Source organism: Acipenser ruthenus, chromosome 10, assembly GCF_902713425.1.
Source record: "Acipenser ruthenus chromosome 10, fAciRut3.2 maternal haplotype, whole genome shotgun sequence".
Taxonomy (NCBI): domain Eukaryota; kingdom Metazoa; phylum Chordata; class Actinopteri; order Acipenseriformes; family Acipenseridae; genus Acipenser; species Acipenser ruthenus.
Genome location: NC_081198.1, coordinates 1,257,167 through 1,401,345, shown reverse-complemented (window position 1 = coordinate 1,401,345; position 144,179 = coordinate 1,257,167). Strand labels below are relative to the sequence as shown.

Sequence of the window (144,179 nt, the reverse complement as noted above, 5' to 3'; positions counted from 1 at the left end):
GCTTCACGAAAGAGAAAGAGAGAGAGAGAGAGAGAGAGAGAGAGAGAGAGAGAGAGAGAGAGAGAGAGAGAACTCTCCCACCTCCCTCCCAATCTCTGAGGGTTTCTAGTGTTGAGAATTCACAAGGGCCAGACAGAATGCAGTCCCCACTCTCCCTAAGCCATGCTTTACAAGTGGAAGATGATGTCTCAATCCTAAAATTCTAGGCGATGCAAAACTTTTGGCCATAGCTGTACAATATTTACTTTGATTACAGGAGAAAAAAAAACCCCACTGGATGAAGTCTCATTCCCAACCTGATCCCAACACTGGATTATCAATGTTACCATGTATACTTTAAGAAGTCTCTTTTCACTGTTTTTAATCATGCAGGTAAAGCGTGGTGGCATTTAGATTTGCCACTTTTAGATTAAATTAAATCTGACCCCGGTGTATATCACTTGGACTCAGAGCAGCTGCTGCTGATTGAGCACTGATTGCACCATGGCTGAGACCCTACAGCCTTGAAGCTCCCACACCAGCAAACCAGCCCTGTAACATCTAGCATTCAAACCAAATCAGTGTGCTACAATGCTGCATGCACACATAAGAACATAAGAAAGTTTACAAACGAGAGGAGGCCACTCGGCCCATCTTGTACATTTGGTTGTACTAACTTATTGATCCCAGAACCTCATCAAGCAGCTTCTTGAAGGATCGCAGGGTGTCAGCTTCAACAACATTACTGGGGAGTTGGTTCCAGACCCTCACAATTATCTGTGTAAAAAAGTGCCTCCTATTTTCTGTTCTGAATGCCCCTTTATCTAATCTCCATTTGTGACCCCTGGTCCTTGTTTCAGGTCGAAAAAGTCCCCTGGGTCAACACTGTCAATACCTTTTAGAATTTTGAATGCTTGAATCAGATTGCCATGTAGTCTTCTTTGTTCAAGACTGAATATTATTACATTTCTTAGCAGACGCCCTTATCCAGAGCGACTTACAATTATTACAAGATATCACATTATTTTTTACATACAATTACCCATTTATACAGTTGGGTTTTTACTGGAGCAATTTAGGTAAAGTACCTTGCTCAAGGGTACAGCAGCAGTGTCCCCCCCCCTGAGATTGAAACCACGACCCGCCGGTCTGGATTCCAGAGCCCTAACCACTACTCCACACTGCTACCTGCTGAATAGATTCAATTCTTTTAGCCTGTCTGCATACGACATGCCTTTTAAACCAGGGATAATTCCTGTCACTCTTCTTTGCACTCTTTCTAGAGCAGCAATATCCTTTTTGTAATGAGGTGACCAGAACTGAATACAATATTCTAGATGAGGTCTTACTAATGCATTGTAAAGTTTTAACATTACTTCCCTTGATTTAAATTCAACACTTTTCACTATATATCCGAGCATCTTGTTGGCCTTTTGTTTTATAGCTTTCCCACATTGTCTAGATGAAGACATTTCTGAGTCAACATAAACTCCTAGGTCTTTTTCATAGATTCCTTCTTCAATTTCAGTATCTCCCATATGATATTTATAATGCACATTTTTATTGCCTGCGTGCAGTACCTTGCACTTTTCTCTATTAAATGTCATTTGCCATGTGTCTGCCCAGTTCTGAATGCTGTCTAGATCATTTTGAATGACCTTTGCTGCTGCAACAGTGTTTGCCACTCCTCCTATGTTTGTGTTGTCTGCAAATTTAACAAGTTTGCTTACTATACCAGAATTAGGAATAGCAGAGGACCTAATACTGATCCCTGTGGTACACCACTGGTTACCTCGCTCCATTTTGAGGTTTCTCCTCTAATCAGTACTTTTTGTTTTCTACATGTTAACCACTCACTAATCCATGTGCATGTATTTCCTTGAATCCCTACTGTGTTCAGTTTGAGAATTAATCTTTTATGCAGGACTTTGTCAAAAGCTTTCTGGAAATCACACACACACACACACACACACACACACACACACACACAGGACAGATGATTTATTTTGTATTGTTGACAGATTTCTTGTAGCGAAAGTAACAACACTTACTTTCCTGCAGCTTACGACAGTCTTCCCGAGGAGCCTGTGTTAACACGAAGCTGACAGGTTCTGTCGTTGCCGTCTTGTCTTCCTACAGGAAAAGCTGCGCGTCACATCACTTTACTCAAACAAAACTCCTGCTTTTGGAATGCAGGCAGTGTAAACTGGAGGTCTCTGGTTCAACTTGGTACCCCCACCTTTTCATACTCATTTCATGCCATCCCTTTGCTCACTGCCTGATTGATAGCACAGCCTGAACTGCAGATGACTTGGAAATAAAAATTGAGGACAGAAAGAAAATAAATTTGAGCAAAAGCTAAAATTCTAAGTCAAGGGATCCTGCATGCATCAGAGCTATTTCCTCCTACAACTGTAGCATTCACAAATGTGTTTTCTAGAAATTAAAACAAAGTACTGATACAAACTCACCATACCAATTACAGTATGTAGAGTCATTCAAGCACACCCATCCCACGACACTTTTCAAATATTTTCTGTGAAAAGAAGTCCCAAAAGTCGATGAGTGTTCTTTTTTTCCTGTAGGTCTACATTTTTATTCTGGAAAACAAGAATTTTGCACACTGCAAAGGGACCAGAGAATACCTTTATTATACTGTAACTCCTTCAAACATTATTGCTGTAAATCATGGGGGTTGCTATCATTCTGTTTGAAAATGTAAAGATTTGCAGCATCACAGACCATGCCCTTCTTAGGTTTTGTACCAAATTAATGCAACAACAAAAAAACTGCACATAGTTTTACTGTTATGAAAATGTGACACTTTGGAGGTATTGTATTGCAGTGGTTGAGCAGTATCTCACCCCCATAACTCATCCCCTACGGATCCTACAGTTACACTCTGTGTAAATATCACAAAGACAGTGTGCAATAAATTCTGAAATATTTTAAACATAAGAAAGCACATTTATCATTTCCCAGAATTAAAAACGCATTCCAATAGCAATGTTTGTTCTCAGAAAAGAAAATAGGAGCATGCAATAGCTGTAAAACTGGCAAATGAAATCATCAGCCCATAACATTAAAGTATCTGAATCTTCTGTAATACAAAACATAAATTGGTATTGCCAGCAGAGAAGGCATGCTAATTAAACACGTGTCACTCCATTAACACTGCAGAAGTATTCCAGCCACACCTTCATTGGTACTGTACAATACATTGTGGTCTACAATTTGAATGTACTAAGGCGATGAGATTATTATTATTATTATTATTACTAGTAGTAGTAGTAGTAGTAGTAGTAGTAGTAGTAGTAGTATTTTTGGTATTATTAGCATTATCATTATTCTGAGTAGTTTCTTAAAAGGTATCGTCAATAGCTTTACTATTACACTTCCTTCTAAACAGCATGTTATCTGGCCTTGTGAAAATGCTCCATTCAGGTGTTTATAACATGGAGCCCTTTGTGAATTTTAAGCAGCAATTACAATAACACTTCTTGCCATCTCAAGCTGCAGGACTCTACAATCTTTATGCACAAGGTTTGGTGTTTTCTAGCTGTAAGGTTTGTTTTCTCCTTAAAAATAATAAGTCAGCCGACACCTGTAGCCGAAGCTGTGTGTGTGAGAACTGGTTTTAGTTGGGTTTGATCCTGGTTCACACCTGTGCTCAAAATCCGCTTTTAAAGTAGAAACAACAATTTGTAAACAAGGGTCATCTACCCGAGATCAAAGGGGCTCTTTGAACCACAAAAGAACCAGTCTGTATCCTGATCCCAAGAGAAGCAGGCACCTTTTGCTGGTTGCAAATTTACAAAGAGAGAGCCTCAATGATTTCTCATCTTCATTTCCATTTAGGGCCTGTTTTACGAAGTGTTTACCATACGCAAAACATGATTACCGTGTGCAGTTCTGTCCCTGTCCTATTTACTATTCCCAGGACACGGGTTTAATTTAAAGCATTACAACTATACATTCTGCTTTAAAGTCTCTCTCTCTCCCCCTCCTCCTCTGTCATTTTGTAATGCTCAAAACCTTTAGTTTACCCCGCACTGTTCTGCTATTTTATTATTATTTGTTTATTTAGCAGACACCTTTATCCAAGGCGACTTACAGAGACTAGGGTGTGTGAACTATGCATCAGCTGTAGAGTCACTTACAATTACGTCTCACCCGAAAGACGGAGCACAAGGAGGTTAAGTGACTTGCTCAGGGTCACACAATGAGTCAGTGGCTGAGGTGGGATTTGAACCGGGGACCTCCTGGTTACAAACCTGTTTCTTTAACCACTGGACCACACTGCCTCCATTTTTCTTTCTGTATCTCAACACAGCTTGAGCATGAATCACAGTAAAAACATCATTGTAGTGTAGAGAACTAGAGATAATGATGAGAAGCCTGTGAATAATGATTTATAGTGTTGGGCTGGAGAGAGCCACATAATGTAATTGTTAGAGCCCTTGGCTGGGTTGATATGGGCACTTCAACTGTATGATTTAGCTAAAAGCCATCTTCATGGCAACTAATTGTGGATGGCATTGGATAACATTATTTTGGATCAGCATGACTCAGACTCAGGTTTTCACTGTATTAGTAGGTCCATTAGCTGGACAAATAAATGGCGTCTTGTCACTGGTACAGAACGGTGTCCAGTGAAACTATAATTCAAGCTAATTAATTAATACTGACACACAATAATGTATTTTTGTATGTGGAGGGTGGGCGGGTGGGGGCTGATAGCATTACAGCTGTCTACATTTTTCTAAACCCTGAGTGTACAGCACTGTCTTTGCACGTTTTCTTCTGCCTTTAATTGGTCCCCCCCCCCCCCCCAAAAAAAAAAACACAAAAAAAAACCATGCGGTTCAAAATTGTTGAATATACTACAGTGTATTATGAACAGGAGAGAATAAAGCCAAACAGGGCTTTTAATATGCCTACTTGTGTCCTATTCCCGGTATAATTCTGTAATTGAAGGTGCACATTTCCCTAATGCATTATTAGTGCAAATAGCAGCCTTCAATGAGAACAGAGGCAGCACTCAATAGCTAAACAACATGTTGGCTGTTTATTGAAACACAAGAATACCCAGGTACTCACATGCTGTTGCCTCTTGTACTTGTTAATAATAATAATAATAATAATAATAATAATAATAATAATAATAATAATAATAATAATAATAATAAAAGTCAGGATGGGGAGTGTAACAAAATAGGCACAAAAAAACCCCCAAAAAAACGAAAACCTCTCTCTCTCTCTCTCTCTCTCTCTCTCTCTCTCTCTCTCTCTCTCTCTCTCTCTCTCTATATATATATATATATATATATATATATATATATAGCGTCCGCAGCATCTGCGTCTGATTTGATGCTTCAGTCCATTTGCTAAATCAAGGGAACGTCTTAAAGGCCCCTTTTCTTTCTCTTGTTAGCATTAGTACATTGCTCTCACCCGTTATCGCTTGTAACTTTTCATTGGGAGAGAAATCGTATTTTTAAATGGTCTCTGATTTGAAGTCATCTTCACAGCAACAAAAGCAGCTACCCTCCCTCTAGGTATCTGGTCCACAGGTCTGTAATAGCGATGCACAGGACAGGTGAGAGAGTTCTGTCTGTCTGATTAAAGTGTGCTGGGCCAGGCTGTTGAGTCGAGGCAGTAGGGGCTGTGCAGGGTGCAGTGTTATCTTCTGCAGACACTGTTCAATCTGTGACTGCGCCATGATAGGGGAGCAGTGTAGATAGCACCAGGGAATAAGACTTGGGAAGACTGAAGATGAATTCATAAATAGGCGCTATGTGGCTCTTCTCCTCTCTCAGCTTTGCTCAAAGGCAGCACACAAGACTAGGGTACTACTTGCTGGTGTCGCTTCCCTCTGAGGTAAAGGGGATGCACAGACAGGACTCTGCAGGATGAATTGTCCTCCTAATGCCACCATCTGTTGTTTTTGACTGCATGTATGATTTACAGAACTATAACTATAAGGTTAAGTTTCCTCTTGAAAAAGTTCAGTGTTCCATCTTGAAATGGTTTCCAGATGCTGTATGTTAAGGGGGGGGGTGCAGACAGAGAGGGAATGAGAGAGAGAAATGGAGTGAGAGTGGAAGCAGATAGATCAGGAGGGAGTAGGGATAGAGGCTGAGAGAGAGGGTGCAGAAATGAGGAATGTGAAGGGGAAGGGTGAAATGGGGGAGACGTGTGAAGGGGCAATGACGCAGTGAGAGAAGAAGGTGTCAATGGAAAACCTAGAATGAAGTAAGGGGAGGTGGATGGATTGAGAAAAATAAGAGAATGCAGAAAACCGAGAGAGTGAGAAAACCAAGTGGGACAAGGAAAAGGAGGATGGATAGATAGAGAAAATAAAAGCAAAAGAGAGATGAAGAGGGGTTGATAGAAAGAGAGAGTGAGATGTGGATAAAGAAGAAAGCAGTGTGTGTGTGTGAGAGAGAGAGAGAGAGAGAGAGGGAGGGAGAGAGGGAGGGAGGGAGAGAGGCTGATAAAAGATGAATGTGTCTTCAATCAGAGCTGACAATAAAAAATGTGTGTGAGGACTTATGGGTCTTCTTGCCCCTCGACTCTTTATAGGTTATCTGACTCCTTTACAGTTTGTTTTAAATGTGACCGTGCAGATGTTTCTCTGGGTGAGTGACTTTTATAGTTTAGCAAAGATTATATCAGTTTTCCGTTGTATTGTGTTACTGTATTTTTACAGAGGGGGGTTTTTCTTTATATACAGCCCTCTAAAGCATTGGGTTTCCGTCTCAGGCGATGCTAGCAGAAAGCAGAAGGTGGGGGGGGGCTAGTGAGCCAGGCTAGCTTATAGCATTAGACACAGAGTCTTTATAATTTCAAAGCAAAACAAAAGCAGCAATCTGAGGATATTACTTTTTGATGGGCAGCAGGGTAGAGCGCTTAGGACATGAAGTTTCCATTAGCGTCAGAGGTGCTTAGCTTCCACTCAGCTCTGCCAGGGAATTAAACAGATTCCTGGTATTTATTATTATTATTATTATTATTATTATTATTATTATTATTATTATTATTATTATTATTATTATTATTATTAATATTTCAGATTTTCTTTAAAGGGAACAAAACGAGGTCAGCTGTTTTGATTGAAAAGTTTTGTTTTTCAAGATTTCATTAAAAAAGGGGATGTTGGAAGAAAAAGCTATAAGCCACTTTGAATGTTGTCTTTCTTTTGATCACATACCGGTAACCACTGTAGTAACACTTAAGCTAGAGCAACACTTAAAGCAATGGAAAACGATATGGGGCACTTCTTGTAACTAGTGCGTTTTTTCTGAACTATTATTTTTAGTTTTTAAATCTATCAAGACTTGCAGCAATCTGTGAACTTCTCATACCTTCGACTGACAGACGACCTGTAAAACTTCTGTTAAGCGTCATGTTAAATTCTAATAGAACAGACGGGTTTCATGTATTTTTAATGCATTTTGATCCAATATCCAAGATCCAGTACTTTGACCTGAATGTACCGACCATTGAAAAGGAGACTCCCTCAACAGCATGAAAGAGATTCTCAGCAAACTTACACGTTCTGTAGAGCTGTAACATTTAAATAGCCACACACAGTTCTGATTAAAACAGACAGACAAGCAAACTAAACAAAAAGGTAACTCTACATGAAGTGTCTCTAATTACTGTGTATTTGCAGAGGCGTTACTTAGTAAATACATGTGTACTTAGACATAATTACAATGTTATTACACATATTATTATTATTATTATTATTATTATTATTATTATTATTATTATTATTATTATTATTATTATTATTTATTTCTTAGCAGACGCCATAGTTACAATGTACTCAATGTGTCAATCTTTTTGCACGCTATAACCCTAACCCTAACCCTAACCTCAACTCTCTCTAAACCTAACCCTAACCCTAACCCTTTCCTTATACAAATGTGTACTTACATATATTGTGCAAAAAGATTTACACATTAGGTAAATGTAACTATGCATAATAAGATTGTAATTATTTGTAAGTACACATGTATTTACTATATGTATTCACAGTAATTAGAGACAATGTAAAGTGTAACCCAAAAAATGCTTAAATAGCTAATTGCTTGGCTGCTATAGTGTGATCAATGCTACAATGGAAAGCAAACCATTGACACAAGCAGGGAAGCCCCGTTCACCATGTTAATTGAGAATCAACTGACAAGCAGTGACAGACAGATTCGAGGAAACAAGCAAGGCTCCCCGTATAAACATGTGCTCTGCAGTAACCCGTGCGATCTTAATCAATGACAGTAAAATGAACTCTTAGAAATTGTGTGATATAACTTTAAAGTGCTCTGAGTTTACAAAGCTCTAATTCCGGAGTTATTTAAAGAATATTTTAGTTTTCAAAGTTTTCAAATGCAGTTTATAGATATGGAAACTTTTTTTTTTTTTTAAACATTCTCATTAGTTACTGTAGTTCGTCAGTATTTTAAACTCTCTCGATTGTGAAAAACTGCAAAAATAAATAAATAAATAAATAAAATAAAAGTTAGCTGTACATTTCATGAACTTTGGGCGATGTTGCTTTCATTTTTCTGTACTATAGTTGTGCATTTTACTCTTTCTAGATTCTGTGAACCATAATTGAATACCAACAGTGACCAAAATCTATATACATTGTTTTTAAAGGCTTGTGTTTCAGATTTTGTCAAACTGCCGCACCATGTAAATAATTTAAGAAATAGATAAATCAGCCATGTATTTACTTTTCCATTGGGGATATTTAAACACACATTACTGGAGAAGTAACAACATCTGTAACCCACTCAAGTGTGGTAGCCGTGGAAACCTTAGAACTGAAACATGAAGCTAATCACTTTATTATTATTTCTTAGCAGACGCCCTTATCCAGGGCGACTTACAATTGTTACAAGATATCACATTATACATTATTTCACATTATACACATATCACATTATCTTACATACAATTACCCATTTATACAGTTGGGTTTTTACTGGAGCAATCTAGGTATAGTACCTTGCTCAAGGGTACAACAGCAGTGTCCCCCACTGGGGATGGAACCCACAACCCTCCAGTTGAGTCCAGCGCCCTAACCACTACTCCACACTGCTGCCACACTGCGTGGATTAAATCGCCATTGTGGAGCAATTCATTCCAGACTATCTGTAACTCAGTTTAAGATGTTTAAAAGTAGCCACACTTAAAGATGTCTCGGTAAACATTATTCCAAGATATCTTTCATAAATTTCTATACCAATTGGGTCTGATGTATGTTAGATTGAGTCTGATATGCTAAATTTAATTACTGCTTGGGTTCAATTTAAGTAATCTATGATTGCTTTAAAGATATCTTAAATTACGCTTTCTACTTACTTTGCTGGAAATACATTACACGCTCGCTCAAACTGAATCAAACAAACCGAAGTCTAAGTTAACACATACAAAAAAAAAACGTAATACGTTAGTTCCTTTTTTTCCCGGCTCTCTCTCCCAAGGGTACCATTGAAAAAGAAAATATTTACCATTCGTTTCAGGAAGTATATTGTGGGTAATTGCCCCGTCATTTCTGAAGTTACCTTTTTTTGTTTTGTTTACAGCTCTGGCCAAAAGTTTTACATCACCTAGCATTTTAGGATTGAGACATAATTTTTAAAAAGCTAAAACTACATGAACGTAATTTAGAAATTTTATTTAACATCGTGTAATCAAATAAGCTGCAACATGATACCGCATAAATGGACATTCCAAATTGGGGGTAAAATAAAAAAAAAAAAAATTGGTCACTCTAACATTTCCACGAATGCAGGGATTGAAATCTGTCTCACATTGCATAGCATCCAGGTTTTGCTATGTGCCTATTTCGCTACTGTTGATAACCTGCAACGGATCAAACTGCAACGCAATATCTTTTTGTCTAGCTTTGCACTGATGCCTCCGTCAGTCCCCAAACGTGTAGTGAATACACAGCTATGGACAAAAGCTTTGCATTACCCTATAATTTTGCTTCATAAAGTCGAATGAAACCTGCTGAATAATGTAACGTTAACATACTGAATTACATACCGCTTTGTAGTTTTCCATATACTGACAAAAATTGAAATCTGGCACATTTCGAAATCTAACATGAAATACTACACTACTATTATGGTTTCCGGTAGACTTTTGCAATATCATTTTGTAGTTTGATTACGCGATGTGAAATAAAATATCTGAATTATATATATATATATATATATATATATATATATATATATATATATATATATATATATATATATATATATATATATATATAGTTTTATAATGTCTCGATCCTAAAATTCTAGGTGATGTCAGACTTTTGTCCACAGCTGTATATGCTCCACGCATGCACAGGTCAGCATCTGCAAAGCTCTTTAATATCCCAGCCGGCTAGTGAAGTCAGGGTCCTCACTCCGTACAAATCCAGACAGCTCCCTGGAACACAGAGCTGCTCTCACACCAGCCTGAGTGCTAATGAAAACTGACTCCAGGAATGAACCCTCGGTGCTCTGAGACATTATTGTTTCAGTGATGTAAACTGGCAACCGTTTCTAAGTCATTTGTAGTAAAATCAAAGAAGGTACAAAAAAACAAAAGGAAAAAAGAAAAATGTTTCTTAAGTTACTACTGAAGTGAAGTGAAGTGAAGTTATTAATCTGCAGACAGATGAGTATGATAACTGCACTGCACTGCCCTATGTATTACCTGCAATAGAACTCTTATGTTGATACAGCTTAATAAAACTGTTTCCCCTTTGGAAAACGTAACCGTAAAACATAGAAAATATAATAATATAATCAGCAGAACTAAAAAATAACCAGGCGGCCTGAGGGCTGAACAAGAACGGCAAGGCCCAGTCTGTCTCTAAGAATATTGCCTGACGCTGGTTTCACATGAATTAGAAGCCTGCCAAGAAGATGTATTTGTCTGGTGACCACACCATCCATGAGATACTCAAACCCACTTTTGAGTTTTGAGACAGTCAGGTGTTTCACTAAATTGTGGAAACAAATAAAAAAACAAATTCTTTCATATATGTAATACAATCCTGGATGACGCATTCCCAATGCATTAACAAGAAGGGGTCCATCAGTCCCTGCTCTCCTCCCCCTTGTATTCTGATCTCTGATTTTGCTGCTGGACCTCAGCTGCGGGAAGGTTTGTTTCTAACTGATAGCTGGACAACAGAAAAGCATGTAGGAAAATATGAATGTGACAATGTACACCAACTGGACTGCATGCACGGAGTGACTTTCTTCTCCTTTTTTAAAGAGCTAATTAATTAAGATAAAACAGCCCTTAAACAATATTTCTTAAAACAGTCCTCAGTTGTGTGAATAGGGACCAGTGTTTCATATTTACTTCTTGGTGTGTTTGGAAGTTTTTTTTTAAGTGGATAGAAAACTCTTAACTCATCTCTGGAGCTAATGTGCACATTTTTTTATTTTCTTTTTGTTAATATGGTATGCTTGAAGCTATCAGGGGCAGCAGTGTGGAGTAGTGGTTAAGGCTCTGGACTCTTGACCGGAGGGTTGTGGGTTCAATCCCCAGTGGGGGACACTGCTGTTGTACCCTTGAGCAAGGTACTTTACCTAAATTGCTCCAGTAAAAACCCAACTGTATAAATGGGTAATTGTATGTAAAAATAATGTGATATCTGTATAATGTGAAATAATGTGATATCTTGTAACAATTGTAAGTCGCCCTGGATAAGGGCGTCTGCTAAGAAATAAATAATAATAATAATAATAATATCAGGGACGACTTGGCTTTAAAAAGTAATACATGAACTATAACGTTCTTGTGTAAATAGGATCAAAGCAGTCCAGCTACCTTGGTGTTTGACGAGCTTTTCATTTGCAGTTATTTCCCAAAAAATTGCTGTAAAACAAAAGCGTTAAGTACACTTCTACCCCCGTCTCCGATGTGTTTCTACACCCCATCTAAAGGAATTCTGCATGCACGGCTTGCTTTGATCTTGCCTTGTGTTGGACTGGATTCGTATGCGGCATCACTCCATTTCGACTGATGCACCTTCCCATCATCACAAGAGTATGTTTCTCTATCCTTTACTCCCGGAATGCAGCCTGTAAGCTGGCTCACAGTGCTGTTTGTTTGTTTCCTGCTTTCCTTATGCTGCCAGTATTCCCCTTTCTGTGTTACGGTTTTTAATTTGTGACAGATCGCCCGGCTGTGTTTTATGAAGTCGTTTGCACGTGATCTTGATCGTAGTTTTGCAATGAAGTAGCGTTTAATCGCTTAGTTTGCTGATTGCGCACTTTTAATACGACCTCTACTAACTCAATGTGTTTGAACTCCCACGTCTATACAATGAGGTAAAACTCAGATGCAGTCTTGAGTCATTCCACCGTGACACTCAGTCATTGCAAACATTATCTCTGACTGGACGGGCCACAATACCTTGAAATTCACAATAATAATATCATCATGAAAACGAATAATGCTTTACTAACTACTAAAATGTATGCAAACTGTTAGAGCCAGAATGCCGAATGCAATGCAACAAAGTTCCACAGCCTCATCTTTCATGCCCCTTCTCTGTACAGGACCTAATGCTGTGCGGCACCCATTGTATTGCAATGAAGTCTCCTCCAAACTTGTACCAGGCAAACTAAACCAGTGCACGCATGTTTCAAAGGGCAGGGCGTTTGCGACCCTACTTTACAGCTAAAAAGGCATTTGGGGAATGTACGTAGAAAAACTGAACCATCAACAAGGTTTGCTTTCTGATAGAGGGCACCCAGTCAATGTGAGCAAGAATGCAGAGAATAAACACCAATGTACACCCTACACAACAACAACTAATAATAATAATAATAATAATAATAATAATAATAATAATAATAATAATAATAATAATAATAAAAACTATAGGTACTTCATGTATATTTACTAAAATGTTGGTTTCCATCGAGGTAATCAGTGATAATGAGTTGATTTGTAACTCAGAGATATCTTTGTGTTAACACTGACTTGCAGTGATCTGAGCCTGGGGACTAACCCCATCGCATGGGAGCCAGCCATTTAGCTTTTTGTAATGAGCTTCTGGCTATAATGAGGGGGGATTTGAAAGGATTTATTGCAGCTTAGGCACAGTACTGCAGCCCTGTTTAAGAGGCAGTGCTGAGGCTAAGCCTGTTAATTGATGTGGAGTGTACCACCCATGGGTAGCACACGAAGCAATAGATTGCATGGACATTTCTTTTGTTTTGTAAATACATAAAATGACCCTTGATCGTGATCTAGAAATCCAGAAACATGCACTGTAATTTATGCTCTTAACCCTATGCTCTTAAGCCTGGTCGAACCCTTGTTATTTGCACCCAGGTGTCACAGGTGTCTTGGACATAGTTGAGTTAGCTCTGATCACCTAAACTAGAGCTCTGCACTGCTAGTGAAACCTCATTTACTTCTGATCAGCGTTATCTTATTGAAGCCAATGCAGGCCTGCACCAGAGAACACGTTCCCAGAGCCAGGCCTGAATACCACTGCCGTTTCAATTCATTGTAGCAAACATATTTCAGTACCCCCAGCAGGTTCAGGAGATTCTTTGCACTGCCGTCTAGTGGTCCTTGAGGTGCACTGCAACTGTGTAGCGTTATTGGAATTCTGTCTATGGTACAGAATGTAAATCTCATGCAGTAATGGGGTTTTCAGTGACCCCAGACGGCACTAGTTTAGTGTATTTTTTAAACTCACTTAAACTGCATGTGCACTTTTAAAATATATATTTGAAGGGCTCTTTAGTACCTGGTGATATGAATTATCAATGGCAGTAAGTTTATGTGTATGATAACATGAGATATTCAAAATAGATACTCCCTTCCACCTGTTATATATATATATATATATATATATATATATATATATATATATATATATATATATATAGATATATATATATATATATATATATATATATATATATATATATATACCTAATGCTCAATCATAGTTCTTTGGTTTAGGCCTAAAGAAAAGTGAAACCAATAAAGAGAATTAAAACAAATCTTGTTACAAAGTACTATTTTTATTTTTGTATTTAATTTTTTAAAATAATAATAATAATAATAATAATAATAATAATAATAATAACTATTCCATTCTCCTTTTTCACTGTTGAAACATTCGACCATGCTGTGTTGAAATGCGTCCTCAGTCGAAATCTGGATCAATACCTATTTTCTGTTAACAAAGCCTGAATGATCAGCGCTCTCCGGGGAAGCGGTAGTCAATAACGACACCCTGACGATGTTATCCGGCTAAGCACGGTGTTTAACCCGAACATTGTATATTGAATTACCCGCTTGGGACGTGCTGCAGTTATAAATACGGGTTTTAATGAAACATTACTACAAATTAACCATGTTGTGCAATAAAGCAGAAATTGAGCCTCACTCAAGATTGAACCGGAAATACAAAAACATATACAAATAAATACATAAAAAAGGTTTATTAATTATTTTATTTAGCGTAATTTTTTAACTGCGTTTGTTAAATTACCTTTCATGTGCTACAAAGTTAAATAAGAAAAATAAAGAAAATCTGTTTCGCATTGTGAATATATATATATATACACCGTAGTAGCAATACAGTAATAATAACAACAACAATAATAATAATAATAATAATAATAATAATAATAATAATAATAATAATAATAATAATAATAATAATAATAATAAACGCAAGCTGTTACGTCACTATTAAAGCAAAACGAGACGAGTGAAAGGTGAGTATTCTGCAGGTTGGACTGTGGTAGGAGTCGGGTATCTCCTGAAAGACTATACAGGTGAAATAAATCACAGAACTGCTCTGGCGTGCGTTATTAACGCTAAGATATTGTGACAGAGCCAATGGAAGTATCCGCTATGCTGTTAAAGGTTAGTTTCGAGTTTGCGCTTTTTTGTTAAAGATGTGTGCAGGCTCACATATCACATTGTCTGTGTTAGTATGGAGTAGGGTTGGATGGGACTGCGACCTCCTCTAACCTTTACTAGGAGTTTATTTTGGCTTCGTTTGGGCATTCACAAAATTCCAGGGTAGCTGAGGCTTCAGAAATGTGCTTGTAAAACAAAAACGAAGGTGCAGGAGGGAGTGAAGACTCGAAAAAGATTTCCAGTACTTTGTCAAAGCCGTCTTAACATTGGCCTTGCGTTTCCAGAACCCCCTCAGAAGCTGCATGTACGGAACAAGCCCTCATAAAAAAAGTTAGCGATGGCTTTATTTATATCACTATGAATCAACACACCCAAAAACCAGATAAGGCACTGGTAGTTTCCCCTGCCACTCATCCTTTGTGGGGCCTTTGGTCTTCTCAGCGGGTCTGTGGGGCCGGCGAATGGCTCAAAGCACGGCATCTGAAACAAATTAGATCCCTGTTATAACCACCCAGAGACTAGTGATGGATGGAGGTCCGTATTTACAGCGCAGCTAACTGGCAACATACACAGACATACCCTGCCGCACATCATGTAGCATTAGACTACAGCTCAGAGGCTTCGGGTAGTATTTTTTTTTAAACCGTACACAGTTTGTTACTGTCTCTGAAGAAGTTTTTCACGGCTACACAAGGAGAAAAAAGTATAATGTTCTTGTTTTTTTTTTATTGAAATAATACCATTAGTTTAAAACCATGTATGTTTAAAATGGATGCATTTAAAGATAACTCGATGTACTTTGTTTTCTTTTAAAAATAATTATTGCTACCTTGAGTTTGGAGCCTATAAACCCGATTTTAACCGTTATTTTTATTAAACAGTAACTGGGCCTACTCAATTGGCAATGTACTTTTTTGTCTAGTAAAATGTTGTATAGTAGGCTTACATGACTGGATGAAAACAGCGAATAAATAAACAGTTCACACAGAACTCTAATATCTGTTTTCAATATAGGCTATAATTTAAAAAAAAAAATGTAATTCGCCATTTGAAGGAAACGTTGATGTTTGAACATAAGGGAATCCGCGGTTTACAATTTAAAAGAAAATATTCTTTTAAATTGTAATTTCAAGGGTGCTTTTATATAACTAAAGTAAAACAAAATGTCCCTTCATATCCTATTGTTCATGTCGGTATTTTCATCTTATTTTCCTCTGCTTTATTTTTATGTAATGGGGGGAATCTGAAACGCGTGGCTTTATTTGGGCTGTTATGAGCGTGTGTGTTAAACATAAAAACTGTTTGGAAAGATTATAAATACAGTCTGGTCTTTAGAAGTGCGTCGTTTCAAAGTGAGCTCAGCTTTACTGTGGTAGGAACATATCAAACGAGGAGCTCGTGCTCCCGCAGCGAAAGCAGCGTAGTTAGTCTCGTTTCAAACAGCACCATCCGTCCAATAAGCCGTGCAAACGGGAAACACCGTGTCCATATAGTTCTGCTATCTGTCAATCAGACAGCCAGCCGATAATTTTTTTAAAAAAGACGAATCGGGCCCAATATTCTGTGTAGGCTATGTATTACAAAAATTACGAACACTTGAGATAAGCAACACGCACTTCTGAAAAGTGACTGCCATTAAGTGCTTAGGACCAGCAGCAGATCTACTGATGTAATATAAAATTACAGATATACTGAAAATACTTCTCAGGATTTATAATTACTCGGATAATTTACTGTATTAAAAAATAATAATAATAAATAATAATAATAGACCAGATTTTAGGAAATGTTTTTTTTGGAAAATACTAATTCATTCATGCAACAAATAAAACATGAATTCCTCTATTTGTTAAGTGTGTTACATTTCCCAAAGAGTTGTTTGCATTTGGACCTTCGTGTTAATATTCACTGTATTATTAAATGTTATCCACGCTGTATTGAAGAGGATTCAGTGTACAATTAAAGCCCTTACCTAGGCGCTGGTAACCATAACAGTACTGCTTGGCCTAGTAAAACATTTATACACATTTTCTGAAGGCTGTTAACCGCTTCCTCGGATGATAACAAGATAAATAAACGAGTCTCGAGGATTTAGAATGGAAATAATATACCCTCTTCTGTGTGAAACCCAGACGGTTTGAATGACGTCATGCTGAAAAAGTGTTACGTTAGATTTCATCTGCCCTCGGGGACAACAGACAGGTACCAGGACTTATCAAAGTCAATGTAGTTCAAAGAAAAAGGGGCTCTATATTAACAATTGGTATTTTGACAATAAGACCGATGTATAGGGACTGGGTTTCCAAGCGTTCCCTCCAGTGTTTAATGAACTCTCTATTTTCTGAAAGGAGAAAAAAAAAATCATGTCATTGTTAGGCTACATGAAAACAAATAAACACATTGAGAGTGCTAAAGAGATCGTGGAGAGAACGTACCTGTTTGGTTTCAGTTTTGTAGAAATGATTAGGTGGTTTAACTCTCAAAAAATACGACTTAATTAACGTCTGGAGCAAACCCTTTGAAAATATGGCCCATAATGTTTGTGCATTCATTTCCACCAATTAACCTTGGTGTCAGAAAGCGGAATATCAACTCAGAAGTACAGCAGGCATGATCTGCTACGCGGATACGCTTTTGTATACACGATAATGTTATGCGTGTGAGTGGGGGGTTAGATTAATGCCTGTGTTCCACACCCCCTCTGATCCACGGTCTTTAACTCGCAAACGCATCACCTGATTTATAGTATTACAAATCCTTTAAAAAAAAAAACATATTTTTTTTTTAAAAAAATGTATAGACACTATAGACTGCAAGCTTCTCAGGGTTTTACTGCCTTTAAATGAACCTCTGCTATACTTCAATCAGGGTAGCTCATTCTGAGGGGTAGCGCAGTTTTTCAGACTAGCCTGATAATCTGAGTTACCGGGTAGCTCATCCTGAGCGGGTAGCTGAGACTGCCAGAACACCGGCAGTCAACACCCTTTCTTAATAAAGCCAGCATACGCAAGTTCTTTCAACAATATGTAGTTCCTTCCTTTTCACGGGAGAATCATTCAATACACCGCTGTTTTACCAGACTTGGCATGCAGCCAAGGTCTGATTATCTGAGAAATGTGATTGTAGGTTTTGTTTCTGTGGATGGGGGGTGTGGGGTGGGGAGGGGTGTCAGGGTGAAAAACATCTCTCTATCAATCTATCTATCTCGCTATACATCATTTAAAACGGCATGTGGACATGTATACAGGCGGCGCACGAGCATCTGAAGCCTATTAGCTGATATAAATGATTGCCATGTGTTCTACTGGTAAATAGAGCGGTCTTATTTATTAGATCACAACAAATTGGCTACAAATACTGACATGTATTAGAGGACTATAAATACTTGTTTGATGAAATGTGCAAAAATACCAGCATGGGTTCTACCGTGGATCAGACTCCGTCTGCTTCTATCCCACGGGAGCCGAGCCATCTTCCATCAGAAACACACACATGTCTATTGGGTCTATTTAGCAGCTTTGCAAAGGCGCACAAAAATGCGTGATTTTTTAATTTCATATTGAACATTATAAAATAATCCCGAGAGAGGTTTGCTGCAGATCAGCGACAGTTCGTGCAATTAACAGTTTGCACTTTATCTGAGACATTCGAAAACGTGTTGTGTATTTTTTTCAGTACTGGTACCTCCCTAGGTGGTCCTCTTAAACATATCCATATGCTTTCTTGCTCTGTTTTGTGTTTTTTCTTTGGGGGGGGGGGGATGTTAGATATTACCAGATTATCATGTCAGGTGTCAGAAGTCAGTGCTCTCTTCGACCACATTTAACACGTGAAATGCGCATTCGACTCTGAAGCTTAAACGCGCAAACAAATATTGAATACTCAGCGTGCTGTGCCTGGAAGGCGAAGACGTGGGTGGGCCACTGGAAAGCGGATCTATTTTAAAACACGTGCTAAATATTACCATATTTACATTTTCCTGTTTTAAAGATGGGGGCTGCAGAGGTCCCAGCCTGGCTAGGCGCTATTTGAAACCTTAAACCGTTTCATTCTTATTTCTTACTATGATCCTACAGGGCACACTGTTTACACTAAAAGTGCAGCATCTGGATTAGATAATTTGTTGGGAATTAACGGGGTTGGATGGTTATCGACCTTTCTTGATTAAATCTTTTTAAATGTACGTTTTTTTTTGTTTTTTTTGTGTGTTTCTTTCAGGATTGAAGAAAAATGGATAGCAAATTAATGAATGATGCCATTTGTGCTTTGATCCTTGTTAAACTGTGTAAGATTATAAAGCATGGTCTTTATGTTTGCGCGCGGTGTAGCCTTAATATGCTCGTTTAAAAGAAATTCCAGAGCGGAAATTGTTTAACTGTGACGCGGTTGGAACTTCCATGCTACGGTTCCAGAACGTTCGCCGGATAGAACAGTCATTGAAATTCGCCGCTCTGTAACCCGTCAGTTATTGACACAGAGGTAAATACACGATTCAAAATAAACAAGTAAACTGGGACCAAGGAATGGAAATAGTTTACCTGGTGACAACAAATACCGTGTGATTTAGAGTGGAAGATAATACTTTATAGTCAGTGTCTGTTACTATTAAATTCAGGGAAATAATAAGTCATGCTTACATTAATTAATAGCGAATAAGTACACGCAGTGATTGGCACATTATCCGTTACATTACACTACATTTTTGAAAAGGTTATGCAAGTTTTGTTTCTGTGACTGCGTGATCACCATCCAGAAATCGGCGTGGATTGTCCAGCAAAACAAATCCAGATAAATCAGCCATAAGTAGCTTTGCTGCTTTGGGGTTTCTTCCCTGTGACCTGGGGCTCCTTGCGGTGTCGCTGACCCCGAGGGTCTTAATCCAGAATAAGGAACTCTCCAAACGGACACATGTGCCAAGTATTTGTTCTTTGATTTTTTTTTCTCATTAACATTTAACATCTGTTAATTCAGCATGACGGTTCATGATATGCGCATTGAGAATACGTTAAAAACATATATGAAAAAAAAGAAAAAGAAGAGCTGTTTTTACAAAGTAGTGTACTGTGGAGTAATATACAATATATTCGCTCTGGTTTAGTAGCCTATACATCCTGTAAAAAACAAACAACAACATGCATCCAGCAAATTAATAATTAGAAATTGATTAATCATTTTGAAACATTTTTTTTACGGTGGTGTTGATCCAGAATTGAAAAATAAGAAACTATTTTAAGTTTGTATTATGACTATTCTGTGTTTAACTAGATACTTTGTGCAATGTTTCACAAGCTGCCTGAATTTGTGAAACCCGGCAGTGGTGTTTGCATTTTTAAGATCCACTTCTCATGTGTTAAAACTTACTGTACATTACAATGAAATTATTCAGTCAAATTAATAATAATACAAAAATACTTTCCTAAAAAATACTGCTTATCGTCAGAAAAAAATTGTATCTATCTATCTATCTATCTATCTATCTATCTATCTATCTATCTATCTATCTATCTATCTGTCTGTCTGTCTGTGTCTGTCTGTCTGTGTCTGTCTGTATCTGTATGTGTGTCTGTCTGTCTGTCTGTCTATCTGTCTGTCTGTCTGTCTGTCTGTGTCTGTCTGTATCTGTATGTGTGTCTGTCTGTCTGTCTGTCTATCTGTCTGTCTGTCTGTCTGTCTGTGTCTGTCTGTATCTGTATGTCTGTCTGTCTGTCTCTGAGTGTCTGTCTGTCTGTATGTCTGTCTGTGTGTGTCTGTCTGTCTGTCTGTCTGTGTCTGTCTGTATCTGTATGTCTGTCTGTCTGTCTGAGTGTATGTCTGTCTGTCTGTCTGTCTGTCTGTCTGTTGTACTCAGATATATGGATTTTTTTTTTTTTTTACCTCTTGCAAGTTTGATCTAAATACAATGGGGCATATTTTCAAAACATTTACTCAAGTCTTCAATTAACTCCTATTATTTGAAAGGGGATAAAGATCTATTAGCTTTACAAAACTCATATATAAAACATCAAAGCCGATGTAATTGGAGGTCTCTTAGGCACTCTCCAGTTGTTTGTTTCTCAGTTTTGTACATTACTCTTGAATTTTCATCTTTCAAAAAATAGGAATTAATTAAAGACCCGAAAACAATGCTTTGAAAATATGACCCAATGTCATTTCATTCTATGTGCTTTGCAGTTTCTTTATTATTATTATTATTATTATTATTATTATTATTATTATTATTATTATTATTATTATTGTTGTTGTTTTTTGATTTGCATGACTCAGTAAATTCTGAGGCTCTTCACAAGTACTTGGTCCCCGTAGGTCCCGACACCTCACCATCATTAATGCTTTCCTTACTGCTTCTTTATTTATCCTGGCTCCCCTTTCTGAATGCCAGTATATCTTGAAAGAAACACTTTAATGACACAGTTTAAAAACAGAAAAAATGAGAGTGGAAGTTGATGCTGAAGTTTACGACATGTATTTGTGACAGGCTGCCACACTGTCTGACAAGTTCATTGGAATATGCGCTGCCCATCTGTAACCTATAGCCTTTTCACACTCTCTGTGTTGCTGCTCCTTAGCCCGGGAATTAAGTAAGCTGTCAGCTTTGCAGCGAGCTATCTAAGCAAATAAACAATATCATCAACAACACCAACAAACAGCCAGGGCAGCTGCCCCCTTTTTGCAGGGACTGGCGCTGACTTTACCACCCCTGTGATTAAACACATCAAAGAGCTGTGCAAGGAAAACAATTGAGTTGCAGTATTTCTTCAGGCTTGTTCCGACCTCCATAAACCAGGCTTATGGCTGCAAAGGTCAGGAAGCCCCATTCCTTTCTCAGCCATCCTTGGTTTGCTTTAAATATGAAGCAAACTGAAGGAGATAAAACAGCAGTGTACAAAAATAAAAAAAAAGAAAAGGTGTTTTTGGATGTACACAGAAAGGTGAAATGATTAAATGATTAAAAAAAACTTTTAATTTATTTCAAGAAAAAAAAAAAGTTGCAATGCTATGGGGCGTATATTCCAAAAAATGTACAAAGCAGAACTGGCCATGAGTTTGAAGTTGAAAGCATACCTGGATTTCAAGATTGCAGAATAATGAAAGTGGGTCATTTGATTAAAAATAATCCTTACTACAGGATACATCTGCCATACAAGCCTTGTGTGGTAAATTCATTGTGAATGCATTGCAATTACACCTACATGTTTAGTATTTATTGACTAGCTACATGTAGAACTGCAGCATTCCTTAAGCATGTTGGTTGTGTTTATTGCTCTGTAAATGCATGAAGATGTTTTCTCACGGTGCAGTTGCTGTGTAATTAGACCCACAATGCAGTGCAGTGAAAAGCCACTTTAATCGTTACCAAACGTTTTTGAGCAGCAGCTGGGAAAACGGAATGTGTCCATTGCATTGCTACGCAGCATGCTTTCCATGAGGGACAGCAAATGTGCAAAGAACAAAACAATGATCAAAATTCACTGCTGTAGTCATCGGGGAGACTGCGGAGACAAATTAATGGCACTGCGCCCGCCTGATGAATAAAAGCTAGCCTTTGGTGTAATACAATACACATGGTGCTGTGTGCAATTAGAGCACATCAATCCAATCCAGGGCTCCTCATCATGTTTGAAATGAATTTCACGTGTTGTCAAAGGGTCTGACAGCTAGGTACTGCTGCACGTTCAGGACTTGATGCGACACGAGTTGCTCGAGAGAATCCCACCACGTACGCAATGGAAGGGGTTAATGAGCAGTTTACACTGAGCTCCGGTCGCCTGTGAAGATTGTATCATTGTGCCTGTTATGAAACTAGCAGACTTCACAGGAGGGGCTGTGGGTTTAAGTACACACTGTTGCACATGTAGGTTAAGAGATTTTTTTAAACCTTTTTTTGTCATTTGTGACTATTTGCTTATGTCTGAACTTAAGTGTATTTAAATAGTAAGCTGACATTAGCAGACATTAACTTCCAATGTGCTTTAAAAGGTGGCGAAGCAGGCAAATGTACTTTCTTTTGTTGCTGCTGGATGAACCCCTTATGTATTAAGGGCTCCAGAAACAGCCCAGAGGAAACCTATGGTTCTGTAAAGAACCTCCCAGCAAGCCTCTTTTATTCATTGCAGTTGGGGGTGAACCGCATATTTTGACATACAGCATACTGGCCAACAAAAATAGGGATTGCAAGTAAAATGGGAAAATACTCTTGCCCCTCATTGCAGTGCATTAACATGTATGTCCCCTTGGTGTTTTTGAAATGATAATGGTAGCAAGCAGTAACCAGGGCTGCAGAATAGCTGTGCACACGGGCACAAGACCTGGGATCTGAAGACTTGCTTCTAGCTATAATATTTTGGGAGCCGTCAGGAAAATTCTCAGCATCACTGCCTCTGGAAACCCCCTTCTGCTACCCTGGACAAGAGATAAAGTACCTGTTTCCACAATGTGGAATAAGCTGTGTGGTCCTGCCCATTCTGCTACCCTGGAGAAGACATACAGTACCTGTTCCCACAATGTGGAATAAGCTGTGTGGTCCTGTCCACCATTTAGGCCAATTTGTTATTATTTTTGGGTCAAAACTTTGAAGGTAGCTAAACTCCAGTTAATATGACTCCACATTGATTGTGTGAATGCAGTGACGTACAAGGTGCAGCGACAGGGAGGAGTATAAAATATCATAAAGGCGGGTTCAAAGAGTTTTGGTGACACGTTTTTAGAGTAAGCAGATGAGTGTTTGCATTTTTTAAATGAATTTAGGATTTTCTTTATTATTCATACACAGTATGTAATACTCCAAATGCGTTCTAGATCCTTGCACCAACAACCTACCTGCTTTTATGTGGACAATCTGGAGGCATTTTATAAGGATTATGGGGTATACAGTGCACAACCATGTAATAACTGGGTAACTACAGTACCAATAGTTTCTGCTCTTGCCTGCTAACTACAGGTATGATATATGTTGAATTGCTTTTAATGACATGTGCCATAGTGTCACCAGATAATGACATCAGGTTAAAAAAATATTTTGAACTTATTTCCATGTAATAACAAAGAAGCATGAACCGTTGGTAATTGTGGCACTGTGTTATTGCTGTGTAATAACGTGGTGATAAGTGCCTGGGATATAAAGTGCTACCACAAGTCCCCCCGCACCCACACACACACACTTTTTGATGGATTCTGGGACTGAGGTGTAGCAAAAAAATATGTGTGTTTAAATGGTGACAAAAGAAAAGAGGACCTGACATCTGTTTAGGAGTGGTTGAATCAATTTATTGGATTGTGTGCTGAATCGGTGTTTGGTTATAATAATGTGATAATGCCAAGCTTGTTCACTACAGTGTGTGTGGTATTTTCTCTTAGAAGAACTGTATTCATTATTGATCTGCAGCAGGTAAAATTAAGTTTCAATCCAAGAAGCTGCATTATGCATGATACACAATTCACCCCATCCACATATCTCAGTATCATAATCCACAACTCATGTGCACGTTATTTTTATTTATTTTTTTTAATCTAAACTTCCCAGAATTTGGTCACAGTGTGGGGTTTTATTGCTCTGTGGTTGTCTTATATTCCAAAGCTAAGACTCACGTATACAACTCTCTTCCTATTTGCCTAATTAATGAAAAAGCTGTTAATAATTACATCATCTGTTTTCCCTGATAATAATTTGCAGTAGGGCTGTTGATTTCCCCTAGATTAAGTAACAAAGAGGACTTTGGTGATGTCTAATGGAAGCTGTAATAATGAAGCTCATATGCATAGGATAGTTTTGTTCACTTAATGCCTGTTCAATTTATAATAGAGAATGTTGTTTTCTTCAGAACAAGTGTTATTTTCACATGTACATTAGTGATGATTAAAAGGGGTTTGATCAAGGACATGCATAATCACATTTTAAAAGTGGATCTACATAGCTGTTAAGAATATAACCCTTTACTCTTTATTGTACCTTGTAGATACCCCAAAGTGACACCCTGAAGCAATAAGCAAATATAGCAATGAGCCACACAGCTGTGCATGATGCCTCACTGTTCATTAGTATACTTAGCATCGCATACAATTGTAATACTGCAGGTAGCAGACTATGATGCAGTATTAGTTGTACTGCTGCATCTAACAGTTTGTTCTTGCACAAGCCAACAGAAGAGACAATGACCCACACCGCATGTCCTTCATGAAGGAGGAGCAAGTAGTTGATTCATTATTTTGCTAATCCTGTATTAAGTGTTATTGAAGATGTTATAGGGTTACCAGAGCAGGAGTCCACATAGTCTTTTTAAGACGTGATTAAGGCCTATAAAGGATAAGGGTTAGGGTTAGGGTTAGGGTTAGGTTTGTATTTAGTATAATTTAAGATTGTTTTTAGACTAAATAATAATAATAATAATAATAATAATAATAATAATAATAATAATAATAATAATAATAATAATAATAATAATAATGCACTTTAAAATGTTATATTTGTACACTGCAATTCTACCTCTTTTCAGACTTCTAATAGACACATCAAAGGACATGTAATTGTAATTATATTGTAATAGAGGTCTAAGCTGAGCCGGGTTGGTAAAGAAGGAAATTAGCTCATATGTCCGTGTTTACGAAGGGCTAGCCGGTCAGCTATCCAAACAAACCCATCAAGCACCTGAACAAACCTGAATTCAATTTCACATTTCAAAAAATGTGAATCTACCACGTGTTCATTATAATATTATATTACTAGAAGTAGGTATATTTATAGCAATGAGACGCATACTGATCATCATAATATTCTCGTTATATGATCAGTGCAGCACTACAGCGATGTCTACGAAGAAGTCTTTTTCATTCAGAGTTCAGTGTGAGATGTCACTCACTGACAGAATGAACCCGATACTAAAACAGCTTGAAACGGGGTCCTCTTCCACAGCACTGTGTTCCTCGAACCCTCAAAGCAGATGTGCACCCTACCCAAATAAATAAACAGAGCACCTGGACAAATCGCACCCTGCATCTTTAATCAATCCTTTCTTTCTTTCTTTCTTTCTTTCTTTCTTTCTTTCTTTCTTTCCCCACTTATCTTTAGCACATTTTCTTAGGTACAGCTTTGTAAAAGTAGACATGGGTTTGTGTAAATATGTCTTTTTTTAGTATCAGTGATTTGAATGTTTTTGTTTTTTCTTTCCATGTCAAATACATAAGTGCATTTGAACCACACGTGGCGTGTGTGAGAATTCACACATCAATGTTCTTTTTTTTTTTTTTTTACATCAACTTAAAAAAAAATGTTTTGTTTATTTACTTTTATATAGTCTTACAGAGGGAACAAATTATTATGCAGGTAAATATGTAACCTTAAATTAAAAAATAAATAATTGTATTTCCTACAAAAAAACAAAACACTCAACAAATCAACTACAGACATACCATATTTAACTCCGGACTCCCGTTCCATGTGCACAAAACAGAGCTACTGTATATAATAACTACAAAAAGAGAATGATACTTACTGAACAGCGAACAAGTGTTACACCCACTTAAAACAAATACTGCCTGGCGCTTTCCGAAACACACGCACGCACGCACGCACGCACACACTCACGCACACAACAATAAACAAAACAACAACCCCACTTCGGATCTTTATGTCAGACAGATTGCATTTTCTCTCCAGAATACCCGTCCTCGTATGCTTTAACACATCTTAATAACGTCGCCTCTTTTATTTTCTTTATTTAAAAAAAAGCCGTTTTCAGTGTTTGTGTGTGGTCTCGAAGGCTACATCTGAAGGTTTTTTTTTTTTTGTCAAGGAGAAGTTGATTTTTGTCTGCTTTTTGTAATGTAGTAATTGTAGACCGACTCAATTAGATGTTTAGGTCTGAGACCCCACACGTTTGTACTGAATCATCCATTGCAATGCTGCATGCCTCCCTCGGAGCTGGTACTGGGTCCCCCGCGCTCAGAAACACACACACACACACACACACACACACACACACACACACACACACACACACACACACACACACACACACACACACACACAAAACCAGGACTAGAAAGAAGAAAAAAATAACGAATATAAGAGATTTGTGTAAAAGCATGCTTCCCAGGCAGAGCATAGGCTTTGCAGCATGGCATAAACGTGGGGGCATAATTGATACTATGGAAATGAGATATTCACAGACGGTGCATATCAATTCTGCGGAACACGTGCAAACCCGAGAATTCATTTGGAATGTATAGCACATCATGATGTCATGCAGGCTTGAAAACCAATCATTAAAAAATCGTGATAAAAAATAAAAGCAAGAAAACGTCGCACTATCATTTACTATGGAATATATTGTATAGCTACTGTTTTGTATAAATACATTAAATACACTACGTATTAATGTACACTAGTATCTTACTGCTCTACAGCACTTCAGGGGGGAAATAAATTATATATAGGCCTATATTGTAATTATGTATTTGATTTATTTGGAGACGCCTTTATCGGGGCAAGATTAATTACAGGGCAAGATTAATCTTTAAATGCAATATAGTTTACAGTAATTGCAAATAATACTACTAAAATAAAATATGAACTAGGATGCAACACGTTAGGATTACACGAAGTTATATCTACAACGACATATCAGTATTGCAATAGTGCAATGATAGTAATACATTATCCGAGGGTTCAGTATATCACGGCTTCAAAGCGAAGCAAGCTGCTAATTGGGTTACCGTGACTTAACATTGATAGTAAACATATCGACTGCAGTATAGTCATATCACAGATGGCGCACTTTTAAAAGAAGGTATTTCACGAGGTTCACTGAGGCATTCTGCACCACTTCTGTAAACTGAACAACATGTTCTAGATTTGGAACCTTTGATCAACCTTATAAGAAGCCAATAATTCATCCATTTTTTTCAGTATGTACATTTCTTTACATTTAACAAAACGGGTATAACATTTCACAGCATTATTATTATTATTATTATTATTATTATTATTATTATTATTATTATTATTATTTACACAGTTTGTATTAAAATATTTAAGTGTGTATGAATATATTTATCGCTTTTTCAATACGCTCTGATACCTGCAGAGGATGAAATGGAAATAAATCAATAAGCTTATAACTACCAGTCAAAAATACGGACAAGCCCTATACCCTGTTTGTTTGTTCTAAGATATGTGTGCCCACAATGAAAAAATGTGAAATTACCTTGGCGCAGTACGTTCTTCCTATATGACACATTTAATGACACACTATAGACATCTTTGGCGATATCTTTATAATACTTAATAGATATAAGTAATTTGCATTGCTCCAAACCTTTATGTATTTTATCGAAGATATGTGTCTATGCAGTATAAAAATGATCAATTGTGGTGGGGCAAGATGCTCCTTATAAAAAACAGCCTTCTTTAAAACTGTATTGCCTAACGAGAAACGTAGATTCATTATTGATCAATCCCGAGTAAAGCATGCTTACTCCAAACTTTAGCTGCTTTTTCAAACAGATATGATTCTATAATATATGTGGGGAAAGGAATTTATACACAGGCCCGTTTGTTTACTTTATTAAAACCCGACGGTTGTGAATTTGAGGCTTCAGACAGCAGTGCTGTCCGCAAGAGTTCCGAGTTCCGCCTCCACCGGCTTTTCCCCAGACCCAGCCTGTACGTAGAATGGATACATTTCGAGTTTTAAAAGTCGAAATTTTGAGTTTCAAAGTCGATATTTCGAGTTTTATAGACGAAATTCTGAGTTTTTAAGACGAAATGTCGAGGTTTTATTTTAATCTCGCATGGCCCTATGACTCTTCCGAACAATTAAGTATTACTTCACGCTGGTTTTAATCTTTATTGTATTCTTTTTTTTTAGCAAGGTTTTACGCCTAAAACGTTTAATTCTTCCAATTCCTCTACAAGCACAGACCACGAGGGACGTTTTAATGTTTTATTTATGAGTAGTGGGAAAGCCTGAGTTTTAATCTGTACTTTCCACTTCCTCCCCATCTGAAAATCATTTTCCATTCCCTGTTAATCATCCAGTCAAAATGATTTTCTCCCTTCAACTGCGGTTTATTTGGACAAATGTTCCCTGTGTCTTTGGAAACTCTTCTCCAGGGACCCGGACGCTAGATTGTCTCTAAGATTTGTTAAGATTCTTTTTTTTCCGCAGTTATGTCCTCGACAAGGGGGTTATAAGCGGGGGAACAACTCGAATAGAAGTACGTTCACTCCACTGAGCTAACCCCATTCGCCTCTATTCAGAGCCATGTAAGCTGGGCAAACTGAAAAGAAAAACAATAATTACAGATAATTGGCTGTGTCCAAACACAGGCATCAAAGCCTTTTGGGCTCGTTTGTAACCAGCCGTGGTGTGGGATCCCGGAGGATGACCTTTTACAGATCCGGGGGGAGGGGATCAAGAGCTGGCAGATGGATTGAGCTCCTGCACCCTCCCGTGGCTCTGCCGTGCCTCCCTCCTTCAATGAGAGAGAGGATCCCGGATAAAAAGCTACAGAAAAGAGGGTCAAGGGAGGGTGAATAATTGCTTAGGGTGGTTGTCTGTAAGAAAGGGGAGAAGGGGGAGAATAAAGCGCAGAACACCTCCACTGTCATTGATTTAGCCAGTCGCGGTGCAGAGGGGTGGAAAGCCTAATTTGCGGTGCCTGCTGGTTGGTACTAATGCGTGTGCGCGCTGTTTATTGGCAATGCTATGCTGCATCTCTGTTCGTGCACTCCACTGCTGTATCTTTATGTTATTAGGGAATATGCCAAATTGGGTTCTCCTTCTCCTCCTCCTCCTCCTCCTCCTCCTCCTCCTCCTCCTCCTCCTCCTCCTTCTTCTTCTTCTTCTTCTTCTTCTTCTTCTTCTTCTTCTTCTTCTTCTTCTTCTTCTTTAATAGTATGTTAATACCCTAAAAGTTGTTTATAACAGAACATATAGCCTACGTGTGGGTGCCTTGGTTTCTGAAATGCTCTTGTGTAAATGCTTCGGGGTTTTTATTTATAGGTGTTTTTGGAATGCAACATATAAAAACACCCTGTTTCTTTTCACACGGCTCTATTGTTGTCAGTTTGTCCTGTTTGCAAGCAGCCTACAGAGACCCAAAGATGCGAATTAAAGGAAGCAGGAGAGGGCCGCGGGAAGGCACCCCATATCCCACCCACGCATCTCAAACAAGTGACATTTAGTTTGAAGAAGTGAATTAGCGATGAATAGACTCGGCGGGACAATGACAAGGACTCCGGGGTTCCTAGTGGAGTATTTAGAAAAGCAGTGGTTCGTGTGATAAGATAAAGTGGGGTTTTAAGAGGATCCCAGTCTATTACACGGTAATGGGGTTGGAAAGACCTAAACGATTTGTTGACTAGGACAATAACTCTGTTGTTTCTTCTTGGCATGTTGGAGGAGGGATTACAGGTTTCTCCACAAAGGAATGCAAATTGCTAGCCAAACTAACGGGGTGTTACAGGAGACCTTTCTGTGCATCGGGGGGCTGGGTTTCTTGTCTTTTTTGAACCCGTACACATAATGTAACCACTTAAATCCATGCCGATGAACGGATTAACTGGAAAAAAATAGAAGATATTACATTATATTCATGGGGAGCTCTGTATAAGAGGTTCCAGCTAAAAACATTTGAGTCAATACCCTAATTACGAGTTCCAAATTGGATGCGTCACATTTGGAACCCTTAATTACGGGGTTATTCGGAACCATTTGGTTTCACTTTGAACCAACGAACTCTGAAGTTCAATATGTAGCAATGGTTCTGTATAGAGTATTAACACAATGATTGTTCCAAGTTTTTTATTTCATTTTTTTTTTATTAAGGAATGTAAGTATAAGCAGTTTTGTTGTGGCGTGATGACTATATTAATACATTCCAGCATATTACATTGCAATGCATTTCTATCGAATTAAGTAAACCCCCTATACTCGTTCAATAGTTTATAGCACAAACAATATCTTTCTTTAACATTTTACCGAAAATGTTAGTCTCAGTAGTATCAATTAGTCGCTGAACAAGAGATGTGACTATGAAGTCCTTATCAATTTCAAGCGATTAAAACTCTCGGAACGCTGCTGAGCTAGAACACCAGTGCAGATCGAATGGGAAACCAGTTCCAATAGCAATGCTCCCCTCTAGGGGCGAAGAGGAGAAATACACGACAGAAGTGTGGCCCGCTCCCCCTTTTTTGACCTCAGATACCAATCTCAGTTAATGATGGCTGCTCCAGCTCTAACTCTTTATCTTTTCTATTATCTTCTCTCTGTAGATAATAAAAAATACCTTGCAAATATGTCTGTCGAAACATGACGTTATATTCCCCATGAATGCGCTGTTTAAAACATAGGTAATTATTTTATTGTATATATATATATATATATATATATATATATATATATATATATATATATATATATATATATATATATATATATATATATATCTTTTTTTTCGTTTGTTTGGTTCTTTTTTTGTTTGTTTGATTTTTGTTTGACGGGTCTGGAATTACAGACAGGTGTATAATTGTTTTAGCTCAAGTCGCATTCATCATTTATAACAGCTAGCGATTGGACAGATGAGAGAGAGGCTATTGCCTAAAAAGAAAACGCAATTCACGTTTGCACAGAACCCCACGAGAATAAACCCAGCACAGCACCCAATGAAAATTTGCGTTTTGCAGCCAGTCGCGAACCTTACACTGTGCAGCTAAGTATTTCAAATGCGCCCAGGTTTCCACGTTTATTTTCATGTCTCTTAGGTTGTGGTGTATTTTTAACACACGCATCGTTGTATACAGTACAGTGATCCAGGGCTGCTGTGTTTTCTGTTTATTTAAACTGTGATATATGAATTAGTCCGAGGGTTATGGGTCTCATGAATTTGCATGCGTGCGTGAACCTTTATTGTTATTATTATTATTGTTATTATTATTATTATTATTATTATTATTATTATTATTATTATTATTATTATTATTTATTTCTTAGCAGACGCCCTTATCCAGGGCGACTTACAATTGTTACAAGATACCACATTATTTTTACATAGAGTTACATTATTTTTTTACAAATTATTTTTACATACAAGTACCCATTTATACAGTTGGGTTTTTACTGGAGCAATCTAGGTAAAGTACCTTGCTCAAGGGTACAGCAGCAGTGTCCCCCACCTGGGATTGAACCCACGACCCTCCGGTCAAGAGTCCAGAGCCTTAACCACTACTCCACACTGCTGCCCTTACATACAGTGGCTATTACATATTTTCCTGAGTAAAAATATAAACAAACAATTTGGTTCAGTGGTCTCGACTTTTTGTGCTATATATGGAATCGGAAATTATTTTCCTTGTTCAAGTCGATATGATTTATTTATTTTGCCGACGGTATATTGTGAGAAAGGCTTTTGCTTTATTAGTAACTCCCACAGACTGGGTCGCTGTATCACATGCGCAAGGAATCGCCAGTTTTGGATATTGTAATGGTCCAAATCATCTTATCTCCAGTACTGAGCTTCCCTGCACTGTGACAGAATCGATCCCCAGAGAATAGATTCTACCCCTTTAACTCATCCCACGCCTCTTTCTGTGCGTGCGTGCGTGTGCGTGCGTGCGTGTGCGTGTGTGCGTGTTTTATTTTTTATTAATGTTGAGTAATCCAGGCTGCGATTTCCAATTGTATACTGTGCGGTTTATAAACAAGTGCCCACACATGTGTAATAGTAAGGTGTGCTAATATTATTAGGGGCGGCCGTGTGCTGTTTACTTTAATGAGGGACCCGCCTCGCTCCAGTACAGTAACCAGCCCACACTTAACCTTTCGCCTACACGATCCTGATATCCACACATGATCTGACAGCTTTAATTAAGCAAAAACAACATTGGCTTAAAGACAGTTAACTCCCTGCTGGAAAACGAGCACTTTGACACACTTCGATGGTTCTGAAAACAGGAGGAGGAGTACGCGATTACACGCATCAATACACACATCTCACAGGGTGGCACTGCCCGGAAAAAAAACACCTCCATTTACACTGTCGACAGTAAAAGGGCTGTCACGTGTTAGAATTACGATGTTTTACAACACTTATGTAGGGCAATAGGCTTGGTTATTGCGTTATAATCTTTTCTTATTTCAAAAGGTCCGGACTATTGCGTGATGTGGGTGGATGTTGGAGTGTATTTTATTATTACCATTATTAATACACACGCACACACACACACACACACACACACACACACACACACACACACACACACACACACACACACACACACACACATATATATATATATATATATATATATATATATATATATATATATTAGTGTGTTAAATGCATGTTTAGCTCAATTGCAAGTGTTCTATTCATACACCAACAACAGCTAGCACTTAAACACAAGGTCACAGTAATGAAGAGCTATATAGACGATGACTCTGCATGTTGTGTAAACTTAAAAAAAACATTGAAACCATAAACCTGGTCTCCAGGAGGACATTGGTAAAGATAAACAAGCCCAGCTATGACTCCAAGCTCGTAAACTCGACTTTATTCCCTATTACATATCAGGCATTGACTGCAGCAGATTGCTAAAAGAATAGTAAGTGATACATTATTGTAGGTAACCACACCATCTCATCAAGGGTGTACATGGCTATAAGAAACTGGATATATTACATTCTGGAGTGGGCTGCTGTATGAGTTAATGTGCAAAATAATCGAATATACATACATATATATATATATATATATATATATATATATATATATATATATATATATATATATATATATATATATATATCATTATGGTGATTTGTAAATACTGCTAACAGCAGCATGTTTTGTTTTGAAGTGTGCAGTATAAGTATAACCAGGTACTGTATGATATCTAATAGCAAAGTGCCCCTCAGAGCATGCAAGAATACCCCTTAGCATCGACAGCGATGGCTCTGTGCCCATCAGTCTCTCTATCCCATCTGATCTTGTAATCCCTGATGGGCCATTCCAACTCAAGTGGACCAAGGGGAGGGGGGAGCTCAAACCCTTTACATTGAGGATTTACTTTAGTGAATTCGTTTTACATCCGTGACTTCCTTTAGTGAATTCGTTTTACATCCATGACTTCCTTTAGTGAATTCGTTTTACATCCGTGACTTCCTTTAGTGGATTCGTTTTACATCCATGACTTCCTTTAGTGGATTCGTTTTACATCCGTGACTTCCTTTAGTGAATTCGTTTTACATCCATGACTTCCTTTAGTGAATTCGTTTTACATCCGTGACTTCCTTTAGTGGATTCGTTTTACATCCATGACTTCCTTTAGTGAATTCGTTTTACATCTGTGACTTCCTTTAGTGAATTCGTTTTACATCCATGACTTCCTTTAGTGAATTCGTTTTACATCTGTGACTTCCTTTAGTGAATTCGTTTTACATCCGTGACTTCCTTTAGTGGATTCGTTTTACATCCATGACTTCCTTTAGTGAATTCGTTTTACATCCATGACTTCCTTTCCATGACACCTACAGGGATGGAAATAAGACTCCCAGTGCAAAGCCGTTTGTTCCATTCATGGTTTAACTTTGAGTTTAATAAGACACACAGGAGCTTGTGCAGTACAGTAGAATATTATTTGATCTCAGGGGTTGGGAGATGGGATATATTAGTTAACATGCTTTTGCAATTGAGAATGAAGTGTTCACTGTAGCTGCTTGTTTCTTGTTTATAATTGAAGACTGATGAGAAAGGAACACAGTCTGAGAAAGTGAATCAGATGGCCAAGTGACACTAACAAGCAAAACCATCACTGAGTTCTACCTGTTTTTTTTCAATTTGTATTTTTTCCCTTGCAAAAACAAGAACAAAAAAAACATTTACAGAGGCCCACAAGCAATGCAAAAGGTCAGTGTTATCAAAACAATCTCATTCTGCTATTTGACATAGCACCCTGTACAAGGAAAATAAAAAGCCATCATCTGGAACTGAAATCAACTCTATTCACTGGAATCAGAGTGTAGCTGGGTTTCTGAAGTGTACTTGTGAATAAATGCATCAGATGGAAAATTCAAGCTAATGGGATCAAAGGTGGTTATTTGTGTTTTTTGTTTGTTGTTTGTTTACAGATGGAAACACATGAGCAGTGGTTGTTACTGCCAGCTTAACAATATGATGGTAACTAATGTAAGAGACCCCTGTCCCTTCTGCATGTATCAGCACGACACCTTCCACCCAGTCACAACAGAGATCTGAATCAAGGGTTTTTTTTCTGTTTGTCACCTGGTGTAAACTAATATTACTTCCCCCAGGAATATTTGTTCCCACCAGTGAATATTTGTTCCCCCCTACATGCATGTTTGTTATTTGTATGTACATTCTGCATGTATAATGCTAGTGAATGTGAATAATGTTTTTAGGCTGTTCTCATGTATTATTGTAGGTGAGACTGGACTGGATGGTATAAGTTTAGTGTTAGGGTTAGGGTTAGGGAAAGTGGTCTGAAAAATAAGGTTTTAGTTGAAAATGAACAGATATAGACTGATGTGCAAAAAAAGATTACTTTGTTACAAAAAAGGGGTGTACAAATTTCAGTCTCAAACGAGATCTTTATCGCCTCCATTCCATGGCAGTGGTATGTACCAGATCCACTGCTCTCCAGAGCTGAGTGAACCATTTTTAATTAAAGGAGATTAACTGGATGTCATGAGAGAGATGTAATGGTTAACAAGAGGATTGCACTTAGCCAACTGCAATAAATCTCCCAGTTTTCCTTCGCTAGAAAAAATAACTCTTCATTTTGTCCTTTTTTTGAGCCAGCCCGAGTTCACGTTTCTCATAATATTTCTGTGTTCTCCTTAGTAACAGCCCTTAGTCCTCCTCGGTGTGTGTCTTTTCTGTGTACACAAAGCTATGTCTCTCTCTCTCTCTTTATTAAACTCCATGCTCAATCTGTTTCTGCACTGTGCTGAAAGCAGGGTCCAGATCACACTCTGGCATGCTGCTCTAGGATGGTCCATTGATCTGTAATGATCAATATTTAAGAGAGGTAATAACCAAGTTGTCTCCATTAGCCTAACGACTATCCTGTCATTTTTATACTGGAAGAAAATCTGAAAAAAAATTCAAATGGATTGCTGCCACACAGTCATAATAAAGAAAATGCACATTTTATTTATTTGGAATTTAAATTGTCTTAACAGGAAGGTCTGGACTGGCAGTGACGACACATGCCTAGATCATGATCAATCATACAGCCTAGTAGAAGGAAGATTACAGTACATGCTATTACCATATCCAGAGTATATATCCACAGGAATGACACTTTTGATCAGTACAAAATATATGAAATAGAAAAACTGAAATGCTTAACTGACCCGAATTGATTTCTTGCTAGTTATTTTTTTCTTTTTTAGTTAAAATATTGTCTTGGAGCAAAAGAGCAAAAGTGTAGTTAACTAGGCCCATTCTGTTCAACTAGCTATTTCCTCAAAATATGTTAATGGTTTCTGAATTTTATTGTATGCATACACAATGAAATATATGCAGCTGAACATGAATCTGGGCCAGTACTGTATAAGTACCATAGTGTAAATATAAAAATGTATATCATAGTGCAAAAAACCTCCTGGTCCCTAAATCCGGCTTCTGCTCACTGGATTTTAACAATGAAGACGGCTGTTCGGAGGGGGCTGGAAACTTGCAAACTTGCAAACTTGCAAACAGAATAATGCTGGCAAACAATTAAAGGCAGACGTGTATTACTTGCATTTCCTTCATCATGATCCAAGCTCAGAGCGCTGTGTGTAAATAAGGTTTATGATGCAAGAGAGTGCAATTACCTTAACTCTGGCATTTTAACAGCAAACTGTCCTTGAAGTTACCTGGATACACCTGAAGCAGGTGATAAACTCACAAGGCATAATGGAGCTGCCAGGCTAGTTAAAGCCATGGCATTGGGTTATATGGTCCCTCTTTTCACTCGTCCCTAACAGGAGATTTAATGGGATGCTTGATGGACTGTTGAAATTACGGTATCATTATGATTAATGCCATGGCCTGCAATCACTACAGACGTCTAAAACCTTTACAGTCTTCGGGTGCACCTTTCCCTGGTCTGATTGCAAATCGCTGCTTCGAGTTATCTTTTAATGCTGGTCTTAACTGGCAGAGGTTTATTTGAATGGTTTAATACTTAAACGCCAAACAGTTTATAAAAAAAGGACTGGACCAGGTCCTCATACCTAGAGACTTATGTAGATTTACAGTAACCTTTCTTTCTATCTTTCTTTCTTTCTTTCTTTCTTTCTTTCTTTCTTTCTTTCTTCCATTGGAAATATCAGTTTTCTGCAAAACAATGGTAGTTGTAGGCTAATAATTCAAAGTGTGTTTTCAAGAGCATTCATATTCGATCTTATTCTCCAACAGCCGAGTACCATTAGTTCGTGTTTGAGAAGGCAGCTCCCCAGGGAATTGCCCCCCCCCCCCCCCCCTCGCCCCCCCCCCCAACCTCAGCACACCTCAGCAGCCCTGTCCAGCTGGTCAGCTTCTCTTTCAGGATTATAAATTGGCCAAGGTTCCATACAGGAAGCCTATGTGTTTGGTCATCTTGTAAACACAGCAGGTCAAAGAACGAAATAGAGGCCTCTCCTTGTATTATATCCCTCATCTCCTCTAATACATTTCCGCATTCAATATTTTCCCCATCTTTGTCAACACAGACTTCTAGTGATGCCTACCTGTGACATGTCTTCATTCTGTATAGAGGTAGTGACTCATTCTGAGACCTTACTGCTTGTACACAAATCAGCATGTTGTCTTAAACGTTACCCAGCTGTGCATTGACGCTATTGTTTCAGTGGGTTTGTGCCTCCCCCCAGTGTTTGAAGTTCAAATACATAAGCCCTGTTGCTGTGAATTTTCTGTTTTGGCATTCTGTGGAAATACAAATGACTTGGCAGATAGGATTGCATTGCGTGTAGCATGCTTAACTCTATTCTATTTGTATGTTTTTGTAAACGGTAGGAGGCATTTTATTTTTCTGCTGTTGCTGTTTTGTGTAAACAAAACAAAACCTGAAAGGGTTAATCTTGCTTTACTGCTCTTCCCAGGTGTCATTATCCAATGAAGTGTGCAGAAACAAAGAAACAGACAGCAAAGGAGTGTTTAACGTGACCCTGTGCCCATGCAGAGCTGCTGACTCAAGCACATTCTTCTTCTTCTTCTTCTTCTTCTTCTTCTTCTTCTTCTTCTTCTTCTTCTTCTTCTTCTTCTTTGTAGAAGCACCACTGCACTAAACAGCATCAGAAACACATGAGATGCAATAGGGAACATGCTTCGTACAATAACTAGCAGAAGGTATGTCTAATTTCCGTCAGTAATAAGCTCTTGTTTGAGCCAAGTGGGTGTTTTAGTGACACTGTTAAACACCATTGTCTTGGTGCTATTGACCTCTGTTTCACTCCTTTTGAATTTGGGTGTCACCCTGGATGTGCTGTAACCTAATTCCACATTGATACGAGACTCTTCTGCTTTGCATGTGCATTGCATTGTGAATTAAACTGCACTTTTAGTCTTTGCTGCTGCTGAGACATTGAGACATATTTTCAAACCCTTTCCTCCTTTCTTTCAGTAACTTTTTTAAAGGAGAAAAAATCATGTTAATGTTACAAAAGAAAAACAAACCAACTTGAGAGTGCTGAAGAGAAGGAGATCTGTATTACTCTGCTGCTGGCAAATCTGTATCACTCAGCTGCTTGCTGATATGTATCACTCAGCTGCTTGCAGATATGTATCACTCAGCTGCTTGCAGATCTGTATTACTCAGCTGCTTGCAGATCTGTATCACTCAGCTGCTTGCAGATCTGTATCACTCAGCTGCTTGCAGATATGTATCACTCAGCTGCTTGCAGATCTGTATTACTCAGCTGCTTGCAGATCTGTATCACTCAGCTGCTTGCAGATCTGTATCACTCAGCTGCTTGCTGATATGTATCACTCAGCTGCTTGCAGATATGTATCACTCAGCTGCTTGCAGATCTGTATTACTCAGCTGCTTGCAGATCTGTATCACTCAGCTGCTTGCAGATCTGTATCACTCAGCTGCTTGCAGATATGTATCACTCAGCTGCTTGCAGATCTGTATTACTCAGCTGCTTGCAGATCTGTATCACTCAGCTGCTTGCAGATCTGTATCACTCAGCTGCTTGCTGATATGTATCACTCAGCTGCTTGCAGATCTGTATCACTCAGCTGCTTGCAGATCTGTATCACTCAGCTGCTTGCAGATCTGTATTACTCAGCTGCTTGCAGATCTGTATCACTCAGCTGCTTGCAGATCTGTATCACTCAGCTGCTTGCTGATATGTATCACTCAGCTGCTTGCAGATCTGTATCACTCAGCTGCTTGCAGATCTGTATCACTCAGCTGCTTGCAGATCTGTATCACTCAGCTGCTTGCAGATCTGTATCACTCAGATGCTTGCAGATCTGTATCACTCAGCTGCTTGCAGATCTGTATCACTCAGCTGCTTGCAGATCTGTATCACTCAGCTGCTTGCAGATTTGTATCACTCAGCTGCTTGCAGATCTGTATCACTCAGCTGCTTACAGATCTGTATCACTCAGCTGCTTGCAGATCTGTATCACTCAGCTGCTTGCAGATCTGTATCACCCAGCTGCTTGCTGATATGTATCACTCAGCTGCTTGCAGATTTGTATCACTCAGCTGCTTGCAGATCTGTATCACTCAGCTGCTTGCAGATCTGTATCACTCAGCTGCTTGCAGATCTGTATCACTCAGCTGCTTGCAGATTTGTATCACTCAGCTGCTTGCTGATATGTATCACTCAGCTGCTTGCTGATATGTATCACTCAGCTGCTTGCAGACCTGTATTACTCTGCTGCTTGCAGATCTGTATCACTCAGCTGCTTGCAGATTTGTATCACTCAGCTGCTTGCAGATCTGTATTACTCAGCTGCTTGCAGATCTGTATTACTCAGCTGCTTGCAGATCTGTATCACTCAGCTGCTTGCAGATTTGTATCACTCAGCTGCTTGCAGATCTGTATTACTCAGCTGCTTGCAGATCTGTATCACTCAGCTGCTTGCAGACCTGTATCACTCAGCTGCTTGCAGATCTGTATTACTCAGCTGCTTGCAGATCTGTATTACTCAGCTGCTTGCAGATCTGTATTACTCTGCTGCTTGCAGATCTGTATCACTCAGCTGCTTGCAGATTTGTATCACTCAGCTGCTTGCAGATCTGTATTACTCAGCTGCTTGCAGATCTGTATTACTCAGCTGCTTGCAGATCTGTATCACTCAGCTGCTTGCAGATTTGTATCACTCAGCTGCTTGCAGATCTGTATTACTCAGCTGCTTGCAGATCTGTATCACTCAGCTGCTTGCAGACCTGTATCACTCAGCTGCTTGCAGATCTGTATTACTCAGCTGCTTGCAGATCTGTATTACTCAGCTGCTTGCAGATCTGTATTACTCAGCTGCTTGCAGATCTGTATCACTCAGCTGCTTGCAGATCTGTATTACTCAGCTGCTTGCAGATCTGTATTACTCAGCTGCTTGCTTCTAATTTTGTACAATGGACAAGTGTTTTACGTCATTCAAAAACTAGGAGTTCATTAAAGACAGGAGCAAACCTGATTTAAATATATCCCATTACCCTTTGCTTTTTCAGAGGTTGTAAGCATGGATATGCAGCTCTACATATTTTAAAAAAGACTAACTCATAGACATGGTTTAACATATTTCTTAATGTATTATAGTTGGATACGGGTGCATTTGATTTAAATGGCAAATCTAATAAGGAATTTATATGTAAGAAAAGTATGGAACCGATATTATTAAGTCTTACAAAATGCACAGTTACCACATATCCATACTGAAGAAAAGATATAGTCTACCATTGACGACAATTTCAAACTACACATATGGTAATAATAAATATATTATAGGTGGGAATGTTGCCATAAGGAATGCGTTACTGTAAATGCGGTCTCATATGAAAGAGGGCTCCTGGGCGTATAGAACCCTACCACATGTTCTCCGGAATTCTTATTTTTTTAAGGTTCCACAATGATTCCATATGGTTCTAGGGTTCTAACAGTACGGTGCAATATCACATAGGTTTTTTTTTTCAGCCTTGCCTCCAGCCTCAATAGTGACCTCAAATCTGAGATTCCAAAAGCCCTTTTAATTGTAGCCAGCTACATCCATGGCAACAGGACCTCCCAGGAGGACTTAGAAATGACCCACATGATGGGCTAACCAAGAGCCTTTTCACCCCTCTCCTCATGCATTGGGACAGGCCCTTCAGTGAATCAGGGGAATGTGTTTTTAATTATCCCATTTATTTTCGTGTGACTGAGATATCAATATTTATATCTGGAATGTAATCATATAGGTCTGCATTTGTATTATTGGAGTATTATTTCTGATATGCCAATGAGACTATATTTATTTTGCATATGGGTAAAACCCTGCCTTTGTATGGAACTCTTGTAACACATTCTAAATATCCCTTTATATATAAAAGGATCTCTTTGAAGACATGATGCCTTTCCATTTCCATTTAGAGAGAATGAATGCAGGATCATTTTTTCCCCACAAAATCCTGCAATATATATATATATATATATATATATATATATATATATATATATATATATATATATATATATATATATACAGTATATATAAAATATTGTTCTGTGAAACAATTTAATTATGTCTTTCTTTGTAAAAATAATTAAAAACACAATCTGAAGAAAACAGAATAAATAAAAAAAAACACCCTCCATGTGGTTAAAAAAAAAATGATAACAATAAAAACAAATAAATAACCTTTGCTTTGTTGCTATACTCACAAACTTATTCAATAACCCTGAGAAAAAAATGTTTTCATTGCGGAAATTATACATTACATTATCTTTGGCCCACTTGCAGCTGGCCAGCATTGTAATAACAGCATTCATTCACATAGGAGATGTATTGAGGTGTTTCTGCTATACAAAAATAAAATGAAATAAAAACCGTGTTTAGCCCATTGAGCGTTTAAACATTTATGTAACTTATGCTGTCCAAATTGATTCTGCACGTTTCTGTTTTTCATCCGATATACAATGGCAAAAACAAACACGCAGACGAGGTCTGGTTCCGAACCGATCTTGCTCTCGTTTTACATGTCTCTTATGTAACCAGGATTACCATATTTCATTACGTCAAGTGTTTTCGAGCTGCGGCTCCGTACTTCCATCAAAGCCCCCTGTATTCCAGGCTCCAGTAGTGCCCAACCTTTGAAAACAGATCCGCGCGGTCGGGCGGGTTAAGTGTGCTTTTGCCTCAGGCTTGCACTTATCACAGGGAATGCATCTCCTTTGTTGGACGTGCTTGTTAGGAATATTATAATCTGCGCCGAGACGTTACAAAGCTGGGCTGGGTGAGAACCGGCTCAGTAAAAGAGCGGTTGTTTTAAATTAGCGGTGTCTTTAATAAATGCTGTTTCGTGCCAAAGGGATTACATTTTACATGTCTTTACAAAACTAATAAAAGGTGTATACAATAGACTGAAATTGAAGAATCTCCTAACTAATCTGTTTTAACTCTTTACTGTCCTGTGTATACTATCTTCCCATGCCTAATGCATATTTCCTCAATGTCAGATATATTGGACACTGGGCAGCAAAGGGTTAATATCTGCTACTACTACTACTACTACTACGACGACGACTACTACTACTACTACTGCTACTACTACTACTACTACTACTACTACTACTACTAATAATAATAATAATAATAATAATAATTCGGATTGTAAGATCTACTGTAAGCAAACGAGTTAAACGAACGCAGAATATGTCATTTTAAAACATGACCTTGTTTATTAATGCTGAATGCTGAGTTCATGCAAAGACTGAATCATGCTCTTGTCGGCGGTCTTTTGTCAAATGCACATGTTTTATAAAACATCTCTCCTGAAATACTTGGAGAATTGAGACTGGTTATTTTATCCCTTCAGCTTGTTAAGACCTTGTGTGCGTCTTGAACCTTTCCACGTGACTCTGGGATCCCGCTCTCCAGCGCCTTGAGACATACAAACTATAACCTGGGCTCGGGAGCCACCATTTAACCTTGGCGTCCCTAAGTCAACAGCTCTCCTCTCCGAAGAGGAGCACCCAAGGGCTTGCACATTTTATGCTTTACCATGGACGGCAAATCCTGAGCGGTTAAGCAAACTTAACCTTCATTTATGAAACGCTGTGAACCAAAGGGCAACAGCGACTTGTGCAAGTAATTACGCCAAGGGCTGGGGAGAGAGGGAATCGTTTAAGGGGATGACGCATTCCTAATGAGTTTACCAGAAATTGATTCTCACTGTAATCTTTCCATTTATATGCAGACCCCTCTCTCTGAAAGCTACACAGGCACCGGCCGGGTCAGCCCACTTTGAACCGAGTCAGTGTCAGGACCCCCACTCTGTCAAGCCATGGCAAAATGGTATTTTAGCAAAAGCCAACATTGTCCTGGGGGGCTAAAGGGGCGAAAAAGCTGTTGGTTTCTAAACGTGTTCTATAAACCAGACAACTGTTTGCTGTTACCGTGCAGTCTCGGGTTATCATGCTTTACCTTTAATGTTGTTGTTGCACATATAATAATAATAATAATAATAATAATAATAATAATAATAATAATAATAATAATAATAATAATAATAATAATAATAATAATTGTTTTTGTGTTATACGTATTAGTGTTATTATTTTTACTAGTAGTTCTAGTAGCAGTAGTTTTATTAATATTTTCATTTTTGCTGTATTGTTTGGAATCACCTCTTATTCTATTGCCTCATTGGTTTTAAATACAGGCTATTGAACCTGTACACACACAACTCTTAGTCCCAAGTTATAAACATATACCTCGATGGGCGAGCTCTATGAAACAATAAACAATACCAACCCTTCAAAAAAACAAAAAAAAGTCTACCTTTTACTTGCTAGATGTATTGCGTTTTATTGCGTTTTCGTTTCAGTACAGACAGTAGTGCCTCGGTCTTGAGGTCTGATAGGAACACAACGCGGCGTGCGCCTCGTGGTTATGACGAGGGAGGATGTGCTTCTTGAATTCTTTGTCAATTGCTGTCAGTTTAACAAACTCCACGTGAGGTCTCTGAGCTCTCTTCAGAGCGTTCTGTTTATAATTCTCAAACATGCCAGTTATGAATTCGCCTAGTATGGGTTTCATAATTGCTTTTATTAAGAGGTTAAAACGCATCTCGCAGCTCTGTTTTGTTAAATGGGGCTATCTTCACAAAACAGCCAAGAACATTGTTAAGAATTCAAGAAGGGAACAATGAAGGAATATATAAATGCGAGCAGTGTGTGTGTATCCTGTAGTCCTTCTGAGGACGCGTAATGGAAATCCCAATTCAATGTAGTGACATTTGATTCTTATACCCACTCTGGTTTATTTTATTAAGGGACCGGATACTCTTTTATATATTTTTCATGCAGGATTCATGCTTTTTAAATATGTAATGAGTTTATGTATGTATTTATGTCGGTAATCATTTTAATTATTATATTAAAAGTCAAAATGGTATGTTTGTATTAAAACGGCAATTAATTAGCCTAACCTTTTACAACAAACAATTTAAAAATACTTCAATCTAAGTGTCTAATTTAGGAATCGTATTTTGCAAATATTTAATTTGAACCATATTTATTAGTGCTACGCACCGTTTTGAGATGTTTGGCTTGTGTTGATGTCTACTGTATTTTCTATTGGTACATTTCTTAAAATGAATTGCTTAATATCTCTCGCCATCTAGATGTGTGTTTGCCCTTTACCAAACATCCAGGTCAAAGACTGTATGGGATTGCCCTTCACATAGCTGTTTATTGTTTAAGCGTATGCCTGTATTCCCGGCGATTTATGAGAAATAAATACAGCGCGTGATAAAACAACGCAAATAAAAACACATCTGCATGTTAAGTATGTGGATAGCTTTAAAAAAGTGTGAAACGTGATATTATTATTATTATTATTATTATTATTATTATTATTATTATTATTATTATTATTATTCATAATAATTTTGTTTCAGTACAAAGTTGGTTTTTAATTTGTTTTAATTTCCTGTTAACGCCAGTTACGGCGGTAGTGTTTTAATTCTAACATGCTTTTTATAGTCCAAATTTGAGCAGAAACCTTTTCCCCGGGCTGCGATGCTTTAACTGAAATGGTACCAAACTATTCTAGAAATTATTTCGAAATTACCCTTTCGAGATTGATTCAGATAGAACCCTTTGGCTCATTTGTTGAATATAATTGTTTTTTTGTTCCGTTGGTCTCATGAACACATCGCTATTATAATTCAGGGATGGTGACGAGTATTGGGCGGCTGCACATGTAATTACATGGACACGTTGGCTCCCATTATAAAACTAGTAATATAAGAGCACAATGACATTTATAAAGCCTCCTGTTTAATGGGCGTGAGAGAGCTGTGCCCTGCTGCACAGAGGAATATGTTATTTGGGGTTTGCTTGAATATAAACGTGTAAGTTCAAAACGACTTTTTCGTTCTGTCTTTGCTTTACAAAATGGGTTACAAATATTGGCCAGAAAACCCCTTTATTGCGGTTCCGAGACCAATCGCCCTATTGCTTTTTTCTGCTCGTGTGTATTTGCTGTCTAGGTTGCATTGGCCCGTGTCTTGTTCTGTTGTCTAGTTATATGTACTGTTGTCGCCATCTAGTGGATAGAATGTGATTAGCAGACCTGGCCTCGTACATGTTTTAACACTCAACAGAACCAACTTACCGCTTTTTGGGTGTTCTAGGCTCAGGAAGCACTTCAATATGACCCTCTATCATCAGTCTATCTGATCGGCAGTCTTGCCCATCATGACTGAAACCAAATGCAGCTTTTATATATTTCAGAATGCACATCTCGTTGCAATTTACTGCGCACAGAACTGTGTGCTGCAGATTGTTGACTTTTCTCCAGCTGCTGTAGCTGAAACTAAAGTGCTGTACTACTGAGTTGTCCTGCCCATGAGGATGAGATGCCCACATCCCTCCTCCATGGGCCTGTGAGCTGAGAGAGAGAGAGAGAGAGAGAGAGAGAGAGAGAGAGAGAGAGAGAGAGAGAGAGAGAGAGAGAGAGAGAGAGAGAGAGAGAGAGAGAGAGAGAGAGAGAGAGAGAGAGAGAGAGAGAGGGAGGGAGGGAGAGAGAGGGAGAGAGAGGAGCATGGAACCCTCTCTCCAGTCCTGCCTATATATGCCCACCCAGTCTAAACGCCCTGTGGCGGAGCTGAACTGTATATTCCAGCAGAGGAAATCCAGAGAAGCGAGCTGTTCCATCTCTTGTGGGTTTCCAGCCAGGACACCCTCTTTCAATTTATCCACACAGAAGCCTGCAGCATTTGGCTGAAGATTTCCTAACTCCCTCTGCATTTGGCTTATATGACAATGTGGCGAGACAGCTGTGCATAAAGCAGACTGTTCTACCGAAAACAGGTGTCTAGAATTGGAATCTGCGCTGAATCTAGTTTTCCTGTTGGGTGGGGGTCTGTGGGGGCGAGGGGTGAGGGTGGAGGGCCTGTTTGGCGTGGTGGTTGTCAGCTTTTTGTGGGCAGTAAAATGAACTTTTAAGAAAAGGGATTTAATCGCAAACTGTAGTCTGTCTTGTAAGGTTTTATATAGGTAAACAAACCTTACAATCTATTTAGGGAGCCTTTTCAGACTTTCTTTCATTCATGATCTATCAGGGGAAACGAGGTGCTTCAATGGTGCCCAATGGGAACAGGTTCCATTGTAACACGGACAGTAACACCACAGTGTCCATCAGACCCAGCTGTAATCTCATTGAAGAGCGCACTTGCCTTGCACTCTCGTCTCATGTAGCTCTGCTCCTGAGAACTCCCGTTGGGCTGGGCTGGATGGTTTATGATTTGCGGATGCCTAGATGCCTTTTAATTCACACAATGGATTTCAACAGGACCTTGCACTATTGCCTCTTTCTATCCATTAACCAAGCTAACCTTGACTTTCTGCACCATTTCTAATCTTGTAAACACACATTAAACTGTCCAATAAAAAGAGGCAGCTCAGTGCAGGTTCACACGCTGCCCCACAGCAGTGGAAGGAGACAGGCACTTTTTATGTGCTATGATGGTGTTGATCTTGTTCAGTTTTATGTGATCAAAGGTTGTGGCGAGACCTGCCCACCACACAGCAGCAGTAGGGATAGGGCGCAGCATTGGGCTTGGTTTAAACAACATTACTGCAGGTAAAACCAATGACACAGAACTCTTGGATCCACCTCTAAATGATTAATTAACAAGCTTTACAAACATATCCTACCTATCGTTAACAAGGCAGCTTTCAGTGAAGCTTTATTGTGTTAACTAACATAACACAAGAAACGGAGTAAATGCTAATAAACATTTTATAAAGTGACCCTTAAAATAAAGCTTGACCCTGTTTTCTTCATGTGATTTCCCTGACCTTGTTTTCAAACTGACCCTGGTAAAGTCCAGTTGCATCTGAATGTATTTATTCACTCTCTGTGATGCAGGTATTGGGACCCCATCTGAAATTTCAACTCCCTTTGCTGGGTGTAGGACGCTTGGGTGCTGACAGAGTTACTGATTGTGAAAGATAACAGAAAAGGAGACCCCCAGACAATCTCACTGTGTCCACTAGCGGGAGCCATGAAACACATTGCTGCCATCCAGCGAGAGAGGAGGGAGGGATGTGTTCTGCATTTCTGTAATCAAAAGCACTGCATATACAAAGGCATACATTACATTACATAAAAAAAAATGAAACGCTGTTCCACGGTCCTATAAAACCTGGGCAAGCCACAAGGGGACCCATTGATTGCCTTTTAAACATGAAGTGAAAATGCTAATGCTGTATATTCAGTGGCTCTTTTATGTAGAACCCAAATAGCACGCTGTCCACTCTTAGACTAAGAAAGGGTGTGGGGCGATGCATGAGGATGCAGAAGGGCTGATGTCAGCTTCTCTCTTCTGTTGCTTCAAGAGTGGTATCAACCCCGCTGGAGATGAATTGCTGAAAGCGTTGACACGGCTCACCATCGCACCGCCTCTAGCCAGTATACGCTATTGTCTCTGTAATTGCTGGGGCTTCAGAACACTTTAGTACCTCTCCATGAAGCAGCAGCTTTGGCCCAGGCTATGGCTGGTGTGTACTCATAGTTACATGCACCATTAGCTCAGAATCAGCAGAGATACCTGGCTGCAAGGAGATCATTAACAGAGAGACAAAGAGAGTTGTGAGGAGATTCAAGGTTTCCATTGGAGTCATCCAATGAGCACCCAGGCACTCAGCAATACAAGAGCATCATGGGATACCACTGCCAGCAGTCACCTATCATTGCAGAGACCTCTTTGTGTCCAGTCAAGGCTAGTTCCCATAAAAGGAAAGGACCTAGTGGCGGAACGAGGGTGTGGTTTCCACTGAGGGGCTGGCACAATGACATTGTGTTTAGCTATATCTCGAGAATCCCTCGTCCTTATAATGTGATGACACTTTATATCAGAGTCTAGATTTAGGGAAGTCCTTGCCTCTAATTGTTTAGGGCAGGTTAATAGAGGTTATATCTTCAGAACCTCCCCAACCTTTTCATTTTTTTTTTTGCACAACAGAAATGGCTATCATCACCTTCCATATCGCTGGCAGGGAGGGTTACATGACCTTGTTTATAAGGCAATAGGTTTTATTTGTTTTCTTATATATTGGAATTCATGCAGACCAGAATACATTCCAAGTCACTCCTTCACTCGGAATGCATGCTCTAATCACACGGTGCACTTCTCAAAGAGATGTGAAAACAGAAGTACCCTGGGTTTCTGTGGCTCTGCATGCATGCCTTATACTCAGAAATCCAAGTGGAAGAAAGTGTAATTACTTCCACTGAAGCTATTTGAACATTTTCTGCCCCTAATTGCTCAAATGATTGTTTTTACTAGGTGTTACAATATTCCCATAAGAGTACTTTAAATTGGTTAACTGTTGGCAGCAATTTTGCACAAACTGCAACTGACGTGGAATTATGTGCAATTGCACGGCGCTCAGACTGAACAAATACAACATGACAACATCAGAAACAGGCTGGTGTCGTTTGAACTTTGAATGTGGTCTCGAGCAACATTATCACTGGCCCCCTTACCTTTGCTTTTACTTGTATATTGTCATTAGGAATAGCAGTATATATATATTTTTAAATAATGAAATCGATTTTTAAAGGCTCGGTTATCGCTGCTTTAAGAAACGACTGCATTTCACAGGTGTAAAATAGTACCTGTGGCAATACTTCAGCTTCAAAATCAGATATTGTAAAAAGGGAAATGCCACTTCAAATGTGTACAGTTGCAAATGTCCTAAGAAACTGTATATTTAACTTTTTTTAATGCAAGCTATCCATTAAATACAAGAAAAACAGCCTTTAAAAAATATTAAACTGGATGCCATTTTCACTTAAAGAGTGTGCAAATATTTTCAAACATTCGGGGTATACACTTTTAATACTCCCTGCTCTGTCATATGTAAAATGTATGCAATCCTTCTCTGCACCACTAGAGGGCACAGTGAGCTGTTCTAACAATCGTATGTACAACCGCTGTACATCTATTCAAAGGGTAATGCATTGAAATGTATAGATTTGTTGCTTTTGATTTATTTTTGTTTGTGACACCTTAATGAATTGGTGATTAAGGCTGTTTCTTATGTCATTATTTTCTGTTAATGATGTCACAGTACTGATGTTATTTTATATAATGTATAATGTGAGATCTTGTAACAATTGTAAGTCGCCCTGGATAAGGGTGTCTGCTAAGAAATAAATAATAATAATAATATTTTGTCCTCCAGATTTCCACGTTCTTGTCTTGTGCGAGGGCTTCAGTGTGTGAGGGCTTCAGTGTGCGAGGGCTTTGAGTGTGTGAGGGCTTCAGTGTGTGAGGGCTTCAGTGTGCGAGGGCTCCAGTGTGTGAGGGCTTTGAGTGTGCGAGGGCTTCAGTGTACGAGGGCTTTGAGTGTGCGAGGGCTTTCGATGTACGAGGGCTTCAGTGTACGAGGGCTTCACTGTGTGAGGGCTTCAGTGCGTGAGGGCTTCAGTGTGCGAGGGCTTCAGTGTGTGAGGGCTTCAGTGTGTGAGGGCTTTGAGTGTGCGAGGGCTTTCAATGTACGAGGGCTTCCGTGTGCGAGGGCTTTGAGTGTGCGAGGGCTTTCAATGTACGAGGGCTTCCGTGTGCGAGGGCTTCAGTGTGCGAGGGCTTTCAGTGTACAAGGGCTTTCAGTGTACAAGGGCTTTCAGTGTGCGAGGGCTTCAGTGTACAAGGGCTTTCAGTGTATGAGGGCTTTCTGTGCGAGGGCTTCAGTGTGCGAGGGCTTCAGTGTGTGAGGGCTTTGAGTATGCAAGGGCTTTCAGTTTGCAGCTTTTTTGGCTTGCTGTTTATTTCTCTGGGATGCGTGCACATGAAGGATGCTGTATAAATGAAATTGGGATGTTATGGTATTGCAGGGGGCCATTTGCACCGTAGGAATCAAGGTTCTGTAATAGAATCACAGAGAGAGAGATGAAGAACAACCAGGTGAATACAAAATAGATGTTGTTTCTTTTTAATGATTTGCACAGAACCACTGATCGAAACACTAATTGCTAATAATGTATCTTTTGAGTCAGGCTATGAAGCTAAGCAGAACCTCCAGCTTGTAGAACACTCTGCTGCTTCATTAGAAATTACTAACTTTAGTGCCGGTACAAGGTCTGCTTTATTTTTTTTTTTTGGATCAAAACACAAACACAACAAAATAAACTTTCTTTTTAAGGGTGAATAAATATACATTATCTTGTATGAACAAATACATTTTTACAAAAAAGTCCCTGCTTGACAGAGTAGCCAAGTACAGTGAGTTTCTCAGTCTTTTTGAGTTGCTCTCCGTTGCGAGGTTGAGGTTCTCTCTGCTGGTCAGGAGGGCTGCAGCAGCCGGGGCAGGAGCACAGCGAGCAGGCAGACCACAGCAACCTGGGGGGGGATGACAGGGGGGGCGGGGGACGAGGGTGAGGTGGCGTCCCATCCTGGGGGGTGCAGATTGTGGGCTTCCGTTCGTCTTTGCTGCTCCTGCGATGTTAAAGGAGGCTCCACTGTGATGTAGCCCTTGGTGGTTCGGATGTTTGGTAGCTGTATTGTGCTGAAAAATGTTAAAAAAAAAATAAATAAATATATATATATATATATATATATATATATATATATATATATATATATATATATATAATAAAAGAAGTAAATTATGCATTTCCATTGACAGTGGAATTAGGATGCAAGCCGGTTATGATCAGCTGTGTTCTTCTATCAACTATTTCAGCTGGTTTGGACGTCCAATCGGTTTTTGGTAAATTATTATTTGTTACAGTGTCCCAGTGTACTTGACTTAAAATGGGTGTAAAATGTTACTGTTTAAATTACAGGGTATGAATTAAGATAGCAGCTCTCTGTCCCCCTCAGCTGGTGAGGAAAGTTACTGCACCCTCCATCCTCACCATCGTGTCAACAACACGTGACATTATAAAATAATTACAAGCCAGTCTGAATCTGGTCTCAAAGTTTCTTTCAATTAAGAAAACATTTGAGTCACCCCTAAAATAATACAATAATATTCCAAAACACAGGGCTGTGGAGGATATTTTCAAAGTGCTGTTGATCATGGTGGTGGTCACATGTCTAAGGCATGCATTCATGCAGGAATGTGTTAGAAAGGAACATGGAATGAGTACAGGTAATGTTAACTCCACATGAATTAACAGGGCTGAATTCAAAATGAATTACTCCAGAACTCAGATATTCAGGTGTTATTCCTGCAGCATTCAGTCGCAATTCATTATGAATTTGCAGCCAATTACTTCAAAGTTTTATTGTTAAACTGGTTCAGGTGGAACAGAGACCAGGAGAGCTCCAGATCAAGTGGACCGGGTTCAATGCATACATCATTAAGAGAGAGGCTGTGTAATTATAATGGACCCAGGTCTGGTGTGTGGTCATTCAGAGAGAGGCTGTGTAATTATAATGGACTCAGGTCTCGTGTATGGTCATTCAGAGAGAGGCTGTGTAATTATAATGGACCCAGGTCTGATGTGTAGTCATTAAAAGAGAGGCTGTGTAATTATAATGGACCCAGGTCTGGTGTGTAGTCATTAAGAGAGAGGCTGTGTAATTATAATGGACCCAGGTCTGGTGTATGGTCATTAAGAGAGAGGCTGTGTAATTATAATGGACCCAGGTCTGGTGTGTGGTCATTCAGAGGGAGGCTGTGTAATTATAATGGACCCAGGTCTGGTGTATGGTCATTAAGAGAGAGGCTGTGTAATTATAATGGACCCAGGTCTGGTGTATGGTCATTAAGAGAGAGGCTGTGTAATTATAATGGACCCAGGTCTGATGTGTACATCATTAAGAGAGAGGCTGTGTAATTATAATGGACCCAGGTCTGGTGTATGGTCATTCAGAGAGAGGCTGTGTAATTATAATGGACCCAGGTCTGGTGTATGGTCATTAAGAGAGAGGCTGTGTAATTATAATGGACCCAGGTCTGGTGTATGGTCATTAAGAGAGAGGCTGTGTAATTATAATGGAGCCAGGTCTGGTGTGTGGTCATTCAGAGACAGGCTGGCACTGACCTGTCCTCCATGCGCACCCACAGGTCGTTGAACTGCCGCTGCCTGCCCTGCTGCCGCTGCTGTTTTTTGGGGCGCTTCTTCTGCCTCCCGAACTCCTCCAGCTGGCTCAGGCTGTCTGGGAGCAGCAGGTGGGGTGTCAGGAGCTCCTCTTCAGGGTGTGTTGCATCAGGGAAGCCCGTCCCCAAGGGGTGCCTCAGGGGGGGCAGCTCTGTCTCTGAGGGGCTGCCTGCAGATGGGTAGGGCTTCCTGCATCACAGGAAGAAAAGGAGAAGAAAGAGCTGAAGCAATCACGCAAGTGTTACCATACAATACAGCTCCCAACGTTCTTACACAGTTCAGCCTTCATCAGATGTAACCTGCGTGCTACAACATCATTATATATATATATACACACACATACACAAACACATGCATGTGTAACAGGCAGTGTTGTGTGATACACTGCCGTTACAGATTCTGTCCCGTTGGTGAGATGAGATGAGGTTAAAAGCTCTAAAACCACGGATGCAGTTGAGTCTTTTCATTGGCGGTTAAGACGCTTATTTTGGGGTGCACAGGGTCACTGGTTCACGCCCGGACTCCACTCTGTTACACATGTATACATGTTTCTGTGTATATCAGGGGTGTCTAACGATCCCGGTCCTGGAGGGTAATTCCAGTCCAGGTTTAACAGGTACAATGATATTATTAACTACTTCAGGGTCTGAATGGATGTTTAACTGGTTCGATTAAACAATTTAGAACAGGGTTGGAACAAAGACTTGGCATGGAAGAGCCATCTTTGGACACCCCTAGCTCTCCTATATCAGCTGCAAACGTTTAACAATAAACCCAACACCCTTAATCTATCGGTTATAGTTGGGAATATAACATCCTCTATCTTTATCTGTTTCCTTGTTTGCTGTGCTGCCCCCTGCTGGTTGTGATCTTGTGCGATTGCAGTGGTGTTCAGGCCCTGCAGGCTTCGCTGTAATTCCTTCAGCTTGCTTCAGGAAGTGCGCACAGCCCTCTCCTTTAATCCGCCCCAGTGTGAAAGCATGACAACACGCTGCTGCTGGTGGTCTCGGGACTGGCTGATTGTTTCAAACATCCACATGCTCAGCCTCTGCCAACAATCACACAGCCATGCAATTATTCTGGGAGTTTGCACTTCTTCTGAAGATATGAGAGGAATGGGCTGTTGATGTTGCTTTGCCAATTTTTTTTCCCTTGCACACTAATTTAACCCTGAAGGTGCTGGGGTCTAATGCTGGGATCCAGTGGCACAAACACAAATGCAGAAGAAATGGATTGACTTATTCAATAGAGTACGTTCACGTGACTTTGTGAGACAGGAATTGAAACTGTTGGAGATGGTCTGTGGATTGAATATCAGGATTTTTGTTTTTTTAACTTACAAACTCGTGACCTCAGTGGAAACATATATATATATATAGTTGAATTCAGTGTTAGTAGTACATGATCAATAGAAAAGTCATGAAGACAGGTCCCTGACTCATATCAATACAGAGAAACAGTTCAAAGGTTTGGGTGACTAGGGGTGTGTTAATCTACTAACCAATTTCAAGTATGAAAACTTGGTCACTTTCCATAAAAAAAGTCTAGCACTGGTAAAAGAAAACTATATTGTTAAAGTGAAGTAACAGTAACAGAAATGAAACATTCAAACACTAATAGCAAATCTGCCTTGTTGCTTTTGAGCAAGCCAGTTTCGATCTGTCTTCATCAAAGTGTGAAATGGACAGGCGGCCTTGCAGCTCTCCTGCCCCGCCTGCAGGCTGTGCCGTTGTATTCTTCTCTCTCTCTGGGTTTGCAGAACGAACCCTGCCTGCCAGGGGGACTGTCCTTGGATCTCTTGGTCTGGCTGGTTTCCACAGATATGAACTTGGAGATAATGCAACAGGAAATCCATTTTCTTTTGCATTTTTGTTTCTCTAAATTGCTGGAAAACAGCCCTTTGAGACCCGGCAGGATGCAGGCTGGTGTAAGGGCTGTGGACGGGGTCGCTGAGGAGGGCTCCATGTTTGGCGCTACAGACTGGTCGCTTAGCTGGTGTGGATCAGGCAGGTGCAGCTGGATTCAGTATGTTTGGGAAGCTTAGATGCATAATTCACGATTCTGCGAGTCCATTGTTTTGAGTGCCACTGAAATACCACTAATAAGTGTTTACAAAGCTTATAAACACCTGCAAGCCAGAGAAAACTGATGTAATTTGTGTCAGCTTCTGGAATACCAACAGCATAGGCCACAGAGCTAGACCACTGAAATAAAGAGCTTTGGATTAAGGGAGCAGCTGATAACTTCAATGCCTCAAGAAAAATGTAGGATTCTTAAAACATTCTCACCAACAACACTACTGTCTTTAGTGCGAACTCCCGATATCTTTACAGCCTCGATTCTTTAGACCAGGGTTTCCCAAGCCTGGTCCTGGGGACCCCTGTGTCTGCTGGTTTTCATTTTCAATTGAACCCTTATTTGAACTAGTCATTAACTTAATCCGATCTTTTTAATTGTTTTCAGCTTTTGAACAGTCGGAGGTCTAATTAAGCACATTATTAGTTCAATTAAGGGTTTGATTAAGTAATTGAGAGCTCAGCTGGAATGAAAGCCAGCAGAGACAGGGGTCCCCAGGACCAGGGCTGGGAAACCCTGCTGTAGAGCACCACAACCATGTAAAAACCAAAAGAATGCCTGTAAGCAAATTGGGTAACACTTTACATTAAGTGTTTCTATTTACTGTGTATTTACATAGTAGGTACTTAGTAAATACATGTGTGCTTACACATCATTACAATGTTATTATGCATAGTTACAATGTACTTAACGTGTACATCTTTTGACCTGTCAAAACTTGGAAAAAGCATATAGATACATAGATAGGAAACGCACCGTTGTACAATAATGCACGCAGTGACTGAAGGGCATATAATTAGAAACATGTGCTGAGAATTTGATTAATATACTATCATTGTGATATATATTGTTAATGTGATTAATGAACAGCATCTTAGACTTATCTTCCTGTTTTGAGCCGTGCTTTGAGGTATCCGTAGTTCAGTTAGCAATGCACTGACCGGGTGGTGCCAAGCTGCGTGACTATCTTAAATATAGCTGACAGTGTTATAAAATGTTAGGCTCTACTTTGTATTTTGCTCTGAGTGTGTGAGTCAGGTGTTGGGTTACTGCCTGACTGCCAAGCGTTCCTTTCTGTCCTCTCCAACACCCCGCTCACACTCCGAGAAAGCTTTATATGATCTTGGCTGTTAAGATGTTGCTGCTTTTTTTTCTTTTAAGGCTGGAAAACTTCCTAATGGTTTGGGGTGGAAAAAATCAGTTTCTGCAACATTACCGTGTTCTTTTTGCATGAAAAACAGAGAGGTCCCACCAACACAATCGCTACTTTTTTTGTGGTGATTCCTGTCCCTAGCATGCTGGCAGTGCATCATGGGTGGAGCTCTGTCTCTTTGATGCACGTATGCATCCGAGAAGCCAGTGACTGAACGTTGTCCCTGTTACAGAACCCAATAATCAAAATGAAAATGAGGGTGTATACACAGGTGAAGCAGAAGTGAACCAAACTTCAGGAAGAAAGCTGAAAGCCAGGGTAAGAGATCCCATGAAGATGCCATGATCACAGATCACGAGATGATGCTGCTTTTACAACAGAGGGGCACTTGGCTGATCTGTCTGATATTAAACATACATCTATGGCAGGCAACCTGAACTGAAGAGCATCACCTGAACTCGGGTGAGAGCTCCTTAACACAGCTCCTTCTGAACATGGTTACAAAACGCAGTATTTGAGAATATGTGATAAGAAGATTTCAAACATTATAAACCCAAGCTCGGCTCTAACCAGAAACAAGATGCTGCTAGAGCTGTGATATTCTGTGTAGGTAATATAGCCGGGCTACTGGTTTTCCGCGACCGCGGAATCGCGGAATTAGGCATTGGGAGCGGAATTGGCATTTTGGGAATGGAATTGTCTTTTTCTCGTTGCATCTCCAGTGTTCTGTGTTTTGTTTTTTGCACTACACCCAGCCAAGCTGACTTCATTCATCATGTGACTTCACTCACCTGTCTCTGCTGAAACTCAACATGGCAGCTGCACCAACGAAGAAGAAAAAAAAGCAATGTTTCAGCAAAAGACAAGAGCTAAAACATTTCCTGATTATCTATATGAGGACGGTAGGATACTATTCTACACATTTTGTCAAGTCAATACCATTAAAGATCATATTGCCAGTTGTAAACACGCAGAGAACAAGAAAGCAAAAAAGACTGCAACAAAAAATGGCAAAGCACTGCATTCTTCTGCTGAAAAACTTAGACCCAAGGCGGGGCTTTCCCGAAGTAAGTAAACTAAATGAATTGCGTGTTTAATTATTGTTTAGTTAATTTCTTTCCACTCTACCTGTATTTAATAAAACTATAATTAGCAATGTTAAACCATTACCTTTTCTTAATTCAATTATATTATCTGACGATGAAGACACAAGCTCAAAGCTATTTTCTAGCTATGCATTCCCTAAAGGAAATGGATCACTTTACTGTGTAAGGGATGTAGTCACTGCACTACACACCGTTTGTTTCAGAAAGACATTCTGTCTGGAGACACACCACACCTAGATTTTTGCAACTAACAAGGCAGAATTAGCAAAGAAACAATTGGGAGGATTCATTACATTCTGCGTTTACATTAATAGGGGTGCTATATAATTTACAACCGGGTGATACACATCAGCAAACATGTGTAGCAACGAGTCAGTCAACGTGTCTTTTTTATCAAAGTGTTTCATATGTTATCCTGGTTTTTGTAATGCCTGTAAAACACTAAACTTCATTTGTGGAGCGTTGTGAATAGGATTACTCTCACATGACATTGCTGGACTGTTACTAAACTGTTTCAGATTTTTTATTGTTATTGTAATGCCAGCAATAAGATAAACAGGTCTTTTCAAAACACCTTCATTTGTAGACTGAACTACAGTGTCAGTGGAAGACTGTAAATATGATTCTCACAACTGTGCTGGACATTTGTTTTCTGAACTGTGGTGATATAATGAAGTTTTCCTACTTATTTTAATGCCAGCAATGAGCCAAGTGATGTCTATAAACATTATGACATGTAAGTGTCTTCAGGTGCTTTACTATTACAGCAACAAGAGTCTGATTGAAAATCTTGACTTTAATAAAAAATAAAAAATTAAAAAAGATCATTGTGGTAATATTTATGAATTTACTTATTTGAACTATCAACATTATATTTATGTTCAAATGCCATGTTTAATTATCAATACATTGATAAAAAATAGATCATAAAAATAAAGTACAAAAATGTACAACTGTTTTACAACCGCTGCACTGATCAGATTCCAAAATACCTTTCCAAATACCATAAACGCATGGCAACCCTGCCCCCTATCCCCCATGCCTTCGAAAAAAAGAAGAAAAAAAGTCACTATAATAGATTTTCTGTAGTGAAAGGAAGGGTGATTGCTCTTTCTCTCTGCAGTTTCTTAAAGACAGTTCTTTGCCTCTGGGGCTGAGACTAAACGTTCCGCAGCTGGATCAGAGGACTGAAGGGTCAGCTGTTTTCCAGAGCCCTTTACTTTAAACACTCCGCTCCTTTCTAATTATCTGGCTCCAGGTTTACTGATATCCCTGAAGAGACGGATTCGAAAGGGGGTAAAGTTCGGCTGGATTGCGGTTTTCAGTCTCCCTCGCATGGTTCTGTATGTCACCTTCACTTAAACTGCAATTTTTCATCACTGACACCTTATACACACATATAAATCACTCTGCGAGCCCGCTTTCTCCTCTTACTCCTTTTATTTAAAAAGAAAAGGAGGGGAATGTTCTGTTCTCTTTAAAATAATAAATATTGCATTTTTATATTCTGGTGTGTTTCTTCAGAACATGTGTTAAGAGACCGCCAGTGAAATATATCCACACATCCGACTAGCCAGAGAACAGAAGACAGAGCACTAGTACTCTTTGAGCTTGTAAAAAATAAGGGACTGGGAGCAGGGAGCACAGAAGCTATCTGTCTACTGAGCACAGCAGGCACTGCATAAGGAGAACGTAATACCTTGAAACTGTCAGGAAATGCAATGCACTGTTTAACTGTCAGTGCTGGAAGAGCAGATACAGACTGGAATCTAGCATTAGGAAGGCACTAGAGCACTGCAGACCCCAGTATCCACAGGGCAGGTATAGCACAGGGGTAGATTCCGTGGAGGGAACTGATACCACAGCGCTGGAGACATTAATCTTCTGCCTGCCTGCTGCATAAGCCAGCAATTCAGTGCTTGCGTGAGCTGAATATTGAGACAGAGAGCTATCAAACCCCTGTGCCAAAAACTGTATCCAAAAGGTGCTTTATGGTGCCAGTAACTTCTTTTAGTGGGCAGGTATTGAACAGAAGGGTCTCTGATGGCGATACCAATGAGTTATTCTCATGCTATGTTCTTTCCTTAGTCTGACCCCTCCGAAAAGGCCAGTGACGCGACTGTTTTCTGGATCTATACCCCTCAGCGTCCCGTTAGGGACTCCTCATGCAGTATTGTGCCAGTGTGGCCCTCAGGAGCCCACTGTTGACTCCTCGCAGCAGAGATCTGGCCCTCCTGAAACATTTAGCGACCATATTCTGTCAATGTGTATGTGCTTTATACTTGCAGCTGAAGTTATACAAAACATGAAATAAATAGCAACCGTGCACCTGCTTTCAATTGTGCTGGCTTCTCTTTCTCTGCATGTCTGGGGTTCGAAGTATGTACGTGGTCTTGCAGTTGTGCGCAAGCGGCTTGCTGTTTTGCTACGTCATCTTTGGGGGAGACACTGAAGTGAGATATTGAATCTCCATTGTGTTTTGCTGGCGAAATCTATTTAAAATAAACAACTGAGCATACAAGTATGCGGTACCAGTATGAAATAAACCAGCTCGTAACTCTTCAAGCCTCATCCCCAAACCCCCCTGCATGATGTCTCTGAGCCCGGATCCAGCAACTGTCCCCCTGCCTGGATGAAACCGATACAGGAAATGTCTGGAGGGCAGGGGAGCTGAGGGCTCCTCGGAGTTACCCTTCTCCGCTCTCTGACATCTTAAATACAGACAGGTCAAACTCTCAGATGCAACCGGCTAGAGGAACAGATCTGTAGTAAAAGTTGCTGTGCATGGCTGTAGCGACGTTAGCAAAGTAAATAAATTACTGCTTGAGGGGGAAAACACCAACTATTAATAATGCAGAGCTGAAGGACAGCAGTATTACGATGCACTGTTGCGATTATTGCTAGAGACAGACCCCATCATTCCTACAGTATATGGGTTGTTAGATGGTGTAACAGGTGCTGTATTCCAAAGGAAAGGAAAGGTAAAGAAATTGTTCTGGTTCTGTAAGTCCCAGGCTTCCTTTTCTGTGTTCACAGCTCTGTTCTGTTACTGTGTCAGTCTCTGCCTTTACCAGGGCAGTCGTCTTGGGGTTCACCTCCAGTACTGGGGTTCAGACAGGCTGCACAGTGAACTCTGTGCTCTGGGGGGCTGTGCATACTTCTGAAGGGACATCACATATGGGGCCCCAGGTTTTACACACGCCTCAGCAGTCACACTTTGATGTCAGTTATTGCCAGCCCCTCCTGTGGACTGGAGAATGCTTCACCACTAGCCAGATATTTCGATGTTTCAACTTTTCATCACTTTTATTTTTTTGTTTGTTCAGGTTTAGCTCACAGGACCTCCTTCTGGACCAAAGAACCACATGCACGGAATGGCTAGCACATTTATTTCAGCACAGCTAAACAAACAGGACACCGTCGTAAACCAGATGATGTTACCTCGAAAGGTTAATCCTGGTAAAATATTTGAAATCTCTTTGCAGTCTGTTTAGCTTTGCTGAAATTGTATGGATATCTGATCTGATCAGCCTTTTTTGTAGAAAACAGTGACCATACGATGCTGTAGTGCAGAAGATTCTTCATTATAGATAAGTATTGTATAGCAGAGGTAGAAAGGGTATATATATATATATATATATATATATATATATATATATATATATATATATATATAATAAATAGTTTTACAAAGTAAGAACTGTTCTTGAACTTTTTACAGCAGAGTTCAATAAATATGTGATAATGATTTAGTGGTGAGGTTACACCCACAAAGTAAGTAAAACCTGGTAAAAATGTCCCTGTATTTCATTGCATCCTTTTGCTAAAGTCCCCATGAGAGACTGCGGTGATGGCAGGTGTAACAAAGACACCGAAACTCGTTAATCTTGTATAGACCAGGACTATCATTTGTAAACTTTGTTTGCTGTAACTGCCAGAATGTTTCCATACATATTTGTTAGTTTGTGTCTTTTCTTTGGGAAACGTGCAATATTCCAGTATTCCAATATTCCAATTCCAGTATTCCAATATTCCAATTCCAGTATTCCAATATTCCAATTCTGACCGGATCACACAGCTGTCAGGCTACAATCCCAGAGCCCTAAACCAGAACTGGTTGTGTCTGTAATGAATTGTTATTTTTTGCTATTATAATTGTGCCTGTTGAAGCTGTAATTCCTCCTGGCTGGACCGATCCACACCTGGGAGTGCTTACCCTGCATGAGTCTTCAGAACAGGATCAGTGACGGGGGGGGGGGGGGGGGGTATTATTCTAGCTGCACTTTTAAGACAGAACAGCTGGGGGCTGACTGGGTCGGCAATAAACGAAGTGAACCTTTTACCTTTGAATCTCTGCCTCTATTTCTGGGCCAGGATGTTAGCGTTTCAAAGTTATTTCAATCTAATAATGGAGCCATGGGGTCATTAGGATTAAACGGAAATCACAAAATCAGCTAAAATGAATAGTGTTTTTCTCAGATTTAAAGACTACCTGGTCGAAAACAGACAATATACTGTATGCTCAGACAGACTTTTACAGACGGGCTGCATTCAGCAACGAGAGGCTTTCTATCCAGCTGAGCATCTTCCATACACTGCAGGGCTCAGCATTTAAAAAAACACTCACTCACTCACTCACTCACTCACTCACTCACTCACTCACTCACTCACTCACTCACTCCCTCAGGGCAGTGGAGTGGAGTGTCTTTGTCTCTCACAGTTGCCAAGTGGATAAGAACAGAGGCAAACAGCAGCACACAGTGAGAAGTCAGTCCTTTTCATCAATGGAAATCAAGGAGTCTGGGGCGCCCAACCTCCCTGCATTGCTTGTTTTCACTGCCCCCCCCCCCCGACCTCCCCCGCCTCCAGATTGCTGTTTATTTGATCTTATTTTAGACTTGAAGAATATGACTTTGCTTTCAGATTACCCAACAGTTAAACTCACGCTGCTCTTTCAACAACATTTCGAACGGATGCCTCTCACTGGACACATTGATGACTTATTAGTATAACTCGTCACTCATGAACCAGGTATAAGTCTGTTCGGGAGGCTGCAATCAATCTAGCAGATAACTGCTGTTGGTGCATTACGGACCCTGGCTAGGCGCAGTAAAGACTCACTCTGTGATTGGCTGTCCAGAGGGCGTGTGCTCCACCTCATAGCCCTCCTGCCTCAGGATGTCCAGCACGGTGTAGTTTCCCAGGAAGTGACCTGAAACACATCAAATCACAAAAGAGTCTTCTTCAGAAACAGGTAGGCAGAGAGAAGCAAGCCTCATGCATTCCAACTGGCACCTCTCTGCATCAGCCTGGGTTTACTGTGGGAAAGGATGTTCCAGTTGTGCAGTCATTACCATATAACATTACCATATAGATTTATTTAGTGAGCAAAGTTCCACCAGGGCTGAACTTCACTGTATACAGATTATAATGAATCTCCTCCTAGCAGCTGATGAGTTAGTAATACTGACATCAGCACAGGACCTGTACTTGCCTCTGGAGCACAGAGCTGGCTCATCAGTTGAATGGAAAGACATTTGTCTCAAACACAGAGCTGGCTCATCAGTTGAATGGAAAGACATTTGTCTCAAACACAGAGCTGGCTCATCAGTTGAATGGAAAGACATTTGTCTCAAACACAGAGCTGGCTCTTCAGTTGAATGGGAAGACATGTGTCTTTGAACCGTATGGTTTGCAGTCACATCAAGTCCTTGCATTTCCATGTAATTCAATAGGCTGAGATGCCATTCTCTTATAGTGGCTCCCCATGCAAACCATGCAGTTCAAAGACAAATGTCATTTCAAGATCTGTAGCACAGAGGTAAGCACGTGTCTTAAGCTGATGTCAGTATTATTGACTCCCCAGCTGCTAGGGGGAGATTCAGTACAAGATGTAATTCAAAAGTAACTCAATTCCTAGCATTTGCTTTAAATGGATTCCTTCCCTGTTGTATAACCTATGCAATTATTCAGTTGTTGGAACTCAAGAATCCACATACACGGTACATCTAGAAAGCCCCAGCTGAAACAGACCACATCCTTTGTTACTCCCGAGACCACAAACATCATTCACAACAGATGATTTTGGCAGGCTTTCAAAGGCTTGTGGGAACAGGCTTGTTTACGCTGCTGCCTGGAGTATGCTATTTCAGTATTTACAGGCACACAAGCCGTGTTCTTCTCTGTGGTCAGGATGGCAGCACAGAACCACACAGCTTGTAAATGCATTTAAAAAATAAAGTTTACAGATGCCCAGGAAACACACAAAGGTGAGGAATTACCAGCCTGGAAACTGGCCTGGTGAAGGAGAGAGAGTGTTTGGGTAAAGCAAGTGACTTACAGTATCTATCCACAGGGTAGGATCATTCAAAATCCACATCCCCACCACTGCATCACACAAAACTGCAGGATGGAGTGCGAATCCTTGAGAGACAGTGGGAACAGGAAGACTCCTCCAGGTATTGACACTGGAAGGGCTGCAGCCCAGTTCCAGTCATGGATACACTCTCGCAGTCACACAGATGGCTGCGGTCTTTGTTTTTCTTGCACCGTTGTCAGTGTTGTTCAGAAAGCTGAAGATTCCGGAGTGGAACCTGATATATTCAGGATGATACTTTTGTTCCGCACAAGTGTTGCACACATATTCCTTTTATCATTTTGAGCATTTTCACTGATCAACCCCACGGTTTTGAATCTGGTCATCAAAAGGGAGAGTTACAATGTACTTAATGTGTAAATCATGTTGCATGATATGTGTAAGTGCACAATTGAAACAGAAAAGGGTTAGGGTTAGGGTTATTTTGCCCTTATATGCATAGAACAAAACAAAACAAAACAGAAAAAACATGCATTGGAGTCTGGGGAGAGAGTGATAACTCGAACATTGCAATCTCAGCCTTTGATTCCACAAAAAGGTTTTGTTCAGCTTCAAAGAGGGTGTGATTTGAAACACTTCTCTGTCTGTTCTGGGCTGTGTCTGGATACCAGTCTCATTCCTCTCCCAGACATCTTGTCCACACTGCAGTTCAATCAGTGCTGTGGTTTATGTGCAAGAGAACATTTTGTACACTTTTGAAAGGTCTTAACAACTTAAATCTAACTTCTCAATGTTTTCACTCAACTCCGATCACAGATTTGCACGCGAAACCTTACGCATTCTGCAGGCATGCTGTAAAATTATTCTACAAGGCCAAGACCTCCTGGAAACATCTCAAATAAAAAAAAATAAAAAGGCACATGGATTCTGAATATTAGAAAGGAACAGGTTTTGCAACACTAAAAAAAAAAAAAAACACAGCTTACCACGACAGCAGGATCATTAAAACTGCAACAAAATAAACTTTCTAACACTCAGCATCCCTCCAAGTTCCAGCTATTAATGAGATTTATGTGGTGCGCCTGTATGCTTGGCTAGCTCCTAATGTCCCGTACACAGTATATACACAGCACACCTTGTCTGGAGCACACCTTCAATCAACTTGAGAGTTTCTGACAGTTTACCAAATCAACCTACTATTTCCGATTGGGACAGCTGTACAGAACAGCTGCATATAGATGCCTCTTGGTGCTGGCTGGCTAAGTACACAGAAACCACTGGTCCTCAGTGCACCTGCTTTTGAATACACTATAACAGCTTTTTTATACCTGGTAATAACAGTGGGCAGTTTTAAAACCCTCCCATCCAGTTTCTATGGAATCCCAGCATGCACAGTACACGGAAAGAGAAAGGAAAGGCAATGTGTCAACACTGAAATGAGTTTACGTTGTGATGTTGTGATGTGATGTATTCTGTTGCTGCAGTTAAGGTTTCACATCTCTATTGCTGAGAAAGTTAAATGTTGCATTAAATATTTTGTTATAAATGCCCACTAAACAGGGAAGCTTTCAGTCAGAGTTAATTGAGCTTGTCACAGCAATAGTGTGCCATGTCTGCACCCAGAATGCCACCATCCAGGTCCTGGCACCGGGGCAGCCTTTCGGTGTGGGGGGGCCTTGCCACGGCATGCCTCCAGCCCCAGCGCCATCAGGGCTGGCTAATCCTCAGTGGTAAACATGGGTAATGCACTCCACATGTGCACATTTCCAGTTCCACTTAACAAGTGACAAATCTGCCCAATTAAAAAGACATCAGGCGTCTCATTTTGCAGCCCTTCTGGAATCAGGTTTCATCAGTTTAAAAAAAAAAAAAAAAAAAACTTAGGACATTGTGAAAATCCATGCTGCTTCCTGTCCATGCTGTAATAGTTTGTATTCATGACCAGATGAAATGGCCCACTGGAAGCCACGCAGTGAGACAGGGTCCGCTCTGGAAGGGCAACAGGCCAGGGCTTAATAGCGATGCCTCAGGACAGTGATGGTGTGCTACAGTGGAAACAGCACGGCTGCAAATGCCATAGTCCTACACTGGCACAAGCAGCTACCTGAAGAATATGGGGCTCTGGCAGCTATATCAATGCAAGGAAATTACTTTGTAAATAATAGTAAAGCTAGCATTTTTTAACCTGTATTTGAATGTAACTAAAAGTAACACATTTACACTATAAAATATAGCATTTTAACTAAGAAACAGATTGAGAGATAAATTAACAGGTGCCTTGACCTCTCAGAAAATAAAAGGCTGCCCACACAGTAGACACAAACTGTCTTGTCCTATTAGGATTCCACAACAAAGTTTGCACCTAACACAACACTAGCACTGAGTTCTGTACTAACCCTCAGAACTGAAGGCAATGTGACCACAGGCATGAATACTGGGCTTGCTGACCAAACTGTTTATGCTCCCAGCAGACATAAACTAAAACTTCCTTTCAAACAAATGACACAGACAGACAGGCGCTGTTATTCAACAAAAGCACAACCCTCCCTGTAACTGCATGGCAAATTCATATTATTATTATTTATTTCTTAGCTGACGCCCTTATCCAGGGCGACTTACAATTGTTACAAGATATCACATTATTTTTACATACAATTACCCATTTATACAGTTGGGTTTTTACTGGAGCAATCTAGGTAAAGTACCTTGCTCAAGGGTACAGCAGCAGTGTCCCCACCGGGATTTGAACCCACGACCCTCCGGTCAAGAGTCCAGAGCCCTAACCACATTCGGCGTAGTGTTAATGTACTGGTTTTAAAGCAATTGTTGTCGCTAGCTACAGTACCAGTACAGTAACTGTCACAATTATTTGACAACTGCAGTACCTTGTCTGGCCATACACCCAGGGTGGCGCCACTTGCACATGGCTTTGCCTGAGAGGCGCATTCCATCAGCAAGGCACCCAGGCAGGAAGGATTGTATATTACTGAGGCACGGGATTTGTTTACGTGCTTCTCCCACAGTACCAGACATCCCATCTGCATGGCATTAGAGCCCTACGGAACAACAAGTCAGGATCTCTCAACAGACGAAGGAAGTGGGAGAGTTGTCTTTAAAATAAAAAATAAATAAAAAGTCATACACAGCGTTTCATTAAAAAGGCTGACATTTTTAAGTGTGCCGTCTCAAAAGCACTCACCATTTATTTATTGTTACTTTTTGTTTATTAATGAGCAAGTCAACACATAGGTGCAGAAACATATTAGACAGCAGTCATTTGACATGGATACGTCTCTCAAATGGTGATTATATATATATATATATATATATATATATATATATATATATATATATATATATATATATATATATATATATATTCATACAGTACAATGTACACAACCTGTTTGTTTTTGTTATCTGGCTCATCCTCAGATGCCTCAGCCGGCTATATGATGGAGCTGAAAGTATTGCCCAGCAGTTCAAATACTACAAAAAACAAAAAGAATGGATTCATTTTCCATTTCAGTTCAGTCCGAGTCTTTCCAAAGCCGGGCTCATCGAGATGCTGTGTGATAGCTAGCGGGCCCCCATCCCTGGTTTGCAGAGAAACGGCTGCCACATGTGGACTGGTGGAGCAGGCAGGGCTGGGGATAATGGAAAAAAAACCCAGAGAGGCTGGATAGCAGAAGAGTCACGTGTTCATTTATACTGGCTGTTAATCTTCATTAAGAGGGGCAGGCACATTAATCCCTGCTGTTACTGGAGGTCTCTGAGAGGTGGAACCAGAGTGCAGAGGGAGCTGTCAGCTACAGTCAGCTGCTGCCAGCACTGCATTCGTCTGTTTGATGCAGCACCTCACATCCAACCAATCCACCAAGCTTGGGCTGGTGTCCCGTTGTCCACAGCATATTTAAGATACTCCTACAGGAAAGTCTTTTGACCGTGAATTCTTCATCCCAAAGAGGCTCTGTCCCCTTTGTTAGCCGGGTAAAGTGAAGCTATTGCTCACAGGTTCATGCAAGCTCCCCTTCAAAGAGACCACGTCCCCACGCTGGACAGGATCAGTGGAGACTTGACTTCTCTCCTTATTGGAGACAGCCCCTGAGAACATCAGCCCCATGTTTTTGTTAATTGAAGTGCGTCCACTCGTAACTCACCAGACCTGAGGCAAGCATGCTAACTGCTGAGTCACCAGCCCCCACTGGCATCTCACCCTACCCGCCAATTATTTTCCATATCCAACTCTTATGTGCAGCATGGTTTGCTGTCTGATCTCAGACAGACAGAGGGAGGGCAGTGCCCAATACATTCCTCTACAACGCTAAACCGATCCATGCACAGCTCTGTTCTCTGCCTATTCTGTGGATGCTGCCTTGGGCCGCTCAGCTGTTGTGAATCCCTCCCCCTTCCCAAGCACTGGATGCACCACCACCAGTCTGCCCAGCCATGCTTGCTTTTAGGTAGACAGTCAGCTGCAGTGAGTTCATGCAGGGTGGTGGCATCTGGTTGCTAAGCTGTGAGATGCAAATAAACAGTATTTCCGTGTTAGTGTGGCTGTAAAACAGCAAAACGGCGCTCCGCACAGCAGGGCACCGCGGCAAGCACACAGGCGGCCCCAGCCAAACACCAATTCCTTTCCATAATGACCGGGCCGTTTCTATTGAGTTTTCATTGCTAACTATGTGATAAACGTCTGACGTGCAGGAAGCTGTGTGTATTCAGCAGGTCAGGAGAGTAAAACCTGGATAAAAAGTGTAGATTTTCTTCAGAATCCTCCAAACAGATTGGAGCCACATTTAGATTGGGTCTTAAAGACTATATATATTGGTTAAATCATGTATTAATTATTTGGTCAGATTTCAGGTGCATTAAATTGTCTGAACCTAATCACTAATTAGGGCTAGCTGGGACGCTACACGTGAATTCCTTTTTGCTCCAGTGTTACAGAGAGCGATCTCTACCTGCTTTCCTTTGAGACTTATGCACCCATACCATATGCTTGCTGGATTTTGGGTGTTATTAAAAATCTAATTCAGAATAAATAAATAAATAAATAAATAAATAAAGGCTAATCTCTCCCCTCTAACCTTTTATCCAAATATAAAATTTTTTATAGTTTTCAGCGCCACCTGGTGAAAGTACCTTGTAGTGCAGCTATCTTTTATTGTTTCAACTGTCTTCACATCCTATGCATGTGTGGGGTTGGTGTGTACGTTGGGGAAACCACTCAACCCACCCAGCCTGCTCGTAAAAAGACCAACCCTCCTAGAAGATGACTGCTCTCCAGTGACTCCCAGGCCAGCTCCAGGGTCAGCAGCTTTCTGTAAGAACATCTAACCCATTTCCCCTATCCTCTAAATATTTATGGAACATTTGACATGATTGAGTGCTGCGCTCATGTAAAGCAAACAAAGCAGGCCGCACCAGGTCAGGGCCACGTTCCTCAGGCACTGAGAGGTTTCAATGGGGAGAACATGCAGGCGTCTGTAATGCAAACCTCTCTCTAACATTCTGCTACCATTAGTTTCTGTAAATGGCTGCCGGCAGCATTTAATACTGCATTGCTTCATATACAATTGTTTGACATAAATACCTGATAACAAAACAACATCAACACATTTCAAAATGTATGTTTAGTTTTGAATCGATCACGCACAATTGACCAATATATAGGGTGACCAGATGTCCCGGTCTAGTCAGGACAGTCCCTCTTCTCCATCAAAGGTCTCGATGTCTCGACATTTTGCTCAAAGTTTTTTTAAAAAGTCCTGTAGCGCGACACACTCTAAATACCTTTCATCATAACAATGTAAACAGCCGCTTCTTTTATAACTTAGTTTATAGCACCTGCACAGAAAACAAAATCAAATGAAACAAGGCTACTCAGGTAATTAAGAACATTATTTTTATAAAGTAATTAACACAGACAGACATACGTGCTTATTCCTAAGTGTGCCATGCATTTCCATTTGGTTTATTATTATTATTATTATTATTATTATTATTATTATTATTATTATTATTATTTAGCAGACGCCTTTATCCAAGGCGACTTACAGAGACTAGGGTGTGTGAACTATGCATCAGCTGCAGAGTCACTTACAACTACGTCTCACCCGAAAGACAGAGCACAAGAAGGTTAAGTGAATATGAATGTACAATTATGTGTAATACAGTGATTTTGTAGCTGTTCAGTTCTGACAGGATTTAGCCCACACAGAGCATCGAGAGGTTGCAAGCATCCGAATTCACCAGGTTAAACCACATCAACAATGTAAATAAACAGAGCCGTCCTGACACAGTGAGTAAAAAAAGAAATGCCAAAACGTAAATGTATTTTTAATGAGTAGTACTAGTAGTAGTAGTACTAGTAGTAGTAGTATTACTAATAATAAACTCAATATAAAATTAGCAATACAATATGGCAAGTTAAACTAATGAGCCACAAATTATACACCCGGGAATGTACTGAAATTAGCTAGCCCCTTAAAAAAAAAAAAAAAAGATATTACTAAGAGTGAGTATTTAAATGACCATTAAATACCCTATATGTAAATGGTTTAATTAGTCTTATCAATAATTTAACAATGTGTCTTGATTTTGAGCTTTGAAAATCTGGTCACTCTACCAATACAAAGCATATGTAATAGCAGCCCCCAGAGCCAAGCATTTATGATTTTTATATTGATGTTACTGCATAACCCAGAACAGTGCCAGTCAAAACAGAATGGAAAGAACAACAACAACAACAACAACAATAATAATAATAATAATAATAATAATAATAATAATAATAATAATAATAATAATAGCTTGGCAAGTCCTAAAACTGCAGGTAATTAAATACAGTGTGTCTGGCATGTTAGAAATGAATAGAATGAAGGAAGCAGCAGGATAGCTCTGGGAATGAGAAAAAGAAAGACATATGAACTGTATTCAATATTGTCAGACAGTAATACCATTTGTGAAATGTCAAGCTGTGGGCTGACGTCATATTGAGTTCCTTCAGTCATCAGAACAAAAATCTAAACAAACGCGCACTGCCGTCAACAGAACATGACAGGACAGCTCTGCTAATTATAGGCAAGTCTGCTGCAGGGATGTCAATAAGACTCCTATTGCATAGCAGTGACAGCCATTCCAGGTTTTACTACGAGTCTGATTAGCCACAGTCCATGCAGGTAACATACGGTCCATTTGGGGGTGAAGTTCTATTTTAGCCTCATTGGACCAGAGAATTTTGTTGAAGAATGCTTCAGATTCCTGTTCATATTCTTTGGCAAATTCTAAACGGTTTGTTTTATGAATTTTCTTTAAAAGTGGTTTGCAGTGGTCTACATGCACACAACTCTTCTGTGGTCAGGTGCCTTTGAACAGTTATTTTATGCACTATTATGCCTGATGCTTCTAAATCTTTCTTTAAGGCCTCGGCTGTTAATCTTTGATTTGTTTTAGCTGCTCGGACGATTCTCCAACCTGCTGTACCAGTAATTTTCTTTTAAATGTGTTACCGTGTACTGTCTTTAGTGCAGCCAACCGATGACCTTCCCCTTGTAACTTTGTCAAAGCTTGTTACTCTAACGTGAGGCCTTGAGATTCCTCTTATGTTCCAGACACTCCACAGAAGTGCTACTGTCGACCTAGGAAGGTTAAAAGCCTTTTCTGTGGAGGGAAGAAGATGGATGGAGGGCTTCAAAGAGGGGCTGCAAAGCACAAAGACTGTCTGACCAGGGGAGAGAGTTCCAGAGACACAGAGCAGCTGAGGCAGAAGGAAACCTGGCATTGTGTTCCAGTAAATATTTGAAAAGAGGTTCAGTCTGCACTTGGCAAAGGGCAGGTTACTTGGAGCCCAGGGTGGTATTCCTGTGAGCTCTGCAGAAAGGGTGACTGATTGATTAAAAACTGTGGCGGGGCTTTGCTTTCAAGCACGTCTCATGTGTATTTGGAAGAAAATGTCAGTGGATATTAAGAGAGGCAATTCTCTTTCTTGTTGGTCATCCATTGAAGAGGGATTCAACATACCCACAGCGTGACAGCCAGTGAAAACCAACTTCCAAAAACTTCCATGCACATCTGTCTGGGTGACAGCATTGCTTTTTATTCAGATAGAAATGCAGGAATATTGTAAAAAATGGAAATAAGTAATTATACACTCAACAACATGTCACAGACAAACAGTCACAGACACAGACTTTGCCCCGATGGAATTAATAATACTGCTCCAGAGGGATTGTGCGGCTGCCTGGCTGCCTCTCTTGGCTCTTTTCATGACAACTGTCACACATTACATCAGACACACTACCCATAATCTATACAAATGTGCGCCACATGTGCCCCCACCCCCCCCACCCCCCCACAGTAGAACACACACAGACACACAGACACACAGGCACACACAGACACACACGCACACACTGACATGCACACACACACACACACACACACACACACACACAGCCGGAAAAACATGACGTCAGGGATGTCTGCGAAAACAAGGATGGCAGAACCTGCTCACACTTAACTCGATTCCAAAAGTGTAGTTCCTATCCTTGTTTACTGGGATCCCAGTGCTTTCTGAAATACATAGGCTTGGGTTAAGAACGCTCGAAGTTGTTTGTGTCAGTAGTGAATTCTACTGTAAGAATGGCTGTATCTTCCAGAAATGTTGTATTGCTCTTATGTCACTTCCACAAGGTTAATGCCTAGTTTTCCATTTCCAATTATCCTTACTTTAGATCCAATTACAGAGATTGTTGTAGTGAATGTGTTGGTTCTCCGATCCCATTGAGTGCACCAGAGTTAAAAAATTTAAAAAAAAAAAAAAAAACAGATCAGGACTTTAACTAGGCCATTCCAGAACCTTGAAGTTATAATTCTCTAAGGTCTTCAGATAGCTCTTTGTTTTTTCCCATATTGACTTATTGGTAATGACAGCAATCATCCTATACCTAAACCTTTTATACTCTCTAAGAATGTTCACCTACAATCCAGCATTTTCTAGACTTTTCTAGAATTAGGTTCTGCATTATCATAGCATCAAAGGGTATGAATACTTTTGAATTAGCAATTTTTGAGTTTAAAATGGCTGAAATAAATAATTGTAGAGATCTATTTCTTGTAACTTGTTTCCACAAAAGCAAAATTTTAGCTTCAAAAGATGTTTCCTAAAGAAAATTCTAGAAATTATAAATTTCCATTGGGGTATGTAAACTTTTGACTACAACTGTATATATAAAAGAGAAAAAATCAATTCAAACCCTGTCAGTATTTCTCAGTAAAACCGCACTCCTTTAGAAGGAAAGCAGGTGAATGGATGTGTTTGATTAAGTGTGAGTGCAGGAGCCTGCGGTCTGTGCAGAATTCCATCTGAATCCCTGGCTCACTATCAATGGTGCCATTGACATGATACTGACAGCTATCACTCCACAGACAGAAAGCTTTTAGTCCTGTCCATCACATCATGTGGCTAGAGTTAAACACGTTAGCATTGCGGAAGCTAACTCAACAAAATTGTTTTTGGTAACTGGCCCGAAAACAGAGCATTTCTTTGAAGCTGTCTACTAATTGACAAAGCATAAATAGAAAACTAACCATGACTGATCACGCATCATTACATACCGCTGTGGACCTGAGTATTGATGCGGTCCCCATCTTTATAAATGGTATGAGATAATGAGGATCTCATGCCTCCAAAAATCAGTAAATAAGATAAATGAACTGTTACAAACAGAGGATGAGTGATGCTATTTTAAAATCCTGTTCAGCACACAGCCATTTGCCCTCCCATAACCCTGAACTGAAGTATTTCCACCTCGACTCTGGAGCACAATCAAACGTTAGTAAAACACTCTATTCCCTTCTCTCAGGCACCTTATTGAGCATGTAAACACTCCATTATCAGTTCTGCAGAGCTCAAGTCCCTCAATGAGCATTACAAACATCAGCGCAGTATGAAACCTAACATTCTTTGGAACCTGGTGTTTTTGGCAGGTAATGCATCACACTGATAATTGCATATAAAATACAAAATGGTAAAATTGTCCCTGCATGGTTTCCCGTGCCAAGCCTTGCAAGAACAATAGGCTGCTTACTGTGGAAAAGTCCCAATACAAGTGACTCCATTCAGGTAGCCCTTGCACCTCCAGGAACACCTCCTGCAGCCCCGCTGTGGATTCTCAGGTTCTGGCAGGGCCGATGTGGGCGAGCGGGCACAGTGGGGGTCCCTGTGGCTCCCTGGTCTCCGCGGGGGGGGGGGGGGGGGGGGGGGGGGGAGCTCAGGACAGCAGGCTGGGTTCAGGGCCTGTTTCAACTAAGGTTGAAATAGGTACTTGATTAAGGCCTCTATTTTATACATGGTTGTTGCTGATCTTTAATATGATTTATTTTTTATAGTTGTTACTTTTATTGCTGATGTTAAGTTAAAAACCGTGAAATCAAAGATCAAGGGTCTTAGTCAGCACACAAAACTCTCAAACATTACTGTATCAAAACAATGGAACACATTTTTTTTTTAACTCAGCATATTCCTCCAGTGTCAAGTGGAGAGATCCAGGCCGTGGGTTTTGTTAGATCTCAAGTGGAGAGATCCAGGCCGTGGGTTTTGTTAGATCTCAAGTGGAGAAATCCAGGCCGTGGGTTTTGTTAGATCTCAAGTGGAGAGATCCAGGCCGTGGGTTTTGTTAGATCTCAAGTGGAGAGATCCAGGCCGTGGGTTTTGTTAGATCTCAAGTGGAGAGATCCAGGCTGTGGGTTTTGTTAGATCTCAAGTGGAGAGATCCAGGCTGTGGGTTTTGTTAGATCTCAAGTGGAGAGATGCAGGCCGTGGGTTTTGTTAGATCTCAAGTGGAGAGATCCAGGCCGTGGGTTTTGTTAGATCTCAAGTGGAGAGATCCAGGCCGTGGGTTTTGTTAGATCTCAAGTGGAGAGATCCAGGACATGGGTTTTGTTAGATCTCAAGTGGAGAGATCCAGGCTGTGGGTTTTGTTAGATCTCAAGTGGAGAGATCCAGGCTGTGGGTTTTGTTAGATCTCAAGTGGAGAGATCCAGGACATGGGTTTTGTTAGATTTCAGTTTGCCTGTGATTGAGCTGTTAGGTTTTGGTTGGTAAGCCCCAGCATGAAAGATCTGTCCCATATGCTATAGTTAAGTTTGTCCAAGAATGAGATGCCAGAGGATGCGGTGCTAAAGCGCTATCGTCTCATTCCACAGGTCATCCTTGACCTCATAGCGGACTGAGGGATGAGCTAGACCCCAGCGTCAGTCTACAGACCGTTATCCCTGCACATGTGAACGTGCTGTGTTCTCTGCACTACTTAGCCTCTGGATCCTTTCAGACCACTGTTGGAATGTCTGGAGGGATAGCCCAATCCACCTTTTCCAGTGCTAGGCACATTTCTGGATGTCACGCTAAAAAGGGCAAGCCAATACATACATTTTCTAAGGATACTAGAATAACTGATGTTGGCTGAGGCTTTTCCAAACAACTCAGTTTCATGCTGAGAGCCCTCAGTCGTACAGACTCTCAACCCCTTCTCAGAAAACTTTTATTTTCTTTTTTTGTGCACCAAGTGGACTTTACTGCTCTTCCTATGACACTTTTTTTGGTTTGTATTTTCCATGCTCCACAAATGTCATACAGCGATTACTGCTCTCAGTACTCCTAACTCTGCAAGTGTGGTCGCTAAATAGACCGATGCGCTCATTGAGACTCTCATTATCATAATTGCGGATCATTATTTGTGCGTGTTGAGTAATTTGCATTGCTCTTAAGCTTACATAGGGCACAGTGCAAAATAATTGCCTGGCTGCAATGCAATTAGAATTTTGCATCCGCAATTATTTGCACTGCGCCTATACTTACATCACCCCCTTAATGTAAAGTGTTACCGAAAACAATTTGCAGCGTCTTAGAAAGAGCAAAATCAGTTCCATCTGTGGTAGAAATACTAGAATAAATGTGAATTACGTAGCAGCGACAGGACTTCAGTGCATACTGTAATACTGTACATTGTTCTTTTCAGTGAAAGACATACAAATCAAGCAGTCAGTAAACCAGAAGCACTTTCAAATAGAACATCAATATACCAATGATTGATACATCAAACACGTTCCAGAATCCGCTCTTTAGAATTAGAGCTTCAGAAGAATGTTGGGAGGGACAGCAGCCTGGAATCGGAGGCATTGTGTACTGACATCCAGATCAACCTGCAGAGTACTGAAGTAAAGCAGAGATATCCCAGTGCTGACTCCTTCACTAGAGTTACAGGTCAGTGCACTTTCATCAGTCCACTAATGCAGCAGATTAGTTAAACAATCAAACATACTACTCAAATCCTGCGGTGAGGGCTGTGTTTTCTTTTTCTGCAATAGCAGTCATTTCCTACAGAAAACACGTAGGATTTTGTTCAGTAAAGGTCAGAATGGACTTACAAGCATGAAACGAAGGGCTTACAGAGAAAAAGAAAAGTGACTGGAGAATTCTCTGCAGGATAAAGCGTTTGATTACAGGAGGGGCTGTGATTAACTGCAGTCTGGTAAGAGAGCATTCCTAATGAAAAGCAGCGTCCGCTATGTAAGAGAGCGTTCCTAATGAAAAGCAGCGTCCGCTATGTAAGAGAGCGTTCCTAATGAAAAGCAGCGTCCGCTATGTAAGAGAGCGTTCCAAATGAAAAGCAGCGTCCGCTATGTAAGAGAGCGTTCCAAATGAAAAGCAGCGTCCGCTATGTAAGAGAGCGTTCCAAATGAAAAGCAGCGTCCGCTATGTAAGAGAGCGTTCCAAATGAAAAGCAGCGTCCGCTATGTAAGAGAGTGTTCCTAATGAAAAGCAGCGTCCGCTATGTAAGAGAGCGTTCCTAATGAAAAGCAGCGTCCGCTATGTAAGAGAGCGTTCCAAATGAAAAGCAGCGTCCGCTATGTAAGAGAGCGTTCCTAATGAAATGCAGCGTTCGCTATGTAAGAGAGCGTTCCAAATGAAAAGCAGCGTCCGCTATGTAAGAGAGCGTTCCTAATGAAAAGCAGCGTCCGCTATGTAAGAGAGCGTTCCAAATGAAAAGCAGCGTCCGCTATGTAAGAGAGCGTTCCTAATGAAAAGCAGCGTCCGCTATGTAAGAGAGCGTTCCTAATGAAAAGCAGCGTCCGCTATGTAAGAGAGCGTTCCAAATGAAAAGCAGCGTCCGCTATGTAAGAGAGCGTTCCAAATGAAAAGCAGCGTCCGCTATGTAAGAGAGCGTTCCAAATGAAAAGCAGCGTCCGCTATGTAAGAGAGCGTTCCAAATGAAAAGCAGCGTCCGCTATGTAAGAGAGCGTTCCAAATGAAAAGCAGCGTCCGCTATGTAAGAGAGTGTTCCTAATGAAAAGCAGCGTCCGCTATGTAAGAGAGCGTTCCTAATGAAAAGCAGCGTCCGCTATGTAAGAGAGCGTTCCAAATGAAAAGCAGCGTCCGCTATGTAAGAGAGCGTTCCTAATGAAATGCAGCGTTCGCTATGTAAGAGAGCGTTCCAAATGAAAAGCAGCGTCCGCTATGTAAGAGAGCGTTCCTAATGAAAAGCAGCGTCCGCTATGTAAGAGAGCGTTCCAAATGAAAAGCAGCGTCCGCTATGTAAGAGAGCGTTCCTAATGAAAAGCAGCGTCCGCTATGTAAGAGAGCGTTCCTAATGAAAAGCAGCGTCCGCTATGTAAGAGAGCGTTCCTAATGAAAAGCAACGTCCGCTATGTAAGAGAGTGTTCCAAATGAAAAGCAGCATCCGCTATGCAGCCTGGCTTTGCCCTCTGCTTGTGAATTTAGTTCTCTTCAATAGTTTCATCAGGTTTGTTCCAGTGTTAGTAGCTGGCTGGAGAAGGCAACGTTTTATGCCACCCATCCCTCAATGCAAAAAGTATTTAAACACACAGAGACACACACACACGCATCCCGCACCCCCCCCCCCCCCTCCACACACACACACACACACACACACAGATATTTGGCACGCAGCTATGCTCGTAATCCAGTTGATTAATAATTCCACAATTTCAAACTGTCAAGTGTTCAGCATCAGAGAGCTCGGCAGAACACACATCATGACAGATGTGGCACCTTCAAACGTTCCTCTGCGTCTCTGTTGCCAGTTTTACATTTTGATCCATTGATTAGACAGAATGTCCGTTGATTAGACAGAATGCCCGTTGATTAGACAGAATGTACGTTGATTAGACAGAATGTTCATTGGTTAAACAAAATGCCCAGCAGCAGTTCTGTAACTGACAGGACAGCTCCAGAAGCACACTCAGACAGAGACAGTTCAAGGGGCCGTGCACCCCCCCCCCCCCCCCGCCTTTACCCGATGCGCCACTCGGGAGCCCCTCCAACCCAATCTTCTTTATCCCATTGAAAACAAAATGCAGATCGCATAGAAATAGGCATTTAAATACTGCGTCCAAGTTCTCCGCGCTAGTACTTTGTTACGTACAATAAAACTGAAATTAATCATCCTGTACTCAGCTTTGTGTCTGGGGAGGTAAACAATGTATCAAAACCAAAATAATTGTGATTACATGTTGTTGCGACGAGGCAATGGCACAGGCAGGCATCCTTACAGATCTGGGGCCCCCGCCAGGGACTGACAGTAATTAGCACTTGTTTAGTTCCACTTTTTTTTTTTTTTTTTTTAAATAAATTGGCAACTGTTATTCTTAAAATGTTCACCCACAGCCGTCAAACCAACAAACACTAGCCTGTTTGAACAGAAATGATTTGCACATGCTGCTCCTCTGAGTCGGGAGAGGGGACTGGCTGTGTGTCAGCTGTCTTTAATTCATTACATGCAAACTCCAAATTCATTAAATGTGAAGTTTCCTCTCTGCAGTAATGCAGATCTACACGGACGACTTAAACCCACATGTTACGCTCCTCACGTTTTTCGGCACATTACCGAATGGAAATGGAATTTAAAAATCACTGTAATGGTGATATTGGAAGTGCAGTTTAGCATCACTAAATAAGAACACATTTCTTCTGTTCAAAAGGTGAAGTCACAATCTAGTCGCTTGCTCTTTCACTGTTGAAATGCTTTTCCACGCCTGCAAAATGCAACACAGCTCCTATTCGTGGACACTTCTCATGAATGTCTGTCTGTGTATTCTCAAAATCAGCCCTCCCTGGCTGCGCCTCAAGTAAACATATTGACAGGGTGGAGCGAGGAGTCAAGTGGCTATCGAGAGTCATCTGGAGGCTGCTGGTTCAACTCCATCCACTATCGCGTCATTTCAAGTCAACAGCCTGGTTTGGCACAAACAACAGCAGGAAGGCCAGCACTTCTTTTGTACAAAGTTGTAGAAATCACTCTTTTAATGCGCAATTTGATTTATCTTTCCTTCTGCTATCTCATGTGGTAAAATCATCTGCACATAAAAATATTCAGTGGTAAGTGTGTTTCTAACCAGCCGTGCTATGTCTGGAACACTGGGCCAAAAGCTCCCCCCCCCCACAGAGTAAGCAGTTGAAGGGTGGGGGGGGGGCACAGTTGAGAGCTTGAGAGCTGCACGTCCTATTTAGTGTTTGGTAACATTATTGTATCTAACAGTGCTCTCATATGTGGACTATTTAGTGTCCCTACACTGCAACTGCAAATAATATCACATGATCGTCTATGTGTCTTTCTCTCACATGCAATTCTACAACCCCTCCCAATGCAGTTCTTACATGCCATTTACATGTTTTTCTTTTTTTTTTTTAAGACAAAGCAAAATATCACAAAGTATTCCCAGGGGCATAATAGCCTTTCAGACGGAATGCAGAAGTTTATATACTGTACATGAAGTAAAATGGATCCCTAAAAACACGGCAATTCCTGGAAGAGAAATGGGTGTAGAGAAGAGCTTACTGTAGTACAACCACAGTTGCATTTTATCTTAAAATCATGGCTTACACAGCATTATATTAAAACAATCTTTGTAAAATTAGCAAATCGAATCTGTTAAACATCATTAAAACATCTACACATAATAGCTTACGATGCTCTGTCCACTTGTGAAATCAAACACTGTTAAAAACCGCCAGCTGAATCAAAGAATACACACATTATGCAGCTGGATCCAGTTCAAGAAGCATTATACAAATAACTGTGAGAGGCAGTAAGAGTGAAAAACGCACAGAGGAAGGAATACTGCGATCACCATGAATCATATTTCAGCTTTTTAAATTGCATACGACTTTCCAAGCAGTTGTGTAATGGTAAGGGAGTTGTCTAAACAAAAGAAGCAGGTACCACTGGGGGGTGAGAGAGCCTATCAGACGAGAACGGATCACCAAAGTCAGCACGCAGCACACATAATGAAACAAGCTGGTATTTTATTAACAGTGTGATGGGTGTCTACTGCATCAGGAATGCTCCTAATAACGTCAGTGCATTGAGGGCCGACATATTTCAATAACTAGGAACAGGAAAGCAAAGATGTATACCAGGTGTGGTAAGAGAATTGGGACTGCACCTTGAGATCTAAAAGAAACACAGCTCAATACCTAAACAGTGGATCACAGAAACATTTCAGAGCTTCGAAAAAGCTAATGAGACTTAATAGAAGCGTCTCAAATCTCAAGAGAGTTTACTAATAACAGCAACAACATCCTAGTGCCTTTTGAAGTTCCCTGCCGCTAAAGAGGCATCACGTGTGCACTGGCCCGCTGATATAAATCAGTCTAGCCCCCCGAAGCAGGGTACAAACAGGACACTCTGCTGGATGCAAGATGTGGTCTCAGAGTCAAGCCCGTCTGGGTAAACACTCCTGCTGGAAAAGGCACTTCACCTTGACCACAGCCTCAGATTCCAAGGCTCTCTGAGCTTTATGGCAGTCCTCCTCTGCCAGAGAAAACCCCACCTCCCTTTTGTGTGAACTGTTCACAGCGTGAGCGCAGTGTGGAAGGAGGAACGAGGAGCAGAAAAACTCAACGCTTCATTTTTTATTTATTTTATTCCGGTCACAGTGCCATTAATCTTAACAGCTGCCCTGGGACCTGGAGGGCTGCTGCTGGAGCTTTAGGGGAAAGCTGGTCCTCTGCTTATCAGAGTTCACATTCCCTCCATACAAAGTGATTATTAGGGAAGGCAGAATCCCACCGTGCTCAACAGCTCCCCCTGCCCTTTGCTGAGGGAATGTTTTTTTTGTGCTTGTGTGCAGCGAGGGACAGGATTCACTGGATTCCATTGCTACAGCAAGTCACATTATAGGATGCATGCTTTACCCAATAAAAAATAACAATGAAGCCTTTCAGTCTGTACTCAACAAATGAGTTCCTTTTTGAATTATATAACTTCATTTTGCATTCTACAGCTCGACAAAAATAATTCAGGGTTAAAAAAACACCATTCAAAAACAATACTGTCTATATTACGGGCCTACCCGTGAATTAACGAAATGTGTTAATTACCCTGAAATAAACACTATTACAGTAATCTGTCGCGTATCCGACTGTGGTGGGCCCAGAGGGAGGATACGTAAAATAAATCTTTTTTTAAATACCATTATACACATCTGTAACAATTAATATATTCACACAATTATTGTAAAAAAATCCCTTGTTTAGAAAGATACAGGGTATTAATGCTTGTGACAGAGTAGCCATCTGCCGTGTGGATGCGTGCATTCACTGCTGAGTGACAGGCAGGAGGTTGAAGAGGCTGAAGTTAATACGCCCCGCAGGCGAACAGGATTTATTTACATATCAACACACTGAACAGCTCACGTGACACGACTAGCAATGGCAGCACATGTAGTTCATAGAACACAGTGTATGAACACTTTGGTAGGATCTACAATCTCTGAACTAATCTTCTCTGCTCAGTAATAAACTATCGTTGCTGAAGAGCTTGATCATGCTGATAAACGGTGAGGGCGGATCTGTGACAGGCGGATACACAACGGATTACTGTACTTCAAAAGCCTCTATACCACAGGGGGAGTATATCTTTTTTAATGAATTTCCTGCTGATAAGAGAAGTGACCATTCCACTCGGGCACTCTCCGGATTTGAACAAGGCCCCTGGGTCGTAGCCATGGTGATTCCTCTCTCTACCTGCCCCGAAGGCGAAGAAGAAGGCCTGCCCGGGGTTGCCCTCGAGCAGCTCAGTGATGCGACGGCCCATGCGCTCATTCCTCTTGTAGATAAGCTCCTGCCGGAAGTAGCTGTCGATCTGCTGGGCTGTGATGCGCTCATGGTCGGGGAGGGAGCTGTTGATGAAGTGAGGGAGCTGGAGGAGAAACAGAGAGTGTTACTGGCAGTGTTACCGCACGAACCCATGGTAACAAATGCACTAAATATTCTGCAGATGGTTACTGATGAACTGGTTTGGTTTATTTTTCACGGCACATCATGGCCTAAAAATAGATATTTCACGATTAAACATAATGTTTATTAAAGCAGAAAAGCGTTGTCTACAGTTATTATGCAACAAATGTCACAGAAATCTTGAAATCTGTGATAAACGTGAAAAAAAATACAGCCTTACTGATGAATATGTGCGAATTGTGATCATTCCCTCTAAATTGCAGTTGAAACGAGCTGGAGAGAAGCTACAAGAAGAGTGTTGGGGTCATGAGGGATGACAGAAACCTTCAACAGTGGACACTGTGCTGGGAGGTACGCATTGACATTGCATTCAGGAGCAGGTGCAAAGTGTAATTTGAACAGTTTTTCAAGCAGATTTGAGATTTCTTGCCATAACATTTGTTTATATCACAGTGAGATTAAATCCAGTCTTCTAATGCATCTTATAATCAGTTCCACAACTGCCTCGGAATTTCGTGATGAGCTCCACATTTTTCTAACTGAGCAGACAGCTTTCCTGTTGATTTTTGGGGGTAACCGCGGGGGACCCTCTGGTTCCAGCCTGAGAGAGAGATGCAGGAACACTGGAGCTCCATTAGAGAACTGTTAACTCCTGTCACTCCCTCCAGTCCACGAGGAGAAGCTCCTAAACATCTTAATAGAGGGGAATACCTGACTGTAGAACCTCACACACATGGTTTAGACTGCAGAGCTCCCTTTGTGTAAAATCGCTCACGGTTACTTTGGTTCGATTTGATTTAGTGCTTGCAAGGTGGGGGGTGGGGGTCTTCAGTGATGGTTGTTGCTTCTCTTTTTGCACAATATATGCAAGAACACAATTGTAAAAGGGTTAGGGTTAAGATTAGGTTTAAGGTTAGGGTTAGGGATAGGATTAGGTTTAGGGTTAGGGATAGGATTAGGGTTAGGGATAGGATTAGGGTTAGGATTAGGTTTAGGGTTATGGTTAGGTTTAGGGTTAGGGATAGGGATTAGGGTTATATCGTGCACAAAGATGTACAGATTAACTACACTGTAACCATGCATAATAACATTGTAATGATGTGCAAGTACACATGTATTTACTAAGTAAGTACTATGTAACTACACAGTATTTAGAGACACTTTATGTAAAGTGTTACCTAAATGATATGAAATGACTTTGTAACATCTTATAACAATTGTAATTAATGGTAATAACTGCTGGATGCTTATTTAGATACTAGCAATTTTAAATACTGAAAAATGGGGCCCTAATCCTGGACAAAGTAATTACATTGATTCATAATCTCTTGAAAATCAAAGTAACCCATTGAATTAAGCATATATAAACAGACGAAGGTTTCCTCTCTCCCACCCAATTCCCACATATTCCCTTTCCATTGGGGTAGCTGGGAGCGCTCGACCAGTCAGGAGACAAGCACTTGTCACCACTTCATTAGTTCAAATGTGTCTGTATCTTTTACACGTTTTTTTTTTTATTCTGACTTTCTCTTCAGCCTTCCAGAAAGTCTCTGGTTGTACTTGGCTACCTTCCATTATCAAGAGCTCTGATGTCATCAGCTTTGTGTGGCTGTTGTGTTAATCTACACACAAGCAGCTCTGCACCTGCATGCAGAAAGTGAATCAAGGTTCTTACTTATTGCTGTTACACTGAAGCAGTCCGAATCGAATTGATGATATAAAAACAGTTTCTCGATTTGGGTATCCTGAGGGATATGCGCGTGACTTGTAGAAAGTCTAGCCGTAGGTGAGTGATGATGATGATGAATGGGTCGACTAGGAGGGAGAGGGGGTGGCATATTTCCATTACCTCTGCTCTCCCCCCAGAACCCAGCCCCAATTAGCATTATCTACTGCAGTAACTCTTCCAGTGCCAGCTCGGCCTGATAAGAGCATCACAAGCAGGGTTTAATGAGTTACATGGTAGGCAGCATTATGATTCATCAGGCTCATTATGAAAACAAGGGAAGAGAGGGGAGAGAGAATCCATGAAGATACGTTATCTGCTGAGCGCACATTAGCTGAACTAAATGAACTAAATTAGGTCCTTTTACATTTCTATTTTAAAACAGTTGCGTCGATGACAAGAAAATAAAGTATTATTTTGTTCTTTCTGTTTTATCTCCCATTCTTCCTTTATCCAGATTTGAACTTTTCTGATGTTTAATTTACATACTGATATGCACATAATTAATTATATATATATATATATTGTAACCGGCCGGCACTCACGGTCGTTCGTTTGCCCCTTTAAAAGCAGACCCAGGACACAGGAAATGGAGTTTTAAGAGCTTACGTGCTATTTTTAATACACAATCAAAAACAAAACAAACACCTAGTTCTCAAACACACTAACTAAACACTTATGCAGGTCCCTGACTAGCTCGCAGGACGGCTAACCTGGCATAAAACAAAACGCAGTTTCCTTTTTGACTGCTCGGAAACAGAGCACGTCTTCTGTCTCCTTCTACTCAGCAGCCCTGTGCAGACAAGCTGCACATCTCAAATACTCTGCACCCGACATTAATTTACAATATATTTCAGGTGCGGTTGATAATTAAACAATAAAACAATTAAACAAAATGTGCATACGCACATGTTTTCTTCAGGGAGGACACTAACCCCATCCCTGATGTGTTACAATATATATATATATATATATATATATATATATATATATATATATATACAGTACCTGCAACAACACATTGTTTACAGCAAGACTAGGGCTAGGGATTGTATTGCCCACTTTTCCTCACTCAGACCCCTTATTTACTAAACATCTCGGTATTCCTGAATAGATAATCTCCTTCTCTTTAAGAATATGCTCAATATTTTAACGAGCAAGACTTCTCACGAGTAGAACGGTCCCCTGACATGTTCTCCTTGTTCCAGGAAAGCAGCACCACTGGGGACGGGGAGTTTGTTGCTAGATAACTTCACTCAGACTACTTGCTCACTAAAGGCTTCCACCTTTAAACATGTAAAAGCCTCAGTTTAGTTTACTTGTAATACACGTTTAGAAAATTGATAAACTATAAACTAACATTAAGTAGCTTGTAAGTCTGTATCAGTTATGCTGGAAATTTTTTTGAAGCGCATTGCAATTGCATACTGACTCAATGGAAATCCGGTTCATTATTAAACAACCTAGCTTTTTTCTCTTGCAGATATGTATTATTGTTTCAAACTCACTTCAACCTAACTGAAATCAGACCATGTGAACAAAAGCAAGACGTTTTCTGTAGCGTTTACTTAAATATCTTCAAATCCTGAATTGCTGGATGCAGAAAATAGTAAGGAAGTAAAATATGCTCAGCCCAATAACAGGGGAACCAGTAACAATTTTAATAAAGCTAATCAGAGCTTAACATTTTTATATTATGGGCTGGAAAGAACTGGCTTCAAATGTAAACCAGCGATTTCCCTGTCATCATATTTTTTGAGTATTTCCAGAGGGAGGTTTAACGAGATTTTAAACACATAAAGAGTTGACAATATTTTACAACCAAACGTAATGCTATCTGCATGCAAGGAGAGCAAACAGTGTAACGTCTATAACCACCCAGAAATAATGGAACAATGCACCCTGTATAAAAGCAGTCATTTAAACCGTGATGAATTTTGTATTTGCAAGTTTCTGCCCAGACTTCTCCACAGGAGATCCTGTAAGGGCAGTCAGTGATACCAGAGAAACAGAGCAATCCTGCACTCTCCCTCTGCTCTGTAAAGTTTAAACTTTCCATCAAGTGCCAATTTAAACATGGATTGTTCTTACTATAACATGTTCTGTGACTTAAACTTGACTCGACCACAATAATAAGAACAATTAAAATGATCTTCCCATTCTGTATGCATGGCACATTCCTAAGCGCATACACAGAAGATGCTCTACGAAACCGTGTTGGAGTGCTGTAGTTATTACACGAATGAGTGAAATAAACACAGCTCTCCATTGGGCGTTCAAGGAGTCTTCTGTTTATATGACTAGCACAACGAAAGGAAAAGAAATGTTTAAACCTTAATTAAACATTGGAATTCTCAGAATGACTTTCCTTAGCTCAAGCTCTGCTGAGCAGTACAGTGTAATTAGGAAGAGTGCGATTCTGTCATGAGATTTGAATGAAAGATTCGGTATATATTGGAGGTGGCGTCTAATTGTAGATTTGGAGACTTGGTGACCCCAAGATGCAACCAAGTTCTGTAATTCTCCAACTGTGGCCCTTAGATTTCCCTTTACCTCTCGAACCATCTGCCGCTCTGTGCATGGGGGCAAGATACACTTGCGTCCTCTACCAGGCAAGTTTACCACTGTTCCAGTGCTTTTGAACTTCTTAATTATTGCCCTAATAGTGGTAAGTGGTATATTTAGTTTTTTAGCTATTGTTTTGTACCCATTGCCTGATTTATGAAGGTCAACAACCATTTGTCTCTTTTCATTTGTGAGTTATTAGCCTTTCCCCATGGTGATGGATGACAAATGGATTTCATATGTGTGTTACCTCATTTTTATACCCCAGTGAAACAGGAAGCCATGGAAGGCCACAATACAGTTCCTTAAGACTGAGATGAACTTAAAGAAGTAGAATGTTAATGCAGATTTAATTTTGTTTGATTTTATTTATAAGAATCTTTAGGGGTGCCAATAATTCTGATACCTATCTTTTTGAGAAAAAAATGTTATTACTTGTTAATAAAAAAAAAACTTTTTCTCTGAGCAATTGTATCAGAATAAAAGAATATGGTTTTCCCATATATTTCAGCATAAAATATAGCTCATTACCTGTGTTGTTTATTTTATACAGCCTTTTTTGCTCATCTTTATCAAGGGTGCCAATAATTTTGGAGGAAACTGTATATATATATATACAGTATATATATATATGGGGTCTTGCTTTACAAGCCAGCTCTCATCCATGTGTGCGCCTGTGCTTAATACACAATGACAACAACAATAACAACACTGTAACCCTTTTCTGTTGCCAAGCGTCTGGATCGTGCTAACCACTCCTAAACGACCATGTGTGTCTTATCAAGAGGATCCCTTGTAAAACATTATGTGCAGTGCTTTATAAAAAGTATGGAGTGATTTAAATATGGGCTACAATCTTCACCCAAAATCTTAGCATGGTGATGTGAAGGGCTGACTTATTAGTCAATCTCTCCTTCTAATGGAGGCTGTAGTTCACGTCTTTCAGGCATTTGTGTAAAGTGAACCTCACGTTTTTTAAACTTGGAGTGAAATGTTTGTCACGTTCCCTTTTCAGATCTGGGATCCATTGTGCTGCTCACCTGCGAGGTGTCGTGGTTGAAGATGATGGCACTCAGGTCCCCGCAGTTGTAGTGTTTGATGAGGTCCTCTGTGGTGTAGGGGACCTGCACACTGCCTGCCCGGAGGCTCTCGTGCTGCAGCAGTGTCTGGTTCAGAGCAAACAGCACCTGCAAGCCAATCACAAACAAACAGCATTACTACATGGAACTGAAGGGAGGGCGGACGAGCAACCTCATTGTCATCATGAACAAACAGCATTACTGCATGGAACTGAAGGGAGGGCGGACGAGCAACCTCATTGTCATCATGAACAAACAACATTACTGCATGGAACTGAAGGGAGGGTGGACGAGCAACCTCATTGTCATCATGAACAAACAGCATTACTGCATGGAACTGAAGGGACTGATGAATCGAGCTGCTGTGGTTCTGCTCACCACCTGGCAGCAGGAACAGCCCGGCCTGCAGGAGCTCTTTATTTGGAGAAGTATCAGGGTTCAGAAATGTACATCTTGCAGCTTCCAGCCCTGCTTAGATTTATAATGTTGTTAAAGTTGGCACCCTGGGATCATTCAAGAAGCTGCTTGATGAGACTCTGGGATCAATAAGCTACTAACAACCAAACGAGCAAGATGGGCCGAATGGACTCCTCTCGTTTGTAAACTTTCTTCTGTTCTTCTGTTCTTATAGTGCAGCTTGTGAAAGGGAGCTGTCCCAGAGCTGGGTTATACCCAGATTCCTCATAATTGGCGAGGACACACTTGGAACAACAGATCTCCGAACTGCAGCAGAAGACTGACTCATCGCAAACAGAAAGATATGAAAATTAATAAAACTAAAGAGAGTAATCTGGGTTTTTGTGGGTGGGATGATCTCTTGCAAAAACAAAAGTGAAATACAAAAAGAGACTGTGAACCCAACATGATTCCAGAAGCTGGAAGCATCAAATGATGGGCAGCCAGACTCAAGAACTGCTGCTGCTAGCATGAGTGAGCTGTACTGGCCCTGTTGTGTACACTAACATCATTGGCTACATGTCCTCTAGGAGTGTCGTTCATAGTGGCACTAGACATACATGAGTCAATGGGTCATTCCATCCAGGCAGAAGCAATTACAGGAGAGTTATCTTTATTCTTAGGAGATGTCATCATGAAACTGGCACCTAATGAAACACAAGGCCTCTTAACTCTCCTGCTATAAATTCTGTTCATGCAGACGGAACTCAAGTTAAGGCCTACTCATTTAACACACAGTCAGAGGCACGGAGACTATTAAAGGGCTTGAGGCCACATCCCAAAAGCCTGGAATGGAGGACAAAACTCCCTGACCAAAATAAAAAGTAACATTTTGGAACTGGAACTGTAAAAAAAGAAATCAGTTCACAGTTAAAATTCTGAAAATGCAGCACCTCCTCAAGGCCAGCTATCCTGAGACTTTTAAAAAAGCTGCTGATCCCTTTGAAGGCTCGACTACAGGAGACAATTTTAAAAAAAGTGACCCCTCTTTTGAGAAAATGCATGGGGAGAGTATCCATCAGTGCCCGTCCTGACACAGCAGCTGAGAGGAGGGATTGTAGGGATAACCAGCCTGTCTCCGGTCCCATCCCAGCTCTTACTGAGCACCCAGCAATTCTGATTCATTGTCCAGACAGACCCCCTGTTGGGGGTGGGGATACAATTTCACTCACAGGTAATTCTCCCATGGAGCCCCCTGTGCTTCACACAGATCCCCCAGAGGAAAGCATTGACTGCATGTATTTGTTTACTCCAGCAAATCATTTGAAGTTAACATGCCCTGGTTTATGTAACCTGTTCTGATAAATTAGTATTCAGCTCTCTATAGGTATTTAAAGAGTTGCAAACCTGTGTCTACTCTCAGATTTGATGGTCAAAGACTTTTGTCAAGGATTGTCAAAGCTAATTTTTTTCTGAAAGGAAAAACACTGCATATTACAATTCTACGACAAATACTAAACAAGTTATCTTGTATGGTATAGTACTCTTCAAGTATGTTCATTTGGTGTGTTTTTTCCTTTCTAAATGACAATTTGGAGTAGATAGATTTGATAATCTGTTTTTTGTCTAGGTTTATAAGTGAGGGTTTTGCCAGAGCTCAGACACGCCAACACAAATAAATTTAATCTCATAGCTTTCTTTCTAAAATTGTTTTAAAAAAAAGGACTGTAAAATGTCAGGGCATACTGGCTTCATTGTCTTGACAGATGCTCATAAGGAAAGTACTTAAGATAAGAAATGCTATTTCAACAGTCTGAAGGGTTTAAATAAATGAATCACCGCTGACAGGGAGTTATAACCCTGCCTGCTCTGGTAAATTGCTACAGAAAATCTGGGAGTCAAATTCTAAGGGGGAAAGTTAAACGCAGGGGTAATTTCAAAGCACAAATCTTTCAAGATGAAATGGAACTCCTTGCTAACAGTAGCTGCTGTGGGCACCAAATTAGTTCTGTAAAGAGATAATTACAGAAAAATGTTTCTTTAATGGGCCTCCTTTGGGCAGGCAGACAGAAGCCCATTGAGTTTGCAGGGTTGTCCACACATGGACACACAAACACACAAACGCACACACAGGGACGCATGCACACACACTTTATCTGCATTTGTAGTGTTCAAAAGACTGTTCTCCGTAAGCGTGAGCAATGTTGAAATGAATGTACAGAGAAGGCAGGCAGGAGTTTCCCTCTAGGTGGATTGTACCTCAGCAGTGAGACAGAGCAGGTTCTCTTGGAATGCAGTTCTGAACCGTGACCTTTGAGACTTGTACAAGTAAACAGCTGACTCCAGGTTCAGGCAATCTGTCACCCACAGACAGTCCCGACTGCCCCTTTCTGTTAATTATCCCCTTTTAAGGCTGAACTTGTGAACTCAGGAGGCTCATAATTGCCTCTGGAAAATTATTTCTGAAGATTCCTTCCTCCAGCCAGCATGTGGAGGGGGGGGGGGGGGGGGGGGACAGCTGCACTTTAAAGCTTCACTTAACTCAACTGTGACAGCTTGACCAAACCATCTCCTAGTCCCTCAGCTCTAAAAACTAGGCTAGACTGTGTCCCAGTCCCTCCGCTTTAACCACAAGGTCACACTGCCTCCCAGTCCCTCAGCTCTAACAACTACATTCCTCAGCTCTAACAACAGCCTGTGGCTGTGTTAGTGGTTCCTGGGGGATAGGTTACCACTCCTGCTCCACCAGCAGACCAGCTTAATGAATATCTCCCATAGGGGGAAACAGGAAGTGAGTGTGCAGGGAGAGGAAGTGCCGGGCTGACCGCCGAGTAATTCATTAAAGCTGCCGACCTTCCCCTGGGGACTGTACTTGCGGGCGAAGGGGGGGGGGGCCTTTGTATTTTATATATACAGTATGTATAGAAAATCTCCCATTTGTTAGAAAATTTAAAGTGCACCAAAGAACATTTCGCCCTCGAGAAGTTGTTACATTGTACACTAAATCACTGCAGTATGGAGCTGCTTGTGTTGTTACACCCAGTGTGTGACCTGGGCAAGGTAAGAGTGTGTGTATGTGTTCACCGGTGGCAGCATCCTGCCAGTTCCTTTTAAGTGTTGCCAAGTGCAATAAGAGAGGAGAGGAGAGGGCAGGGGAAGCTGGCAGGGCTGTGCAGACCTGGGCTTTATAGTGCTGCCAGGGGCAGGGAGTTTCCATGAGCACAGAAAAGTGCACTGTGACCTTCACAAGCTGGGAGGAGAAGGGGAGGAGAAGGAGGAGGAGGAGGGGAGGAGGGAGGAGGGAGGAGGGGAGGAGGAGAGGAGGAGGAGGAGGAGGGAGGAGGGGAGGAGGAGGAGGAGGAGGAGGAGGAGGGAGGAGGGGAGGAGGAGAGGAGGAGGAGGAGGAGGAGGGGAGGAGGGAGGAGGGGAGGAGGAGGAGGAGGAGGAGGAGGAGGAGGGAAGAGGGGAGGAGGAGGAGGAGGGAGGAGGGGAAGAGGCATTAGTTGTTTGTGTCAATAGTAGTGTCAGGATGGAAGTTTGTTTCGTTTTTGCTATTTTCCGAACAGTTGAAAGGAGAGACCAGTCTTTCAGTGGAGAGGACTGCAACAACAGTGCTGCAGATTCTGTTGATTGACAGACAAAGTGACAGAACTGGTGAGCAATGTGCAGAGAGAAATATCCTTCATTTCATTTGATACCCTTCAATAACCTTGTCTTGTAAGTAAGTTACAGTTGTCGAAAGATCAGACTCCTGTGATCAGTATATATGGCAGCTGGTCAGACCAAGAACCTGTTCATTCTTATTGTAATTATAGAAATGTAGAATTTTTCTTGGTTTTAAAAAGTTTGGATTCATAAAAGTACTTGCATGGTGGCTTCATTTGGTAGCTCAAGTTTTGAAGTGGTGGCAGAACTTTAAGTAGGATTTTCATAGGCAAGAGCTGTCCCTGAAACCACTGCAACACACCAATCACTGCCTGAACCAGACTTGAACCCAGGTCTCCAGGGGCACAGGCCTGGGGGACACACAGCTTGTGGAGTTTAGATTTTTTATAAAAAAAACAAATGTGTTCAAACAGATTTATTGGGTGAAGAATATCACAGGTCCATAACCTGCTTTTGGGAGTTATTTCTTGAGTACCTACAGTAAATAAAATAAAATAATGTTTAAATAATAAATACAATAAAAAAATATATATATATATATATATATATATATATATAATTGGACCATAGTGCCCTGAAACTTCCTCAAATATAATTCCCAGAACGGAAAACCTGGTTTAACTGTAAAAAAAAATAAATAATAGAAATGACGCCATGTACCTTTACCCAGACAGACAGACAGCAGTCCATTACATCATACTGCAGGCCAGAGTGAGACGGGAGATCCGAAGCAAAGTGTTTACTTCATACAAGGGGCTTCCCTCTTACTTCAAGTTAATGAAGCTGCTGTGATGAATCCTCGTGAGGGGTCCTTGGCGGTCATCCTTCAGCGGGCGGGTCGGCTGCAGGTTCCATGAGATGCCACAAACACACAGACACGCAGCGCTTCAGGGAATCCAACTCAAGACTTGTATTATATCTCATGAGTTATACATAACCCAGTTTTCTTCTATAGCACTATCAATCCTATACACATATTTGGTGACTGCACATTTAATACAGTATATTATAGACTACTGCTACGGGGGATCAGAGATCCAGCTCATTCAAGAATTCAGTACTCTGACAGACAAGGTTTATAATACAGAGGTTCAGTATTCAGAAAAATATAACAGTAGACAAACATTTCAGCTAGAGCCTTCATCAAGAAAATACTCTACATGATCTACGATTCAGAAAGTTTAACTTTGCAGGTGCTGTCTAACAGATAAACCAGCTCTTTTCTGTCCTATTAGCACACTACTGAGCCCTGTTTTCAACCACAGAACAATGGGTAGTGATGATGGGCTTATCGGGATTGGTCTCTCTTGCTGCATCATTTTTCCTTTGACATTCTTCCACTTGGAGTTCAATACATTGGGGGGGGGGGTGGAGGCAACCCCCTTTGACCTCAGTGTAATCCCTCACCCCCTGTTATGGCGCTCAGGAAGACGATAAAAGTGAGAGGAACGTGTCACAGGTTTATGGATGGGCTGCCAAGAAACCAGGTGTCCCTGTGTTCCAGTCCCATGCCACGAGGGGTCAGGGCTCTGGGGCTCGTAGCGGAGGAGAACTGCAGCAACATCTGGGGCACAGCTGGAGACCCGTCTCACAGTGAAATCAAACAGACCTTCCGATCCAGCCTTTGAATGCATTACTCACAGATATAGATAGATGACATTTAGAATAGACTGTCATCAGCAAACTGACAGACATTGTGCAGAATATCCACATTCGACTTTGAAAGAAACGATGAAATTGTGTGATGCAAAAAGTCCTAAAACTAAAGGTAAACAACAAAAGGTGCAGTGCCCCATATGGCTTATAAAACGTTAGAGAATATGAGAGCTGTTGGTATTTCCTGTCTAATGTTAACATCGTTAAAGACACAAACAACATCACAGAATATTTTAATGATGTGAACAGTGGAGGATCTCAATACCACTAACCAAAAACTCATGAACCCACGATATCTGACATCTTCGCAACTATTGATTTTATTGTGTTGTTATGTGGAAATGCAGGGTTTGACTTCTAGAATGAAAAAGTGGCAAGCGGTTAAATCTAACTTTGGTGAAAGTAAACAAGCTGAAGTTTAGATTACAGAGCTCAAACAACACACACATTCAACGAAAACAATGCTGAATTCGAAATAGATTGTGGGGCAGTTTAGATGATCCAGGGGCTCAGTTTTCCCTAGAAGTGAAACATTGGTTTAATTCAGTAATTAGGGACATGGCTGGAACAAAGTCCTGGACTTGCAGAGGTTATTTAATACCCCCGCAGTACTGGGGGACAGATAGCCGCATGTGCTCTCCTGTTTCACACAGACTCCAGCTGCTTCCTAGTCAAGGGCTGATTTATTCACCATGGCTGCTGCGGCTGTGAGGTTCCAGGAGGACCACATGGAATCCCGGTGTCCTGCAGGGCGGGGCTCCTCAAACCACACTGCTCAGGCCCCTCGTTAACCACGGGGGCTGCAGGACTCTCCCCAAACACCTGCTCCAGCCATCTCTTTGAGGGCCACAACAGTGTCCGTCTGTTTGATAGCAGGGCTGGCTACCCAGAGCTCCTCAAAGAGACTGTTACAATGATCTACAAGGTTAGGGTCCCTACATCCTCTGTTGCTGTATTTATTATATCAACTATTCACATAAGCACTTTTTTTAGGGCAGGTGCCATTACAATTACTGCACTGAGGGTTGTATCAAATCTGCATGGCAAAATATACCATTAAATTCAGGCTAAATAGGGAGATACACACAAATATGAATGGGATGCGTCTGTGTATACTGGGAATTTAATTACTTGCACAGAAACACTCTAGGAAATGGTTCATGGATACAATATATTAAAGCTGGAAAGATCCACACTGATCCAATGAGATGAAACTTCTTATTCCCAGGGAAGCCCAGCTCCTGGATTGAGGTACTGAAGCTTTGTTTACTAATTAAACCAGCTGTGATTTCATTGACCTTTACTGGATTTAATAATTACATAGATGGGGCAGCCCTCTGACAGTACCAGCTCTCAAAGCCACCGGCTTGGGAAAACTGCACACTAGGCAAAGGCATCCCTTAGTTCCCCAGAGCACAGGAAATCTGGGGATTAACACCCAAACAGGGACCTGCTATATCTTCAATAGACAAATCCAAGTGCAGAGAGAATGCAAGTATTACTGCTGGGATATTTCAATCCCAGTCGCAGCAAGAGGGCCTCGTCGAAGCCAGAGCTTCTCTGTCCAGCACAGCATGGGCCAAATCCACCCTATTCCCCAAAAATCCAAGCTGGTCAAACAATCTGCTCAGCTGTGCTGGCTCTTAATTAGAAATCTGTTCAAGCAGCGCCCCTATAACCCCCAATCCTCCCCTCAGCAAAATGAATAACGTGCAACAAGCATTCACAGTCGTCAGCAAACAAGACGCTGCTGGGAAACGGGACATTTTTCAGCGCAGCCCCCAGCACTCTGCAAGCAGGGCGGCCCCCGCGAACACTCGATAGCTCTGCACTGAGTGGATCAATATTTGCCTTGGTCTGCGGGACACAAAGAGAGAAAGAGAGCTCCTTGACTCTGGCAGCATCTGTGTTTGAAGAATGGACCGACTGGAGGGGTCTGCAAGAAGTCCTTAAACGTATATGTAGTGAGATATTTTTCCCCACTCATATAATAGTGGATGATGAGTTTACAGAACAAGTATCCGGGATTAAAACAAAAAGATAGTCCATTATTAAACTAAAGTTACCCCTAGACAATACTGTAATTGCGAAATAGAAACCAGGACCAGAGGGCAATTAGAAATGAAGTGGAGGCTGCAGCACAGAGGGGAGGAGACTAGGAACCTTTCTTTTTCTAAAACCCTTATTTCTGAAAAAATAACAAAACAAAATAATGTAAAAAGCCATAGAGACTTTGCTATCAATAATCACAACTGACTGTGGCTTTAACAGCACTGACTGGGGCGTCCACTGCCAATCCACCAAGCCCATGAGTACCTGCTGTATGCTGGGAGTCTGGACCAACATGTTAGTTCATAACTGGTAAGCTTTTAAAAATGCAGTTATTTGGAGACGGAAATGATTATGTCGCTCCACAGTGCCCAGATTGGTATCAGCAATGCAAGGTGCTGGCGGGTCCAATGCCCCTGGGCTTGTGGAAAGAGACAGACAAGGCTGGGCTGGCTGAGACTGCTAATGATTCAGGCAGTGCCCCCCTCTGTGCCAGGGAGCCACCTGCGGTGATCTGGGCTCTTAAGGCAGAGAACCCCAATTACCAAACGAGATGGTTTAGCATCGCTTAGCAGAAGCAATACTGCCTATGTCCAGAGGTTTGGTTTGCATGAGATGAAAGGCGCCACAGGTTTAAATGTGTGTTGTACTGCATTATATTGTAATGTACATTGTAATGGATTTCCCGGACTCCTCTGTCTAATGCATGTGCACAGTAACACCCATCACATGTGCTTAACACTCTTCATCAAGCAGAAAACATATACATGCTTGAGCAGCAGAGCAAGATATCATGGCATTCAAACTGACTACCCAAAGCAACCCCTTCATTTCCCTAGCAACACATTCAGAAACACAAATTCCAGAGTTCCACTTGAGGTGATTATGAAAATGTGGGATTTTTTTTTTTTTTTTTCAATGAGGGGAGTTTCTCTTCAGCTATTAAATTCATCAGAATATATCCACGTTACTCAAATGGAATTCTGCTGGCGTTCAATCAGTATGAATTTATGTAAATTTCTTTCTATCGTTACACAGTATCGCTTAACTGTCACAGCGAGTTTGGCGCTTTCTGCAGCTTTCTGGTGCACTCTTTTCTTTTCTTCTCTTTCTTGATTTCTGGTCCTCCTAGACAGAGAGCTGAAGAGACAGCTTGAGTGTGAGGTGCAGCCCGGCCGAGGCGTCCATGTGTTTCCAGTTAGCGAGGGAAGCCTCGTTACAGTACATGCCACGGAACGGCTCTATTCAAGCTCATTACTCCCCCAGCAGTGGCTCGTTGCCAGGGAAGCTGGAACGAAGCACAGCCTGGGCCTCTCGCACTGATTTGTTTATTATAATCAATCTCTTCGAGCGATCGAGAGCTGGGAACCTTAGCCCCGAATCAAAGAGCACAGGGGAGCCGTACAAGTGGGTTCACCGGCCTCTCTGTGCTGAACGCTGTCACCATCAATTTCCTGCGTGCTGATTGGCCGCTTGGACGTCCCGCTCAGACAGCGATATGATACTAATATCCCCCCGCCCCTGCCTCACCGGATCTGGCTCTAAACAGAGGGATGTATTTTGCGATTGGGGATGGCATTTGGTGGCTTTCTGTTCCAAACTATTTCCTATGTGAGTTTCTGCTCTGAGCTGTCAACACGGCAAGGCCTTACAAAAAAATCTCTGCATTTATTAATCTTCAGAGTAATGGTGTACAGATATATATAATAAAATACGTTAAATACAAGGCCAGGATGTGAAGAGAAATGAAAAAAATGAAAAAGTAGTGGTGAGGTCCAACCAAGCCGTAGCTTCACTGTAATATACGAGCCTTCAGTGCTTTTAATCAATTAAAGATTAACTGATTAAACCACACACGCTTTAAATCCATTCCAATTTTTACTACAATTCCATTTCCTACAGGACTGAATTTCACACGTGCTAATAAAACCAATAACAAATAAACAACATCACAAAACTGTCGAGATTAAAACTCCTACAATTCTGTATAAGACCTCTTATTGGCTAACTAAACGAACCAGCAGACTGAAGGTTGTCTCATGAGGTCTGGATTGCTAAAGCAAACATACTGTGCTGTCAAGCTTTTTTTCATTGTCACTGGCAAAGTGTATTCAGATTTATAAAAAACAATAACACTGGTAATCATAGAAAAACAGGCAATTTCACGGCAAATCACACAAAATGGTCAATTTCACGGCGCTCGTGGTTCCTACTAAGACTTAGGCAAGGCTTTAGCTACACCCAGGGGCAACATCTGTGTGCAAAGGTCCTGATCCCCATGTAAGATTTCCTGCTATCAACACATCTGTAATCCCTCGATAATCTCTACCGCAACACAGTTTTTAGCACTTTGGCTCTCTCTTCTCTTGCTGGATCAAGTACGCTGAGAAATACCCAAAAAATGTTGTTTCTTTTGTGGAAAATATTTGCGGATGCAGATTTATTCTGCCCTAGCTACAAGGGCTACTCCCTTGCTTAGCTTTTGCAGAGATCTTACAGATTCTGGGTGAAAAGGAGCCCAAGACATTGCATCTCAACCGGAACACCAGGCCAATGTTGTTTATGTACATATGCGTATTAAAAAGATAGCCACTCTCCTGGGGTAGATATCAGTTTGTATTGGACATCAGCAGGAGTGAGGAGTAAGGAGGGTTTTCTCCTTAGAAGTGTGATTGTGCTATCATTCTTCCTGTCACATGTCCACCCCCCTCATAACTCAGTGATGCACACAGCAGGATCTTCTACCTTGTGCAAGTCAGAGAGCAGGGCAGTCTGTGCCACAGGTGTCTGATGAACACATTACAAGGGTTCTCAACACTACAATCATTCATTCATTGTGACATATTACAATATGCAGGTGCCAGCAACTAAAACAGCAATCACATAGACAAAGTAGTGCTTTGAGCTTTGTGGAGGTTATATTTTGGATTGGTTGCGTGTATTGTGTTTGTATTGTTTGATTTCCCTTTTCAGTTTGTTACATACATAAATACACGTGAAGAATCTCTGTGTTTAAGAACCACTGTTCTTTCCATCGTTAAACATTCAGTTCCTGAAAACATTTTGTGCCATTTTAAATATAATATTAAAGTCTTAAAAAAATAAAACAAGAACATTGTGGCTAAATATATCAATACTGGACCATAAAGCATCAAAATCACTCCTATGTTGATTGAGGTTTGTGAAGAATATGTTTGCATTGGCGGTTTGGTTGCACAGTCGTCTTTGTGTCACAGAAACAGATTTCTGTCTGTGCGCTCTGTGGTAGGGGTAGAATGCTTGGCTTGAGTGATTTGTGGTTGATACAATAACACTAATGATTGCTGTGTGGCCAGTCTCTTCAGGGACTCTGGCCTCTAATTGTAGAGCTGGGTATATATGAATGTTTCTGTGTGTAGGTTAGCAGTGCATGATTCGTATTTATTTATTTTTCACATTTTTGGTGCCGGTATCAAATTATTTAGCATGTGCATTTCTATTCTCATGGCAAAACTGAACAAAAACCACCAACAGGTTATATTTGTTTACTTATCAAGATTAACGTCTAATCTATATTGTCTATATAATCTATATCAAATTAAAGAATTGAAGCACAACTTTACAACCAAGACTGCTGCAACAAGCAAAGGGGAAGTGAGTGATTGTTTCTGCCAAGTGTGCAGTTTGTCCTCAGATGACCTGATAGCGTCTGAACACAGTCTTTGCTGTCTGTGTTATCTTTTTTTTTTTTTTTTTAACAAAATCAGGTAACAAAAGCATACACGTTACCATGCAAGCAACCTCAACTCATCATGATACGAAGAAGATGCAGTACAGTAGCTGCATATTCTTTCCAGAAAGCTTTTTAATTCTGCCCCCTGACCTGGTGTGGCCTGAAGAACACTAGGAGCTGTTTGCTTACGAAAACCAATTCTGATTTGCAATTGATTCTGACACAGGACTTCGACGAGGCCAGGACAGCATGGATTCAAATGCACAGGCTACCTGCTGCATCCTTTCATTACCCTTTTTATGTATGAATGTATGTATGTATGTTTATTTTTATTATTATATTTACGTCACATGAATTCGTCCATGGTAAAGTACACCTCCATAAAGTGTTTAGCAGCTACGCTACTTATCAGCCAAAATCCAGTCCTTCCCTAAAACAACAGCACATAATCAGTTTTTATTGGCAGAAATGTTTAGACCAAAAGAAAAAGAAACACACACAAACACATAAGCGTGTTGACCTCGTCTGCTAATGTGATGTTTATTTTTATTTTATTTTTATGTAGCTGCTGACTGCAATTCTCTAAACATGTGGTAGAAAACTGTACATAACGGAACAAGCCTTTCCTCACCTCGAAAAAGAACTGCTAATAAAAAATGACACGAGATGACAATCGATCGTGTCTGTGTAAACAAGTCATTTAAAACCAGCAGCTTAGCCTAACAGCACCTGGTTGTTAGCGATTATTCAGGGAGATGGCACAAACCACGTGCAGTAACTTTAGCCAAGAGGCTGGAGGGCCAAAGCGTTAAATCCTTTTTGCAACTTTATTATCCTGTAAAGGGAACCCTCAAGAAGTCCTATAACTGGAAGACTCAGTAAAAGATCTAGAATATACAATCCACATACAAATAACAGGTAAGCATTGTAAAGCACAGAGGGGTATGGTAAAGTTTAAAACATGGCAACCTATGGCAAATGCACAGCATAACCATGGAGAAAGCGTGAGTCATTTTCTCATGCTTATTGTACATCTCATATCATTGAAAGCAGTGGCCTGATACAGTGGTTGTGGAGTAGATGCCGATTGAAATCGCCTGCCATGTGCTTGGCAGTAATTAAAGCTGCTGTGAACTATCTGCTTGATTCTGAAAGATCTTGTTTTGGACGCCAGAGCAAACATCTGCAGTTGTTTTAATAACGTGGACTGGAATCTAGTTTGCCAAAACTCATCACCCAAATATTTGAATAAACAACGGAAACCACCTGTCAGCCGGTGACAGAATCCCCCCCACCCCCTCAACCCAACCCCCCCACACACACACCCACACCCCCCCCCCCAAGCCACCCCCCCAGCCCGAGCTCTGAGCTCCGAGCCAGCCCCTCTTCACAGAGGCACCAGGAGGGAGCCTCACTCATTCCAACACTGCGGCTTTGATTCCTGGGGCTCATCAGACCAGGCTTTCGGGTGTCAAAACAGAAAGACCTGATAATTACACATAATTGGTCTCGGCTATTTGGGTCATCGTCAAAAGGATTTGCTCTCCCTCCCTCCTTCCCTCCCTCACAATGAGAGAGTCTCTGTGTCCTGACGGAGAGCGCAGGCACAGACACAGCGACTCAGTGTGGATCGCTACCCTGAACAGGCTGAAGAGTGTTTAGCATCATATCGGAGATGACATGGGATTAGAGAGAATCCCCCAACTGATCCAGTAATTGCTTTAATTGCTTTAAAATCGCTCTTCATTCATGCTGAGCCCCGGGCTGCAAAAACAGCCCCCTCCACAAAATGAGTCGGTACCAAAAATATGTGGCCTGAATTATAAATGCTTACAAATTAAGAAACGAGTATGTCACTTACATAACTCTGGATACAAAACCATGTCTTGTCTCCATTACACTGATCCATCCCAACAACAAAAAGAGATTGGTCAAAACAGACCGCTGGTGCACACACATTGCTGGGATAAGTACACAAATAATTGCCTCCCATGGCAACCGTTACCAGAAACCCAAACCTTCCAAACATGCCTCATACTTGTTTGTTCATCTAGAGGAGCTGTATTATTCAGCTATTAATCTGCAGAGCCCTGTACTTTATCTCTGCATATTAATAGCCATTGCCCTGGACACAGCTACAAAACTAATCACCCCTGCACACAGACCTGCCCACTTCTCAAATGAGACAGTTTGCTGAGTCAGACTGTGTGCTCAATGCAAACAGCCCCCGGTAGATGTCATATGTTATGACTTTCACTAATCACCACTTTGAGGGGGGAAAAGGCAACCCCCCACTCGCATTCACAGCATACGGGAGGCTGCACTCAAAGGCAATGCCCAAAAACAATACATTCGTGATCTCAGCTTTGAGGTTGTATTTATGTTGTATTTATGTGCTGTGTCTAGAGTAACTGTATATATTATCTTGCATCAGATAAGAAGTTTTAGTTCGCTAACCCTAACCCTATCGCTAACCCTTACCCTAACCCTAATCCTTACCTAATTATGTAATTACATATATTGTGCAAAAAGGATTTACACATCAAGTACATTCTAAATATGCATAATAGCATTGTAATTATATGTAAGTATTTAAATACACATGTATTTACTAAGTAACTACAATGTAAATACTCAGATATAAGAGCAGTAGACTTCCAGTTGCAACACATTTTAAAGTTATTCAATAATGATGTTAAAACCCAATACGATTGCCAAGTATAATTGCCAGTATAATATACCTGAACCCAATAGCCCCTCACGTGCAGGGCTATCCCGCTTTGAAATCAATCAGTCAATCAATCAATATTTATTTCATATAGCGCCTTTCATAGTGGACCACTATCACAAAGCGCTTTACAAGATAGTGAGGAACAATGCATAATACATTAAATACAGTGAAATACAGGACATAGTACATTAAATACAAGCAGTAAAAATCAATGCAAATACATTAAATACAGGCATAATACTTTAAATACAAGGCTAGGATTTGAATTTTAAACATTGTGAATGCGTGTGTAATACAGAATCATACCCCTGGCTGTGCAAGTCCCCTAGATGTGGTATACATAGTATTCATAGTGATGCATAAGCCTGACTTTAAATCTTCAGACATGAAAGGAAGAGAAAATGATACTGGGAGGGGAAAAACACAGAGTAAATCACAGCTTCTTATCTGCATGCTTTTGGTGCTCTTCCAGCAGCAGCTTGTAAATGAGGTCTCACATCAGGGATTTGAAAAGCGGGGCTGCAGCCAGCGTTACCCCCTGCAGGAACGAGACCTGACTGTACCACTGTGCACTGACTCTCCCTGCACTGGCAGTGCAAGCTCTCGTGCACACAGACCAGGGTGTCTGGGGCTATTCATCTCGAGTCTCAAGTTCAAAGGCTAGTTTAAAGTGAGGATGACCCCCCCCTAGTATAGTCTGTACATGTACCGTGCAAGATGCAACTGGTAGAAACCAACGCCCTAACAGTTTACTCCCGAAATGAAAATGTAATTCTAAAAAGTATTTATAAAAGTAGCATTTGATTTCAAATTGTTGTTTGTTTTTGCATTTTATTTTCTCGACAGAGGGAGACGGTGACATGAAGGGGGAGATGACGTGAGAGTTCAATTTGTTTTACAATCTTATTTTTTACTACTACTACTACTGCTAATAATAATAATAATAATAATAATAATAATAATAATAATAATAATAATAATAGGACGCTTTCTTTTGATTCCCTGCAGAGATTTAGTTTTTCGTTGTTTTTCTGTTAATTCAAGGTCTGTTACGTAACGCATTCCAGAAACAGCCCTGTGTAGCGAGAAAGACAGTGGGCTTCCTGAGCTCCTGATAAGTGGCACTTTCCAACAGGAGAAAATGAAGTCAAGACTGTGACTGGTACATGTGTTTATTATTGAAGGGAGACTTTCATGTGTAAGTGATAGACTTTATTCTCTCTGGAGATGTGTGTCCACCGCATCTGCTTCTGATCTTAAAGGGGCTGTCTTTTTTTCCAGTTTTATTTAAAAATACAGATATGATCCATCCGTCTGTCTGTCTGGGTTACACAGCGTGCGGGGATGGAAATAAGACTGCCATTGCATAGCAGTTTGATCCATTCCTGGTTTTACTAGGAGTTTAATATGATACACCTGAGCTTGTTACCCATGCAGAGCAGCTAATCAAGTACAATGTTTTATTTAATAAAACCTGGAATGGGTGAAACTGCTATGCAATGGGAGTCCTATTTTCATCCTTGGTTGCACTGCAAGTCTGTGTTGTTTTTACTAATTGAAAAAAAACATTGCCATTGAAAAAGGAGCATACTCGTCAAAAGTTCTCTGTCAATTCTGGTTAATCATAGCCGCCTCGTTAGGAGATCAGCTGTATCCCGTTTCAGAAACTGAACCGAACAACTTTTGAAATTTTTTTTAAGATTCAAAATTGAACCAGGGTTGTCTCACTGAAAAAGCCCCTGTGCTGAAACAGCCGTTTAAAGCTGTAAAGCTTCATTTAGCAGTTGCAGATGTTTTCAGGGCAGCGGAGTTGCAGAAGGATTACTTTTACAGACAAAATACACTAAAGAGAATCACAGGCACTGTAAGCGATGCTGGTTTTCTTAGCCCTGGTGCACAACAGGCACTTGTTGGAATGCTTTTCAATGGTGCGGAATCAAGATCTGCCACCGTTAACCATAATGTCCACACTGAGAGTCAGGCTGCAGTGGCCGCATTTCATCACTTCAGTTTACTGGGTTATTCAAACCCTGTCACGTACATGAACACTGCAATCAGCCCCCAGGAAACACTTCAGCTCAGGGTAGAGAGCCACAGGGTGCACACATATTACCATCTCTGTCCTCTTTTAATCGTTTGCCTGTTGTATCTGCTTAGGCTCCTACATGTGAATATATCTGCAGTCCTAACACCAGCTCCATTACTGTACTGTACATACTGTTGCTCTATGCTGCGCCCCATGTGTTAGTGACTGGAGTCCTGGCTCCTGTGTTGTGTGTTTTAATACCTTACTCCCCTGCTGAGCTTGGCGTTCACTCTCTTAAACCAGACATCAGAGCATCTGTAATGTATTACAGATCCGGACATGCCTTTGCAAGAAATAGGAATTATTTATCCTTTAAAAATGCAATTATTTTACAGAGAATGATTGAACGTCCAGGGTTTCCAGGGTGGATTAGGAGAGATGGGTTGTTACTAGATTACAAAGCCTCTGATCACTTCTGATCTGTTTGGGTTCAAGTAATATGAAGTAGTCCACATTCAGTACAGTAGTTGCTTGCTGATTTGAATTGCTTGTGAATTCTCTTTGTACAATTTAACCTCATTTCAACTTCTTTCTGGCACAGTTTTTGAAATTCAAATGGAAAAACAAAATATGGTGCACAAAACAATAATCAGCAAAAGCAGTATTATTGAATTGAATCATGTACTGGAGTTTGATAGCGTGTTATTGAATCATGTACTGGAGTTTGATAGCGTGTTATTGAAGCATGTACTGGAGTTTGATAGCGTGTTGTTGAATCATGTACTGGAGTTTGATAGCGTGTTATTGAATCATGTACTGGAGTTTGATAGCGTGTTATTGAATTGTACATGTACTGGAGTTTGATAGCGTGTTATTGAATTGAATCATGTACAGCAGTTTGATAGCGTGTTATTGAATTGAATCATGTACTGGAGTTTGATAGCGTGTTATTGAATTGAATAATGTACTGGAGTTTGATAGCGTGTTATTGAATTGAATCATGTACTGGAGTTTGATAGCGTGTTATTGAATTGAATCATGTACTGGAGTTTGATAGCGTGTTATTGAATTGTACATGTACTGGAGTTTGATAGCGTGTTATTGAATTGAATCATGTACAGCAGTTTGATAGCATGTTATTGAATTGCATCATGTACTGGAGTTTGATAGCGTGTTATTGAATTGAATCATGTACAGCAGTTTGATAGTGTGTTATTGAATTGTACATGTACAGGAGTTTGATAGCGTGTTATTGAATTGAATCATGTACAGCAGTTTGATAGCATGTTATTGAATTGTACATGTACGGGAGTTTGATAGCGCGTTATTGAATTAGACATGAACGGGACTTTTATGGCGTGTTACTGTATCCTGTTTGAAACTTGTTTTCACAGGCCGACCACAATGGTCTAGGAAATTAGTTGTTTAAAAATATATTACCAAGCTACATTTCAGCCATAGTTTCATGACAAACCGATGCAATTGTAAATATTCACTGAGGTCTTGTGGTATACACAGAGAAAGAACACTGAACAACACATTGGGTATGGAGTAGCTTCGCCACATAGAAAGAAAAAAAAACTGCATACAATACACCAGCATACTGCTGGGAGCTTTCTGTACTGAATCTGCTCACAAAGTTCCCAGTTTTATATCTGATGATCCCAGGAAGCAAGTCCTCTGTAATAAACGTAATGACAATAAGACCCCCTAGCATTGAGCTCTCTGTCTTAGGTTTCCAGGCTGGCCCCTATGCTTACGTCTAGGTCTACTATCTAAACATCTGCACTGAGTTTGCAGTCTCTGAAATCCCCAGCACTGAATTTCCCGTCTCTGAAATCCCCAGCACTGAATTTCCCAGCTCTGAAATCCCCAGCACTGAATTTGCAGTCTCTGAAATCCCCAGCACTGAGTTTGCAGTCTCTGAAATCCCCAGCACTGAATTTGCAGTCTTTGAAATCCCCAGCACTGAATTTGCAGTCTTTGAAATCCCCAGCACTGAATTTGCTGACTTTATGATCCTGGTCATAGAATTTCAGAATACACTAGCTTCCAGATCTCTTCACTAGTTTCCCTGTGCGTTGTTCTCTGGCTCGAAAGACTCCCTGGGCTTGGTTCAGTCCTCAGTATTCAAGCTGCTTCTGCTAGCTCCAAACCCCCCGTGATAATGTTCTGTCTCGTTACAGAGCACAGTTTGGAAAAGAAAAAGAAAACTCTCACTGATGGAATCCCGTAAAACAGTACTGACCGCTTTAGCGGGATTTCGAGACACAGAGGGGTCCTTACACATGTCAAGTGCAATCTATCTGCCGAACAAACTATCTTTATGAGGGAAAACCACTGCACTCTTCAGACAGGGTCTCCCAGCTGCGCTCGCCTGGATAAAGGAGCATTCACACTGGGGCAACTTGAAAGAAAGCTCTTTGGACTCACCAGCTCCAGGTGAGAGGCTCCACTTTATTATTTGGCAATAAATATATATTTTTTTTGTAAAGGGTAGTTTTTTTCTAACAAAATTTGTAGGATTTGAGGGATGATATTCAAGCCTTTAACCACTTGGCTGCCACTCTTTGATTCAGATATGTTGCTGTGTATTTGAAATCAAAGCCATAAGCAATGAGAGAGACATAGCCAATGGGTGAACAGTACAGGCATTTACAATGAGAGAGGCATAGCCAATGGGTGAACAGTACAGGAATTTACATAAACAATGAGAGAGGCATAGCCAATGGGTGAACAGTACAGGAATTTACAATGAGAGAGGCATAGCCAATGGGTGAACAACCAGGAATTTACTTTCTTACAAATGATGTGCCTGGTTTTTTTTAATAGATCCTTGTTATCTCGTTCCCTCAAAGACCCCTTTTTCTAACAGGTATTGGACCCCCCTCATGCACCTCACTCTCAGTTTTTCTTTTGACCATAAACATCTTGGCCTTTTTTTTTGTTTTTTATCTGAAATGAACTTTCTTTTGTTTGGATTACTAAAAAATCACAGTGATAAAGTAAAAACAGCCAGATAAAACTGGATTTATCCCTGAAAAACTTCACATGTGAATCACTGCTTCGAACCCAGTCAGACAGACCCATTAATATAACATATAAAAGACACTCTACTAGCGTGGATGACACATTTCGGTTGCCTCACCACATGGTATATATTAAGCGTAATTATTCAGGATATAAAATGCAACACCAGCAATGGAGTCAAATTTCTTCCCATTTTTAAGAATCAAAATCAGAACACATAACTTTGGTTGCAGTTCTCAGGACCCTGCGTGGGCAGGGTGGGGGAAAAGGCTGAGGGGATTGTCTAGGCTGGAGTTCCGTGCAAAGCTCTCCCAACACCAGAGCTCAGTGACTGGCAAAGTCCCACCCAAGGCAGCAGAAACCAATTAAACCTTCTGCTTACATAAAGGCTTACTGAGCCAAGCTAAATTTTCATATCCGAAAGTGCTCTGTTTTCAAAAAGGCCTAGTTTCGCACTCTCTCATCCCAGTGCCATGTGGGTGTGTGCGTGTGCGGTGAGGAGGTGCTGTAGCTGGAATGTTGGATCGGTACCCCGGTACGCTAATCGCAACCAGTCTGCCTCTCTGTTACTGATCTCATCATCACTGCTTTGTACCAGGATATGCAGACCACCAACAACCTGGAGGAAGGTGTCTTCAAGCACAGCACAGACAGTCTCTCAATTTAAGAGAGAAACCAGCATTCTCTCAGTTTACAGGCAAGTTATTACCATTAATATGAGAAACAGTTTCAGTAAAGATATTCAACTTCGGAGGTATTCTCCGGAACGAATAATGAATCAAGGAAAATACTACTGTACTGGAATATGCAATTGATTAAAATGACAAAAAGGAAGCAAAACTAGACAAGCCACCATTAATCAAGAGGCTTAATTAAGTAAGATTAGAAAGTGCCTTCCAAAGGGGAGAATGGCCAATTTAACACATGGCTAGATAACCATGCATTCAGTTGGACTTTACAACTGTACCAAAACATCTTTTTATTTATTTCTTAGCAAACGCCCGTATCCAGGGAGACTTACAATTGTTACAAGATATCACATTATTTTTACATACAATTACATTATTTTTTACACATTATTTTTACATACAATTACCTGTTTATACAGTTGGGTTTTTACTGGAGCAATCTAGGTAAAGTACCTTGCTCTAGGGTACAGCAGCAGTGTCCCCCACCTGGGACTGAATCCATGACCCTCCGGTCAAGAGTCCAGAGCCCTAACCACTACTCCACACTGCTGCCCGATGACCACCTGTCGAACACAGGAGTTCAAGGGTTAATAGTATTAGCTAAAAGCTCCCCAAGAGAGAGGATCCCTGTTGATCCCTACCTCCCTCCCTCCCCTTCTCTGCCCTCTCCACACACACTCTGAAACATCACAGGGTCAAAGTGCAAATGAAAGTCAGGCCATCAAACAGATGCCTGTCAACGGGTCTGCACTGCTTTCGAAATCCCTTCCTGAGGGCCGCAGTAGGAGGCAGGGAGAAGGTAAGAACTTCTGAACTGACTGGATTGTTTCTAAAAAGGAGGACCAAAAGTCAAGTACCCAATTTCAACTTTCATTTTAAAAGTGTTTAACAACGTGACTGCATGTCACTTTTTTGTAAATGTACATTGATTTTATTCACAAAAGCAGGGAGAATTTGAAGGAATTATTTCTATATAGTTATAATTTATTTGAAGAGCTGACAAAGTGTATTAAATGTGATGTACAGAAACACTAGCTTTTATCTCCAGGTGGAAGAGGACATATTTCTTAGTCTGTTGCGGGATTGCTGCTTTCGAGACTAGACTTTAGAGAAATCTTTAAAGTATATTTGACTTTTTTTGTTTTACTTGTTTTGCTTCTAAACCGCTCCCAGATGTTTGGTATTATATTTAATCTGCAGGTGAAACAGACTACCTCAAGGAAACTGAAAAAATCAAAACCTCTGTGATTTCCAAGCAAAGCCATGTCTTCTTCCCCAGTGGGATTGCACCATCTCTTGGGTTTCATGACCTTTAGGCTGTCAAGCTGTGAAGTTTGTCTTTGTCTCTCCTGCAGGAGATTGTAAACATGAGGGGTAAGGGGTCAGACTAAGGAAAGAGCTCTGCTTCTGGTGGTGTCTCCTAAACCATGCAGTAGCACAGCACTGTACAATCAAAACGCCAGTCCAATAAACTTCAGGCACAGTATCATTTTGCTAGCAGCATTTGACTGAGCCTCAGGCCTTTTAATCTACTCCTCAGTGCTGGTGAAACGCAAACATTTTACATCAGCAAGTGAACCCTGAAGATCAAGACGTGGTTCAGCTTTTCAAAGGAAGCATGTACACACACTGTCCTTGTACGATTTCCCAGGTACTCCCAGGGATTCTGGGACACTGTCCTAAAGGCTGGCACCCAAACTGGTTGTCCGTCCCAGGAATTTTGTAAATAAACAGGTGGAGGGTTTAGCTGGAGTAAAGCTAATTCCTAAAAACACAGAGCACAGGATCGGATATTCAACAAGGAAATCTGCTTATCCCTGGGAGATTAGAAAGAGCTTTAACAAAATGAGACACTTATTATCACCGGGCCTGTCACATTTTGTGGGTCTTTACAATTTAATCTCCTCATTCAAGACTGAGCTGTTGTTTTGAGATCAGGTTTCAACCTTTTCTAAATCTGCACCAGCATCTCTCGTAATCCGGGAATTGGGCTTGCAATCCAAACACAGAAGGAAAAGCTGCACTTCACTGAATGAGGAGTACGGGACTCGGGCGCCGATGCAAAAGAAAAGGCTTAGTCGTTATTATCATAGGAAAGAAACAGGCTATACTGGGCTGTAGTTTGTCCTGTCCCATCTCATGCTGAGAGAAGTTAATAATACAAGTCCATGAACATTGAAACAATTTGCAAAGTGCCACCCTAAGTAGCAAGCACCTCCATAAAACAGAAACTGTAAAAAGCCATTCAAAACAAGCTTACATTGCTTCAAAAAATGGCAAGTAAGTTAAACTTTTTTTTTTTTTCATTGAAGAAAAGTAGACAAAAAGTACTCGGTTTGCAATGGAGTTAATGCACTATTCAGTTGCTATAAATGTGATAGGGGTAGGGGTGTGGGGGTAGGGTTAGGGGTAGGGGTGGTGGGTACGGTTAGGGTTTGGGGTAGGAGTGGGGGTAGGGTTAAGGTTGGGGTGAGGGTTAGGTTATTTGGTTCCTAGTTGCTATATTGAACTCAAAATCTTGTCAGATTTGGTCTTAAAAGATCCAAGTGATTCTGCCTCAACACACATGACAAGAAACAATGTCTCCTTACCCCTTTCCCATCTTGACTTCATTGTGTCCTCAGGTCACAGTAAGAAGTTAATCTCATGAAACCTGATTCTGCAGTAAAGTGTGAGTCTATAAATGAACACGTCTACAAATGAACAAAAACAATATTCAGCAGGAGTTTAAGAACTGTGTTGTGCGTCACAGCTAAAATAAACTGATTGTTTATTAATTAAGCGTCTTGATTAACAAGTGCTGGACCAGTTCGCATCATAAATAAAGAGATTTAAAACCAGCTGTGCCAGCTCGCCAACAGAAAACAAAACGTCTTATCCATGAAATGAAAGGAACCAACAGGTGCACTACACCTGTACTAATAGAATTCCACCCCCTAGACAAAACACTCAGAAAGAAAGGAGTTTAATAAAGCCCACTAATCCTACTGCACTTACAATACACGCAGAAAGAAGAATAGAAGGCCGTGCCAGTGTGATCCAGAAATGAACCGCATTAACTCTATATCATGGGGAAAGCATGGCAAAGTGCAGTAAAGCATAGTTCATCGCTTGCATGGTAAAATAAACAAGCACAATGTGGTTATCATAGTAAATGCACAGTATAAATAAGCATGGCTAACCTGAAATATTAACATGCTCGGTGTACTGTAGATCTCAATAAGGCCTACAGATAATGATAAAAAAGAAAGTGTAACTATTCCCATGACATGACCTATAAAACTAGTGTCTATCAAGTGAAGTGTGGGGGCTTCTTATATATTCCACTGTGGCTTTATGACTCTGTTTGAAGGGGGGGGGGGGGGGCATTTGGGCAAAGCATGTAGTTGTGATACTCTTTGTCACGCTGAGTACCTTTTACCATATTACCTTTTGATCCCTTCCATTCGCTACATCAAATGTTCTGTTTTTCATAGGTTAAAAAAACATGTATTCTCATTGGTGCTGCAGCCAGTCAATCATCAGGGGAAGCAGCTGGTTGGTTAATAACAGGAAGTAAGGTGTTGAAAGGGTTAGGGGCAATTTAATTATCCAGTTGAAATGACCAAGAAAATGTATACCTGTGCTGGCCCTGCCGGCAGAAAGTGAATAAATGAAACAAAACGAAACGAATATGTGTTTCAGTACTACACATTTGAGACCTACTTACTGACAGGTACGTTTTTACAAGGGGAAACACTACAGACTCATATATTCAAATACATTTCTCTCTTGTGCGAATATCCAAGAGACACACTTGTGAACCTCATACAGCAGTGAGGAGGCAGTAACTCCAGATGGTAACAATTTCATTAAAATAGAATAACCTGAGAGCTTCTTTATAGCGGGGCCAGTGACAAAAATAATGGAAACTTATTTTTTCTTCCTTTGGAAACTTTTATTACATTTTTAAAATTATTTTTTGCATTATTATTTCCACATTTTGTGGCCAAGCCTGTAACAATGATCAACAATTTAAAGCGATCGATTTCATATTCAATATCTCCTTAGAGAAGGACTGTTCTAAATAGGTTTCGCAGTGTATTGCAGTCTACAGCCCGCATGCACATTGTAACTTTCCACCTGTCGAAATGCGCCCCTCGTTTACTGCTACTGTCTCCCTGGTGTCTTCCATTTTTAGTAGACCACCATGAACGGATGTTTTACTAAAACCTCTTAGACACAGTAAGTCATTGCTGATGACCAAAACGCATAATTGCAGTCCAATCTGTGCCATTTCCCAATACACTTTGTGTCCTTATGCAAATTCACTGAAAGCAAGTGGTGTTAAATTCTTGGGCAACAGTTTCAAAAGGATTCGAGTTCAAACTGTTCAGCGCGCTCTTTCACAAACCATGGTGCCAGATTCAGTACTGCCAACTCCTAGATTCGTAACATTCTTCTGAGTTTCTGTTTTTTAAAAGCAATAGCAGCTTGAAGATCCAGAACCCCAAGCTGTGTAGAAACTCAATCCAAACCAATCCTTCCCATTATCTGAATCGTACACAGCCTTCTGGTCGAGTGAACACACAGCACGTGTGGAGCGGATACGTGCAGTGGTGGTATGCCAGAAAGAAGAAGAAAGTGGATACTTTCTAAAGCTACAGTACAGCTTGTAAAAAATGTATGAAAAATAAAAAACAAAACAGCTCTAACATTGTTCTTCAGAGACCAGCATTGATTATTCTAATAATGTTTCATTTGCTATGAACCACTCCATTTACTTTCTACAGACATGTGAGATGTGAAACTCAGGGGACTTATCCTGTTCAAATGAATATTTATGAATAATGCTGACCGAATGTTTTTCAGTCTGTTTCAGATTGTATGGGGTGCTCTTGGGCAATTAGGCAATTGTAAAATCTTTTGTGTGTGTGTGTGTGTGTGTGTGTGTGTGTGTGTGTGTTTGCAATTTGAGATGGTGGGAGGAATTGGCTGAGATGGTTGTGGTTCTGCTAGACTAAAGTTTATTTTTTATGTGAAGGATGTGATTGGTACAATAGCATCACAAGCACACACCAAATAGAGAATATGCTGTTACTTCAGGCTTGAAATTTCATGGCGGGTGAAAACAGAAGTTTTTGGATTCCTGTAGTATGCAAGCTAGCAGGTTTTTCTGTCTGGATTTAAAAGCATTAGAGCCCTACCCAACCTAAACCAAACGCTACGATAGCCAGTTTTAAATATTTTATTTGCATAGAATTCCACATTAGGCTGTAAAACACCATAAAATTAGTCTCCTACTTTTATTTGTAACTGTTATTGAGCTGGCCAAGGTAGTAACAGTTAGATCTGCTGCATGTGGCCGAGTTAAGGACCTGTTACTCCAAATGAGCTGGATGGCTGGCAATGCTGGTTAGAGACCAGAAACCAGCCAAATTCTCATCTTATACAATCCAGCCTTGGAACGACATCAAAGCATCGCAATGGAAAAGTTGTAATTTCAACGGCCAATGAAAACATAACATCACAGTTTTCATGTTTGATTTTGTAATGGTCTATCTTAATAAATCAAAATGTGTGCAAATCACAGGAAGAGATGTGAAAGGATTTTTTTTTTTTTTTTTTTTTTTTTTTTTTTTTTACCATACTCACAAATGCTTGAAGGTGATTGGGTCCTTATGCTGCCTTCCATGCCAGGACCCCCTTGTAAATGTATATCCCATATTGAGTACCAAGACAGGTCACTATTTGGGTCACATGTTTTTATTATTATTAATAATATGAATAATATTATAGTCATACTTAACACCGCTAACAAGAGTGTAGCATGAAATTCCCCATACAGACTGTTCTTTCTACACATCGTTCTCCCCCCTCTTTAATTTCCATTCACGTTCATCATGGAACCTCCTGATCCTACATGTTTTCCCCCCATGAGGCCATAATGATCACGGCTATAGCTCTTGGAACGCACTGGATCTCAGCTGAAAGTCTTATTTTTCCATTATATAAGAAGTGCCTAGAATCTGATCGAACCAGCCAACACGCCTGCCAACAACAACTCCTACCGCTGGAGCTCTTTGTAATGAATGTCTGGCTGGGGACAGTCTAGAATAAAGTCAAGTGATACGCAGCTAACATGGCAGAAAAAAATAAGTTAAACAGCGTTTTTAATAAAAATAAATGTACTAAATCTTTCCGTCTTCGGGTATCACTACAGGGGTTGACAGGTATGCAGAACTGGAGACAGCTAATTAAATAAAATAAATTAATCAATGCAAAATACTTTGGCAATTCTGCAACAGGTACTGTAACATTACAAAGCTCCATATGTACATATAATGGACCCCAGATGGAGTGCAGACTCTTAAAAAGTATGCCTTGTTTAAAATGCAGTACAGTCTAAATGTGGTCTACACTTTATTAATATACTGTGGTATTAACAAAGGGAATTGTATGATTCTAAAAATAAACCACTCAACTAAGAAAATCTTTTTTAAATTAAAGTCCACTAATCCCAAAAATGCAAGTTTTAAAACTGCATTCATGCAGTAAATCTCCCCTGCACAATCTGAAATGCACAGAAGAGTGTCAGTCAGTCCAAAGCCAAAAAGCAGATTGGCTCTTGAGTTAGAGCAATGGAACCTGATTGGCTCTTGAGTTAGAGCAATGGAACCTGATTGGCTCTTGAGTTAGAGCAATGGAACCTGATTGGCTCTTGAGTTAGAGCAAAGGAACCTGCCTGCTAACAGCCTCTGGCACAGTCACACAGTGCCACTGAGAATTGGTATTGGAGTCAAGCTTTATAGATGTTTATGTGTTTCTAACTCTAAGAAAGGTGTTAGAACTCCCACACTGATGAAACCCCACTCAGAATAACTCCTGCACTGATGAAACCTCACTCAGAATAGCTCCCACACTGATGAAACCCCACTCAGAATAACTTCTGTACTGATGAAACCTCACTCAGAATAGCTCCCACACTGATGAAACCTCACTCAGAATAGCTCCCACACTGATGAAACCCCACTCAGAATAACTCCCACACTGATGAAACCTCACTCAGAATAGCTCCCACACTGATGAAACCCCACTCAGAATAACTCCCACACTGATGAAACCTCACTCAGAATAACTCCCGCACTGATGAAACCTAACTCAGAATAACTCCCGCACTGATGAAACCTCACTCAGAATAACTCCCGCACTGATGAAACCTCACTCAGAATAACTCCCGCACTGATGAAACCTCACTCAGAATAACTCCCGCACTGATGAAACCTCACTCAGAATAACTCCCACACTGATGAAACCTCACTCAGAATAACTCCCACACTGATGAAACCTCACTCAGAATAACTCCCACACTGATGAAACCTCACTCACAATAACTCCCGCACTGATGAAACCTCACTCCGAATAACTCCCGCACTGATGAAACCTCACTCCGAATAACTCCTGCACTGATGAAACCTCACTCAGAATCTGCTGTTGAATGTTATCATATATATATATATATATATATATATATATATATATATATATATATATATATATATATATATTAGAAAAGTAAATTTAACAATGAGAGCAGAACTGGGGTCCTATAAGTAAGTACATTGAAAACAGAGTACAGTTAGGATGTCTGAGCCAGCGATTTCAATATATATTGATATAGAAAATTCCTGAGTAACGTGATATCAGTGTATCTAAAAAAAACTGTGAATTAAATTTGAAGCATGAAGGTATTGCATTGCAGGTTAGTCAGTACCGTACAGGAAACCCACTCAGCGTTTTCAATAAAGAGAACTCTGTGCTAATAGCTCAGTGCCAGTGACTGCTGAATGAAGAGCTCAGCACAGGGACCGCAGTGCCAGCCAAGCCCAACATACACAAGCCTGTGCTGGAGAACTCGGAGCCAGAGAAATTCAACACTGAGGACGCAACAAAACCTGAGGACCACAGATTAAACACACAACCCAGGCTACTGGGGATGCTGTGTGTGGAAAGATGGGTAGCAAGTTAACATAGAGTCCTGTAAGAGGAATAAGTAAATATAGACAGAGAAGCAGAGAACACCTAAAACAATTCTAAAAAGAATAATAAACTACCTAAACGCCTTTAGAAGCCCCTCAATCGAATGTCTCAACTAATATCGGTGTAAGTATCTTGGAGTATCAAGTCCATTATGTGTACACTAGTACTGCATACCAGACAGATATAAGAAATCTTCTTACGGGGTGCCCCTGCCACCAGGTACAATAAAGTATTAGCTTGCATCTGAAACAATACAGATAGTTGTAAAACTGTCTGGGAAAGCTATGGTAAAACATGCTCTGATAGGTTCAAGGAGTACGCAGTAAAGCAACAGTGATACAACTTTATTACAGGTTTTACCTGAGCACCGTTTCTGGACGCAGGAATGCTTTACGATAGAACCAGCTTGTGGTATACTGTAATGATTGTAGAAATGTGACAGTGCTGTCAAGAGTTGCTGATGAGAGAGCCAGCTTAGCGAGGAGAACCTCTCAAATTAGCACAACACTGACCTGGGCAGCAGGGAGCCTGTGACTGACAGATACAATTACAGCCCTGCACGGTATGCATGTTAGTATCTGTTTGCATGTACACAGCAGCATGTTTGCCCCTGTGGGGGATGTACATTTGAGTGCCGGGGTTTGCACACATTAGCATGCATGCGTGCGTATGTACAGCTATGGTCAACAGTTTCACATCTCCTAAAATTGTAGGATTGAGACATCATTTAAAAAGCCATAATAGTAGTACAGTATTTCAGATTTTTAAATGTCACATTTTTCCATTTTTGTCAGTATATGGAAAATTACAAAGCGGTGTGTAACTCAATATGTTAATGTAACATTATTCAGAAGGTTTCATTCGACTTTATGAAGCAGAATTCTACAGGGTGATGCAAAACTTGGCCATCGCTGTACATGTGACCACGCTTGTGTGTGTCCGAGAGATGTGAGCCACCCATTCCCGCACACACAGACACAAACCTATCGGAGGAGCTGATGGAACTTGTACTAAAATAGAACACCAGGCAGCCCTGTCAGTTAGCAGCCTGCTGACATGTTCCTCACTGGTAAGCTGAGAAGAGGATGTCTGAGCTTGACATGGTGGAGACTTGCTGGGTTTCTGGGTTAACTGATGGTTTGTTACTGAAGTGAAGTGTAGTGTCTGAACATTGTTTTACAGTAACAAGTTTCAATGGATTCCTTCCAAGAGGGAAATCGTTAAATACTTGACAGAGGTTTCAATAAAAGTTTCTCAGAGTGACTTGACTAAAAGAGTATCCTATTTTGTAAATCGCTTTGAACAATGACATTCTGATATGAGCGTCACTGTAAAGAACACGACATTCAGATTAGTTGGGATCCAGACACTAGGAGAATGAGCCGCTCGGGAGGACAATAGCATAGCTTTCAATAGCAGCGGGTTTCAGGCGAATTAGAAAACTGGGTCTCAACTGAACACTTTGCTGTAATTAAGGGCGCTTGAAGTCTACAGAGGTCGACCCGACACTTCTAAAGAGCGGTTATTTCCAACTTGTATTATATCATCTGCTAATGAAGTTACTGACTGTGCCTCTGCGGATTCCTAAAGGCTGCAGTGTGATGCATCCTGTCTGTCTTTCTGTTGATTTATTACACTCAGCAGCAGAAGCAGTGACCTCACATGCTCTTGTGTTTCTATGGGCCTCCAGAAACTCTAACTCAACAGCAGAGAGGACAGAACAGTTCCCTCTGTGCTGCTGGATGACAGGCAGCCCTCCAGACTGGTGCTTTGTCTCTAAGCAGCTTGCTCTACACAGGCTGCCCATGTGCTTCTCTCTTTAGACTAAGCATATGCTGAACCACCACTGCATTTTCAACTCAAACGCCAGCAATGCCACTGTAGTGCCACAGCCAGATGGCAGCTCAATGTGCATACCAAGCACTGTCTCTATAGAGCCACAGGATGAACACAGCCCACTATATGTACATCATGCCCTTGGACCTGGACTTGAATCACTAACTTGGCAGTTAGATCCATTCCTGGTTTTACTATAAGTTTAATAAAGACACACCTGTGCTTGTTACCTATACACTAGGGCTAATGAAGTACATATTAATACCTGGAATGGGTGAAGCTGCTATGCAATATTTCCATGCAATGCAATGGCTTGGTCAGTAGAAATCTTATTTTTTTTTTAAATTTAGTGGTCGCCAATTATTTTTATTGTTTTCTCTCCAAGCTCGGAGTAAAACCTGGAATGGCTGTAACTGCCATGCAACAGGAGTGTTAGTTCCATCCCTGCTCGGACGTGTTCAGGCTCTAAGTGGTCATGCCGAACACTTCCCTGTTCACCCCCTCATTCCCTCCCTTGTCCCTTCTAGGGCAATGCCTCCCTTACCTGTGAGAAGTTGAGCCCATTGAGTGGGTGGCACTGCTCCTCCACCCTCTCCATGGCCCGGTCCTCTTCCTCAGCCTTTCGCACCCCCTCATTCCCTCCCTTGTCTCTTCCAGGGCGACGCCTCCCTTACCTGTGAGAAGTTGAGCCCATTGAGTGGGTGGCACTGCTCCTCCACCCTCTCCACGGCCCCTGTCCTCTTCCTCAGCCTCTCTGCCTCCTGAGCCAGGTACAGGTCCAGCACGGGGACCCCCCTGGAGCGGATGTCTGCCTCGGTCAAGGAGTTGACCATCAGCATGACCCAGACAGGCCGCTTGCGCTCCCAGTTGCCAGCAATGGCATTGAAGAGGTAGTCGGCGTACAGCCCCTTGCCCCGCTGGTCGGGGGTCATCCAGTGAGGCATCATGTGCTTGACATAGTCCAGATGGCTCTTGAGCCGGCGATACAGCTCCCGGGGCAGCAGCTTCTGCAGACTCTCTCCCCGTGGCAGCAGCTGGCAGCTGGTGAGAGCCGTGATGGTGTAGGGGTCAGTGAGATCCAGCTCGAAGAACACGTTGCTGCTCAGCTGGAAGGCCTTCTTGGAGTTCTCAGGGATGAAGTCCCAGACGCGGGTGTAGGGGACGTGGATCGTCCCGAACAGGTAGGACGGGGGGTCTCTCTTGATCGTCCACAGAAACGAGTTCATTTGACTTGGCTGTTGGGTCGGGAAAAAAAAGCAGCAGTTTAGCGGGAGAGGGTTTGATTGAGTAGGGTTGTACAGGCTGAGGAACTGGAAGGGGATACTCAAGGAACAGGAAAAGGTCTTTAGCTCAAACTTTTGACACATTTCTTTCTTGGAAACCCTGTTCTTGTTCTCTCTCAAACACATTAGTGTTAGTACTTGGTAACGTAAAATGGTCAAAATAATAATAATAATAATAATAATAATAATAATAATAATAATAATAATAATAATAATAATAATAATGCATTGTATTCAAATGCAATATCATCATGTCATTTTCCTTACCAGTCCAGAATAATAGTGACAATCACCAGCACCCCTTCTCATGGACAAACCACTATAGTGTGTCTGCACAGCTATCCCTATTACCCAAACCAGCCTTCCACACTCCGCTAATGCTAATATTTTTTAATGAAGTCATTTTATAAGAATTAAAAGAAACAAAAGCCCATTTACCCTCTTGGTAAATCCAGAAATTACACTCTCTTATTTCTATTTAAATATATGAATGTGTTTGTTTATATATATATATATATATATATATATATATATATATATATATATATATATATATATATATATATATATATAAATTACTTAATTAAAATAAATAAATAAATACATTTAAAAAAAAAAAAAAAAAAAAAACTGAGTTGAACCTGGTTCAGCAGACTTAAATATAACTCTTTGAACTGGCAGATTATTAGGAATTCAAACACGATCACATCACATCCAATACGTGGAATACTGAACTGTCCAGACACGTGTTTATTGCAAAATGTAACAAAGGCGAGAGACTGTACACCCACAGTACAGTGATTTGAACACACGGTGTAGATATAGGTAGAGATAGCAATGTGTGTAAATATAAGTAAACCCAGTTGAAATGAATCTATGCAGCCCGGCTTCATTTATTTGGAGAATGCACAGTTCACGCCAAACTTGATATGATATGTCTTACATGGTCTCCCGAAGAAGAGTATAAATCAGAGTATGGGACCATTCTTTAAAAATTATTAAAAACATGTAACCTGCTGATAGCGGTGCCACTGGATGCAAAGATAATCCCATTTTACACAGGCTACCTGATGAGCAGTTAATATTACATCTGGAGTTTCCAAGGCTGATTGGTTCCCCGTGTGTGTGCGTGAATCAAGCAATAGAGACATGGACATTTAATAATAATAATAATAATAATAATAATAATAATAATAATAATAATAATAATAATAATAATTTAGTAAAATGCTGCACAGATATAGACACATAACAAGCAGGGACAGGAGTTTACTTGTTAACATTCACCAGCACCCACAAAGCTGACAGCTTATAAATAAACGAATGATTGCAGACATTGTTATGTTTGTAATACCTAATACTAACACTGCCTCGGTATGCGGGGAAGGAAAGAAAGAAAGAAAGAAAGATGACAGTAGCCTGCACGAAATATAAATATTTGGAATAAAATAAATGTAAAACCCCAATTATTCAAATAATTACACATGAAGTAATTCACTTGTATATAAGTGTTGCACGTATCTAATGCCATGTGTGTACAGTAACAGAACAGTGACTACAGGAAAGGTGGAAAGCCGTGCGTATTAATAATATTAATATGCTGGCCATAACTGTACGTGTGTGTGTGTGTGTGTGTGTGTTTGTGTGTGTGTGTGTGTGTGTGTGTGTGTGTGTGTGTATATAGATAGATAGATAGATAGATAGATAGATAGATAGATAGATAGATAGATAGATAGATAGATAGATAGATAGATAGATAGAGAGATAGATAGATAGATAGATACAGCTATCGCCAAAAGTTTATCATCAACCTATTAGATTAACAAACTGTGCTTCATAGTTTAATTAAACCTGCCGATTAATGTCATGTTGACATCACATACCGCTTTTTAGTTTTCCATTTTCTTAACGAAAAACTGACAACAATTGAAAAAAAGTGCCTTTTTTAAAAGCTAACATGAAATACTATCATGGCTTCCGGTAGGCTTTTGCGATATAATGTTGTAGTTTATTTGATTACATAATGTTAAATAAAATATCAAAATTATGTTCATATAGTTTTTTTTGTGTTTGTTTGTTTTGTTTTTTGTTTTTGTTTTTTTAAATTATGTCTCAATCCAAAAATTCAAAGTGATGCGAAACTTTTGGCCATAACTGTACATAACCTATTTGAACCGACTTATTAAAAACACATTTAAACAGTGCGTTTTATTTCTTAAGAACGGAATGAAAGCTGGACTAGAAATCAGTTTGTCACTCTCAGACTGAGATGCATGACTATAGCGTTTCGAAAAGTCTAACGTGTCCTCGGTTAACATACGTGAAAAAATATTAAAATACAATAACATTACAAAACGTGGATAACTATTAACACCCCGTAACTAATCCGAATACTGGCCGTTCTGTTATCGCTGTGCCTGTGTCCGAATACTGGCCGTGCTGTTATCTCTATGCCTGTGTCCGAATACTGACCGTGCTGTTATCTCTGTGCCTGTGTCCGAATACTGACCGTGCTGTTATCTCTGTGCCTGTGTCCGAATACTGACCGTGCTGTTATCTCTGTGCCTGTGTCCGAATACTGGCCGTGCTGTTATCTCTGTGTCTGTGTCCGAATACTGACCGTGCTGTTATCTCTGTGTCTGTGTCCGAATACTGACCGTGCTGTTATCTCTGTGTCTGTGTCCGAATACTGACCGTGCTGTTATCGCTGTGCCTGTGTCCGAATACTGACCGTGCTGTTATCTCTGTGCCTGTGTCCGAATACTGACCGTGCTGTTATCTCTGTGTCTGTGTCCGAATACTGACCGTGCTGTTATCTCTGTGTCTGTGTCCGAATACTGACCGTGCTGTTATCGCTGTGCCTGTGTTGTACAGCCTGGGCTCTGTGCAGAGCCCTGAAAAGTTTGACAGTCAGTCAGGTAAACTTACCGACTTCGGGCGCTCGCATTGCCAGGGCTGGCTGTGGCTCTTTGGTGTAACGTTTTGTAGAATCACACTCACAAGCAGGCAGCTGAAGGCAGCGTAGCAACGCATCTCCACTTTCCAAAAGTAGAAGCTGTAGCCGGCAGCTCGGTGTGTGCCTGTGTTGCTGTTGTTGTTGTTTCTGATATCGATATGTATCTCTTTAAAACAACTAAAGCAATCTACACGTGTTATCCGAGGCTCCTGTAGCCCGGCTCGGTTACTTTAAGTTGTCTGGTCACAGTTGACGAGTTGAGGTCGAATCTCCTCCATGCTGTTCAATGCTGAATTGGTCTCCCACTCTGGCTGTAGCGGAATGAAGTTATGTTTTACTGTTTACAGGAGAGTACGTGGGAATTTTTTTTTTTTTTTAAACAAGATGAAGAAGAAAGAGAGAGAGAGAGAGAGAGAGAGAGAGAGAGAGAGAGAGAGAGAGAGAGGGGGGGGGTCTGTGTGTTTGTGATGGGATTTCATGATTGTTGTTGGAACAGGCAGGCAGGCAGGCAGAGGGAGGCGGGTACTCATCCTGCTTGTCAACTTGTCAGAATCCGAAACTTCTCATAAACTCGGAGCAAGCACTCCAACTTTAAAATATATAATATAATACATTACCACAAGGGGGCGCGACGAGCTTCAGTTTACATCAACCAGCTGCAGTACTGTGCTTTTAGACCTGTTCTATAAGTTCAATCAAATTTTGTTGTAGCCGTGCTTCAATTAATGTACTGAACTAGACTCATTTAATTCACGTATTTACAATAATGACTTCATATATAGTCAGTGTGTTTTATGAATGCACCAACAAAGCGAAAGTATGTCGTCCTTACTTGACTCTTCCCAGTTTGCTTTATCGGCGTTTTCTACACACGCGCAAACCCCATGCTAACAGACCTAAACTCGCAGAGCGTGCTGCCGATTGTGGCTCATTTCCAAATGTCCTCCTCTTTTTCTTCGTTCTCCACGACTGAATATTTTAGAATATGCTGCATTTTCGTATTATTTAACGTGCATTAGTATTGTCGAGTGGGTTTTACATTTGTTTTTACATTGAAAGCGAGTCATGACTCTGCTTGCTCTGCTTGTGGAATTGTGTGTGCCACAGGTGTTTAATTAACGACCTATATACCTCCTCCCAACCAAAACGCTTCAGGGTCGGGGCTGCAGAACATAATGTGCAGCGCAGCGCTCTGCATGTTTCACCAGACTTATGGCGGTCTTTAGGCAGTTTGTACTATTTTAGGCTCCTTTACCTAAAACAACCATGTATAGCTATGGTGAGAAAATGATACATGAACATTTGTATTCGCTGGAGAGTAACACTGTGGACTACATTTTGCAGTATGTTCTAAGGTCACATTCTAAGTATGTTCTAAGGTCACATTCTTCTGCTAGGTGAAAACTGCAGGTAAGACCTCATATCTCTCATGTACTTCATATATGGCAGGTATATAAACAAAATGAAATAGAATCATGTAGATTTGCTTTGCATTTCAGAGACATTTATATTGCATATGGGAAAATATCACCAAAACAAAAAGCATCCCTATAAAAAGAGGAAAAAAGTCTAATATTGATGCACAGTAACTAGACATTAAGCTGTAACTAGAGAAAGCATGATGGCAGATCTGCATCTGCCTGGGTGCACAGAGTGTAACCCATGATGTGCACCACAGGGTTGAGGTTGGGGTAGGGGTTAGGGTTGGTTTGGGTTTTGGGTTAGGGTGAGGGTTGGGGTTGGGGTAGGGGTTAGGGGTTAGGAGTAGGGTTGGGGTTTGGGTTAGGGTGAGGGTTGAGGTTGGGGTTGGGGTTGGGGTTGGGGTTAGGGTGAGGGTTGGGTTCGGGCTGGGGTTGGGGTTGGGGTGAGGGTTGAGGTTGAGGTTAGGGGTAAGGTTAGGGTTGGGGTTGGGGTGAGGGTGAGGGTTGGGGTTAGGGTTAGGGTTCAGGTTAGTCAAGGCTGTGGGATGGGAACGACTAGTTTCATACAGTGGTTAATTTGGTGGCTTGATGACTGTGCTGAGCTGGTTAGTTCCCAGCCTCTATCCATTCCAATGCTGCTGTTTGGCAGATGCAGCTGGTCTCTAGTTTCACCACAGTCTATGGTACCCTATACGTGATAGACAGTAATTCTAATAAAAAAAAACAACAACATTTATATCTTGATATAAAAATCATTGCACAATATATGCAAATAAGATATGCTGTTTAAAAGCGAATTGTACCCTAGACAAGGCCACCCAAAAACACAGTAAACATCCACTGGTAAAGACAGGGCTTTTAAAAGGAAACAAATGTTCTGTTCTTTGTTTTCCTAAAGTGACATTTATCCAAGTTGCTGAAAATGTCCTGAAGAAGTTGCAGTAGCTGCTCAATAGAAGCTGTCAGGGAAAAGTACTGTACTGTAAGTTTGCCTTTAGTTGACACACTTCTGTTCTAGTTAATGCTGCCCCCTGCTGGTGAAAAAAAAAACCATGGGTATATGCAATATGAGCTGCCTTACGAATAGCTGTGAACCCTGCATTGCTCTCCTGTTGGTCCATGCTAAGCACCCACCAGTTCACATGCTGCACTACTATTTAAAGAGGTTCTGTTTGTAGCAGCAACAGCCTGGGTCTCTCACTCCCTCTGTCACTCTAACACTTCCCCAGCTCTCCTGAAATTACCCTTGATCACGCCATCTCTCTCTCACTCTGTCTCTCTCTCACCCGAACACTTCCCCAGCTCTCCTGAAATTACCCTTGATCACGCCATCTCTCTCACTCACTCCCTCTGTCACTCTAACACTTCCCCAGCTCTCCTGAAATTACCCTTGATCACTCTGTCTCTCTCTCTCTCCTTCTCTCACCCTAACACTTCCCCAACTCTCCAGTCTCTCTCTGTCTCCATCTCTTGCTTTGTATCTCTCGTTCTCGCTCTGTCTCTCTCTCTCTCTGTCGCTCCATCTCTCTCTCTCTCTCTTGCTCCCTCTCTCTGTCTCACTTCATCTCTGTCTTGTGTTGATGTTGGCATGTTCCTTCTATAAATACCAGAACTAGTGAAAAAACACTAAACATCGATTTCCTACCCATCTGGGCCTCTGCCTGAAGCTCAGCAAATTCAGCCGTTAAAATCAGGAGTGTTTTTATCAAGGGCAGGCGTCCTTCATAAATACAACAGCAGCCTGCCTCTTTTAAAAGGTTACCACGGTACGTTTGCAGTTTTCCCCCATGATTTCCCCATGGATATGCTATGTATTTACCATAGTTTACTATGTTTTGTTTTTTTAAAATCAGCTTTACCATACCTCTCTGGGCTTTACAATGCTTCCCTATGATTTACCATTTAACGCTGTGCTGTGATTTTACTGTGAGGACCGTTTATAAGGGTTAGTTTACCGTGGTTTGTTTTTTATAATATGTTTTAACATACCTTGCTATTCTTTACAATGCTTACTTATGCTTTGCCATGATTTCGCTGTGCTTTATTACACTTTGCTGTGCTTTTGCTATGGGAAACGTTTATATGTGAATAACCCTAAAGTAAAAAATAAATAAAAGAAATGTGACTACATTTTCAGGGAATGTGTCCTACCCTGTATCTATCTGTTTGTTACTCTAAGGAGAATGAATCACAGTGACACGAAGGAGATTGAATCCTCATTGCAAACCTCTCTAAGGAGAATGAATCACAGTGACACGAAGGAGATTGAATCCTCATTGTAAACCTCTCTAAGGAGAATGAATCACAGTGAAACGAAGGAGATTGAATCCTCATTGTAAACCTCTATAAGGAGAATGAATCACAGTGACACGAAGGAGATTGAATCCTCATTGTAAACCTCTCTAAGGAGAATGAATCACAGTGACACGAAGGAGATTGAATCCTCATTGTAAACCTCTCTAAGGAGAATGAATCACAGTGACACGAAGGAGATTGAATCCTCATTGTAAACCTCTCTAAGGAGAATGAATCACAGTGACACGAAGGAGATTGAATCCTCATTGTAAACCTCTCTAAGGAGAATGAATCACAGTGACACGAAGGAGATTGAATCCTCATTGTAAACCTCTCTAAGGAGAATGAATCACAGTGACACGAAGGAGATTGAATCCTCATTGTAAACCTCTCTAAGGAGAATGAATCACAGTGACACGAAGGAGATTGAATCCTCATTGTAAACCTCTCTAAGGAGAATGAATCACAGTGACACGAAGGAGATTGAATCCTCATTGTAAACCTCTCTAAGGAGAATGAATCACAGTGACACGAAGGAGATTGAATCCTCATTGTACCTCTCTAAGGAGAATGAATCACAGTGACATGAAGGAGATTGAATCCTCATTGTAAACCTCTCTAAGGAGAATGAATCACAGTGACACGAAGGAGATTGAATCCTCATTGTAAACCTCTCTAAGGAGAATGAATCACAGTGACACGAAGGAGATTGAATCCTCATTGTAAACCTCTCTAAGGAGAATGAATCACAGTGAAACGAAGGAGATTGAATCCTCATTGTAAACCTCTCTAAGGAGAATGAGTCACAGTGACATGAAGGAGATTGAATCCTCATTGTAAACCTCTCTAAGGAGAATGAATCACAGTGACACGAAGGAGATTGAATCCTCATTGTAAACCTCTCTAAGGAGAATGAATCACAGTGAAACGAAGGAGATTGAATCCTCATTGTAAACCTCTCTAAGGAGAATGAGTCACAGTGACATGAAGGAGATTGAATCCTCATTGTAAACCTCTCTAAGGAGAATGAATCACAGTGACACGAAGGAGATTGAATCCTCATTGTAAACCTCTCTAAGGAGAATGAGTCACAGTGACATGAAGGAGATTGAATCCTCATTGTAAACCTCTCTAAGGAGAATGAATCACAGTGACATGAAGGAGATTGAATCCTCATTGTAAACCTCTCTAAGGAGAATGAATCACAGTGACACGAAGGAGATTGAATCCTCATTGTAAACCTCTCTAAAGAGAATGAATCACAGTGACACGAAGGAGATTGAATCCTCATTGTAAACCTCTCTAAGGAGAATGAATCACAGTGACACGAAGGAGATTGAATCCTCATTGTAAACCTCTATAAGGAGAATGAATCACAGTGACACGAAGGAGATTGAATCCTCATTGTAAACCTCTCTAAAGAGAATGAATCACAGTGACACGAAGGAGATTGAATCCTCATTGTAAACCTCTCTAAGGAGAATGAATCACAGTGACACGAAGGAGATTGAATCCTCATTGTAAATCTCTCTGAGGAGAATGAATCACAGTGAAACGAAGGAGATTGAATCCTCATTGTAAACCTCTCTAAAGAGAATGAATCACAGTGACACGAAGGAGATTGAATCCTCATTGTAAATCTCTCTAAGGAGAATGAATCACAGTGACACGAAGGAGATTGAATCCTCATTGTAAACCTCTCTAAGGAGAATGAATCACAGTGAAACGAAGGAGATTGAATCCTCATTGTAAACCTCTCTAAGGAGAATGAATCACAGTGACACGAAGGAGATTGAATCCTCATTGTAAACCTCTCTAAAGAGAATGAATCACAGTGACACGAAGGAGATTGAATCCTCATTGTAAACCTCTCTAAGGAGAATGAATCACAGTGACACGAAGGAGATTGAATCCTCATTGTAAACCTCTCTAAGGAGAATGAATCACAGTGACACGAAGGAGATTGAATCCTCATTGTAAACCTCTCTAAGGAGAATGAATCACAGTGACACAAAGGAGATTGAATCCTCATTGTAAACATCTCTAAAGAGAATGAATCACAGTGACACGAAGGAGATTGAATCCTCATTGTAAATCTCTCTAAGGAGAATGAATCACAGTGACACGAAGGAGATTGAATCCTCATTGTAAACCTCTCTAAGGAGAATGAATCACAGTGACACGAAGGAGATTGAATCCTCATTGTAAACCTCTCTAAGGAGAATGAATCACAGTGACACGAAGGAGATTGAATCCTCATTGTAAACCTCTATAAGGAGAATGAATCACAGTGACACGGAGGAGATTGAATCCTCATTGTAAACCTCTCTAAGGAGAATGAATCACAGTGACACGAAGGAGATTGAATCCTCATTGTAAACCTCTCTAAGGAGAATGAATCACAATGAAACGAAGGAGATTGAATCCTCATTGTAAACCTCTCTAAGGAGAATGAATCACAGTGACACGAAGGAGAATGAATCTGAACGGCATGAGGCTTCCATTTTAAAAGTAGCAGCCTGTCGGTGATCTTGCTGAGATTTTGTAAATATTTATTCATCATAAAAGAAATGAAAGCGTGGAGATTCTGGCGACTGTTTATTGGGTGTATTCCTGGTCTGATCTCCTGAGGCATTTTAAACAGCTGCTGTGAGAGGGTACCTTCCCTGAAAGAAGCCAGGCTTCTGCAAATTAGGTCTGGATAAAAAAAAAAAAATCAGCGATGGTCTCTTACTGTGGAGCAGGGGTGCCAGGTCTTGGGTTGGCCCCCGTTTTTGGCCCGCGTTTTGATGGTACTAATATTTATTTCCTTTTGGCTAACCAGACTCAGTTTTTAATGTTAAGGAACAGTAACCTATTCTGAGCAGAGGTTTCCAGGTGTGGTTTTGGCATTCTTAGGCTGCCCCTGTTTCTAAACTGTCTGATCTGTGTACAGTATATACAAGGCTTCCCAGCCCAGCTCTGTCAGTCTGATCTGTGTATATACAAGGCTTCCCAGCCCAGCTCTGTCAGTCTGATCTGTGTATATACAAGGCTTCCCAGCCCAGCTCTGTCAGTCTGATCTGTGTATATACAAGGCTTCCCAGCCCAGCTCTGTCAGTCTGATCTGTGTATATACAAGGCTTCCCAGCCCAGCTCTGTCAGTCTGATCTGTGTATATACAAGGCTTCCCAGCCCAGCTCTGTCAGTCTGATCTGTGTATATACAAGGCTTCCCAGCCCAGCTCTGTCAGTCTGATCTGTGTATATACAAGGCTTCCCAGCCCAGCTCTGTCAGTCTGATCTGTGTATATACAAGGCTTCCCAGCCCAGCTCTGTCAGTCTGATCTGTGTATATACAAGGCTTCCCAGCCCAGCTCTGTCAGTCTGATCTGTGTATATACAAGGCTTCCCAGCCCAGCTCTGTCAGTCTGATCTGTGTATATACAAGGCTTCCCAGCCCAGCTCTGTCAGTCTGATCTGTGTATATACAAGGCTTCCCAGCCCAGCTCTGTCAGTCTGATCTGTGTATATACAAGGCTTCCCAGCCCAGCTCTGTCAGTCTGATCTGTGTATATACAAGGCTTCCCAGCCCAGTTCTGTCAGTCTGATCTGTGTATATACAAGGCTTCCCAGCCCAGCTCTGTCAGTCTGATCTGTGTATATACAAGGCTTCCCAGCCCAGCTCTGTCAGTCTGATCTGTGTATATACAAGGCTTCCCAGCCCATTTCTGTCAGTCTGATCTGTGTATATACAAGGCTTCCCAGCCCAGCTCTGTCAGTCTGATCTGTGTATATACAAGGCTTCCCAGCCCAGCTCTGTCAGTCTGATCTGTGTATATACAAGGCTTCCCAGCCCAGCTCTGTCAGTCTGATCTGTGTATATACAAGGCTTCCCAGCCCAGCTCTGTCAGTCTGATCTGTGTATATACAAGGCTTCCCAGCCCAGCTCTGTCAGTCTGATCTGTGTATATACAAGGCTTCCCAGCCCAGCTCTGTCAGTCTGATCTGTGTATATACAAGGCTTCCCAGCCCAGCTCTGTCAGTCTGATCTGTGTATATACAAGGCTTCCCAGCCCAGCTCTGTCAGTCTGATCTGTGTATATACAAGGCTTCCCAGCCCAGTTCTGTCAGTCTCCCATCTCTCACGGGCTCGATTGAAATCAGTCTGCTGTCTGTCGAAAACACTTCATAAATCTGCAGCTGATTTGATCTTCTGTTGATAGATAGTGAGCTCAATCTAATTCTCTGGCGTAACACCGGGGGAAAGAGAAGGCAGCAGTGTGGAGTAGTGGTTAGGGCTCTGGACTCTTGACCGGAGGGTCGTGGGTTCAATCCCAGGTGGGGGGGACACTGCTGCTGTACCCTTGAGCAAGGTACTTTACCTAGATTGCTCCAGTAAAAACCCAACTGTATAAATGGGTAATTATATAAAAAAAATAATAATAATAAATAATGTGTAAAAAATAATGTAATTGTATGTAAAATTAATGTGATATCTTGTAACAATTGTAAGTCGCCCTGGATACAGGCATCTGCTAAGAAATAAATAATAATAATAAAGTTGTGCTTTATAGCCACTATTAAATGGCTATTATATGTATTGATGTTTGGCTGTCTTGCCATGCATCCCTAGAATGTGGTGTCACCAGAGCCTCCTCTTTATCTGTTCTGATCCCTCCCTTCACGTAACCATTCCCTGTTCTTTATTCTTACTCCCTTTCACACAATGGGCTTTGTGGTATCTTTCGTGTCTCTTCTCCCTGTATGACCGCAGCATCAATGGGCTTTGTGGTATCTTTCGTGTCTCTTCTCCCTGTATGACCGCAGCATCGATGGGCTTTGTGGTATCTTTCGTGTCTCTTCTCCCTGTATGACCGCAGCATCAATGGGCTTTGTGGTATCTTTCGTGTCTCTTCTCCCTGTATGACTGCAGCATCAATGGGCTTTGTGGTATCTTTCGTGTCTCTTCACCCCGGAATGACCGCAGCATCAATGGGCTTTGTGGTATCTTTCGTGTCTCTTCTCCCTGTATGACCGCAGCATCAATGGGCTTTGTGGTATCTTTCGTGTCTCTTCTCCCTGTATGACTGCAGCATCAATGGGCTTTGTGGTATCTTTCGTGTCTCTTCACCCCGGAATGACCGCAGCATCAATGGGCTTTGTGGTATCTTTCGTGTCTCTTCTCCCTGTATGACCGCAGCATCAATGGGCTTTGTGGTATCTTTCGTGTCTCTTCTCCCCAGAATGACCGCAGCATCAATGGGCTTTGTGGTATCTTTCGTGTCACTTCTCCCTGTATGACTGCAGCATCAATGGGCTTTGTGGTATCTTTCGTGTCTCTTCTCCCTGTATGACCGCAGCATCAATGGGCTTTGTGGTATCTTTCGTGTCTCTTCACCCCGGAATGACCGCAGCATCAATGGGCTTTGTGGTATCTTTCGTGTCTCTTCTCCCTGTATGACTGCAGCATCAATGGGCTTTGTGGTATCTTTCGTGTCTCTTCTCCCTGTATGACCGCAGCATCAATGGGCTTTGTGGTATCTTTCGTGTCTCTTCTCCCCAGAATGACCGCAGCATCAATGGGCTTTGTGGTATCTTTCGTGTCTCTTCTCCCCAGAATGACCGCAGCATCAATGGGCTTTGTGGTATCTTTCGTGTCTCTTCTCCCTGTATGACCGCAGCATCAATGGGCTTTGTGGTATCTTTCGTGTCTCTTCTCCCTGTATGACCGCAGCATCAATGGGCTTTGTGGTATCTTCTCACATTCCTTAACTGCTGGCATCATCTTTCTTCTTTTTAAAATATATTTATTTTACAATTTCCTCAGGTTCCATCTCATAGCTCCTAGATCTGGTTATCTTGCCATTGCGGTTCTGTACTCTTCAGAACCTGGTCACACAGGCCCTCATTGGCCTGGGCTTTGTCTAGTTTGCTGCATAAACTCCAGCACTTAGTCTTATGGAGCTGGAAAACTCATGTAATATGGTAGAACATGGCCACATTATATACAGAAATGGGGCATGTAATAATGTACAAATTTACACCTGCCCCTCCCATACGAGAGCTAGAAGTAAACAGCAACCCTCATTGGTCTGTTAATGGTGGGTGATCAGGAGGGAGGTAAAGGTGTGACAATGTGTGGAAAATGGGGAGGGGTGGAAAGTGATTTTCCAAAGAGTAGCAAGAAAGACAGAAAAAGAAAATGCCTGAAGATCCTTTGACAGCAAAGCCCCCTACGATCCAGACATTGTTCCACACTTCAGATACCGATGCACTGCCTGACAGGCTTGCAAGTGAATGCTGTTTGAATACTGCGAGTACAGCATGAACCGCGCGAGACCAGCTGGACTGCACCCATCAACATTGTTACAGCAGAAAACATCCTGAGAGTGCTGATTCATCCTCCCTTCAGAAAACAAGGAGACTGCTACATCCTGAGGGCGCTGATTCATCCTCCCCTCAGAAAACAAAGAGACTGCTACATCCTGAGGGTGCTGATTCATCCTCCTCTCAGAAAACAAGGAGACTGCTACATCCTGAGGGCGCTGATTCATCCTCCCCTCAGAAAACAAGGAGACTGCTACATCCTGAGGGCGCTGATTCATCCTCCCCTCAAAAAACAAGGAGACTGCTACATCCTGAGGGCGCTGATTCATCCTCCCCTCAAAAAACAAGGAGACTGCTACATCCTGAGAGCGCTGATTCATCCTCCCCTCAGAAAACAAGGAGACTGCTACATCCTGAGGGCGCTGATTCATCCTCCCCTCAGAAAACAAGGAGACTGCTACATCCTGAGGGCGCTGATTCATCCTCCCCTCAGAAAACAAGGAGACTGCTACATCCTGAGGGCGCTGATTCATCCTCCCCTCAAAAAACAAGGAGACTGCTACATCCTGAGGGCGCTGATTCATCCTCCCCTCAGCCAGAGAGTCTGTTCTGCCAACTTCAACAAAACAAGAAACCAGAGACATTGTGTCTGAACCAACACAACCGCACAGCAAACAACACAGAATCAGAGCTCATTCTATTACCTACAATACAAACCCTCCTAAACCCTCCTGGAGCATCAACCCTTTGAAGACCATCTCTAATGTAGAAAAATAAGGTAACACTTTACATGAAGTGTTTCTAATTACTGCATTTTTACATAGTAGTTACTTAGTAAATACATGTGTACTTACACATCATTACAATGTTATTATGCATAGTTACAATGCACTTAATGTGTGTATCTTTTTGCTTGATATATGTAAGTATTCAATTGTATCAGAAAAAGGTAAGGATGAGGGCTAGATTTACAGTTAGGGTTAGGGTTAAGGATAGGGTTAGGGTGAGGGTTATGCTATATACAATTTCATATTAAGTACATTGTAACTATGACTAATAACATTGTAATTATGTGTAAGCACACAATTATTTACTAAGTAACTACAGTGTATTTATATACAGTGATTAGAGACCCTTAATGTAAAGTGTTGCCAATCATTTTATAATATATGTATTTAAAAAAAAAAAAAAAACAATGTTACTTGTATGTGTTACTGATAAGAACAAGACAGTGGGGGAGAGGAGAGAAAGAGGGTGGGGATGGACAGTGAGGCAGAAATCTACTGAGAAAAGAGAAAGGGAGGAATCACTGAAAACAACCTGATTGGAGACTGTGGAGAGGTTAGAGAAACAAGAAGAGACAGTGGGAGAAAGGAGCGAGAGGGAGGGGGAGCGGAGCTGGCTTGTCTCGGGGAGCTGGTGACAGCCAGGAACAGGACTTGACATGGGAACACAGGCTTCCCGGAGCGGAGATTGACAGATAACAGGATACTGGGTTTCACTTCTAGCTGACAGAATGCACTTGACTATCACTGCGGTCCTTTCCCTCTTCTCTCGCCTCTCCTGGAGATGAAAATGAAGAAAATATTGATTCAGTGTGAGCATCCAGCCTCAGGTCAAGCTGACTGGAGGAAAGGGGAGACTGCGGTGTGAGTGGGGGGCTGCAGTGGAGGAAAGGGGGAGGTGTACTCTAACATGGTGGAGGAGCTCCACGAGGTCTCTTTGGGTGAGTGGAGGTGGAGAGGGATCTAAAGAAGATATCTTCCAGGGAGGATTGGTATTGTAACGCACAAGGGGGCTCTAATTGAGAGGGGGGTTAATTTAACTGAGAGGTGGGTCTGATTGAGAAATGGTCTTTATTGGGGGGTCTGTTCACAGTTCAGTGGGTGAGGGGACTTCAACACAAGGAAAGAACAGAACAAGTGAATCTCTGTAGTCATCATCTTTGTCTGAAATCTATTATCATCTTTAATCTCTTATATTCTTTCTAAAGTTGTTTTCTTTTTACTTTTTTTTCTTTTCTTTTCTTCCATCATTTTTCACCCCGGTTTTCAATGTGTTTGATGTCTTTTTAACTCTTTTTTTAGTTCCTTCATTTGTCACTCCCTTTGTTCCCTTTTCCCTTTTCATGTTCCAATAATTTATTTTCTTCTTTCTTGTACATACCGTATAAGTGCTCCTGGATTAATAACAAGGAACCAGTTTTGTAGAAATGCAATCTATCTGGCTGCTGCAGACAGTATAATATTACAACCATAGCTAGAATATTTGTTTATCTTAATATAGTGTATAGTCAGAACATTTTCTTCATGTATATTAAATATGCACAGTATGAACTGGAATATTCCAGTAGAGCTTATGTGCCAAGAACATTAAGGATGAGGAATCATATCTATTTATTTCAACCATGAGCTCTGGTTCTTTATGAACATGAGTGGATTCTACCCGCCAACCTGTCATTCTTGAAATATTTTCAAAGATTCATTTATATGAGGCTGCTTCATGGTCAGAGACTAGGGAAAGCATTTTGAAAGCAGGTGTTTGATGTTCCCAATGTACCACGTGGCACAGAGTTGGAAAAAAAATGTCTTTAAAAGTTCCTAATGAGAGGCTAAAAATAATAACCTCAGGTATCTTTCAGTTTTACCAATTAATATTTAAAAAATATATATTTGACCTTCCGAATTAAGTAAGTAGCTTGGGGCTGATGTGTCCAAGAGCAATTCAGTGCCTGTTGACTATTTAAGGTGTAGGCAACTGGTTGAAAAGCGAACACGAATGAATCCCAGCTCGCTATCACTATAAAAACCAGCTTGTCATTAAACACCCTCTTCCTGTCCATACAGAATACCCACAGAGCATCTCACCATTAAACACCCTCTTCCTGTCCATACAGAATACCCACAGAGCATCTCACCATTAAGCACCCTCTTCCTGTCCATACAGAATACCCACAGAGCATCTCACCATTAAACACCCTCTTGCTGTCCATACAGAATACCCACGAGTCTGCTGCTTCCATGCAACCCCGAAATAAAAAAGAACAATAATATTTTACAATGCAGAGATCTGGTTCATTGAATAAGTGATATACAAAAAGTGAGTACAAGTATGTTGTCTGAAGAATGCTGTATTCTGTGTCAGTCTGTGCACTGATGAATCAGCGTGGAAAACAAGCCCCAGAAGAACCACCCCAGCTCACTCTGAACCAGCACAGGCTCCGAATTCATACAAAGCAAACACTCACCAGAAGAACCGACCCAGAAGAACCGCCCCAGCTCACTCTGAACCAGCACAGGATCCGAATTCATACAAAGCAAACACTCACCAGAAGAACCGCCCCAGAAGAACCGCCCCAGCTCACTCTGAACCAGCACAGACTCTGAATTCATACAAAGCAAACACTCAAGCCAGGGCAGCTGGATCGCAGCCAGAAGGGTTGAAATGAGCTGGATCTTTTTACACGCAAACCACTTTCAGGTGTGTTTATCTATCCATTAAAGCTATTGGACTGCCAGCTGCTTGGGGTGAACGCCATGCCTTTTCATGAAGTCTTGAAGGGTGACAGTCCTGAAATAAATCCTGCAATCGTTTTCCTGCTACTGCCCTAAATATCACAGGTAGTGCATTTCATCACGATCACTCTGCATTGCAGGTAAATGGATAGAATTATGGCAAAAAATGTTTGCTGAGCCTCTTGCTGATTAATTTGATCACACCGAGAAGAGCCTGCCACTTTGTCCAACAGTTTAAGATAGAACAAATAATAATAAACACCGGGATTGAAGTGCAAAGAAAACTAATTAGAAAGAGGAAGAAAGAGCATTTTCCTATATAGGAATGTGACAGGATGGCTCGCAGTGGTGAGGTGTGACCCCTTTATTCATTTACTTTTGTATTAATAAATCCTACGCCCCTGTGCTGGCATTTCAACTCCACCTCCCGTGTCTCTCTGTATTGCCTAAGCAGCGGTTACCCACACATGAGACACAAGCACCCTGTCACAGCCCTCTTGTTCTTCTCTGTGCTAAATTTGAAGTAGTGTCTCGGGTTAACTGTATCTATATCATTTATGATTTTTAAGGCTTCAACCAAGTCCCCTTTTCCCTTCATTTTTTTTCTAGGCTGAAGAGATTCAATTATTTGAACCTGTCCTGGGATCAGCCTAGTTGCCCTTCTCTGTACCTTCTCGAGTGCAGTGATGTCTTGTTTGTATCTAGTATTGTTGTGTATTAAAGGTGTTCTTGGCAGTCTTCGAGAATTGGAACTTGATTGTGATTCCAAGCCTACCAGCAAATACCTCTTCAGTTTTGACTGTTATTCTGAACGTCTATGTGATCTCTACCCTAACACCGCTCTGTCTGCTAAGCAAGTGTATCTTACATAGAGCACAGAGTTTTGCCTAATTTAGAACATCCATTTCCTTTTTGAAGTCTTGTCAAGGCTGCCAAGATCCATATGATTTGTGGCAGTGTTTAAATTCTTGGCAGGGTTGTTTTGTTCTCCTCATATTTTTCTCAAAGAAATTTGAGCTAAATTGTTCTGAAATGCCATTCATCTATCTGTCTGAAGCTCAAACAGTTGTGACTTGTAATACACAAGTTATACTATAATAAACTAAGCAAAGCAGACAGGAGTCCTGGTTAATTTCTTCTCCAGTGTCTACAGTACATTACACTAATGAAGGGATTAGCCACACGTCTAAGTCATTTCTTAGTTTAACCTCAGTTTATGATTGATTGTTAATGACCTGTACTAAAGCTGAACACCAGTTGATATTGTGTATATATATAAATGGAATTAAGACTCCTATTTCATAGCTGTGTCACCCATTCCAGGTTTTAATACAAGCTTGATTAGCCACGGTGTATATGTAAGCTCAGGTGTGTCTTATTACACTCCTAGAGCAACCAGGAATGGATCAATCTGTTAAGCAATCCTGTGGCATATATAGGCCATTAAACCATGGGTCTGTGAATTTTGAAATAACATTAAAACATAATAGTACAAAAACAGTAAATGTGATTTGTTAGAAACAGTAAATGTGATCTATGTGATTTGTTTTTTAATGCCATAGTCAACATGGTTATTTTTTTTTTTATTCTTTTGCAAAGCTCTCTGTGCAAATAAATGGCAACCAAGTGCTCCTAATTGCCAAAAGAAACAAAGGCCACCTTGTTAGGGGCAGCTGCAGTCTACAGACTCGTGCTTTCCAAGAAGAGAGAAATGATAGACTTATTTATCCAAGTCATCTGGGGCTTCAAGGCCAGGCACATCTGCTCTTTATTGGCCCTCCTACAGCTCGTGGTCGGCCCATCATATCCTTCAAGAAAATGGACCCAGTGCAGAGTCCCATTTTAACAATAGAATGAGCAGAGAGATCTCTGCTTGAAACTGAAGCATTCACCACTATCCTCTGTGCAGAGATTCTGAAACCCTGACACTATCCCAAAATTATTACATGGTGCTCAGAAAATGATGAATATAGAATTTACTGGGCAGGACCAGAAGGGTGAGAAAGAGCAACCATTGAGAAGGTTAATTGAAGTGCTTTGAAAAGGAGACAAACAAATCCATCCCTCAACACAAACAATATAGAGTGGACAACTGCTTCTGTGCCTTCCATGTCATGATGAAGGCTTCAGCCAAAGGCCATGGGGTGGGCTGTGAAGTACAGGCTAGACAAAGAGATGGAATAGACAAGACCTGAGAATTATACATGTGCATGTTGTTTATCACAGCTTGCTCTGCCTTCAATAGCATACGCCAAGCCAGTGTACAGTCCAGTTCTATTAACCAAGATTGCTCCACTGTCATTTCTATCTAGAGCATCTGCAGAGGAACGTCCTTGTGCTGGTAATGCAGGTAACCTCTTCTAAAATGTTTAGTCCTCTGAGACAAGAGCAAAGCTCCATAGCTTGGCTTGGCTGCAGCTCCATGTTCACCCTGGTCACTGAAGAAAGAGCTCAGTGGATGGATCTGAGCTGAAGATGCGACCGAGGATTATGAAAATGTGAAGAGAGCTGTGACTAATAATGCTCTCCAGTGACTAAAACAGTGTGACGCTGCAGGGATTAGGGAGGTTGTGGGGTATTCAAGATAAACATCACGAAACTCTATGAAACTAATGATACTGTATATGCCTCTTACAGTAGACATGTACAAATACTTAGAACTTACAACTTCTGATTCAACTTAGAAACTGTGATATTTAAAGTAGGTTTGTATGGGTCCAGTATTGAAAGGATCAACAAAGCTGAGTTTGAGTTTTGAATGTTTAGAGTCCTGCGTAAAACCCAGTGAGGTTTATGTGAACTCTACACAGTTGACAGGTATTGGACGTGCACCAGTGAGAATAACCAGGGTCTGCACCTTTGTATGAACTCACTGTGTGCAAGTGGCTGGCATTTCAACTAACTGGACAAGTTGGGGTTTTCACCACAAAGACTCAAAAACATTAGTTGGCAACCCTTAAAAAAGCAATGCTTGTCAACAGCTTAAGAGTCACATTGGTGCTTGTTTTTAATGAACTGTTCCTGCATTAGCTTCAGCTGAGGTTGTAAGCAATGGCCTTAGCTGCAATGAAAAGTGCTCCCAGTCCTGCTGTTACTGCAGTCCCTGGGTTTGCAGTGAAAGTGTTTTTGCTATCCCTGAACCAGTTAAACTTTCGGATTGAGAGAGCGCTCCTTTTCTCTTTCATTTCGTGATCCAGGACTTGTGTTGTGATGTGTACTGTGTGCTACTGTATTGCACAGCAAAGGTTTGTTTTCTTTCTCTCCGGTAATCGTGTTTGGACTGGACAGAGTCCTGTGTAAGAATTTGCAAAGTTTATGTGAACAGGTATATTCAGTAACCTCTCAATCATTAACTCTGCTGCACTAACAAAGAGTCTTCACTGCTTCCCAGGCCAGCACAGACTCCTGGTTAGGGGGTTAGTTCCTGTGGCTAGTTCCTGGGGTGGGGGTTGTGGCACGGCCAGTGGCACGCAGCACTGCTTCAGATCTCTTCCATTTTAAACCAGCTGCTCAAACTGGAAAAGCAGCTTTTTATAATGGTGCCATTTTTAATAAATCTTTATGCATTCATAAAGTTGTGGTCACACTTTGCATTAGTAAATACATGTGTAGGTACACATAATTACAGTGTTATCATGCATAGTTTTTTGCACGATATATGTAAGTACATAATTGTATAAGAAAAGGGTTAAGATTAGGTTACAAGTTATGAAAAAAGATTTACACATTAAGTGCATTGTAACTATGCATAATAACATTGTAATGATGTGTTGTGCACATGTATTTACTAAGTACCTACTATGTAAATACACAGTAATTAAAGACACTTAATGTAAAGTGTTTCCCAAAAAACAGTCTCCAATATCATCCTGCTGACAAGCACTTTCTCACCCTTGGACTCTCCTCCATCTGTCTCTCAATCAGCAGCAGACAGTCCTGCCCTTGTGTGGACAGGCAAGCATGCTGACTCCAGCCAGGTGTCTGACAGGAGAGCACACCCCTGTCACTCTGCAGCTGTCTGGGAGAGCTGAGCTGAGCTGAGCTGCTGAAGTACAACAAAAAACTCTAATGCAAATCTGAAGTGTGGACAGCAGGACAGAGACACAGTTTGAAATCATTTGGAATTCACTGGCTGTGTTGGCATGGGGTCTCTCGCTCTGCACAGGAGATTTAAAGTGATACATACACTTGAATACTTCAGTAATTAAAGATTATAAATAGCAGGTGCTCCAGATATATAGGTGGTCTTTGACACAGGTCTGACTGTGTGAGTTTTGACTTTTCCAGATTCATTTTAGAATGGATAATATTGACAGAAGCATTAATTTAGTGCAAATTCATTTAGCACAAATATAATTCAATTAAATCGATTATTTGGCCAGGGGAGAGAATCCATAAGGACAGTGCATCACACAACACTGACCATCACCTATGCTTTACCATGTTTTCCCTATGCCTTATTAGACTTTGCTATGCTTTTACTACAGTAACGTGATTCATATACCAAGGATGGTCTGGCAATGAGTAACCAGTCGAAATCCACACTAGCTGGTCTGACCACTAAAGCAGTGGATCTATAGCAGGATATCCAAGTGTTGCACTTGCCTAAAAACTACAGGGCTTACAGGCTGTAGATCGCAAACAAAAACATGTATACTAATGTTCAAAATGATTCAGAGCTAACATTATCTCTGCCATGAAAGAAATCGGGTTTATGTAACAATTATCATTTGAGTGGGTGTTCTTGAACAGCAACAGATGTGACGGAGGAGTCAGTCAAGGAAACGGAATCTCTGGAATGAAAACAAGTCCAGTTCATTTAGAAACAACTGAAGAAAAACACATTTACTTCAAAGATTCAGTGATTCACTGTATGATTTTCAAGCAGTGTTGTTCTAATGTGAAAGCATTAAAGTTTGAATACGATGCCTCTTTATGAAAGCAAATAAAATGGAGACAGTTATATAATCACACACTAATAAATAAAAATAATGAATACAATACAGCAGCTAGGAGATTCATTCCAAGCTCTGCAGTCAAGAGGAAAGTATGTGATCCATGCAAGTGAGTTGATAAAGCTCTTAACTGTTTTATCTGTACAGTGGTTAAGACTCACTTCAGAGGGGATACAATGTAATGCTCTGTAGTGCAGATTCAGTAACAATGCATCCTCTAAGACTGATCTTGTGATCTGCAGACTTGAAGTTAAAGTGGCATTTCAATGAGCTGGAACGGCCTGCGTCCACAGCCTGCCCTGGCACTGTGTGGTATGTGAGATGGTATCTTGACTGTGAATAGAAAGCGTGCCGTTGACTGCACTGCAGACAGTGAGGAATGCACAGTTGAGTGGTTTGTAGGGTGAGAGAGCGGGCTTTTCCATGGGAATAATAATTACCCCCCATTGTTTTTATTTATAGTTTGTTTGTTACTTTGATCTGAAGAATATATAAGTATATTAGCAATGAAAAGTTTAACCTCATAATGACAAGGATAAAAATAGAGCTTTAAAAGAAAAAAAGGTCTTGAAGTTCAAAGTTCAAGTTGATGTTTTGACTTAAATCAACCCCCCAGCTACATTACTGTATGTATTTTGTCAGTGCCTGTAGATTACAATGTATTTCTGTTAACAGGACTGTTGCATGTGGTGTGGGGTCAACCAGTGCCCAGTGCCCAGCCTCCACCCACTTCCACCATGTTTCTCACATGCTTATATATTTTGCATTTTAAATTCTTTACAATCCATGTTTAGTGTCCTCGTTCAAAAAAGTGAACCCTTATGCTCTGATCGTATGTGTCTGTCTGTCTGTCACACTCTTCGTGGTGAACACCAACATGAAACTTTCTTGCAAACTTTTATGCATTTTTATGCCTTGGTGTGGCAGAGCAAGAGCTCTGCCTGTAAATTGTGGGGGTGTTTTTGTGTGTTTTGGTGGTGGTTGGCAGAGATGGGGTTAATTCCTGCCCCTGCCAAAAAAAAAACGTTCCTGTATTTTTATTTAAAAACCCACTGTGATAGTGACAGACTTGGGCGAGGGATTTTCTGTTTCATTTTGTGTTCATCACATTGTTTTTGTTTAACCTTTTTGGTTTGGCTCGGTGAGCTGTGTTTCTGTTTATAATTTGATTTTGAAAGAATAAATTTACAGTTCTTCAATCTTGAGTCTCCTTCCTGCCTCCTGGCCACCATAGACCCCCGGCCACTCCACCACACTCGTACACTCTTCTGTTCTTTTAAATTCTATAAGGAAGCTGCCCCCGAGCAGAGAGAAGTGGAGGCCTCAGTAAGGCAGTGTGCAATGGGGCATGGCTCTGTTAGCATGAGGGCGATGGGAGAGCTTATCAAAAGAGAAAGCGCCACAATGTGCTGTAGACCAGCATGAAAGCAGGGGAATTGTTTTATAAATAAGGGCATGCTTGGCTTCCAAACCATTCCTTACCCAGTGCTGCTATCTAAACTCTATCACTCAAGAGAAATATACAGTGCGCTCGTGCCGGGAGACACAGCCAGCCTTTAAGCTCTTCCTTATCTGTGCGGACAATCTACGCCTTGGAATGCTCTTTCCTTCGCTCCAAGAGCTGAGAAATAACAAGCGACTGCGAGTCTGCCGAGGTGCCACGCCTCGAGGGGCAGTGCTGCTCTTACTGAGGCTCACGGACAGTCACAGAGACTAGAACAATATAATCTTCCTTCAAGTCGACTTGATGTAAAAGCAACCATTAGAAATGAATGTTTTATTAAAGCACATTATCTCTTAAACATTTAGCATTAGTATTTTTAGTGTTACAAACTGTACTCCGTTCATTGACTAGATTGTATGCTGCATCCCATTTTTATGCCAAAAGTGTCCTAAGCACTGGGTTACTACATGCAGCTGACTGAGTGAGCATCACCTGTTGGGCTTTGCTGAAGTGGGCTGCTCAAAGCTCAGTGATGTCATCTAGTGGAGTGGTCCAGTTATTGCTGCTAGAGTGGGTCAGTTTAACTGTAGGATTACCACTTAAAGGCTTGTGCAAAAGTGAAGAGTTGAGAGACTCTGTTATTCACTGACCTCAGGTTCAGTTTTTTTTGTATTTTTGTAGGTGTTTTTTTTCTTTTTCTTTAACAGACTCCCCTTATGAATGTTGACATGGAAAGGTAAGCTGTTGACATGGAAAGGTGACTTTGTGTATAATCCGTCATGATCACGTGACATATCCTGCTTGAGTGGGTATATACATTATATATAAACATGTTGTAACAGCATTTGTTACAGGCCAAAATTAATTGCAAGTTCTGCATTTCATGTGCATGTCTGAGACGCGATTAACACTTTGACTGCAATTATTGAGATCTATTAAAGAATGTTTTTTTTTGCAGCATTATTGTAACCCATGTTATGGCAGCACATTTAACACCAATGTTATGAATGCTATGCATGTAATATCAACAAACACTGGATACCAGCTGTCCTGAATTCAGCGGAAGTGAACAGAAGCTGTTTGTGAATTCCAGATCTGCGTGCGGCAAACTGTTAACAGATATATTAAATAAACAAATGACAGGCTCTATCTGAGTCTATCCAAACACTGCCTGAGTACCTGCACACTGATTCTGGCTTGCACTGTGGCTGCTCTCTCGGAGAAACATGCCTTCATTGTCTCTCTTACCCTGAAGAAGTTAAGGGGGTAAGACTCTTGAAAACAGGTGAGTGAATCTCAGCCTCACTGCATGTGCAATTATCCCAGCATCCTTCGCTATAACTGATGTAATTGTGGTATTCCTTTAATGAGGATAATCAGAAAATAACACGCCAAAGGAATCCATGTGATGTTAATTTGTTGCTAATAACACTGAAGCGGTAAAAGATACTGGATACAGTGGGTGGGATGAGTGCCCCTTTTACCACACAACCATAATCATCATTATTTCAAATAAAGAAGCCAGGGTTGGCTGCAGTTCCTGTGTGATTAATTATTTGGTAAGGTTTTGATATTTTTTTATGGGCTGGAGGAAGTTTTTTTTGTTTTTTTTTAATATAATTGTTTTTGCTTTGTTTTGTTCTACAATAATTCATGGTTTCAGCCACAGAGACAAATACTGCAGCAGGTTTTAGTGTTCCCTTTATATCCCTAATCTGGTCCAGCCATTGTCGATAGAGAGGACTGAGTGTGGCAGGTACCAGATTCAAATCTAGCTCTTATGAAACATTGTTCACTATATTCCCTTTTCTGTTTTAGATATCCATCTCTAACAATGAACTTGGTACATTACTGTCTAATATAATCATTATTTCAGAGCTGGTGGATGTCTCTCTGTCGTTCTGGTAGGTGCAGCTTGTTTGGGTTATTGTGCAAACTGAGCATCATCAGAGCAGACCTCTTTAGGATGGAAGCGGCTGTTCCTTCTACTCTTGAAATATGGGCCCAGTTGACCAACAAAATCAGCAAGCACCACTTGCAAAACCCACAACCCAATAAGAGGAGACTGTGGTTTTCATTTCCAGGAGAAACCTTCATAACCTTTTTCTCGCCTAACTTTCATTCGTATGGCCACCAATGCTGGTTATCTCACTCTCCAGAATTCTTGGTAGATTAAACAGTGCACACAGCATTGCCACCTACTGGAATGACTCTGAAACAGCACGGAATGTTTAGCGCACAATGCACTTGGCCAGCATCCAGATCAGCAGGGTAGATACGGCAGCACCAGTGTAACTCTGCTACTCCAGTGCCACTCTCACCAGCGCAATGGCTCCGGTGTTTTATCAGCTTGCCTCCCAGATAATGAATGTGTTTCCTCTGAATCTCAATGACACTGGCCCCCTCCCCAGGGCCCTGCTGCTCCCCAGACGAGGCCTGCAGTGGGTTGGTGCTCTGGGGTGTTTCACAGAGTTGACCTGCAGATCTAAGTTCCGATGTGTTGCAGTGGGGTGTTTCACAGAGTTGACCTGCAGTTCTAAGTTCCGATGTGTTGCAGTGGGGTGTTTCACAGAGTTGACCTGCAGATCTAAGTTCCGATGTGTTGCAGTGGGGTGTTTCACAGAGTTGACCTGCAGTTCTAAGTTCCGATGTGTTGCAGTGGGGTGTTTCACAGAGTTGACCTGCAGTTCTAAGTTCCGATGTGTTGCAGTGGGGTGTTTCACAGAGTTGACCTGCAGATCTAAGTTCCGATGTGTTGCAGTGGGGTGTTTCACAGAGTTGACCTGCAGTTCTAAGTTCCGATGTGTTGCAGTGGGGTGTTTCACAGAGTTGACCTGCAGTTCTAAGTTCCGATGTGTTGCAGTGGGGTGTTTCAGTGAGTTGACCTGCAGTTCTAAGTTCCGATGTGTTGCAGTGGGGTGTTTCACAGAGTTGACCTGCAGTTCTAAGTTCCGATGTGTTGCAGTGGGGTGTTTCACAGAGTTGACCTGCAGATCTAAGTTCCGATGTGTTGCAGTGGGGTGTTTCACTGAGTTTCACTGGGGTTTTATTACCTCAATGTTTTCTCTCCGGTTTAGCTGAATTTTCTTTTTTGTCACTACCATTGCTGTCATCACTTCCTACTGATATTTACTGTTCCCAATTGTAACCCATTGCAGTTAAACTGCACTGTGCACACAACATTCAAACAAGCAACATGTCACAGTGGGGTGTGCCCGAG

General features: G+C 40.9%; 1 protein-coding gene across 1 annotated transcript; it reads right to left on the bottom strand.

Moving 5' to 3' along the window:
* Positions 1-50,565: 50,565 nt before the first annotated feature.
* LOC117402001 (metalloprotease TIKI2-like) lies at positions 50,566-121,414 on the bottom strand. The gene is made up of 7 exons (XM_059031452.1): positions 120,994-121,414; positions 117,457-118,017; positions 86,934-87,080; positions 81,390-81,564; positions 62,143-62,233; positions 52,630-52,875; positions 50,566-51,143 (listed from the first exon to the last, which is right to left on the bottom strand). Exons 1-7 carry the CDS (start codon positions 121,096-121,098, stop codon positions 50,921-50,923), a joined length of 1,548 nt encoding a protein of 515 aa, XP_058887435.1. The 5' UTR covers positions 121,099-121,414; the 3' UTR covers positions 50,566-50,920.
* Positions 121,415-144,179: the final 22,765 nt, after the last annotated feature.

Coding starts and splice junctions, on each gene's coding strand:
- LOC117402001 (XM_059031452.1), bottom strand. CDS start 121,098: ATGCGTTGCTACGCTGCCTTCAGCTGCCTGCTTGTGAGTGTGATTCTA. Junction 81,565..86,933: donor TCAACCACGACACCTCGCAG/GTGAGCAGCACA, acceptor TTTCTCCTCCAG/CTCCCTCACTTCATCAACAG. Junction 52,876..62,142: donor TCTGGACAGCCAATCACAGA/GTGAGTCTTTAC, acceptor CCTGTGATGCAG/GAAGCCCTACCCATCTGCAG.